Genomic DNA, 144,179 nt, shown 5'->3' with positions numbered 1-144,179 from the left:
CATAAATGTTTTGTGATTATTTTAGTTCTTTAATCCCTTGGCAGCCACAACCTTATGAGATTTACAATAGGTTTTTAAAACACTTTTCACAAACTGAATACACCCTGCTAAATTCACAGCTAGGGTGGGTGGGTTTTTCAAAATGCTTAGTAGCTGTAACTAAAAATAGGCACACAAATAAAGGTGACTGAATTCCTTAGCTCCTTTTCTTAACGCTTAACCAGTCAGGATTAGCAGCTTTGTCTCCTTTGCCATCAGCTTATACTGATCATAATTTAAAGGACAGTACAAGTAAGAAAATATTATCCATTGAGGGTTGTGGTAATTATTTTCAGGGTTTTCTTGTTATGTATTATTTGTCTAGTGGTTGACAAATAGGCTACAATTAACATAACACCCATCATTTTCAGAAGTTCCCAGCAATTTTGGAATTTTGAGTTTGGATGTCCTTGTGTATGACACCTTAAAGCAACCTTTTAAGAAATCCTACCCCTTAATCACTCTTGAAAATTACAGTTAAGGGCTCTGCCCCTATGAAAGTACATTTCATATAGATAGGTAAAGGACAGGGTGAGAAAAAAAGCTTGACAAATCAATGCAGTTTTGCACAGGTGATTTTATCCATTTTTTAACCCTTTCCCTTCCTATGTTTTTAAGGAGATGTAATTTGGGTTCAGTTATTAAATCACTAATAGTCTTGTGTGTAGATGAACAGTATTGTAAGATTTTGAAAAGAGTATTTTAAAGAAGCGTGCTGAGGTCATGGGTGAAATCCTGGCTCACTGAAATGAATGGAAACTTTACCGTTGACTTTAGTAGAGCCAAGATTATACCCCACTGGCTGAGTGAGGTATAGATAGCACAGATACAGTGTGTGGCATGGAATGGAAGAACAATTGGCCTAGTTTCCAAAGATACCAAATGTTTTTAAACTTAGTGGTATATATAGGAACAACACAATAGAAGGACCAGTTGGTTTACTGAGCCCAGTCACATGTGACCACCGGCAACAACATAATAAACATGTGTCCTTAGGATGCACAAGAACATCTTATTTGGGCCATACACTATAGCCACAAAACACCCTATAAAAATGTCAGTAACTTCAGCACAAATAAAGCCTTACAACATGCAACAGAGATCAGGAGACACAAAGGCGTCGCTAATGCCATGGGTCACTGCAATGGTATGGTGTTTGTTGTTAGTAAAATGGGGTTCATCATTGCTAGAAAAAAACAGGCTACAAATGATTATCTGGCAGACAAGCCAGACAGTAATTTTAGTCAGCATATACATCATTTCCCAGTTAATTGTATGATAACAACTAATGAGAGAGCTAATTATCGCAGAAAATTAAAAACCCTAAAACAGCACAGAGTTTAAGAAAATGGAATGAATCCAAATTCTCCTTAGCATTCTCAGGATAATTTTCCTTTTCTCAGAAGCCTGAGATCAGTTGCAATGTTTCCTGGCATTTCAAGAAAGGGGTAACTTTAAAAAAAATTAGAGATTTATCTGCCTTAAAGATGCTACATAGAAATATTAGATTATACATAGAATCACTTTCAACTAAGTGATTGCATACCTGTACCTGTCTATTATCAGAGAGATTTAAGAGAGACTCAGATCAGTTTATGTGGATAAATAAAACACATAAACAATATGCCTGCTGCTATTCCTGTACTATCAGCATACTATCTTCTTCATAGCATTTGTGAGTCTAAGTTTTCTTAGACTCTTGAAAGCTCTTTGCTTATTTCTTTCAGTATCTTGGGGGCTGCTATCTGTGAGACTAGCACAAGCCATTTTCCCACTAAACAATTCTCCATCAAATGTCTGTCAGCCAAAGAAGTTCAGTTATTGTGCCCTCATGATTTCTTTTACAGTCATTCATATTCAGCCTGTCACCTAAGAACCTAGCCCAGATTCTCCTCTTTTGTTAAACCCATTTAAATCTTGCTTATTTTAGGATATCTGTGGATGTTCTGGCTCCTTCCTAGACAGTTCCACTGTGGTGCCATTTTCCTTTCTTTTTGATGAACCTAGTCTAGTTTCAACTTCTGTTTCATTCCTGGTATTCCTGGTCCAATTGGGCACCTCTTGAGGTGCCTCTAGATTTATGATTCCATGTTGCTGAAGCTGCTTTTCCATTATATTAAGCAAGATAAGCCAATACAATGCCATTTTCAAATGAACACGCTAAGTTCTTACCATTACCTGGCAAGACCACATCAAAAATAAGGTGATGAGAAGATGGATCAGTGAGCAAGAGACAATTATTGATTCACTTGCAAGAACGAAGCTTCAGTTGCTTGGACACATCGCCAAGTGAATTACGACTGCCTGCTAAGACTGAAGTCTTTGGTCTGGCAATTTAAAAGAGGCATTTTTATGCACACAAGTTTAAAGGCTGTTTGAAAAACTTTGCCTAAAGATTTAACAATGCAAGAAATAAAAAGGAAAGAGAGAGCAGGATAGAGAATGGGAGAGGAAAATCCCCTGAAAACTGCCGTTATTAATATCTTTAGAGACAGCCTCAATTGGTTCTACCTTTATCTCATTCAATTAACTACAATGGAGATGTGGTAATTTACATCAACTGTTCAGAAGCTAGAAACAGCTCTAGAAACCAGGTAAGCTGATAACCCAAAATGCATTTGAAGGAGCTTATGGATGTTTTACTTTGATAGTTCCTGTAATGTTTTTCAGATCAAGCTTAAAGGCTCTTGTCTCAGCATGAAGCCCTTCTGCTGCTAGGGAAGGAGCTGTGTGCTGGGGACAAGCTTACAGGAGAATATATCAACAGAAGAAATAAGCACTTACTTTTTATTATAGGAAATGTATTAAACTACACCACATGAGACCTCAAAAGCGGCACAGATTAATGGAGTTGTTGCTCTTATTTGGTAAAAGCCTATACACTAGGGAACAACTTGACAAAGTATCAGTTACAATTTTAAACGACAGAGCCAAGCTACTTCCATGTAGCTGCCAACCACTCCTGTAGTTCCTATTTTTAGTACATACTATACTTAAAAAAAATTTCTAAGACACAAGAAGTCCACTTATTCCAGTACTTTTCAGTATAAACTAAGGGCATGCTTCTACTTAAGCTCTACAGGATCCTATTATTAATATCCTTCAAATATTGTGAACTACATTAAGCTAGGTACTGAGTTTCCCTACTCTAGTCATCTTAGTTACCATCTTTTTCTTCACTGTCACTTCTGGACATGCATATTGCTCATATATCACCACAAATCTGCTTCCACTGGAGCTGGTATCAGAATCTTGGACAGGTCAGAAAATTATTTCCTCTAGAGCATAACCGGCTCTTTTCTCCTGCATTAATAGGTCCAAGGTCAAGTCTGCATTAGGATTTACATGGTGCAGGATGTGTCCAGTGAGATAATGTCATGCAGACGTTTCTCATCCACCCTGGAGACAATATGCATTTTTCTCACCCATGCCACCATTCCCAGGTAGATCCTGAACAAGACCACTAGGGAAGAGGAAGAAGCTTATAGTAACTTAGGGCTGCTGCATCAGTTGTGGAGCAACTTATTCTACCACTTAATGGGCCTCACTGTGCCCTTCTGACCTGCCGTGCAAAGGTGGGGAGTGGAGGGGAAGGATTCCTTCATGTGCAAATCATTCCCTTTTTATATGCAAGGAGAGAGGGTGGATCCATGCAATGTTTCCTCCATTTCCCCTTCTGTGGAGAGCCATGCAGAGGACTGGTGTCACACAGTCATCCTGCAGCAGTCCCTAGGAGTTCAAGGCGAAACATAATAGAGCCTGGGACTGGACTTGCTCGTTTGCTTCCGTCTCTGTGGCAGAGAACATCTCCCTTCAAGGACAACTGCAGACCAAGGCAGACATGGCCACTTTGTTGCTTGTAGCACAATGAAGAGCTGCAAAGAACCAGGCAGACACATTAGGACCCAAGAACAGAATGCCCTGGTCTTCTGTAGATCAGCTTGCATATTCTGTAGATCACCTTGTATATTTGTAAGCTGATCCGGCAGCCTACTCAACAAGCAGTGTAGTGTAGGGCAGGACAAAACTCCTTTTTCATCTCAAGAGAGTTTTCTACCTTATAACTGCCTTGTGCCCACCATGTCTTGAAGGAAAGCGAAACTGCTCTTAATAGATTCTCCTCAGTCACTTAAGCTTAGATCAAGCAAAAGGATTTGGGGCCTTAAAAACAGAAGGGTAACACTGCATTGCCTACTCCCTGAAACACAAATGAAATATGCAGTCCCCTTGTAATCTTTTCCTGAATTGAGCTCTTTGTTTCTGATGTGGATTGATGGCACCTAAGCAAATATTCTGTGTGGGGTAACAACTGCCTTCATATTGAACAACTAAAATGAATCAATCGTCAGCTAGTTTCTGGACTGCTAGAATGATCCACCCCTTGACATAGTCCCTTTCTACCCCTTTGAACATTCACTGGAAATATTGTTTATATGGCACCAGTATCTTAAGACACGTTTCTATAATATTTATCATTTATTACATGGCCTAAGCCTTTCTGTCTGTAAACCACCAAGCAACACACATGACCAGCATCCTCAGGTGAAGTGTGAGTATGGAACTTCTCTGCTCTCTTATCTATTGTATGCCTAAAATAAGCTTTTCTCTAGATCATTCCTCATGAGCAACAATCTTTCTAAAAGATGAGAGAAGGCACAAGGCGTACTGCATTTAAATGAGATTTTTCGTCCTAAGTACTGTAACTACTTAGATCACAGCTGTGCATCTACATGCTCATACTTTAAAAATGAAGTGAAAAGCACATTAAAAAAAAAATTAACCCTGAATCAGATTACACCATGAATTGCACCTGTTTAAGCCTTGTTCAAGACATGATAATGTTAAATAATTAATTCATAGATAGATTCATAGGTGCTAGTGTCAGAAGGGACCTCAACAGATCACTGAGTCTGACCCCCTGCCTGGGCAGGAAAGAGTTTTGGAGTCAGATGACCCCAGCCAGATGCCTATACAGCCTTCTCTTAAAGACACCCAAGGTAAGGGAAAGCACCACCTCCCTAGGAAGCCCATTCCAAATACTGGCCACCCTTACCATGAAGAAGTTGTTCCTGATGTCCAGCCTAAATCTGCTCTCTGTCAGTTTGTGACCATTGTTCCTTGTTACCCCAAGAGGCACCCTGGTGAAAAGAGCATCTCCGATCCCTTGCTGCGTCCCACTAATGAATTTGTAGGCGGGCACAGGATCACCTCTCAGCCTTCTCTTGCGGAGGCTGAAGAGGTCCAAGTCCCTCAGTCTCACCACTGGGCCCAGGCGGCAGCACCTGGCTCCTGTCACCCAGTAGGCAGATCAGGAGTACGCACCCCTGGGAGGACTCGGCCCCCAATCTGCATGCCAGCTGGCAGGAGCCAGGTGCTGCTGCTTGGGGCCAGTGGGGCCAGGGCAGATCAGCTCATGTGGGGACCTGCTGCCCCAATCCTGGGGTGGGGGAGGGTCCCTGAACTAGCTGATCTGCACCCACTTGGAGCAAAATATATTCTCCAAGGACACCAGAGGGAGAGTAGCAATATCACTGCTATTGACAAGAATGACAGTTTCAGTCAGTTGTTGTGGAACCTGCCAAGTGAACTGCCCTCGGGTTGGGGACCCCAGAGTTTCTGGACTCCCAAGCTAGATGGCTCCCAGGGCTTCCAGCTCTTTGGCAGAGTCCTACAATCAAAAGCTGTTCCCATAAAATCATGACTCTTTTTCCACCAAGCTTCTGCTTCTTTGCTTCATGCTTCCTTCCAGAACCTGGTTGTGTTTTTCTGACTTTGAGGAAATGCTGGTTCTCCATTCTCTAGTCTTCAGAAGCAAAGCTGGGATAAAAATTACTTTGCCCAGATTTTAACTATCTCAAGGGTCAGTGTTGGCCAGATCTGCTCTCTACTTGATAGTCTTTAAGACGTGTCTGTCAGACAGAAACCTATAAATGTCACTTCTCAGCAGAAGAAGGGTGAGATAGTACAGAATGAACGATACTCGTGAACAGAGGCATAACAAGACAGCTTTACACCTTGGGCAGTGTCATGCATAGGACTGCTGGCAACAGAAGCACTGCATCCAGCCACCAGCTATAGCAGCAGCTATTTTTGTATGTTTCCCCCCACCACCATTATCCCAAAGGTAGTGCTTGGTCATGCACCCCCCTTAGCCATGCTGCTGGTGATGAGACATAAACAGTTCAAAAAATTAAATAATGTTTGTCAACTGCAAATAGATTTCCCAAATTATCACACATGTCTATCTATTGGGATCATATTAGTCCATATTGCAATCCATAAGATTATGCATGGGAATACACCTGTGCAATGCTGTATACTACCTGTGACTCAAAAACTGTAATGTAACATGTTAAAATGTAACTAATTTCACAGAAACGTCTTAGCTTCTGAAGGAACAGGGATGTAAATCTTTCATTGTCGTGTATGTTGTGGCTTTTTGTTTGAACACTTCAGACAGTTTCAGTCTGTGTCATGCTATGAAGAATGCTCTTGTTTCAGGTAGTGTGATAGATGAACAGAGATGATTATAGGTAAAGAACAGAAAACAAAAATGATAATGTTTTAAAATTGATAGGAATGAAGCTAATAAGTCCAGCGAGCTGAGAAAGAACAGAAGCCAAGGAGGTAGTCAACATTTGAGACATACAACAGTATGTCCCAGGTAAGTACTAAGGGGCCCTCTGAGCATCAGAACGGGGGAGGGGGCACCAAAGGCACTATTCAGAGGGCTCAAGTGCCCCTATACTAATGCTAGGAGCATAAGGAACAGCAGGAAGAATTCACTTTGCTGCTTTCAGATAATAACTTCAATTTAGTGGGGCTAAAGGAAACTTGGTGGGACCCTACCCATGACTGGGTGGTACACATTGTCGGCTACAGGTTGTACAGAAGAGACAGAGTAGAAAGGAAAGGAGGAGGGGTTGCTTTCTATGTAAAAGAGTGTTATACATCTACCCTAATCAAAATGGGATCAGAGGAGGAGAAAGTTGAGGCATTGTGGGTTCGGAGTCATGGAGGTCAAGAGGAAAGGGACTTGGTGGGGTGGGGGGTCTGCTACAGACCACCACACCAAGAGGAAAAGCTAGACATGAAATTCTTGAGGCAGCTCTCAGAGGCCGTACAGTCTAGGGACATGGTTGTCATGGGGGACCTAAACTACCCTGACATCTGCTGGGAGGAGCAGTCAGCCAAATCCAACCGTTCATGTAGGTTTTTAACCTGCATGCAGGACCTTCACCTAATGCCAGAGGTATACGGGCCCACTAAGGGGAATGCCTTAATGGACTTGGTGCTGGCTATAGGGAAGGACCTGGTAGGGGAGCCGCAGATTTGTAGTCACCTTGGGGACAGTGACCACCAATCAATCAAATTCACCATACAGCATAGGAGTCTAGTCAGTGATGCACTGCAGGATAAGAGCATTGGCAAGGTTGGAGTCCAGGAAGGGTGGTAGTTTCTAAAGGCAGCGATCCTTTGGGTACAGAAGGAGACTATCCCAAATGGGGAAAGAAGCTAAAAAACTTCCTTGGATAACAGGGAAATCCAGGGGAGCCTGAGGGCAAAAAAGAAGGCATATAGGTGGTGGAAGCAGGGGGAAGCTACCAAGAAGGAGTATACATACTTGGCCTGCATTTGCAGGGAGGCAGTTAGAAAGGCCAAAGCAACTACAGAGCTGAGGCTGGCAACACAAATTAAAGACAACAAAAAGTCTTCTTTTAGGTATGTAGGGAGTAAAAGGAAGGTGCAGAGCTGCATAGGATCCCTACTGAACAAGAAGGAACAATTAGTGACATCGTAACAGGGGGGACAAGGCTGAGCTATTCAATGAGTTTTTTTGAACAGGGGTCAAGATAAGTCTCCTAATGGGTTCTTAGATGGGCATCAGAGGGAGACCAGACCAACAACTGTTAATGCTGACTTGGTGCAGAGTCACTTGGGTGGACTGGATGTGTTCAGGTCAGCAGGCCCAGATGAGCTTCATCCGAGTGTACTGAAGGAATTGGCTAGTGTCATAGCAAATCCACTGGCACAGCTGTTTGAGCGCTCGTGGCACTCTAGTCAGGTCCTGGAGGACTGCAAATGGGCCCTATTTTCAAGAAGTGGAGGAAGGAGGATCCAAGTAATTATAGGTCAGTCAGTCTCACCACCATCCTTGGAAAGATCTTTGAAAAGATTATGAAGGATCATATTTGTGGGAGTCCAGCAGGAAAAATAATGCAGCAGAGCAATCAGCATGGATTCATAGCAGGTAGAGCATGCCTTACCAATCTAGTTTCATTTTATGACCAGGTCACAAAACACTTAAATGCAGGAGTAGAGGTGGATGTCATTTTCTTGGCTTTTTAGCAAGGCCTTCGTTATGCTGGTGTCCTGCAAGTTATGGTCCTTGGACCCGTACTTTTCAACATCTTCATCAGTGACTTGGATGTGGGTGTAAAGTATACTCTGTCCAAGTTTGCAGACGATATTAAATTGTGGGATGAAGTACACACTCCAGAAGGTAAGGAACAATTACAGGCAGACCTGGGCAGATTAGAAAAGTGGGCAGTACACAATAGGATGCAGTACAAGAAGGACAAATGCAGAGTGCTGCAGCTAGGGAACAAAAATATCCAGCACATATACTGGCTAGGAAGTGACCCTGTCAGCAGCACAGAAGTGGAAAGGGGTTTCAGAGTCATAGTGGACTTCAGGATGAACATGAGGAATCAGTGTGATGAAATCATCAGCAAAGTTAACCTCACTTTATCATGCATCATCAGACGTATGACAAATAGAACCAAAGAGGTGATGCTTCCCCTCTATGCGGCATTGGTCAGACTGCAGTTGGAGTCCTGCATCCAGTTTTGGGTATCATACTTCAAGAAGGATGTTGATAGACTTGAAAGGGTCCAGAGGAGGGCCACTCATATGGTTAAGGGCTTACAAGCCCTATGAGGAGAGAATGAGGGACCTGGACCTTTTCAGCCTCCGCAAGAGAAGGCTGAGAGGTGATCCTGTGCCCACCTACAAATTCATTAGTGGCACGCAGCAAGGGATCGGAGATGCTCTTTTCACCAGGGTGCCTCTTGGGGTAACATGGAACAATGGTCACAAACTGACAGAGAGCAGATTTAAGCTGGACATCAGGAGCAACTTCTTCACAGTAAGGGTGGCCAGTATTTGGAATGGTCTTCCAAGGGAGGTGGTGCTCTCCCCTGCCTTGGGGATCTTTAAGAGAAGGCTGGATAGGCATCTGGCTGGGGTCATCTCACCCCAACACTCTTTTCCACCCAGGCAGGGGGTCAGACTCAATGATCTGTTGAGGTCCCTTCTGACCTTAGCATCTATGAATCTATGAATTTTCACAATTTTTTTCTTGATGTTTTAATTTCAAAATGTAATTTGAATTAGAAACCCTAATTAGCTTCTCAAGAGACCTAGTCAGTTATCAATGCAGACACAGCATGTCTTTTGATACTAATCACAGTGAAAAAAAACAGAAGTCTCTCTCAAAAAAGCAAGTCTCCAAAAGATTCAGAATTAAAATTCTTTTGTAAGCCAGCTTTTTGCTAATATATTCTTTTCCTGTTGCTTCAAGTGACAAAATCTAGCAATTAAGCACAATGGAGCCCTTAAAACACTGAGTTTATTTCTTACAGGAGAATTTGGCACAAATGGCGCTCAATCTGAATTCTGAGTTTTTAATTACCACTTTTAGAAACAATAGCAAGATTTAAGTATTTCATGAAAACTGTTGGTTTGGATTCCCTGTTTAGAAGTATTTGCTTATCTTTCTGATTGTTTCAAAAGCTGTCTTTTTTAACATTAGACCTTTTAGCATCGCCGGGGGAGGGGGCCACAGGAAGACGAGACACCACCCGAGCAAGACAGGTGACAAATGCAAGGAGTGCCCAGGTAAGAAACAGGAGTCCAAATAGTCTCCCAAATCGGGGGGTGGCACACGCAACTAGGCAGGGCCTTAAATGCCTATATACCAATGCTCGTAGTATGGGGAACAAATGGGGGAACTGGCCCTCAGAATAACCAGCTCAGACCCAGACATAATAGGGCTTACAGAAACTTGGTGGGATTCATCCCACAACTGGACAGTTAGCATTAGGGGCTATAGGCTTTACAGGCAGGATAGAGAAGGAAGGAAATGCGGGGGTGTGGTGCTCTATGTCAAGGAGCAATACACATCCTCTGCCAGCAAAATGGGGTCAGAGAGGCAAGCGGAAGTGCTTTGGGTCAAGATACAAGGGGGCCGTGGGGAGAGGGATCTAACAGTGGGGTTCTACTACAGACCCCCCAACCAAGGGGAAGAGCTGGACCAGGAATTTTCGAGCCAGCTTGCAGAGGCACTTAAGGCAAGGGATGTAGTTGTCATGGGTGATTTAAATTGGACATCTGCTGGGAGGTACAGTCAGCCAGGTCGGACCGTTCCAGGAGGTTCCTGGCTAAGATACAGGACCTCCACTTAATTCAAGAGGTGCACAGTCCCACCAGAGGAAATGCCCTGTTGGACCTGGTCCTGGCCACAGGCGACAACGACCTGTTAAGGGGCCTCCTGGTCCTTGACCACCTGGGTGATAGTGATCATTGCTTGCTGGAATTCACCATCCAGCGCAGGGTGTCAAGGGCCTGCAGCAAGGCGGTAGACCTAGACTTCAAGAGGTCCAACTTCAACGAGTTGAGGACATTAGTGGGAGAGGCGCTGGGGTTTTCGAGATCAGGGGAGCTCAGTGCCCAATATGAGTGGTCGTTCCTTAAGGAGATGATACTCAGGGCCCAAAGGGTGACCATCCCAACAAAAAGCAAGGGAGGCAGGAGTGCCCAAAATCCCCCCTGGCTCACCAAGGGTGTACAGGAATGCCTGATTGCCAAAAAGGCAGTGTACAACCAGTGGAGGGGGGGGTGCTATCTCCAAAGAGGAGTATACCTCCTCTGCTTGGGCCTGTAGGTGGCTGTCAGGAAAGCTAAGGCGGACATAGAGCTAGGACTAGCATCCAAAATCAAAGATAATAAAAAGTCCTTTTTCAAATATATAGGGAGGATGAAGAAAGCACCGGGAAATGTGAGGCCCCTGCAAGATCCTCTGGGCAATCTGGTGGTTGAGCTAGAGGAGAAAGCAGACCTCTTTAACCAATTCTTCACCTCTGTTTTCTTCTGCAGGGACCGGGACTTCCCCACCATGATGCAAGACAGACTCAAGGGGAACGTCTCCAAACCTCAGGTTGGGGAGGACCAGGTTAGAGAGCTTCTGGAGGGACTGGACGTGTTCAAATCAGCGGGTCCAGATGCTGTCCACCCCAGGGTGTTGAGGGTGCTAGCAGGCATTATTGCAGGGCCCTTGGCACAGCTTTACGAGCACTCGTGGTGCTCGGGCCAGATGCCAGATGATTGGAAGATAGCCAGCGTGGTCCCCATCTTTAAAAAAGGGAGGAGGGAGGACCCAGACAACTATAGGCCCATCAGTCTTACCTCAATCCTAGGGAAACTCTTTGAGAAGATCAACATGGAGCACATTTGCGATGGGCCAGCCTCAGAGATGATGCTCAAGGGCAACCAGCACAGTTTCATTAGGAGCAGGTCATGTCACACCAACCTGATTGCCTTTTATGATCAGGTCACAAAAGCATTGGATGCAGGTGTTGCCGTGGATGTAGTCTTTCTGGACCTCAGCAAGGCCTTTGACACCGTCTCCTACCCCATCTTTATTAAAAAATTGAGTGACTGTGGCATTGCCTAAGCAGTCAGATGGATTGCAGATTGGCTGAAGGGTCGTACTCAGAGGGTGGTGGTGGACGGGTCATGTTTGACCTGGGGAGAAGTGGGCAGCGGAGTCCCCCAGGGCTCGGTCCTTGGGCCCGTGCTGTTCAATTTCTTTATCAGTGATTTGGACGATGGGGTGAAAAGCGACATGTTTAAATTCACTGATGCTACGAAAATTTGGGGTGAGGCGAGCACACTAGTAGGGAGGGAAAGACTGCAGCAAGACCTGGATAGGTTACAGGGGTGGGCTAGCAAAAACAGGATGTGCTTCAATACTGACAAGTGCAGAGTGCTGCACTTGGGCAGTAGTAACCAGCAGCACACTTATAAGATGGAAAACTCCATTCTTGAGAGCACGGAGGCAGAAAGGGATCTTGGAGTCATTATTGACTCCGAGATGAACATGGGCCGACAATGCGAGGTCACGGTTGGCAGGGCTAACCGGACCTTGTCGTGCATCCACAGATGCATCTCTAGCAGAGCCAGGGAGGTGATCCTCCCCCTCTGTGCAACACTGGTCAGGCCACAGCTGGAGTACTGTGTCCAGTTCTGTGCGCCCCACTTCAGGAGGGATGTGGACAACATGGAGATGGTCCAGAGGAGGACCACCCGCATGATCCAGGGACTACAGGGCAGACCCTACAATGAGAGACTGCGGGACCTGAACCTGTTCAGCCTTCACAAGAGAAGGCTGAGGGGGGACCTGGTGACTGTCTATAAACTCACTAGGGGGGACCAGAAGGGTTTGGGAGAGACCTTGTTTCCCCTAGCGCCCCCTGGCATGACAAGAAATAACGGCTGTAAGTTGTTGGAAAGGAGGTTTAGATTAGACATCCGTAAGAACTACTTCACAGTCAGGGCAGCTAGGATCTGGAACCAACTTCCAAGGGAAGTGGTGCTGGCTCCTACCCTTGGAGTCTTTAAGAGAAGGCTTGATGCCTACCTAGCTGGGATCATTTGAGCCCAGTTTTTTCTCCTGCCCAGGCAGGGGTCAGACTTGAAGATCTACAAGGTCCCTTCTGACCCTAGTTCTATGATTCTATGATAACGTCTGTCATTTTCCCTTTTAAAAATTTGAATGAAAAATGTAATTGTATTTGTAATGTTGGTTTTTTTTATTTTGAATTATACAGAAAACTTCTAGAGTGTGAGAGGAGGCAATAGGAAAGCAAAAGAAGTGATAAGGAAAATATAAATGGAAAATTTTCATTTTAAAAAATGAAGAACCATTTTACAATATCTCTTAAGTCATTGGAGAGGTTCTATGTAACTGGTAGTTACATAAAATGTACTTTCTTACTACACATAACCTGGAATAATGGGGATACACAGCAGAATAACAGACTTAAAAAGGGGAGACAACATCCAACATTTGAGAAGCACTGTTACTATAGAATAACTCAAGCATCATGAATACTACCTAAGGAAAAAAACCAAAAAGAAGTTGTCTTTGATTTTCCTTCATCCAGATTTTGCTTTCAGTTTTAGGACTGAATCAACAATTAGTTCCACCTCCAGCAGACGGTTATCTATACAGAGGAATAAGAGCTGAGATTATAACTGCTTTTCCTTTCAGATACTGAATCTCACAATAATTTTAGTAATGATAATGTCCTTTTAGTATTATCGCTGGGACTCTAAAGAATTTACCTTTAGATTGCCATGTTGGGCATTTCTTTTTCATCTTCTTTTGAAGATTGTACTAATTCAGTGTAGTAACGTACATAATGAAGGGGAATCCTAATGAGTTGCATTCATATTCTACTTGACATGCATTAATCTGATGAAGTGCAATGTTGATCATGATAATTTCCTATGCTTTTATGGAGCTCTTTATTCTATAAGATCCTAAACTGTTTTACATGCACTACTAAAAAACACAAATATCACCAATGCATTAAGGAATTCCTTTTTCTCAGTATGATAGCACAGTTAGTGCAGGCTTGCAGTCATCAGTAGGATTCATTTTGAATTCAGCATGTATGTTTGTCCTTAAGATATTACAGTGACAGGCACTGTAAATACCTTAGACAGACAATACGTGCATGCAGAGATCTTTAAATTTTGGTGCAAGCCCATAAGATACTTACGTATGACCTATGCATATGCATACATATCCTAGAGTTTAGCACCAGCTGGGAATATGTGCTAAATCTTATTTTGCATATTATTTACAATTGTCACAAAAATCATTTGGATGCTATTTTCACTGCCTTTTACTAAAAGACGTATCCTTGAAAGGGCAAAGCTAATGGAGGGATGAACTTAAGAGGAAGTGCAGGACAGTAAGTGAGTTGGTAAACAGAGGTGGCAGGCTTGGAGTTTTACCCTCTGAAGGAGCCCTAAGAAGACCTACTTGTCTGGTCCCTCTGTATCAGCGTTCTGAGAGAGAATGAAGAACTGAAGAGAATTTTAGATGGAACCAAAGCATAAGGCCAGTACATGTCAAAGCTATCGTGTTTGTATTTTTGTCTAAGGGGTTTTGAGTTTTGCTCAAGACATCAGAGAGAAATCCAATGACTAGCTCAACTAAGGGAAGAGGACTGAAGCTGATGAAGAGCCCAGGAGAGGTGGAAGATATCATGTTCACTATGTTCATAGGTCCTAGTTACTAGAACATTGTTCCCTTGGAGATGCTGGAACTATAATGCCACTTGGACAGAAATCTAAATCGCCACCATAGCAGACAGTAGAAAATTTGCTAGGACAAGGATGACACCCATGCGCTAACTGTGTTCTGATAGCAGAGATACAAATCAGTTCTTACTAGAGATAGTCATTCAAGTGTTCTGTAGTTCTGTTTATAAGAGTTCTGTTTATAACTAGGGCTGTGCGAAGTTTTGGTCCCCGATTTGATTCGACGGAAATTCGGCCTGATTCAGTGGCCAAATCTCCGAATGCAAATGGAATCAGGGAACCCTTTAATCTCTCTGAATCGAATCAGAACCCTTTGAATTAATTCAGAGAGATTTGGAAAGATTCAGCGATTTGGATCTAGACAGGTTTAAATGTTTTTTCTACATCCTTCTAGGTAGCAGGCAGCACATGAATGCTGCAGTGCTGGGGCACAGGAGCGCAGGGAGCTCCCCAGCAACAGACCCAGAAGCACTTGTCGTCTACTTCCAGGTCTGCTGGGGAGCACACTGGGTGGCCCCCCCGTGCCTCCCTGGCTTGGCAACTGGTGCCTCTTGGGTCGGGGTGCACCCAGAGTCCCCCCATGGCCAATTGCTGAGCTGGGAGGGACACGGGTGGGGTCCCCCAGCATGCTTCCTGGTGGACCCGGAAGTGGACTAGAAGTACTTCCGGTCCACTTCCGGTCCAACTCCTGTGGGATGTTCCATCTGCTCCAGCATCATAGCATTTACAAGCCACACTGGTACCTCAAGGTATGTAGAAAATCTTTTTAAACCTGTCTATGTCTGAACTGCTGATTCTCTGAATTAGCATCGAATCTTCAGATTTGGATTCAGCCAGATCAAATCAAGGACAGTGATCCGAATCAACAAACTGAGTCACTGTCCCTGTTTTGGGCTGAATCCAAATCAGAATCGAATAGGGTCCACTTTGAACACCCCTAGTAGTAACCCCAGTATCTTGGCTAAATTCCAATTGATGTAATTACTTTCTGCCTTCTTATATTTTCTTTGCAAATTCAAGTGGATACAGTATTCTTTATTTCCTGTCCTGGATTGCCCCATACTGGTGTTAAATTACATGCGTTCCATTATAGTGGTGGTAGGGATACGTCTACTACAGAAGGGTTCGAGCTATGTAACTTAGATCTGGATTTTTATTACTTGCTACTATGTTGTTACAAAGAGAGAAAATGAGAGGGACCATTTCACATTAAAATTCAGGTTTGCATTCCATTGCTACTCCTTTTTGATTGGCTGCAATCCCTCCCTGGCGTGTGGAACAGCTTATTACTTAAACTTTGCAAAGCACTTTGGGTGCTTATAAATGTGCTCCAACATGTTCTAATTAAAACATTCTAATTAGAACATGTTGGAGCAGACTCAATTAAACACTAATTAGAACACTTCAGTATGCCTCACTGTCGCATGTTTCATAGTTTCATAGTAGCTAGGGTCAGGAGGGATCTGAACAGATCATCTAGCCTGACCCCCTGCCACAGGCAGGAATGACTGCTGGGTTCACAAGACCCCAGACAGGTGATCATCCAACCTCCTCTTGAATTTGCCCAAGGTAGGGGCAAGGACCGCTTCCCTAGGAAGTTGGTTCCTGATTCTGGCCACCCTACTATAAAATATTGCCTTCTAATCTCTAACCTAAACCAGTTCTCCATCAGCTTATTACCATTGTTCCTCATCACCCCAGGTGGTGCTGGGGAGAATATAGCTCCTGCTCTTTGCTGGTGATCTCCCCTGATGAGTTTGTAGGCAGCCACCAGGTCCCCCCTCAGCCTCCTCTTGCTGAGGCTGAACAGGTTCAGGTCCCTCAGTCTCTCCTCATAGGGCCTATCCTGCTGCCCTCTTACCAAATAGGTGGCCTTCCTCTGAACCCTCTCCAGGCTGGCCACATCCTTTTTAAACTACGGCGCCCAGTATTGGACACAGTACTCCAATCGTGGCCTGACCAATGTCACATAGAGAGGGAGTATCACCTCCCTGGACTGGCTTGAGATGCATTTTTGGATGCATGACAAGGTATGGCTGGCCTTGCTGGCTGCGGTCTGGCAACGGCGGGTCATGTTCATCTTGGAGTCAATAAAGTCTCAGGGACTGTTACCCTTTGGGCCTGGAGGATTGCATCCCTCATGGGCTCCAATCTCCTCTACCTTCTGGGCCCTCAGTGCCTCCCCCACTATTCTCCGAAGGGCATTGAAGTTGGCCCTTCTGAAGGCAAGGGCTTTGGTCTTGCTATAAGTCCTTGACACCCTGCGCTGGATAGTGAATTCCTGCAGGTGATGATTGCTATTGCCCAGGTGGTCAAGGACCTGCAGTTCCCTTACCAGGTCATCCGCAGTGGCCAGGACCAGGTCCAGCAAGGCATTACCCCTAGTGGAGCTGTGCACCTACGGGATAAGGTGAAGGCCCTGTAATATAGCCAGGAATCTACGCAAGCAGTCAGACCTGGCTGTCTGCTTCTCCCAGCAAATGTCTGGGTAGTGTAGGTCACCTATGACAACGACATCCCTTGACCTAGCCACCTCCATAACCTGACCAGAGAAGTTCCAGTCCAGCTGTTACTCCTGGTTGGGTGGTCTGTAGTAGACACCTACCCACCTTTCGCCACGCCCCCTTTTAGTTTCACCCACAGTGTCTCCACCTGACCCTCCTCTAACTCAAAGCTAATCCTTGATGATGTGAGTTGCTCTTTGACATACAGCGTGACCCCCACCACCACCCCCTTTCCTCTCTGTCCTGTCCCTTCTATATAGGATGTATCCCTGAATGCCCACCACCCAGTTGTGGATAGGGTCCCACCAGGTTTCTGTGAGCCCTACTATGTCTGGATTCTTACTCGCAGTCAGGAGGCACAGTTCCTCCTGCTTGCTCCCCATACTACGAACACTGGTGTAGAGGCACTTGAGGCCTCCTGAGTGTGCACACACCTCCCCACTTCTCCCAGGACTGTTGTGGCCCCTTGCTCCCAGGATGTTGTTGTTTACCTGGGTGTCCATTTCTCTTGTCACCCTGTATTCTGGCAAAGCATCCTCTCCACTCTGAGTGGCCCCTTCCCCCAGTGAAGCTAGTTTAAAGCACACTGTACAAGATCAGCCAACCTAGAAGAAAAAATATGTTTGCCCTTAGGGGAGAGATGAAGCCCATCCCACCCCATCATGCTCTCCATACAGAAATACAGGTTGTTGTCCAAAAATGTGAAGCCCGCCTCGTGGCACCGAAGCCACCAGTTAACTACATCAATGCAGGCCTTATGACGCCTACCCCATCCACTTACCAGGAGAATGGACAAAAATATCACCTGAGCTCCCATCTTCTTGAGTTGGTGTTCCAAGGCCTTGTAGTCTTCCATGATGTTGTCCAGCCTTTTAGTCTTCCATGATGTATTAAGCATCCCACATTTCAAAATAGCCATGGGGGTGCTTTAAATAAAACTCATTGAATGAATCGCTCTCCAGGAAGCACTCTAATTAAAATACCCTCTCCACCACTCCCCTCCTCCACCCTGGGGAAAAGGATCCTATGAAACGCCTAACCAGCTGCACAGTATTAATCCACATTTACAATACAGTCACCATCACAAGTAGTATTATGTAATAGCTTTGTTGCCAAAGAATTGAACAGATAAGAAGCCCAGCTGCTATTTCTTCTCTAAAGGATTATCTCCAAAACAAGAGTGGAGGCACTTGGGAAAGGACTAGTGTTGAGAAAATGTGTAGTGCAGCATTTGATGGCTTTTTATTACCTCCTAGGGTTTCCAAGACTGACCAGTTCCATGTGATCAGTTCCTTAACGGGGCTCATAGGGTCTCTTACTTCTCTTTTCTCCTTCAGATTCTATAGAACCTAATGCTTCCACCCACCTTGGACCTCATATGGTCATTTACTACATCTGTATAAAGTGGGTGCAAAATCAGACCATGCTGATCTGTAAGTGTTTAGTACCCACTTTGTGTGGATGTCCTTGATGACACAAGATGGAAGGTGATCAGGGAAGTGCCAGGGGGCCTGTCATTTCCCTGTATGAGTCTGGTTTCCCTGTCTGTGATTAAACATGGGGGTTTAGTTTCATAGGATGCCTATACACATGCTCCGACGTGTTCTAATTAGAGTGCATCAGAGCAGGCTCTATTAATCCAGTCTGCTGGAGCATTCTAATTAGAATACTCCAGCATGCTGCAGCATCACATGAATTCAGCATCCTGCATTTCAAAACAGTGGCAAGGGCGAGCTTTAGTTAAAGCAACCCCGTGGCCATTTTGAAATGCAGGATGCTGAATGCACAGCGCTGCAGTGGTTTAATTAGAGTGGCTCTCCATGAGCTGCTCTAAAATGCCCCCACCCACCCTAGAGAATGTATATAGACACTCATAGGGTATAGATGATACCTCATACCCTGGTTGCTATCACATAGCCTTTCTCACAGTGTCTTTGCTGTTTCTTTAGGCTAGATTGAACTACAATGTAAATATTAGGGCTGTGCGAAATTTCACCAGCTGTTTCATTTTGAACTCGAAACAGCAAAATCGAAACAAAATGAAGGGCTTCAAACCAGCCTTGAAATGAAATGAGGCCAGTCAAAATGTTTCAAAAGTTTTGAAATGTTTTGAGTTTCAAAGCTGCAGCCAGGTGGTGGGAGGCAGAGGAGAGCCAGGGCTGTGCTCCCAGCGGCTCCACAGCCCCATGCAGCTCAGCCAGGCAGGAAGAGGAGCCCTGGCATTCCCCACCTCCCACCACCAGGCTGCACTCTGTGGGGCTGGCATAACTGATGGGAGTGCAGCATTGGCTGCGCCTGCCTCCCACTACCAGGCTGCACTCCCATTTGGCTCCACTAACCCCATGGAGCCCAGCCCAGTGGTGGGAGGTGGGCAGAGCCAGCGCTGCACCCTGCCTCCCAGCACCAGGCTGAGTTCCACGGGGCTGGACCACCAGGAGCTGAGCCTGGTGGAGGGAGGCGGAATGCAGCACTGGGACTGCACACCCCTCCCTCCACCAGGCAGCAAGCCACTAGGTGCTGAGCCCAGTGGAGGGAGGTGGTGCGCTGCGCCAGCAGTGCATGCCGCATCCCACCACTGGGTAGTAAACCACTGGGTGCTGATCCTGGGGGAGTGGGGTAGAGTGCAGCCCCATTGCTGTGCACCACCTCCCTCCAGCAGGCAACAAGCCACTAGGTGCTGAGCCCGGTGGAGGAGGGTGGTGCACAGCCCCAGTGCTGCATGCCACCTCCCTTCACTGGACAGCAAGCCCTCCACCTAGCTGCTTGCTGCCCAATGGAGGGAGGCTGAGGCTGTGTTCCAACTCCTTCCACCATGCCCAGTGCCTAGGGGCTTGCTGCCTGATAGAGGAAGGTGGTGTGCAGCACTGGGGCTACACTCCACCTCCCTCCACCAGGCTCAGCACCCAGCAGCTCTCAGCCCGGTGGTGGGAAGCGGAGCACAGCACTGGGGCCGTGCTCCACATCCCTCCACTGAGCTCAGCTCCCAGTGGCAGCAGCAGTCTCCCACCAGCACCCCCAGGCAGTCTCTGCTGGACTCCTCCGGGGTGTAGGCAAAACTTGAAACAGCATCAAAACAGCAAAACTGTTTCGATGAAACAAAATGGAACAGTGCTTTCGAAACAAAGCTAAACTCAAAACAAAACACTGTTCCGTTGAAATAGAAGTAAAAGTGAAACAGTGCTGTTTTGCACAGCCCTAGCAAACATGCTACAGTCGCAACTTAATTTGCAGTGTTGATACACCCAAAAGTGGCTGAATTCATGAGCTGTGCATGTGAACAGCATAGAATAGGAACGTTGAATCTGATTTTTTCAGCTTCCCCAAGTTTAGCTTAAGTGCAACTGAGGAATGTTGGGAGAGGGACTGGTAGCTCTGTGTCATCATGCCATGTCTTGGACCAGCAGTTGCTAAAGCATCCCAGGTGAAACATTTTAGGACAGTCTGAGAACTGCTCCAAGCATTGTCAGCTGCATCATCAAGAACTTTTCTGGTTCAGGATCAGGAGAACATAGGATATTGTACTGCACTGTACTGTCTGCAGGGGGTGAGTAGGCAGTGTAGAGCCATTTATGTCAGCTATTCACGATCTGCAGATCCCCTCATGGGGGCATAGCGTGGCTCAAACTGTAGATAGTTTTACACCACTCTGCACTGTTAAACAGCTGCAGTTAGGGTTGAGAATTTGGCCGTATGCTTTATTCATTACCATTCCCTTCCCCACGCCAAAATCTATGCTCCTCTTTTCATTAAAGAATCTGCTCCTTTTCCTTTAATTTAGTGCCAAGTTGCTATACTTCATGTTTTAGCCAAGAAACGTTACCTAGAAAGTGATCAGCATTAATCACAAAACCAACTTTTCAAGAATAAATTGTGGGAGAGAAGGAAATACAGGTTTGTTTAATTTGACCAATGTGTTTGGTTATGGTTTGCATTTAATTTTTGATATCCAGCTATTGAGGAAGGAAATAAAATGGCATTTTTAAGATTTCAGCTTTGAGTCATGTTTCCCAGGCTAATTGTCAAGTAACTGACAGATCAGTCATGGCTGACAAGTGAGTAATTGGAAGAAGAGAGGGAATGCAGCAGGTGTCAGTACTAATTTGGTAAAACAAAAAAAAACTTGAGTACAGAGAGTAGTATGATAGTCACTTACACAGTCATGACGTTACAAGCTTTTCATACAAAATGTGTGCAGGATTTTACAATGCTGAGAGCATTAACTATTACTCAGACTTTTCAGAGGATCACAGGTTTGTTTTAGAGGAGAGCTGAAAGATCTGTTGTACAAGATGTGCCTCAGTTCCCTAATTATTAACAGCATCTAGGTAGGGGCTTAATAAATTTGAGCTTGAAATACCCATGGGAGGAGGAAGGATTTTCCTTATGGAGTTCTCCAACATTGTTCTGTTAGGCAAAGCTGTTTCGTTTTGTAAAATGTTTTCAAAGTCCATCCCAAAGCCAGCTGAAATCTGCAAGCAGTCATAGCCATCTCCACAGAGGATGAGTGCCAGCTCCATCAGGCTAACATCTCCTTGAAAGGGTCTCTCTCATTTGTCCCTGTCCCTTCTGTCTCCAGGTTTGACCAGTCCCTGCCTAATAACCCCTTCCTCCAGTGTGCTTAAAGCTCTCCCCTTTCCTCAGTGAGATATTCTGTCTGTGAGACAGATGCCATGGCAAACCCAGGCTCTTGGAGCCAGTGCAAGGATGGTGAGAAATGTTCTCTCTGGCTCAAGAGGGGAACATTCTCAGATTTTAACATTCAAAAGTTTGTAAATCAAGTTTGTACCTCACTTACTTGCCAAGCCAACCATTCTGACATTTGTATTTCTTCACCTCAATCTTAGCTGACTAAACTAGGGGTTGGTGTGCTTCTTTTTTTTTTTTCTTGCCAGTTGTAGCTCTCCTACCTGCTACCAGCGAAACAAAGAATTTTGTTGGCGGGTACATAAAGTTGTGCTCTGAAGAGACTGTACAAAACAGCATCCTGGTTTCCCATGCTTGTTGTCTGTTAAGGATTTCAGTATTGGATATGGTCCATTTTCAAGGAGGACAGTTTCCCTCTGCTCCCCCTCCATCAACAAGTCCATCCCTGAAAGCTCCCCTGAGAATTCAAAATCAAGGTCTTCTTTTTGGCTTGCTGGCTTTTGTGTCATTACAAAGGGTTTAGAGTCTACAGGCCAAATTCTGCCCTGATTTGCACTTGTAAAAATCCTATTATATGGTGGCTAGACAACTGGCTCAGTAGCCACAAGTCACAATTGGGTAATTTAAAATGGACTGTGTGGTTCTTGTAATAAGGCAAGGATTTGTATGGGATGTTTTGGATAGGGATGATCCTGCCTCAGGCAGGAGGTAGGACTAGATGTCCTCCTGGGGTCCCACCCGACCCTAGTTTTTTTATGCTTCTGTGATTCTCTTCCTAGTCTGCCTTCATTTACACCTGCAGTCAACTCCAGTCAATTAACTGGGGGTACCTGCAGCAGAACTTTGATTAACTATCCTGTTGCTGAGGCAAAGGCCAAAAGAGAACTTGATTCACTCTTTCTAGCTACAGGACATGAAAGCAGTCAAGATGCATTTGTGTCGAAGGCCAGCAGATGCACCTTCAAGTGTACAGAGGTAACAGATCTGCTGAGTGCCTTCTTTACAATGTCACTTTTCAGAATACCACTACAGTTAAAAGGAGAAATTAACTTCAGCTAGTGTTCTGATTCATATTTCAGGGTCATATATTTCCTCGATGTTGTGAAAGGTTGTGAAATGTGTTTAGCACACCTTGGAGGAGCTAAGCATCGGCAAATCCTAATGATTTTGTGGCAATTGAGCCTTCATGGGATCGAGCCTTAAAATGGTGGGAAAAGGGAGTGAGAAACGCATCCTACAATAACATGACAACCAGAAACAAAAATACTCCACTGAATCCCATTTAAATAAAATGCTGCCAATTCTGTCCTATGTAGCAAGACTTGTGACGGCAAAGACAGAGGATGAAGTGTCAAATAATTTTGGAAATGCACTGGACCACATCCTCAGCAAGTGTATACCAGAAAGCCACTGAAGCTACACTGATTTACATTTACAGAGGATCTGGCCACTAGGTGTAAATTTTTGCTAAGCACTAACTCATTATCCTTGTGTCACATGTGACAAACACTAGCCTCCACTGAGCAGAAAGGCTTCCTACTGCCTCACTGGACACCACCGTTTAGTCACATATCCAGCATTATCACCGTGGCAACCTCTGGGTAGAGGCTTTGTGCATCTTGGATGCTTCATTCGACCTCTTAACAGCTGCTGCCATGCCTGATTCCAAGTGCATCACTCACAGATGCTCTTCTGCCTGCATCTTCAGTGCACTTCCAGGCTGGGATAATATCATGGAATGTGCTTTGTCCCCTGCTAGGGAGGTGTTGGGGAGAAATTTTTGTATTCTGAAAGTGTAGCGTGGTTTGATCTTTAATGGCCATCTCTGGTGGGGACACAACTGTATTTTGTTCTTTTTCTCTGAAATCTACTTCACACAAACACCCCAAGATGGATAGGAATATCGAGTGAACAACTGCCCATCCTTAACCGTGCTGTGCTCCAAGATCCTCAGCCTAATTAAAAGGTAAAAGAGGTCCCAAGCCACATGTGCTGCTGTATGTGTGTGTGTGTGCTTACTTTCTTTCACTACTATGACAGCACATGCTCTTACAAAGCTATTCAAGGCATTAGAAATACAACTCCTCCCTCCAGTGCCCCATGTGTGTGAGCAGCTCAGGCTTTCTGCTTCAGCACACTCCCATTTGATCACTGGGCTGACAGTCACGACTCTGTTCTACACCTCCAGGCTTCACAGAGGAAAGAAGGACCAAGAAAAACACAGAAACAGGCACATAACTGACCTACAGAGCCATCAATAACTTAATTCCCTTGCAGCAGAATTACATAGGGGAAAGAGGGGAGGAGGAAGAGGAGGAGGAGGAGAAGAAAAAAAAATCCAGAGAATTCTAGCTTTGCAAATATAGTCAAATTGAGAATGAGAGGAGTTCATTTGCTCTAGAAGAACAGGGAAGAAAGAACAGATTAAATAAACAAAAGCAGGAGAATATTGTAGCTCCCTTCACGATAGCAGCAGTATTATTACAGAAGTAAAATGATTCCTCCGTGCAGCACTACTGAAGTCAGCATGGACAGCGTGGAGAAAGAGAATGAACTGGAGAATACAGATCAGCCCCCCTCTCCAGCATCTACTACCAGCCAGGAATCAAAGGTATTTCATCTATGTGATACAAAAATGCACATGTTATTTTCTTCTTTGCTGACAGTGTATGTTCTTAAGTTGGAATTCTGAATTGGGATTTGAAATGACAATTTTTTGTGGTTTTCTAACCTTAATAAGTATTTGTAGTAATGATTATGTTGCAGAATTCTTACCTTTTTACCTAGGCAGTTCAAGAGGTCAGACTGAAAAATACCTGTTTTTGAGATGTTGAAGGCTTTCTTATAAAGGAGGAAATCAATTATTAAATAATGTATAACCATTTCCACACTTGGCATCAGAATGTTTAAAAGGTTTTCACTTATTCATGCTTGGAAAGACTGATTGAGTAGCAGGTTCAGTGAGGAGGTGAATTTATTTTTCTTTCCTAGGAGACCCTTTAGTGAACTTTGGCATTCACTGTTAAACAAGTCAGTAGTTGAAAAGGGGCTTAGGAAATCCTCTTGGCGAGGAATCTCTACTCATACCACAGTTCATGGATTTTTTCACCACCTTTTATCATTGACCTGGTTCAACTTACCCAGCTGAAAACAGTCATCCAGTTCCACTTTCTGTGCTCTTACATTTTTAATTGACTCACACAAGAGAAGTTTCTCAGTCGACCTGTGATTTGTTAGAAAAAGTGATGTGAATGTAACATGGTAGACTTACAAAACAGTAGTTTCAATATCTTTATTATTCTCTAAACAGGCGACTATGATCCTAATAGTTACTTATTTAATATTTGCACAGTGAGGGCACCTGGGAGCCCCAGTCATAGACCCTGACCCCATTAAGCTAGGCAGAACAAACTATAGCCCCTACTCCAAGGAGCTTACAACTGGATTGGGCATTTCAAAATGACCATGTCTGTTCTCAGTTAATTAAACAGCTAAGGTGGACCTTGCAGCTGCATTTAAATTAGATGGCTCTTTCAGCCCATTAAGTAAAGACTATGACATCGTTCTGCAGTAACAATTACTAATCACTCTGGCAATTTGATAAAGCAAAATGATAACGTTAATTTGAATATTTTTGGTGTAGACCACTGTAGAGAACAAGGGAATCCCCTAAATAAAGGAGTGCCATAATAAAAAAAGGGAAAGGCCCCCTGCATCTACAGTAAGAACTCAGTGCTGTAGTAAGCTATCAAGCTTTGCAGCATCCCTGTAGAACGCAGTAGTGCTTTTATAGAAGAGGAAAAACAGGGTTATACAGTAAACCTCTGTTCCCCAGAATATGTGCTTGGCAGGGGTTGAACAACCTAACTTCCAGAGAAATCAGTAGGAGTTGAAAGCACCTCACAGCACTTGCTTGGAGCCAATCAAAGTGCTGGAGGAATTCTGTGAGGTCCTGTGTTCAACACGTGAACTGCCACCAGGCTGCTAGGACCAGATTGTCACATGCATTGTATTATGTGCTGGGCCCTGGCTGTGGCTGCTTTCTGCAGTGAGATACTGTCCTCAAGCAGTGACATGCAAAGAGATATAAAACCTGAGGTTTCACTTTGTGTTTACAACTGTGTGCAAGAGGCATTGAGTGAATGGGTCCCAATAGCTCCATGACCAGCAAAAGCTGAATATTCATAAACCTTAATATCAGAGAAATCAAAAATCTTGCATACAAAATTATTTTCTTTTAGCCATCCATTCATAGCAGTCCTACCAATGCCAATGGAAGTTAAAGACATCTGGCAAGACGGCACGATACTACTAAATGATTCATGACCTAACATTATTATCATTGGCTTTGCCAGGCTCACATCTATGAGTTCTTGAACTGATATACTGGAGCAGATGTCTGTGCAGTTTAGCAGCCGATGCTATTATTTGCAAGTAAATACAGTGTATATGTAATGTTTATAACATATATAGTATATGCTGGGGATTTAGATATTATCAGAAAGGAGAGGGGATTCTCCTTTTTATATTAAAAGCCAAGGAGGTTTCTGTTTGCTTGGTGTGTTGTGATAAACATGTTTTAGCTTTAGTAACAAAAGGAACAGTTGAATTCTCAGGTTTATAAGGATAACGTTTGTGTCACTTGTTGCTGAAGAACATTTATACTTTTAAATCTATTCTGTGACCCCTCCATATTGATGGTGGAATGGGATCATTGACAGTATGCACAATGACCACCTTAATATCAAACAGGGAATCCTCCAGCAGGTTAAAGACTTCTAAGAAACATACATAGGACTGGAAGGGATATCTTGATTCAAGAAGTCTACGTCCCTATTGCAGGCAAAAATGATCTAGAATCTCATGAGGCCAAATTTCAGAAAATGGATTTTAAGCTTGCATGCATAAAACCATGCTGAAGGGGTGACAAGGATGGCATGCTGGAGTACCTGACTAGCATGTGGTTGAGATTCACCACTTCAAGCAATGGGAGAAGTAGCTGAAATTCAAAAGGATCTCTTAGGCAGGAAATTAATGGTGAAAAATCTGACTTCTAGCAATGAAGATTTGTGCAAACATTTGAAAGATTTTGAGCAGGCATTTCTAATTGGACTACTGCTCATGTTTTAATCATGCCTGCCTTATATAGAAGGTATATTCTAATCCACAGTGAACACGGCTTTGTACAAACATGAGCTCACCCACACAACACTCTGTTCGCTAAGTTTTAGGAACCTCATTTTACAGTTGAGGAAACTGAGATGCAGAGTGCTTAAGTCCCAGATATAAACTCTCCTGTTCATATTGACTACCATGTTAGCGAATAAATTCAGTGAGATTATTCTTAGGGTATGGGCATGCATACATACAGAGCTGTTTCAGAAGGGGAGCTGCTGATTGGGCACATGCAGCGACTGTTATGTTATTGCCCTGAAAGAAGCAATGTTAATGTTGGTGCTGTTTAGCTACATTTCTATTGTTCCTTGCATGTCCACACACTGTCACAATATAACAGCTGCCGCAGTTTGGACCAAAGGTATCCCTTCCCTTTTGAAATGGCTCCAGATGTGCTTGTGTCGTACTTTGAGCGAGGTACTACCAAGCGTGAGGGAGAAGATTTAATCTGACCCTATGTCTGTGCTGCTTCTGTGGAGCTCCAGGGTTTGCCCCTCTAAAGCACACCACAGCCCTCTTGTTCTGCTCCACATGTGCCAATCCAAGAAACGAGGTGCCGAAGTCTCCAGAAGGTATAGTGCTCTTGAGACTGCTCCCTCCATGGTACTGAAGAGTAGCAGTAGGGCTGTCCTCAGCTTCACTGCCTCATTTCCATGTGTGCAGCAAGAGAAGGTGGCTTAGTGGGGTGTCTGAAAGAGCTGCTCCTTAGGCTTGCCAAAGAAGTGATAAAGATGCGCCCGAAGAGACTTGCTCCGGGACGCAAAGAGCTGACAAAGGAGGTCTGCATCTAACACAGCAAATGTTCAGGAGAACATAACTTTTAGGGCCACACTCATTCCTTTAACCTTGTTGCTGATTACACCTGGTGTCAGGAAACATCTCTAGCCCATGATATAAAGCCACAAACATATTAGTAAAATGGGACTTCATGTTAAGAAATCCCCCCATATATTTGCTTCTCAGTAAACATGCATTTTCAGATAATCTCCCTTTGGGCACTTTACACGTTACACTGTAGGTGGTGTCAATTCGAATGTGTATCCAGGGGACAATAACTGTTATAACTGAGCTTACTTGTAACAGAATATAAGTTTCTGCTGTGTTCAGAAAGCCTGTAGTTGGAATGGATAGGAATGCTGTGATAATAACAGTAATTTATTAGCTCTTGAAAGCATTTATTTAGCACCTAAGAACTGTGGGACTGGGTGCTTAAGGTATATTGTAGGAACAACTTTATGTGCATGCAGAATGAATGCATGTGATAATTATATTATGTACATGGGGGTAATTATTGGCTTGACACATTTTGATCCCTCAGATCCATCTAGGCGAGTGATTGGCTAGTTTTTAGTGGCGTTCTCTAGATTTGCATCTCAAAAATAAGAAAATGACTAGGGAATGTGTTCCTGTGTGAAGAGTTGTGTGTCCAGGCTCTAGTTACTAGTGCCCCTTCTGGTCCTTTGTAAAAGTCATATACAATTTAATAGTAAATTAAAACATTTCAACCTCAGGGCTACATTACCAAGTTAAAAAAAAAAAAGCTGTATTGCTGCTATAAAATGTGATACACAAATTAGAAAACTGTACAAAGGAAAACATTTGCTATTAATTTCAACAGGTTTGGGTGTAAGTTATATGAAAGCTTAGTAGTTCCATCCCTATGAAACTCAGTAAGACTTTTGTAGGAGGATATGAGTCTGTCTTTTGATATCTATACTTTTACTTGAGTAGTATCTTGGTATCTGTAACAGCAATTCAAGTCACATAGTATATTTTAATAATATGGACAATTCCCCAGAGATAACAGAACAGAAAGTACCCTTTACATATTCAGATTCCAATTTCTAGAGGTGTTGAGCACTTTTATTTTCCATTGATGTCAATGGGAGCTATAGTTTTTCAGCGTATTTAGTCACTGAGTCTCTAGGGTGTGATTTTTTTCTGTTACGCTGAGCACCTGCTGGCTTCCACTGAAATTCATCCCAATAGTTTTCACTTTCTTGGAAGAAAATCAGGCACTCTTTCACATGTATGCCTATTTCCATCCACTCTTGCAAAGTACAGCTGTACTTACATGCATGAGAGTCGCACACCTTTGTGCTCTGTAGCTTAAATATTTTCATGAGGACCCTAAACTGACTTGCACATTGAATTGCTTGCATTCCAGATATTTATACACTTGAGATACCTAAGTGTTTTTTGCCTTGAATGTGTTTTCCCTTTAAACCAACTTGGCTTTGTCTGGCTTTAACATGTTAAAGGGATTCTCATGCAGCTGAATCTACTAGACGCCAGATAGCTGGTGACCAGTTTTTAGATGAACAAAGACAACAACATCCAAATTTAATGCTGTCTAACAAAAAAAATTACAGTTTATTTGTACAAAAAAACCTAATTTTTGACACAGCAAACGTTGTAAGATAAATTCTGACAAAGTAAAACCCAAGATGTAACTTTTAGTATATTGAATCTTCCACACAGCAAGATTCAATTTACTGTTGAATCTCCTCAGTTTGTGACTAAAGCAATCCAGAAGTTTGAACCCACACTACCCACCACATTGTTAGATCTTTAAAGTAATAATGGTTAATCTGAGCTGGCTTGGACAGCTTGCAACTCTGTTGGCTTTAATAAGATTATATCATACAGGATTTGCTCTACAAAGTTTAATGGCTATCTCACTTGTATAAAGAGTTAATACTTTATGAGGCTCCATAGATGGTAATTAGTCAATGAATATTTTAAAAGGGCAGGGAGCATGGCATACAGTTAGCGTTTCACCCTCCACATTGGTGGATCCAGTATGCAGTCTATTACACCAATGGCCTTCTAGAGAATATGAAAACAGCCTTAAAAATCCTAAAGGGAAAACACAATTATTTCCTATTCTGCCTCAGAACTGTTTTACATGCCACTCCATAAAATGGTGAGTACATAATGGTGAAAGTAATGTTAAGCAGAAAAAAAATGAGCTTAAATACTTCTTACCCACAGTTTTTTTTAAGTGTTTTAATAGAAATTTGGCTGAAGATTTTAGGCAAAGGCTAGATCTAAAAAATGTTCTGCTTTTTGACTCTTCGTTTGTTGTACTTGTTGATACAAGTTTCTTTTGACTTTGTCCGTTCTGTCTCACCTCCCACTTGTTCATCTGCTGATCAAATCCGGCCTTTGGGAAAGTGGTACCCTGAGCAAACTTGTATTTTGGTGGCCCTCCTCACACCCCAAAATCATCAGCGCTGCTGCAGGCAGAGGCAGTTGGGCAGGGACTCAGAGTGCAGTCCGGCGGGAACGCAGAACAGCATAGTGTGCCAAGCAAGAAGGCAAGTAGGCACAGCTGCTGCGGTGCGGGAGCAAGGCAGGCAGACTGGAGTAGGTACCACCCTACCTGCACATGCCTGGCCCAGCTTTTCCTGAGCAGTGACTGGAGGCAGGGGCAAGCTGGGCTGGGCACCAGTCCATCTGGGGCATAGATCCACCAGGGCAGGGGGAGAGCGCTGCTGTGAGCATGGGCTGCTCACATGTGTATGCGTGTGTTTGCACACCCGACCATGGCATCATGGGTGGTTGCGCATGTTGCCCATCCCTAAGGCTGTCTGTGTTGCTGATGAAATAGTTTGGGACTGTAATTAGGTTTCTTTCTCTGTAATTAGGTTTAGGTAATTATCTTCGTTTTGGGGTGTCAAGATACCTGAAGTAAAATGGGAAGTAACTTAGTTCTTTCTGATTTCCTTTAACCTACAAACCCTGCCATCCAAATAAAGACAAATTCCTACTGCCTCTTAACAAACATCTGGTCTGTCACTGGCTAATAATGACTTGACTCAAGCCTTGTGTGAGAAATGAATTTGCCAAAAATAAGTTGTTTTTTTCACTGAAACAAAATAGGCAGTTTTTGCAGGAAGATGCTCTCATGCAGTGGCAATACGTAGGGGGTGCACAGGGGTGCATATGCACCCCCTGAAAGCACTGGTGCACCCCTTAACCAGCCACACTCCCCACTTAGGTGATAGGCAGGGAGGGCAGGTGGGAGTGCCTATGTCCCCCCTTCAAGCACTGACCAGGGAGTGGGGACACCAGGTGAAGCGCCACTGCCATTCCCAGTCAGCATTGTCAGCCATAGAGGGAAATCTCCCCACAAGGCCATGCAATTGCTGAGGCGACCCTCCCCCTGGTTGGCAAGATTGGCTGCAGGGGGACCCCCCGCCCTGGTTGATAACTGGCCACTGAGAGGGCATGTGCTCCCCTGACTCAGGTGGCACTAGTCGCCCATGCTGTCATGAGTACACAGAGAGAAAAACTTGGTCAGTTTATCCAAATGTACCTCAGTTTTTCAGATGTCGGTGCCTGAACTAGGCCCCATTAATTGCTGTGTGCACCTACCTCTTGCACAAGTTTCATTTGCACACACAAATGGACATTCGTGTAAAATGGGTAACTTTGTACAGGGTGAAATTCTTCTTTCCTTGCTCGTGGATGCCCATTTCTAATAGAAGCATGAGCAAATCTTCCAAGTTCTACCACCCAGGTGTCTATCTTTTCAACAGGACAACCTGAGCTGACTGAACTGGACAAATGTTGACTCTGAATTTCATTTCCTGTTAGCACAGGAACTCCATTGAACTCAGTCAGTTTACCAGTATCACAAGAAACTTACAACCTGAGTGAGAACTTATCTCAGACAACCTCCAATTTGTACCTGTGATGTTTATAAACTAAAATGAACTTCTTCTGCTTTTAGCATGGATCATTTAAATATTACAAATGACTTACAAGTCACCTTTTAAGAATGTCCTGTCAAAGTTCACATGCATTCCCCCAAAATAAGCACACCTGAGTTACAAGGCCATGGAGTGTTCTCAATGCACAGTGCATTTTGTAGCTGACCTGTTCTTAACTGACAGTAGTAATGTGACAAATCCTATCAAACTAAATTGCAATGACTTAGGCATTTGTCATGAATCACTCATACTGTAGCTATTTGAGACATCATTCCATTAGCAACCATAGTACTGTGCTGTTTCCCAGCTACGGGAGTTTCCAGCTCCCCACCTGGAATTCCTAAGTCTGTTCTTTCAGTTAGTTTCAGTGACAGTGCATTTCATTATCATTTTTTTTAAGCTTGATGCAGATAAGCTATTAACTGGCACTTAGAAATGCAGCTTTACTAAAACACCACACATGCACTGCTTTATTAATGATGAAGGTCATTTTTGCAGCCCACTCTTCTAAAAGGAAAGCAAAGTATAGCTGACCTATAGTACCTAGCAGTTAGATTTTGTTCAGATCCAGTTTATAGTATTTTGCTGTGTGTATTTTAACCTAATAAATTAAGAATTTAGAAAATAATCCTCCCCATTCCCACTCAGGTCATTCCTCTGAGTAAAACAAAGAAAGATAGGGCTATGTAGGCATGATGTAGGTCACAGAGCAAAGGTAGTTAAGTAAATTACAACTTGCAATTGCAAATTATATTGAAGAGAATTGTAGAACCAGATTCATACCTCGGTTACTCTTGTGACACTCCATTTATTCCCATAGAAATCTACAAGATTTACACAGTTGTAACTAAGAAGAAACTTGGCCTAGATTATGAAAGACTCAGAAATTTAACAAGATGCATGTAGCTATCCAAAGAGGTGCCATTTCTGGAACAGAGATATATAATATAACTGATAATTCACCATCAACTTAAAAGCTGAAGTAATGATTCAGTAAAAACAAGCTGCTTGGGGATTTACTAGTGAAACTGGATACCTTGCTCCCATCCCATATACACACCTACCTTCTCTCTATTAGTGTAATATTCCAACTCAGAAAGGCAGAGATGAAAATGGCATTGCACTGAGTGTACATATTGTACATTAGGCCGGTGCAAAGCGGCTAGTATTCGCTTTGGATTTGGCTGATTCAGGGGACAGTGATTAGATCTGGTGATTCGAATCACTGTCCCGAATCAATTTGGCTGAATTGGATTTGGAGATTCAGCTGCTGCTGAATCGACCAAATCTCCAAATCAAACAGGCCCCATCCCCCACCTGCTCTCTCAGCCCTGTCAGTGGCTGCCTCGCTCGGCCCCAGAGTCCCGGCTCTTTAAAATAAAAGGCCCATATTCACTGGCTCCTGCCAGGTACGGGGGTGATCCCCACTGCACCCCACTGCCCCATGCTGCATGGTGGGGGGCTCTGCCACGAGTCCCCAGAAGCCCCAACAGCTGCTGCAGTGGCTGGTGAGTGCAGGATTTTTGGGGTGGGGTGTGGGGTTTAATGCTGGGGCTGGGCAGGGCAGCCATTGATGGGACTGGGAGAGCAGGCGGGGGTCAGGGGGAATGGGGAGCAGGCAGAGGATGGGGCCCGGCAGAGGTCCTCTTCTTCCTCCTCCAGCCCCCTCCCCACCAACTTACCGGCATGGAGTCCAGCTCCTGCTCCCTGCAGTGGTGAGCGGGAACTGCCCTAATCTCCAAATCTCTCTGAAGCTCTCCAAGTCTTTTCCGAATCAATTCAGAGAGCTTTGCATCAATTCAGAACTTTTTCTTGGTCTCCTGATTCAGTTTGGATTTAGAGATTTGGCCGCTGCATCAGGCCAAATCTCCTCCAAATTGAATCAGTACCTGAAGCTTCACATAGCCCTTTTGTACATGATGAAGACATTTTGTGATACAGATTAGCATAGTTCCACCCTGCTCTGTAGAACTAAATGGAAGATCTGGCCAATTGTTTCTTCCAGTATAAATTAGGTGTTTTTCAGTTTTAAATCAATCAATGGCAAGGTTCTCAGCTGGAGGAAATCAGCAACACATGAGCTTGCAGTGTGCAGATCTCTTGATTTTTTTCACTATAATACATAACGTGTACAGAATTGAAACTCCTTTTAAAGGAAATATTTAGGAAATTAATGTAACAGCTTTTTAAAGTTTTGCTAAACATGAGCGGAAAGCAAAGCTGGCCAAAAAAGATTGGTGAAACTTTTTTTTGGCAAAAATGCCATTTAATTGAACCAGGCATATTTTGCAGAAATGCAGTGATTTTGATGAAATTTTTGTCAGCAAGTTTTCTCAACTCCAAGATGAGCTTTCTTGTCAGAATAAGTAAAAGATGCATGCCAGAAGAGAGAATCCAGTGGTTAGGGCAGTGAGTTGGGATGAGCAACCCTTGGGTCAAGTCCTTGTTGTGAATTCAGAAGAGCAAGAATTTGAATCAGCATCTCCCAGATGCCAGGTGACTGCCTGCACCGCCAGTCATTTGTTATTCTGGGATAGTTAGGTCTTGTGTACATGCCTATACACATTCTCTCTCTCTCTCTCTCTCCCCCCTCCCCACCCTCCCACCCCTCTTACAAACATGCCCACACACTTTTGAAAGATCACACTTTCATCCCCCATTGCAATGAAAACAAACTTCAAAACCTTGAAATTTTTCATTAAATGGAATTGTTGCTTTCTAGCCAGCCTAATGGAAAGTTACGCACCTATGACAAAAAGAGAGAAAATTGTGAGCCTATCCAGGCTACAGAACTTAAAGGGCTGCTATTAAACTGTAGCTGCAAGATGAATCATACAGCAGTTCATGAAGTATGGGAAGAGAGGTCTCTTTGGCAGGTTCACAGCAATTGTCTCTATTGTCAGTAGTTAGTCTTGATGACAAAAATACTTAATTTCTTTTGGTTGTCCAAGGCATCCAAATGAACAGTCACTCACTCACTTGGTCTCTGCCTTCCAGTGTTTATCTCTCTCATCAATTTGTTCCTCTTCTCACCTAGGCTCTTTGATCTCTTGTCATACAATGAGCCAGGCCTTGCATTGTTTGCAAGTACAAAAATTCCAGGGTCGAGTCTAGCTCAGTTTAAAATTGCCTATAAAGAAAATGCATGATAGCCCTTTAAGCAAGGGAGGGAGATGTTTTATAACTTAGTGCTGCTAGGGCTCTGGAGTTCACATGTCATAAGTACTGCTGAAATAAAGCAAACTCTAGGGACTTGAACCTTTCCTTTGTTCTGCAAATGAATCATAGCTACTTTCCGTACAAAGAAATACCTGACTGCTGCTCCTCTGTTAATTGACATGTATTCCAGTTTAACTTCCCTGAGACGGTCAGCATCACAAAGTGTGTCCCCTGTATTTAGATTTAGACTTATTTCCTTCCTTCTATTAATTACATTGTTTCTTTTTTTACATAATCAATTATTTGCCACACCAATTTAAAACCTTGGAAATACTATTTATGTTAAGAAAAAAAGTGTTGTCTTTTATTTGGGCCTCTGAATTTAGTGAATAAAGTACCTCAAAGGACCTTCTTCCCTTTGCTTTACTAACAGCCCTAGCAGATCCAACTCCTATCGCCTCAAGTACAAAAATGAACTGAACAATTATAAAATCAAAGTTTCCCAGTGGTAGTAAGTCAAAGTCTCATATTTTATTATAGAATTTAAAAATGGAATGTATTTTCTTAAGTCAGTGATTGTAAAACCTTGCAAAACTTTTCCAATTCACAACCCAGTTGAGCAAAGCCTTTTTGGTTATCAATAGAAAATGTAAAAAATACATAATGACCTTGCAAGCTATCTCCTGGGCCCTGGCCAGGAAGGGCCCTTTCCAGTGATGAACTAAGTTCATTAGTTGCTAGAAGGATTTTCATTCAGGCTTTTGTAGGCTAAAAGATATTGCTTTTGCCGTGATTCCCAACTTGGCCTTAGTGACAAATGGCACAAAACTTTGACAAATTATTACTTTGAGATCATCAGAGATTAAATGGATGGCAATAGCTGCAACAGAACTACTCTAATATAGATAAATGGAAGGAGTCTCTTCAAAGGCTCAGGAAACAAAGGCAGGTTTGGATTTTTTAAAATGAAGTAGGCCGTTGCATTAAGGAGAGAACACAGGCTGCACTATCCAGTCCCCAGCAGTCGCCTGGTCAGTACAAAGATTTTACAACTGGAGAAGTTCAAACTTCTACAAATTGATTACAAGGCAAGGACAATTCTTTGCATAAACAATATGTAATAAATACACTCTAACACAAGCAATAACCTACAGAACAAAGCTCATCCTCTACAGCCATTGCTGAGACCCTGAGAAGATCTTTATCCTACAAGCTATTTTTCCTCCTGGCCAATTCATATTTTAGGGAGGCTGTGAATTCTAAAGTGAGATTACAATTAGGAAATAATTGACCCAATACAAAGTTATAGTCACCGCTCCTGTTGTTCTGGACAACAGTAGTCCTTTGCTCTCAGAGCCATAAGGTCAAATTCTAAGTGGCATTTAAGCATCTATATCACCCTTTCCCAGCCTCTGAAAAGTTATTCATTCAGAAGGTGGGTGGGTCCTCCTCGCTGGTTCTTGAGACCTAGTTTTCCAGCTAAGATACAAGTGCATTACAAAAGATGTGTAGATGTGAAGAGAGTAGTTCTCCATGTTAGTTTGAAGTTGGGCAGAAAGCCAGGCAGGGTGACACCTCAAAAGGCTAACTAGTTCAGGAAGGCATCAGTTTATTTAGACTACAATCTACTTCATCAGATACTAAGGATGGACTAATTTTCATATTTTAGGGACACTACTTCTAATTGACCAGAAGGAACAATACTTCATAGCATAAAGATCTTCTCCAAGGAGCAGAAGTTGCTGGTAGAGAATCATCTGTATGTTCCTTACATTCTTGTTTGTGTTACAGTGTGTTACTGCATATTCTTTATGATACATTTAGAAATATAAAAATAATTGGAACAAAATGTTTTCCTTTTCAGGTTTTCATCTAGGGTGGAATTGGATTGCACTTAAATTCTCAGGTACTATTTAGATGCTTATTAGGCACAAGGGATCTGTCTGAGTCTCTGCTTCTGCAAAGTGTTACAAATCTGTTAGAATATTTGGCCCCAAGACAGTACTGTATTGAGCTCAGACAAGTGTGAGCTCTGTATCTATATACACAGAACTAGATGGAATGTTCCTAATAAATCTGAACCCTCCTGCAAGCCTGGATCCAGTTGTGGGAGAATTTGTGGCTTATTCCAGAGCTGCCTTTCCTTCTCTTCCCCTTTTCTTTCCTTCTCTTCTCTTCAGATGAAAGTGCTAGTAGCCATTATCATGACCTCTAATCTCAACAGTGGCAACATGGCCATTCTCCTTCCCAGCATACGTGTAAGTGATCAGTCTGATTTTTCAAGGACTAAGAATGCAGCATTGTACTGTTGATCCCTGGGCTAGTAGCAATTGCTGGAAAATGAGCAATCTCATGTGTCAGAGCATAACTTCAGATACTGAGTTTGGAACATCTTTGTTGAAGTATTGGTGTTTATTAAATCAGCTCATTGCACCTAGATACAGTAGAATAACTTATTTACCAAGTACATAATTCAAAGTTGCAGGAGTAAAAAGGAGTGAAGGCAGTTATATGGGAGCCTGTAATGTGTATTTTCCAACAAAACTCACTAGGTCCCATAAGGATTCCAAGGGACTGTGACCTGGTGCACTGTAGTCTGAAGGAGAGCTGGTGGGGGTCATGTTTAATTACCCTATTGAAGGCCTTTGAAGTTATTGCTGCCAAAATAGACAGATGAAGTTCAGAGCTAACTATTCATTTACACATATAAAAAAAAAGATTTCAGCCAAATTGTGCTTTGTAGATGAATGATGAAATACAAAAAAAAGAGAAGGATAAGCTGTTGCGTTGAAAACAGGAATCCTCAAGTTACATACATAGTAGTGGCCTGGGAGTGAGGACAAAGATGTGTCTTTGAGTACATGAGTATTAATAGGACTCCTAGGCTATACTGAGTCAAAAGGCCAGAGGCTGAATTGATTCAGTCTTTGCAGATTAGTCTAAAATGCACTGATTAATTGAGACACAAGTGAACACACATTTTCCTTTGACTCAGGAAATGCAGCCACATGCCTTCAGTGGCTCAGGCCAGAAGCCTGGGGGCACTACAGCACAGTTCTCTGGCATGTAGCCAGCATGGGCTGTGTGTTTGCTTTCTCTTTCTGCTCCCCCAAAGTCTCTGGGATTTGCAGTCCAGAATCAAACAACAGGACCTTGCAGGATTACTCATCACCTCCTCTTCCTGCTTCCAGGTGCCTCTGGAATTTGTAATCCATAGTAACAGCCAACACTAAGTTTGAGGAGGGGGAGGGGTGTTTAACCCTCTCCCTGGCCCCAGACCCCAGCTGGGGTTTACCTAGGAGGCAGCCCCCCACCCCTGCAGACTGGACTGCATCCCCAGGAGGACTTGCCCTGCCACCCCCTTGTCAGCCAGCCCTCACTTCCCCAGCTCAGGAGCAGAAGGGTGTCTCTGGAGCAGACAGCAGAGCACAGGCAAACCCAGGGCTGCAAAGCATGCTGGGATGCTGGGGGACTCTGACTTAACTTCTACCAGGAAGAGATCTGAGTTTCATAAACTGGTATGACCCAAATCAGTTAAGTCTGATACTACATTCAACAAGGTTTATCTTATACCAGTTTCAGCCATTTTGAAACTGGTTTATGTGCCCTAAGTGTCTGTTCTGTTACAGGTTTAAACCAATGTTGATCACATAAACCAGTTTATGTGCGACTTCTATCTCTAGCCCTCAGGTATGGCAGCAATATACCCATGCAGGAAGTTCACAAGAATTCCCTGCCCAGCTGACACAATCCAAACCTAGCAAGTAAGGCCACTCTGGGGTGTTCGTATAAAGGTGCTCTCAAGCATGTTCTCAAAAATGGCTTCAACGCTATATTTCTACAAAAACATAACACCCAGGGTTTGCACCCTGAGCAGGTGGGGCTGTGGGAGGGTGCAGCCAATGGCCTAGCAGGGATGGTAGTCACCATTACATGTTAAGAAGCCCATTGCTTAGAAATGCTACTGTATTTCTAAACTGGATTGTGCAGGAGAGAGAAGATGGCTGGGGTGTTCCCAGGAAAATCTGGCTTACACATGCTGCATACCCCTCAGCTGCTTAAGGTATATATCTCCTTTATTGTCTTCTAGGAAAGATCTTTGTGAACACTATTCTATAAACGATTCCTCTTCTAAGCACACTTCTCCTATGAAATCTGCTCCTAAGTATGTGTATGTATAAAGATGTGTATGTATATATACACGACTGTAATGGGATCATTATTCATAACCAGCCCAAATGCATGCTAATTTTTTCTCTACACCACACATACCATATCCAGGATGCACACACACATTATAGAAACTCTATTTGGGGAATATTTTGCAGGGTCAAAAAGTATACTGAGATAATTTTTTAGCCTTTTGTGGGTAACAAGCCTTTCTTACAAAGACTCCAATTCTACAGGGTCCTAAGAAGACTGCAAAAACCTTTAAAATGATTTAAACAAAATTTCTCCATACCAAAAAAAAAGGCACAGTTCTAAGGTCTGTTGGCTAAGACTTCTCCATGACGGGAAACAAAAATGTATTTCAGTAAGAAACTGAAAAATTTTACTCAGTTTCCAATTCTAAACCTGCAGTGCTGCACCATATAGCAGATATGGAAGCCGTGACATTTTTTTACAAAAGAACTGTAACTAATATAACTAGTCTAAGATTTGGATTATGTCTTCAATGAAGAAAGGTGGATTCTTAACATCAAGATAGCTGTCTCAGTGTCAGATGAAAAACAGGAAGTTTTTATTTGATGTAGTTATTTGACATCCATCCTATAAACCCAGTTGCTGTTTACCTTGACTTTCTATATTCAGGTAAAAACAATAATGGCTTGTTTCCAGTAGGATTTTACATCAGGAAAGCTATCTCAGCATAAAAACACACAATTATACAAGGAATCATGTCCATCCTAAACCTTTTCCAGGGATTATTTTGGAAGGAAGTTTCCATAGTTGGTGGAGAGAAATATTATTGTTGTGTAGGCTGCTTGTGTTAAAACAACAGCTGTCTGAAGATTTTTGGGGGTTTGGAAAGTTCAGACAGATACCAAAGCAATGGATTGGTGGCCCTAAGGGAAGCAAGCCCAGTGAGGTGATAAATTCATATACTGCATGACTCTACAGTTTATCACCTATGTCTACATATATTTAAATGTTCAGGGGCTTGTAGGCAGGCACAGCCGCTGCATCATATCTATATAGTGCCAAGCAAGTATTTGGCACTATATACATAATAATAATATTCTCTGCCAAGTTAGAATGAAGCCCTCTTCAATGAAGTGTTGGCTTCCTCTGTTTGTAAAGCATTTATCAAACTGATGCTAAACAAACATAAAGTAGCAATAATCACGAGACAAAGGGGCTGACTGAGGCGGAGATACATGGTATTGGAAACCGCTTACTGAAGGGAACTGGTGCTGCAGGAGTCATTTTTAACAGTTGAAAATATGTAAATGATTTAGAAGTAGGAATTAAATACTAGCTCTCTAAGTATGCAGACAGTACTGAAATTGGAGACAAAACAAATAATAGGGAATATGCAATTACACTGGAAAGGCTTTGGATTGACACTGCATTTGTCAATGAGTTGCTGCCTTATCTAGGGCCAAGTAACCAAGCTAAGAAACATGAGCTAAATACAACCATGGACTTGCAGTTCTGGATTTAGGACACTTTGTTCCCACAAAACAAAAGCTCCTAAATCCAGGAGGTTGATGTGGAAACAATCATTCAAACTATTCAAACTATAGGGCTCACCGGCAGTATAAAAGCAAAACAGGGTTGAAACAGCAACAGGAGGGGATATATTTACATTGTAAAGAAAAGCTGAAACATAAGGCAATGAAAATAACATTATATTACAAAGACTTGAGTTATGAAGGAAAGCTAAATTAAAAAAACCCCAAACAAACAACTTGAAAGTAGCCTAAGGGCCTTATCACATTACACTTAGCACATGTTAACTGCACTTAAAATGCTAGCATCCAGAGTCACTTACACACATGTGGGGAACCTGCAAATCCGGTGCATCAGTGCAGACTCAATTAATCAAGTCTGCTGAAGCATATAAATAGATACACTCTGGCAGCCTTGCATGTCATGTGTACCAATGGCGCAGCGCACCTCCGCTCTGAGAAATGGCTGCGGTGCATTTTGAACTAAAACACCTTCAACATGCATTAGTTGAAAGTGCACCATCACCACTTTCTCAGCGCTATGTCACTGGTACACATCAGTGCAGGCACTTTTAATTAGAGTGACTCTCTAATTAAAAATGCCCAGTGCTGCATTGGGAGCATGTGTAAAAATGTCCTAAGTGTGCAACCAGAAAAACATATGCTAAGTGCCATCACAGCACAGCAAAATGGATTTTTTTCAGTGACAAGTATCTCCAGATTGTATTACCTAACACATTTTGAGCTAATGTCTGACTGCTCCAAGGACATAATAAGGACACTCTAGTGCCATGGGGAAGCTGGAACCAACAAACAGCTTTTTGTCAGTCCCAGCCCCACCACACCAGTCTTCAACAGGCTCCGGCCCCCATGTTGCACCGCAAGACACGGATGCCTTCAACAGCGCCAGTGCTTAGGACTTGTTTTATTTAGATCATAGTAAGCATTACCATTCAACTGCTCAAAAAACTTTCAACCTTGTAGCAATGCTTGCAACAATCTAAATAAAACATGTCCTAAGTATAATGTGTAATAATGCCCTAAGAGATATCATTTAAATAATTGAAAACATAAATAGATGTTCTTGTTTTCTCATGGAGAAGAACTAATACTAAGGATCAAGCTAAAAAATCCTCAACTGAATTAAAGCTTTCTGGGAAAAAGTAACTGGAGAGGGGAGAACACAGAGCAGTGTGCAGGAGGGTGCAAAGGCTCAAATCAGCCATGCCACGCACATCCACATTCAGTTTCAGGACTTTCCCAAACTACAAAGTGCTCCAAGATATTGATTCAGTCCATCTCTGACTATAAGATGAGACACCAAAATCTAAAACTGTTAAAGCTCTGCTACTAAATAGGAAATTCTCACAGAAAGAATTTGTACAGAGGTTAATAAGCAAAAGACTCAGGTGGCAGAGACGCATTCAAGAGACATCTATATTTGTTTCTCGGGAGGCAGAGGATTGACTAAAATAGTGAGAAAAATCAAGATGCTGGAATGAAGATCATTCAGATAAAGGGAGGTATGCTGAGCCCAGGTGGCCTTTTCCTGCTACAAAAATCTCTTGCTTCTGTCAACAATGCAGAGCTAAAAATAAATTTTTCACCCTTTAAAACACACAAAACACTACAACCAACTCCTCAAGCCCTTATGGAGGCATAATTGCCACTGAACTCACCAGGAGCTAGCAGAAAGTGAAGACCTTTAGGATTTGGCCCAGTGACAATTTTATTGCCAAACTGAGCACTTGTATTTTTTTTTCCTGAAGTAGTTTTAACAGGGTAAGTGTGAAACCCCATAAAGAGAAGTGGAGGTAATGGCCAAATATTAACTATAGCAATTTTCAGTAGAGCTCCAGGTCTTCCTTTTTGTTTCAAGACAAGTCAAATGTGATGATTATATGTGGGGTCTGGTGCCAATGTTCACTTGCCCTTAGCTGGGATCAGTCTCTGTGCCAAATGTATTTTCCTACTCATAGCAAAATGAATGCCACAGCTTAAATATTTATAAAACAGCTGTGCTTTACAAAGAAGGAAATACTTCAGCAAACAAACCTAATAAGAGCTTTCTCTAGTAGGGGTAGGGTTCTTTAAATGAAGGATGTCCTTTGCACAGGTGCAAGTTTGTTTGTTTGTTTGTTCATTTTTGTGGACTTATATTTAATTACTTCTTTTTTTTTAAATTTGTAATTGGCAGAATAAGCCTAATAATGGAAATGAAAGCACATGCATCATTATATGAGGTCAGTGACTGGTCAATTTGTTTACATGAATAATCTCATTGACTCCAGTGCAATTACTCATGAGAAGTAAAAAATAACCCCTACATCTAATCCCTACATCTTTTTTGCATTATAAAGTCCTTAGTAAATCAGCATAGACTTCAATAAAGCTTTATGGCTTTACACTAGCCCTTTAATCTCAAAAACACATTGTCCCATTACCCCTACAGGGAAGATTAGTGAATGACTAAATCAAGGTTGCCAGTGGGAAATCACTGTTCCATTTAGAAGCTGAAATGGAAAAGAGATATCCAAGTGGAGCAGTGAAATACCAAATTCCCAGTGAGACCTTAAATATAACAGTGCAAATTCAGTGCATGTCAAGAGGCAAAGGACATACTAGTCATGGGCTTGGTCTTAACGAGAACAAAGAATGGAGATGAGTGGCTGCTTAGCAACCAGGTGCCTGAAGTGAAATCCAAAGTATAAAACCAAAAGTTAGTAAACAGTATCCATTTATAACAAAAGTTACAAGGATGAGTTATCATCAATCTTCTGTTACTTAATGCATCAGCTTTCATGCTTAACTTCTGGTTGGAACAGAAGAAAGATTCGCTTGAGCCACGGTGACAACAAAATGAATCACGAGGTTGTTGGGTTTGGTGGGGTTTTTTTAGTTTGTCACTGCATGGAGCGGTTTTACAAGCTAAATGGTTAAAAGCAGTGCTGCAGCTCTTACCACTTAGTTAAAGCTTTCAGCAGCTCACCACATTTACACACTCCTTGTCTGTTGTATAGGCCAGCAGCTCTCTTCATTAGTTGAGACATGAAAAGAAGAGGAAGGGATGATGCATTTGCAAGTCCTGTTACAAAACAAACAACTTACTTTTGTCACTGATGTTCTCTGTTTAGTTTAAATTGTAATGTGTTTTGACTTATGTACATGTTTACAAAGGAAGAAGAATTGACAGTTACTGAGTGGTGTACAAGCTCAGCAGATGTTCAGATTTTTAATCTAATTTTTGTGATTTGGATGCTAAAGTAAGCGAAACTAGATTAAGTGTTTTTTTAAAGATGAGCTGAGAGATTATGCTGAAAAATCACAACACTGGCTTTAGATTACCTGGTTCCCTCTTTTGAGAGAGACCACAAAGGTGAACAAGGAATGAACAACTCTCACACACTAAATCTTGACTTCCCCACACATCTCATCAAACTGAACCTGAATCAAACCTGTTCTGTCGTTTGAAAATGTATGACGAGCTGTAGTTATTCTAAAAGAGCCTATGCCTTTCAAGAATTGCTAACAGAATATTTTGCTTCTAGGCTGTTGGTTCTGATTTGGCTTGGGAGTAAGCCAAGCATTCGTAAAGGTACAGCTAGTCAAAACTTGTCAACAAAACTGCTTTTCATGGGCAAATTGAGTTCTTGACCAAATTACATTTCTTTTTTCTGCAAAGAAAAGTTGTTATTTTTTCAAAAAAGCAAGAAGAGTACCTGGGCTTTGGCCAAAAATCCAAACACCTGCTTCCTCAAATGCTGGTGTGATCAGCCTTTTGAGAGCTCTAGTTCAGGTACCTCATGTTCTCCTCTTCCTGAACTGGGTTCCTCCTGGACTCTGTTTTCCATTATTCACTGTGGCCATGTGGTGGCCAAGATGTACCACTTTCTTGCACTACAACAGAGATTCAGTCCAATCAGGGAACTCGGCAAATAGAGAAGAAATGGACAGGAGGAGAAGGCGGCTGAACTATACCAGCCATGAGGCAGTGCAGCAGCATGTCAAAGTATTTTGGTGTTTGGTTATGTTCACCAGAAACTCAACATTTTCAATGAAAAAGTTTTGCATTTTCCCATTAGCTCTAATTGGAAAACTGTTACGTTGTCTATCAAAAATGTATTGCTTTCAGGCGTGTAGAATCCAGGTGCTTTTCAGTTTGAAGTTCCTAACTGCGCTGTGAAGTTGAGGGTTTGTGAAGTAAGCCAGGGTATGCCGATCTGCAGCAAACAGCTGTCTAGGAGTCACGACGTGCTGAGATGTTGTTTATGGCACCTGTTATTTCGAAGTTCTCTGATTAAGTCCATCTGAGTGGAGAACTAGCATCATTGATGTAAAAACAAAAGGCTGATTGGCTCATCCTTATTTCAGCTATCTGCTGCAAATTAACCAAGCTACAAACCACCTGGATGTGAATGATCTGGGCTCTAGTGTACAATCTCCCATTAGATGGGTGTCCATGGAAACCCCAGTTGCAGTCACTGTTATGGTTGGAAGCCTCAGCAGAAACCAAGGATGTCATGGGCCCTTCCAGCACACTGGTATGCTGGTCTGAGAGATTTGGTACTAGAGGTCATTCAGTTTGTTTAGTCCAAAATTATTTTACTCAAAGCAGCTTGGGTGTGATGAACTTTTCCCAAATTCAAGGTCAGTTTCTAACAGACTTCTGGTAGTTTGCCTCCAAGGTGAGAACACTAGAAGCTCAGGATCTCTTTACCTGAGTAGTCTGGAAATGTGGGAAGCTTTGGGTTCCTGACACTGAGGCAGTCTGTGTGATCTCCAGAGCCGAGATACTCTCCGAGCCCCCCTGTAGCTGTCAGTGAAATTGATGTTCTTTTCAAAACGAAACTGACAAGCACTTTTGTTTCCTTGGCCAGCTGCAGGGTGTGGGGTTTCTTGTGTGCTGGAAATTGTGAGCATTTTTGTTTGTGCTTGATTTGAACTGAAACCACATTTCAGCACCATAAAATTTATCACAACTCGGAAACAGGGTTTTTTTTGTTTTGGCCCACTAGTTTATACAATTGAAATTGTTCCCAGAACAGAGAGGAAATTCCGGACTCCAGAACTGTCCATCTAAAATCTTTCTTCAGCACTAAACTCCCATGAACAATCCTTCCTCTTTAGTTTGCATTTGCATTTACTCATATAATTGCCAATCCTGAAGTTCCATAGTGCTTTGGAATATCTCCAATTTTGTTGGAGAAGGGGGTACTAAGAATCGGCTGAGATTTTCAACCAACTATATTAATATATCAAGAGATTTTTATAATAGGGACAGGTTTCAGTGAAGCCAAATTTTGATGCTTTGAGGTCCAGTGTACTTTCTCCAAGGATGCCTGGAGAGGGCTCAGCCTTTGACACTTGAAGTGACTTCAGAGAGGCTCATTATCTACCAGGATTTGCTGCACTGAATTTCACAGGCTTTTTTAGTCATTATTAATCTTGTAAGGTCCAGAGTTACCAATTAGGATAGTGTTGGATGCTTTACAAATGTGAAATAAACCAGCCTTTTAATTCATAATCTTGAAAGCTGAATAGGACCAGGGCTCTACAGGTAGGTACTCTAAAAAGGAACTCTGCAGAAACAAGCTCTACAGGTAGGTGCTGAATACAATGTACAGAAAACTAAGAGTGACAGTAATAGGAACACAAAGCTGCATGTAGTAGCTAAGGATACAATCTGGAGGCATTGTCATTCTTTGTTATGTAAGTGAACAAGAGATGTTAATGAATCTAAAAGGCCACCTACCTAGCATTATCATTACACACTATGTAAAAGGCTTGCCCTATGACTAGCTGAATACAGCATCCAGGCAGGCAGCTTAGGGCCTTTTTTTTTTTTTTTTAACACAAAACTAAATACATTTATTCTAAAGCTATCCATGCAATGTGCTCAGGAGAATAACACAAATATCATTCACATAAGATTCTGCAGTACTGGTCACTGTCTGTTATTGATCAGACCAATGTGCTTTCCCAAAAAAGCTGGATATAGAGCTCTCAAACAAATCTATAGACTGGATTCTCAGCTGTTATAGTTCAGTTCTCTGAAGTCAGTATAGTTAGTCCAATTTGTTATTCAAATGCCTATCTATAATCATGGCACCTGCATTTTTAAAAAATAAACCAGGGAGCTTTTGCAAATAAATAGTTTCATAGTAGCTAGGGTCAGGAGGGATCTGAACAGATCATCTAGCCTGACCCCCTGCCACAGGCAGGAATGAATGCTGGGTTCACAAGACCCCAGACAGGTGATCATCCAACCTCCTCTTGAATTTGCAGGACAGGACACTATGAGGAGAGAATATGCATCATGTTTATATAGTGCCAAGTGAGTATTTGGCACTGCAGCAGTGTCCCGTCCTGCAAATATCCGCAGCCATATAACCATTTAAAATATCCTTCTGTGTGGTTAGTACTATTGATTGTGCTGCTTCTCTCATTAAACAAACAAAAATATGTAATATTTCTGAAGTGAGGTCTGTAGGCTTTGGGAAGCATTAATGAAGACAAATTAAAATCTTAGTGCCATGCCCTCTTAAATGAAAGCCAGGAAAGCCTTTTGATTTTACATAGTAATACCTTTGATGCTGGCACACTGTAAGCACTTCACTGTGAGCCAGGTCCTTATCTATTGTAAATCAGTGTAGCTTTGTTCATGCCAAGTCAGTTTGGCTATTCAGTCGACACCAGCTGAAGACATGCCCCTGTATATTTTAATTTATAACATGCAGTTCTTTAAGAAGTCTGGTTAACGTTTGAAGAAAAATATTGCACAAGATGACGCTATGGCTTGAATGCTTCTGGTTCCAAATAACAGAATGTACTCAGACTAGTATCTTCCTTTTGGCTAGGAACAGAAATTGTACACCAACCACTGTGACCAGAAACCAATTCAAATCTGTAACACAACAGACATTCAGTGCACACTCAAAATGGCCAAAACCAGTTTAAAATAAACCTGGATGAGGGTAGTATCGGACTTCACTAATTTAGGTTATATTAGTGCATTGAAACTCCTTCCCAGATCTCTTCCAGATTCAAGTTAACTTACAGTACCGCAGCATCCCAGGATTCTTTGCACTCCCCCACCCCCCAGGGTAGGCAGGCTAGCCTTAGCCCACCTAGTTTGCTCTAGCAGAGCAGAAAGGTGTGCTCTAGCAGTCCCCGGCTTCTGGCCTGAGCCACTGAAGTTATATGGCTGCATTTCCAAAATCAAAAGTGATGATCTGTTCACTTGCTTATCAATTCAATCTACCTAATTTACACTAATCTGTGAAAATTAAATGGATTCAACCTTGAACATTTTAACTATCTGCACTTAGCCGTTGTCATTTTTTTTTTGTTTGTTCTTCCCCTTATTTGAAATGTTTTTTTGGTTTGAGCCCTTGTGATGGGGTATTGTATGCTTGTCGTACTATCTACGTGAATCTAGCCAATGCTTTTTGGCCCTTGCCCATTGCAACAATGTAAATATCTGAATACTTTTGAATTTAACTGACCAGCCAGAGGGGAAAAAAGTACTCAGGACAGAGTGGATGTTTATCTGGCAGTGATGTGTGAAGCCTTTTTTGATGCTGCGTAAGTAATAAATTAAGGTTGCAAAGGGTTGCATTATGGTAAGCTGAAGGACAAAACTGTGGGTTATGTATTTAGTCCCATTTCCTTTTCTTCATTATTTGTAATTTATGCCCTGTTTTCAGTAACATTGGAATAAAGAAAGGAAGACAAAAATTAAAATGCTTTCCTCACTGTATGTTTTGGTACTGAGGTGGAAGAAAAAGAAGGTGATTGGAGCTAAAAAACTTAACTTTATGGCCTTCGGTGCATGAAGAAGTGACAGACTTGACATCTTGAGCATGTAGCAGCCCATACTGGCCTCACTTTGTAGGTAGGGCCAGAGTCAGCCTCCATTGCTCAGTAAGTGGGTGAGGCTGCCTAGGTAGAAGATGGTAGAAAATGTGACTCTCAAGACATCAGAGCAGAATTTCCAAAAAGGGAGTTGCCACTTACTCCTCTGTACTCCCCAGGATGATGTTGTTGATGGAGAAGAGGGGGTGAAGGACAGCATGAAGGAGAATAAAGTCAGCTAAGCTCGTAGAGGACCTAGACGAAATGAAGTCTTGAAGGAAAGACCAAGAAACCTAAACTTGATATAGGGGAAACATGGCACCAGTGAAGATGTTCAAAGTGGCTTGGATCACTCAATTCAGTGAGGAAGAGACAGGATCTTAATAGGTAATTGAAAGGGACTGTACTGGGTAATGTCTGTGCCTTAGAAGCCAGAGAGCAGGATGTTACAGCAATAAAGCAGGAGACAAAATATTTTGCTGTCTGGACAGAGTGACATTGCTGTTAAATTGCATGAAACCAGAATTAAGAGGAAGCCAAATTAATTGAACTCCTCACCCCTTCTGTGTGCATCTCAACCCAAAGAAGTGATGAGCAGTTGGCTGTTTGCTACTTTAGGACAAGGTCCAACCCTGGCACAGCTACATGCTGTTCACTTTGCAATCTCCTCACACCTAAGTTCAAATTTTCCAGCCTCTTTGTCTCTCTGTGGTTTGAGGGACAAGGAGAATCAGGAACTCTGCAAACACTGTAAAGCTATTGTTTTTAATGAAGCTGTCAGAGCCTTTGGAACTCGAACAGGAGGACTGCGGTATATAATACCCAAGAAAAGGTTAATCAGAATTGGCTCTTGCAGTTATCTGTGTCAAGGCCCCGGGGTGCAGTATGTGCAGTCAGTGAGTTTGTGTGGATGATATCATAGTTTTAATGAGGGATATTTATTTTTGCCTAATTTCAAAGCCACAGGAACATCCTGGGTTCTAAATCTAGGGTTCTTGTTCCAGGAGAGCCAGAGTTGCCAGCTCTCATGATTTTATCACAAATTTCACAGTGTTTTGATTAAAACTCCCACTTTGTACTCAGAAGAATCTCAGCTTTTATTTTAAAATACATTTTAAAAAATTAAACTTCTAGCCTTCCAGATTAGAAAGAAACATAAAAGGAAAGCCAAATGAATGACTTCAAACATGCTCTGGATTTTTCATAAATCTGTGACGGGCGGGCTGGCTGGCAGTAACCTAGCCCAGGGGTTTTGAAAGGACAAAAGGTGATTGGAGGACTTGGGATTCCCTTTCCTCACCAATCTGGTAATGATTTGGCCCAGGGGTTTTGAAGGGGTAAAAGATGATTGGAGGACTTGGGATTCCCTTTCCGTACCAGTCAGGCCCCAGAGACTCACGTGCCGCCCCCCCCCGATGTCCCGATTGGCCCCTTGGGTCCCCTGGAGGGGGATAAAAGGGGCAGTATGGGCTGACTCAGGGGAGAGACCAGTTAGGGACAACAAGGAGCTTCATAGAGCTGAGCCAGCAGGGCAGGAGCAGTGCCCTGAAAGAGCAGGACCTGCAGGCAGCAGTGGGACCCTCAGCAGTGCGGTGTGTGGCTGGCAGGAGATGCTCCCCACTGGGCTCCAGGATCCCCCAGGAGAGGCTGCAGCCAGCAAGAGAGGCTCCCCCTGCTCCAGGAAGGATCTGAGCAGCAACCTGAGGGGTTCCCAGCTCTGCTTCCAGCTCCTTCCATCAGAGGCCAGGCAGCTCAATGTGAGGCTGGGGCTCCAGGAAGGTCAAGACCCCTAGCAAGCTGGAGTAGTGCCACCAGTGGTGGCTGTGTTCCTGCCAACCACATGGGAGTTCTGCTTTCAAGTCCCAGCTGAGGTCTTCTTGCAGTCTTCTTGCAGTGGAAAGGGGTCATTGTGTCGCCCCCCGCCTTTCTCCCCCTCCAGGTACCAAGGCCCTATATTTCCTTGTCATTTGACATTTTGCATTTTGTGCCTTTTTACATTTCACCAGCCCATATTGTTTGTTCTGCTGTTAGTGTTTTATATTTTGTTAACCCTGTTTTTTGTCAATGATTGTAAATGTCTAACCTTTGTTGGATCCTGCCCCCTTGGGGCATTGTAGTGTCCACTATACCCTCCGATTTATGCCTGTTATGTTCCCAGTATTAAAAGGTATATGGTTAAGTCCCCATTGGTGGTCTGGCTCTGCTCTATAGGGGGAGGAGAGCCCCTACACTTCCCACAGCGCTTGTGCACCTGCTTTGATCCCTTCTATTGGAGAGGGAGTGCATCTTGGAGTACCGCCCGGGTTACAAATCATAGAGAAGTAGAGCTTGAAGGGACCTCCAGAGGTCATCTAGTCCAACCCTGCCTTTGGCAGGGTCAGCCATACCCAAACCAGCCTATACAAATCTATGGTCTAACCTATTGGCAATCTTTATTTCAGCAAGTCTCATTATTTTATTATTTTTTCAAGCCCCTCTCATGATATTTGAATGTTTGGACTTGGTGATGATGCTTCCGAGTTCTTGCTGTCACCACCAAAAGTATCACTGGCTGATTTAGGAACAAAGTTTCCCTCCCCTCCATGATTTTGGCCCTATCTCAGAACTATCGAGATTTCAGTGGTCTTTAGATCTATCCAGAGTTTACTGGTGTGTTTTGTTATGGGTTTGACTCTCTAGAGAAATTAGGAATCCTGACTCTGTGACTGTGTTCTTTCCTCTGGAGAGATAAATGTGCAGGACTTGATTCCTATTTCACACCAGCTGAGCATCCCATTAGCTCCATTAAAGTCAGTGGTATCACAGCTGCATTACATCAGTATAAGTAAGATCAAAATCAGGCAGACAGTGCATGGGGACTTTTTAGTACACGCTTTTAGAAGCTTTGTTTGCAACAGAAAGAACTATGTTAAACAATGGCAAATTGTAACAATAGAGGGGAAGTAGAATGTTTAATTTTAAAGCTATGCTGGCTTGACTGCAACATAATGCTAATTTGAGACTTTATATTTTTACTATTTGAATTATTTTCACCAAAAGTCTGTAGTTACTTTGCCTCCTTATAGCTTTTTGGTTGGATTGGGTTCCCTCAGATAAAGGCAAATAAGAAGTAACGATAGACTATTAAATATCTATAGCATAAGGATTCTCTGATGGACCAGGTTCTTCACTCTAGCTGGTAACAGATTAGTACTTAGGTGACCTGAAATTTTTAAAACATGATACCGAATTCTCACTGATCGCTCCCATTATGCTGTCATATGTAGCTCTGCAAAGTGGATACTAAGCAGTAATAAGATTGGAAGGGTATCATTTATACACTATTTGAAAATTATATTACACAAGCATATCATTCAAGCCACAAAATACAAGGTGATTAAAAAAATTGGAGTGGGTTCACTACTGTATGTATGTAATAATTTGCGATATCTTTTTCACCCTCTTATTTGCATATAAAACAAGAAAATTCACATGTGCAAAACATGCACCGCCAAATTCAAATGGGCGTGAATTCTACCATTTGGTGCGTGCACTTTTCAAGTTTATGTGAGTCTTAATGCGTACATTTACTCATACAAAAAACAGGAGGTTGCAATACAGCGTTCTTTTAAAACTGTGGGTCTTTCTGCCTGGGCAATAAAATGCCTTCAGTGGAAATGACAGTGTATCTGAGACTGAGATAATAAGATTAAATCAATCCCTCTCAATCTGTTGCCAAACTAGCAAGGCAGTTGTTTTGTGGTTAAAATAAATACTGTGTTTTATAGCTAAGTCTTCTTTCCCTTGCAGACATAGTCATGTCTGAGATTTAATTAACTTCATGTGGCACTGTAGAAATGGATGGCAAATCAATAATGAATGCCATTACAGTCACTTTGTGCTGCTGTAATTCTCTGTGTTTCATTGCACTAATTAGGTCTGATTTCTGTGAGAGCCACTTCAATAGCAAGGAGGTGAATTATTGTTGAGCTCATAACTGTCACTAGGGATATGAGGTAATCTCAGTAGAGACTCTAATCTCAGGTGCCAGTGGTTTAAGGGAAAGGGAGGGGGAGGAGGAGGGTGTCACATACTTTACTGGTGTGATGATATTGTGTTTCACAGGTGCAGTGATTGAAAGTATTAAGCTTCTGCTAATGTAGCTAGAGAAATCCACAACTAGGTTGCTTTTGGGCTTGATCTTTAACCATTTCATCTCTCTTTTCTATCAGTGAGTAATGGGAGTGAGCAAGAGCTTTTACTTCGGTGAACATCCTTGGGTCTTTGCTATTAGTCAGGAAATAAATGCTTTCTGAAAGCAACACTTTGGGATCTCTTGGGTTAATTCATTAATTTAGCCTAAGAGAAGCAGCTACTTAAATAGAAGGGTTCGGAAGTGAGGTGCTGAGAATTTTTACAGTACAACAAGCTAGAGTACTGTTAACTGGAGAGATGAGGTAAGGCAATAACACCGATGGGATTTACTACTGGGAAACCCAGAAGAAGTTCCTGTGTATTTATAATGACTGTTCAGATGGCTGCCTTATTCTGTTTTACATTTTTGTAAAGGGTGGAGTAGAGGCTACCCTGCATCATTTGTATGAAGTGTCTGTCCATTTATAAGGCGTCCTAATAAGTGGGGACAATGTACAGTGGAAACTGGGCAGAACAGAACCCCAAGAGTTACAAAATGCAACCACAAATTTTGAGAAAAGTATGTGACCTCTTTCCTATGTGTTCATTTGAACAACTGCACCCAGTCATCAGTGTTTCCCGTATAAATAGTTGCTAGTATAAACAACTGTTCCTGGTTACCACAGACCATCTCCTGCTTGACATGGAAAATATCCTTCCTATGTCAAACTGGCCAGGAGAATAATCTCCATTTTCATTCCATTTGAAATGATGTAGCATGAATGGTGAAAGGGAGGTACTGTAAATTAGAGATAAGTAGATGTAAAAGCAGGCTAACTTTTCTTAGCATGCTTTCCCCCCCTCCCCCCCCCCCCCGACTGTTTGTCCTCTTTAGACTGCAGAGCTTGTCAACCTGCAAACTCTAATGCCTATAACAGTAGCTGCTATGCCTCACCTAGTGCCCTTGACAGATCTGCATTAATCCTTTGGAGAGAGCACTGACACGGTACAATAGGCAGCCTGAACTACAGGCAAGTAACACTGTATGACTTCGAGCATATGATGCCTTTCATCTGCTGTTCAGTATCCTGATAATGACTAAATGACATGATAGCTCTTGATCTTTAGTACTTTTTTCTTTTAAAAACTAGAACTTCAAGTATCAAAGCCAATAAAACAGGGTTGCCAATGGTCCATACATTTATAGACACTCCATTTAAAAAAAAAACCAAAAAACTAGAAAAACTAATCCATAAAATCCATTAAAAAAAATACCACAAAAAAACCCTAAGCAACCAAAGCTTGACTGAAGCTCCATCAGAAAGAAGATCAAGGCACTATTGAAGGAGAGTTGCAGTGTGGCAATGCCATCTGGTATCTAACTAGGATTGCAAAACCCTGCACAGTGCTCTTGTCAGAGCTTTGTGGCTCATGGGAGTGTCTCTAGTTTCCTTCCTACCTCCCACCTCAGCCAGGTGTAACTGCTGTAGCCCTGCTGGTAACACTGCTCACCTTGCAGACAGGCAGGCAAGAGTCCTTAGGGGTTTGTGCCAGGACAGGGGAGCAGGCCTGGCAGGGGTAACATGTGCAGTCAAGGAGTGGCAGGTGTTGGAGAAAGGTGCTTTTTGGGGTTGGGCAGTATGGTATAAAATGATTGTTGCAATCAGGTCTGGTTGCCAACCCAAGAATTTTTTTGACTGACATTTTGCTATAGTTGGTGTCAAAACCTTAAATTTGAATCCAGCCTTAGTCCAGGGTCTGAAGAAGGGTTACATTTACATTATGTAAAATGTATGTCAGTAAAATAAATGTAAAAAGCTTGCAGATTGCCAAATCAAGAATTTTTTTTTTACTGACAATGCCACAATAAACGCTTTCTCTGCACCATATTGTAAACTGATACATTAAAATATTCCTAATTTACGTCACTGAATTCAGCTGTTTTGCAACACCATTTAAAGGCTGTTGTTAAAATGGCTTTATGGGCTGCTCATGGCCTGTTCATAGGTGACTGGCACTTTAATTTTACAGCAGCATATATTCTCCTTTATATTCTGGATGTACGTGCATTAGTGCTTGTAATGTCTTTGTTTTTGTATCTGAAATAAGACAGCAATAGAGGTCTCCAGTCAAGTCAACTGGAGTGACTGGTTTTCTATTAACAGACTTCAAGCTTAATTCATAAACTGTTATTTTGATTCTGGAGCTAACTTTGTAGTTCACTGCAGAAGAATCATTACATGCCAGTCCTATCCATGGAATAATCCATTCAAAATATTCTAAAAGCATCAGAGGATTACATGGATAGACAAAGTCATCGATGCACCAACCCTGTCCCCCCAAAAACCCCACCATGCTGTCAAATTTATTACAACTGTCTTGTTCCTTGCATTGCAGCTGCAGAAACTGAAGCGATCGCTTTCTTTCAAGACCAAAAGTTTACGAAGCAAGAGTGCAGACAATTTCTTTCAGAGGACTAACAGTGATGTGAAGTTGCAAGTGGATTTGCCGCCTGAGGTGAGCACCAGCACTGGCCAGCTCCCCAGCTCAGAGAACCAGACCTCCAGCCCTACCAAAGTCAAACAGCAGGCAGAAAACAACAAGGCTCACGTTTTTCAGGAGCACATCTTCAAAAAACCCACATTTTGTGATGTATGCAACCACATGATTGTTGGTAAGTGCTGCTTGAGTTGTGTGTGTGTGTGTTCATTAGAACATGCTGCATACCCTTTCAGGGTCTGTGACTGCAAAACTGTTCTTGAGGACCCTCAAGGACTGACCCAATCAGACAGTCTGTTGAAATGGTAACAGTTTTCTAGTTCTCATGCAACTTTATGGTGTGTGCATGAAAAAGGTAACAGTTTAGCCCACAGATGAATCCCCAGGACACAAGTAGGTGTCACAGGTTGACATAAGGGTATTACCAATCAGAAGCTAGGTTTTTAGCCATAGCACCAACTACTGCTGTTGATCATATAAAGTCCTGTTGATTGTACTGTGAGTAAAATTAGCTGCTCCATGGTTTTTCACTGCTCTTTAATGTGCTGCTACTCTGGTTGCAACCTACTCCTGACTGTAGCGTAAAATTAAACTGTGACCTGACTGCTTCCCAAAGGCTGCCTATACAACACCAACTCATTCGGGGTTGCACCCTATATAAAAGGGACAGGACAGAGAGGAAAGGCAGGGGGGTCGCGCTCTGTATCAAAGAGCAACTTGCATCATCAAGGATTGGCTTTGGAGTAGAGGAGGGTCAGGCGGAGACGCTGTGGGTCAACCTAGAAGGGGGGGCATGGCAAAAGGGACCTTATGGTGGGTGTCTACTACAGATCACCCAACCAGGGGGAAGAGCTGGACTGGGATTTCTCTGGTCAGCTTATGGAGGCGGTTAGGTCAAGGGATATCATTGTCATGGGTGACCTAAACTACCCAGACATTTGCTGGGAGAAGCAGACAGCCAGGTCTGACCATTTGCGTAGGTTCCTGGCTGTATTACAAGACCTTCACCTTAACCGGGAGGTGCACAGCCCCACTAGGGGTAATGCCTTGCTGGACCTGGTCCTGGCCACTGCGGATGACCTGGTGAGGAGACTGTCCTTGACCACCTGGGCAGTAGCAATCATCACCTGCTGGAATTCGCTATCCAGCGCAGGGTGTCAAGGGCTTATAGCAAAACTAAACCTCTTGACTTCAGAAGCATCAACTTCAATGACCTTCGGAGATTAGTGAGGGAGGCACTGAGGGCCCAGAAAGTAGAGGAGATGGGAGTCCATGAGGGATGGTCGTACCTTAAGGGGGTGATCCTCCAGGCCCAAAGGATAACAGTCCCTGAGAGAAGCAAGGGGAGTAAGAGTGCTCAGAAACCCCCTTGGCTCATCAAGGGCATTCAGCAATGCCTGAGGACTAAAAGGGTGGCATACAACCAGTGGAAGGAAGGGGATATCACCAAGGAGGAGTACGCCTCCTTCAGCCTGTGAGTGTAGGAGGGCTATTAGGAAGGCCAAGGCAGAGATGGAACTCAGGCTAGCGTCCAGGATTAAGGACAACAAAAAGTCCTTTTTCAAGTACATTGGGGAAAAAGAAGAGGGCAAGAGGCAATGTAGGGCCCCTGCAAGAGGCAAATGGTAAGCTTGTGGCTACGCCAGATGACAGAGACGATATTTTTAACAGTTTCTTTGCCTCTGTTTTCTTGAACATGGACCGGGACATCCCACCTACCAGTGGTTGGGACAATTGCGGGGATAGTTCTGACAACCTTGGGTCAGCACAGATGTAGTTAGGGATCTTCTGGAAGGGCTAGACATTTTTAAATCTGCAGGTCCAGATGCCCTCCACCCAAGTGTGTTAAGGGAGCTGGCAGGGGTTATCATGGAGCCCTTGGCCTGGCTGTATGAGCATTTGTGGTCTTCTGGCCAGGTGCCAGGGGATTGGAAACTAGCTAACATGGTCCCCACTTTTAATAAAAAGGAGGAAGAGGGACCCAAGTAACGATAGGCCTATAAGCCTCACCTCGGTCTTTGGGAAGATCTTGGAGAGAATCATTAAGGAGCACATCTGTGGGGGGCCAGCAGGGGAGATCGTGCTCAGAGGCAATCAGCATGGGTTCATCAAAGGCAGGTCCTGCCTGACCAACCTGATTGCCTTTTATGACTAGGTGACTAAATCCTTGGATGATGGTGTTGCCATGGACATAGTCTTTCTAGACTTTAAGAAAGCCTTTGACACTGTCTGTCACCCCATTCTCATCAATAAATTAAGCGACTGTGGCATTGATGCCTACGCAGTACAATGGGTAAAAAAAATGGCTAATGGGGTGCACCCAGAGTAGTGGTGCACGGGTCTTACTCAACCTGGTGAGATGTGAGCAGTGGGGTACCCCAGGGCTCGGTCCTCAGGTCGGCACTCTTTAACATCTTCATCAGTGACGTGGACGAGAGGGTGGAAAGCACGCTGTCCAAGTTTGCTGATGACACTAAGATCTGGGGCGAGGTGGACCCACCTGAAGGGAGAGAGAGGCTGCAACTAGATTTAGATGGACTACAAAAGTGGGCAGATGAGAATAGGATGGGGTTCAACGTAGATAAATGCAGGGTGCTGCACCCTGGGAGTTCACAGCATACATACAGGCTTGGGAATCCACAGCATACATGCAGGCTGGGGAGTTCCCCTCTTGAAAGCTCATAGAGGAAAGGGAGCTTGGAGTCCTCATTGACTCCAAGATGAACATGAGCCACCAATGCCAGACCGCAGCCAGCAAGGCCAGCCATACCTTGTCATGCATCCAAAAATGCATCTCAAGGCAGTCCAGAGGTGATACTCCCCCTCTATGCGACATTGGTAAGGCTCAATTGGAGTACTGCATCCAGTACTGGGCACCGCACTTTAAAAAGGATGTGGCCAGCCTGGAGAGGGTTCAGAGAAGGGCCACTTGCTTGGTGAGAGAGCAGCAGGACAGGCCCTACAAGGAGAGACTGAGGGACCTGAACCTGTTCAGCCTCGGCAAGAGGAGGCTGAGGGGGGACCTGGTGGCTGCCTACAAACTCATCAGGAGAGATCAACTGCAAATAGGTAGAGCCCTTGTCTCCCCAGCACCACCTGGGGTGACAAGGAACAATGGTAATAAGCTGATGGAGAATAGGTTTAGGTTAGAGATCAGGAGGCAATATTTTACAGTTAGGGTGGCCAAAATCTGGAACCAACTTCCTAGGGAAGTGGTCCTCACCCCTACCTTGCATAAATTCAAGAAGAGGTTAGGTGATCACCTGTCTGGGGTCTTGTGAACCCAGCATTCATTCCTGCCTGTGGCAGGGGGTCAGGCTAGATGATCTCTTCAGGTCCCTCCTGACCCTAGCTACTATGAAACTACAATTAACTTTATAGGTCAGAGCTGAAGGCAATTAAAAATGCACATCATCAAACAAATATTTTCAGGGTTTTGCAGGAAAGAAGTATGATTTACAGGTTTATCTTCCCTCTCTTTAAAGAGTTTTCATTTCAGATTTGGAAGTGGAGGTAAAAGGGGATAGGGAACACCAGGGATCAAGGGTCAAAAAAGGATGGTTGATAAACATCTGAATGGAGAGGGCTTGTTCTCAAGCAAGCCTGAAAACTTTGTCAAAGTGGCTTTGTCAAATAAGTTTCAAAGATTTATGCTCCAAATTAAATAATCTCAGAACAAAGTTTGCTCCCAACTTTGCATTTCTAGCTGTTGCTCACTAATACTGTGAGTGATTAGCTGGGCTGCAGACCCATTGAATTGAACTATGCAAGAGCAAAACACTGCCGCAGGGCTAATACCTGGCAGGAACCCCAGTACACACGTCAGCTATTTCTTGCGTATCTTATCTCCTTTGCTTCTGTTTGGATTTCTGTGCAACAACTCCAACATGACTGTCCTGGAGCATAACCATGCCTTTCAACCATCTGTTTGGGCCTTGCTGTATCCTGAGCTGGCTTTTCTCCCTGTAGGGCCTCCTATCCTGCATACTGGCTCTCTTGTTATTGTTGCAAATAAAAATCTTTTCCCCTTCTGAGTCGAAGCTAATATGACCTGCTAATATGACCTGCTAATATGACCTGCTTCATAAGGCTGCCAGCTGAGCCGGGTGAATAACTCTGGCCTCTGCCACACAGCTGTTGGGGTCTTTCCCCTTGGAGTTGTAAAGGAAAGAGTGTTTCCAACTTTACTGCTCAGGTACTCTGATTATCAAATGCGAAAACCTATTCTATTACACTATTCCCTTTCCCTGCTTCTTTCAAGAATCACGTCTAATTTCATAGCCATTGCATTATGGACTGCATGCGCTAGTTGGGTTTTAATATTTAGTATAGCTCAATTAAGCCAGATAGCCTGCATACATACTGTTCATTGGAGATGTTGAAACAAATCGGGCAGCTTTTCAGGAAATCGCATCAATCCTATTGCCCAGTGGCATCTTGAAATAGCTCTTGTCAACCTATCATAGACAGTAGTGGCTGGGAATTTTTATTCAATACCTTTCATTCCTTTATCCAGGATTTTCCACAAACACTGACATTTAGGGGTCAGTGGCTTAAAATTCTCTGGCTTAAAATTCTTTTTTTGATGGAGAGGGCTGAAAATAATGTTTTGAAGACTGGTAACAGTCACTAGGATGAAGAGTCCAGGAAAATCTTAGCAAGACAACAGAGGGATTGATTTTTGTCATAGAGAAGGATTCCAGGTTCGTGTTAAGTAGCCACTTGGACTATGAACAGAACAACTGCTTGGTATGATGCTGAATGATGTACTGTGCACAGCATGATCTTGCAGTGCGTGCTTCTGTCTTGTCAGGATGTCAAACTCTTAGTGAGGCTTAAGAGCTAAGAGGAAACTTACTGCACAGACAGCAGGCTCTCTATGCTGCTCTTTTCAGTGACAGCAACATTAAAGCAAAGGAACATGAAACATTAGCATCCTACAAAAATATGTGCCTCATCTTGCTTTTTGTCATAAGATAAAATTAGCTAAACTGTCTTTGGATTCAGGGCAGTCCCTTTATTGCCTCTGTTTGTTCATTCAACAGAACAGTCATACAATAAAGGTTAAATGCATATAATTGGTTTCAACATACAGAGGAGGATGTTCCCCATGATTGGTACATTGCAAAGTTACTCTCTTTAGTGCCTTTCATGCAGTGCAGTCCAAATTGCTTCCTAAAGCAACCTGAAATATAAAATTCACATAGAAAAAAATATACATCTTAAACCCAGCCTTAAAGACAATAGGCCAAATGTTCCCACTTGCTCAATTCCCTTATGCTACAGTGTTACCACTCTAAGCAAAAGGAGGATTTGGCACAGAAGGAAAAGCTGAGCGTCAGAGTCAATAGGGGAGAACCTTTCAGACTCCAGAGGACACTACCGGATGCAGGGACCATATATCTGCAGTGAGCTGGAGTTTTCTTGCAGTATTGGATAAAACCATAAGCCCTAGCTTTGAGAAACTCCTCTTAACCATGTAAAGAGTGAATACAGCAAAGATGGGTTAGTGCTAGTAGTTGCTGAATTCACATCTGTAGTCACCTTCATAGAGAGGGGGAAAGAAGTCTAGTTAGTATACCACTGGGGCAGCCACTCTGGGTGCCAACTTGCAAGAGGTATGGAAAAATGGTGATGGCTGTGGCTGCTGCTGCTGCTGCTAGCCTGTGTGTAGGATTTCATTCAACATGAAGGCACTGAGCCAGACTTCCAAGTAGGCACTGACCTAAAGTCCACAGTGAAGTCCATAGAAAAGCTCCCTTTAACATCTGTGGGATTTGAATCTAGCCCATAGTGTAGAGCATTTGGGTCATGTCCATTATTTCCCTCTGTCAGCCAGTGGCCTGTCATACCATAATAGGTATGGTTCAAATGAGTGTTGTAGATGTTGGGGCTGAGGATTATATGCTTTTCTTCCATGAAATGGGTCACATTTTCCTAAGCTGGCAGTCAGGCCGCGTCTTCTCCCATAACTTTGACCTTAGAGACCAGAATTAAAAAATCTGATTGCAATATTGGGAAAGCTTGAAAATCAAAGTATGTGTGGGCTTGAAAAGATCTCAGTAATACACAGATAGGCCTCTGTCTATGAGTGTGTTTTTAAGTGTTTTCCATTTTACTTGATCGAGCTGCAATGCATTATATGAACAAATGAGGTGCTACTGGTTCATTTATTTCTTAACCATTACAAGGAGAAAATTAGATGAACTTCAAAAGGTACGTTACAGACCAGTTCAGCCACCTCCATTTCAGCTGTTCTTCCCAATTGGTTTCCTACCTAGACTTTCCCTTCTTTGGAGAATATGATAAATCAATTGATATTAAATAAGGGAGAACAAAAATGTCTGGCACCCATGATGACAGGAATTGTAAAATTAACTCCCCATCCAACTTAAAGGCTTAAAAAATGGTGATCAGAACCATGTTCTCATTCTTTTCTTCCAGTCTGTGGTGTGCCATCAGTCATCATGAAAGTACTTTACACTTCTTGAAAGCAAACATTATGTCAGTACTTTACACTTGGAAGAAAACATTGCATATTCAAAAAAAAAAAAAAAAAACCCCGATCCATCTGTGGCCCCCTTCTCAACATTTTACTCATTGCAGGAAATGATTCAGATGGAAAAAATCTTATTTTCCACACATTCCATGCATAGTACATGTGATTAATGTATTCTTATCCAAGTCAAATATATGTAAAATATCAAGAAATTAAGCTAACTTGGCTTTAAAAATATCCAACATGAAAATCAGTCTTTTTAGAACTGTTTTTTTCAGCTTCCTATTCAGCAAATAGATATTCACTTAAAACAACACTATTATAAATTAATTTTTATTAGAAATGTAGCAATTGAAGGCCACCAACAACCTTAACTCCAGCCTTGATTTACCACCTACGTTCGGGAAATAAACATATTACAAGAGTCCTCAATCTACTAATTAATTAAATAAACAACAATTTGAGAATGAATTTTCATTAAACATTGAGTGCATTGAGTTCATTAAAACACTTCATACATTTTTGTTTACTAAATGTAAACAATTATGCCTTCTGCACAGATGTCTATTTATCCTTCACAAAGTTGTGTGCTGTTATGATTGAGCACATATTTAGGGGTCACTGGGCAATAGTTAGATGGTGAATTAATATCCTGCAAATATATGGAGAGGACAAGGTAAATAATTTCTGAATGGATGCTGAAATATCCATGGTATACTCATTTACAGTGGGTCCTATGACAGGCACAGTTCTAACTTTAAGTACATAATAAAAAAGAATATATTAAAAAACCCTGCTTCATCAGCAAGCCTCTTCTCAACATTTTACTCATTGCAGGAAAAGATTTGGTTCTCCCACATGTTTGTAACCTGGGGGATAGATTAATGCTGCTGTTGTAATTTCCAGCCAGAAAGGGAAAAAACAAACACTGTTTTTGACCTGTGGAAGAGCTTCTTTTAAAAAGTCACCGTGTAACTCAATTTAGCCCCCTATCCCTGAAGATTTTAATACAAGCGCTATCTACCCCTCTGATACCAGTTTAGATGTATCAGCTTGGTTTTTAGCACCTGTTCTGAATTTTTGTCAAGCCAATCCAAATGTGTTGTAAATATGTTCTCTCAAACCCAACCCAAATGAATAGGTCTTTTAAAAATGGCTAGCATCACACATTTCCCTATCTGGTTTTCTGTGACGTTGCTATCTTAATTTTCCACCATCTCAAGAAATAATTAAAAACAAAAAAAGATAGTGGTTCAAAACCATTCTACTTCTGGATTAGGATTATGTTCTACCAGCCACTTTTTCATCCTTTCCTGGATCCACTCTATTTTTATGTTTGGATCTGCCATATTAAGTAATGGAAGGTTTCAATAACTTCCACAATTTAAAAAATAATAATTGGTTGTTCCAGCAATTTGTTGGTAGTCAGACCAGGTCAGATCTCTGTGGCAACTATGACAGTAGTGTTTTCTGCCATTAAGACAGCTAGTTCCTCCTACAGGGCACTGTGACATCTTCTGATTAGAAGGCATTGGAGCAGACTCAAATTTGCTGGAAGGCTCCAGCATGCTGCAGCGTGTCATGTATTCAGTGTCCCCGTGTTTCAAAATGGCGGTGGGGGAGCTTTAACTAAAACTGGTCAAACAAGCTGTAGTTAAAGTGCCCCGCCACCATTTTGAAATGTGGGACACTGAATGCATGAGACGCTGCAGGTGTTTTAATTTAGAGTGGCTCCAGAGAGCATCGCTAATTAAAACACCCTCCACCCTCACCCAAGAACAGGTATATAGGTGCCCTTAGTTTTTAAGTTTAGCGCCATGTAATGCAAAAGTGTGTTCTGTGTATTAAACCAAGTTCTTATTTCACTCTTGTATAAATTAATGCAAACAAAGGCACAGAGGCCAAGTACAGACATACAAAAAGCCCAAGGTGGAATCAATCTAAGTTGCACGGTTTTCTGTGCATGGTGTAGTTTAGATCAGTAGCAAACAGAACACACTCATCCTTTGGTGGGAGGACAAATCTTAGACCAAGTTCCATCATTTTTCAAATAGTTTTGTGTGCTAAACTTGTGTTCTATTACAAGTATTGACCAGTTTCCACTCATTTTTACCAGTAAAAGTTTAATGGCTGTACCTAGCTTAGAGTTTAATCCACCACTGCCTCGTACCTGAAAAAGTTTTCAAATCTGCACAAAGTGAAAGTAAAACTCCTTCCAAAGTAAAGTAGCATTTTAAAATAAATTGGAATTTATTTTAAAATCTAACACAATCCAGGTTCACCATCCTCCTGGGAAATGAACCAATTCAGCTTTTCCAATGAGTCAGTTGTGAGCCTGACAGTGGTCAAGGAGTAATTCCGGTGCTCCAGTTTTTAGTTCCTACAATTACCTCCGTTTTGAAACTTATTTAGAAAAGAGCACCTCAAACAGTTTGCCCAATACCACACAGTCCTCATCAACTTGTAGTCTCATTCCTTCAAATTTGCTCCAAAGGCAAGAGTGACAAGTGTTGAATCCCCAGCCTCATGGAGGTCTCGCATCCAAGTACCAACTGAATTTTGACCTGCTTACTGTTTTTGAGAGAATGGAAGAATCAGCTGATTCTTCCCTATGAGGGAAAGTCAACAGGCTTAAAACAACTTTTAAAAATGTAAAGTGTTTTTAAATTCCATACTTCACTTACTGATGGAGTCCAATTCAGATGCAGCATGAACACATGTAGGCCAGCTGCACTGATTTCAGTGGAACTGCAGTCACTGAATTTGGCCGCTGTCATCAGGTCTTAACATGATATGAAATATGACCTGGTTCTTCAGTTGTGGAAGTAGGCTTTTTTCAGTAAACTATGACCCTTGCGTATTAGTCTTGGGAGAGGGGGAGTTCCCATTTAGTAAATGATCATGAGTTAAATTGACCTGAAGGGTCTGCATTGATGAGAGAAATGTAAGCTGTGTGTGTACTCTGTAATGCCTCTAACTTTTTTTTAAAGAGATCTAAAAACTTTGTTCATGCACAGGCAGACACATGGTTCATGATTTCATATGCACTTGATTTCGTTTCCAAGAATGAGGCCCCTGGCTCACGTTCCAGTTATTGTGTGATAAATGTGTTAATCACACCATAAATAGTAACAGTGCTACATATTCAGCTGATTTATGGTGCCACGAAGTGGCAGATCAGCCACAAAGTTACAGAACATCTTTGTGGATTGTTTATACAGTGCCATACACTGAATGTATAGCTGATGCTGACAATTGGCTGCTGGGAAGGCAGCTTGCAAGGTCCCCTGGATGAGGGAGCTAAAGGGCAACTCCTGAGCCTGCATGGCACAGCATTTAAAAATGCCAGGTTTCAGGGAGCCAGTCTGAACCTGCACATTTTAAACATCCCAGGGCATTCAGACCCCAGGATGTAGGAGTGTCTCCCCAGTCCCCATTTCCTGATGTCCCAGGATGTCTAGAAATCATGAGTGTAGCTGGGCTGCCCTGTGGCTGAACGAATAGTCAGTTGATTATCAGACCTAGCTCTGTCAGCCCAGGGTCTTGAATCCACCTGGGACTGTTGGGGCCAATCTGACAATCAGCTGATTATTGGACCTGGCCCCAACAGCCCCAGGTCAGGAATATGCAGGGGGTTAGGGGCAACCCTGAATGCAGGACAGAGCTGCCCCTGCCTAATCTGCAGAATCAAGCTGGGGGCAGGCTGGCAGTGGCACAATTGAGATTTGAGGAATTTTATACCCCTTCCCAAACCTCATGCCCTCTGCTATGCATGCTTGGCATGGCAGGTGATGTGATGTTTGGCATGAGGCATTAATTTCCTCTACTCCCAGTTGCACCATTGTTTAACCATCTGCATTCCTAACCATTTTAGGAAAATCCACTGATTTTTGCTTTTGCAGAATTTAGGCTTTTTAATTAAATGCCTCATGTAGCAGAACATTACATGCTCACGTAGTCCTTATTCAGATTCCTAGTCTCAGAAAGCTGATGGGCAGGCGTTTTCTGCCCTGAATGTACAATATTATCTTTCTACCTATTATTATCAGGGACAAAGGAAAAATATGTACTCTAGGCTCATTCCATGTCCATCATCACTGTCTGGTCTTCTAATTTACCCAACCTTCTTACCATTTTCCAACAAAGATACTGCTCTGGGGAAGTGGGAGGGTAGATAGTCCATAGAGCTAGACAGTCTCCTCATTTAGAGACTAGGGGAGAGCTATGTACAGAAGTTTGCTTCTGTACATGAATGAGCCTAAGAGGTGATCCAGCCCAATGGATCTACTTGTGTGGGTGCCGGTTTGGACAGTTGAGCCACTGAAGCCTATTTTTCTGCTGAAAGAAAATAATTTATATGTGTGAATGCATATCTCCACATATTATATACATATGAAATAGTAAGTGTGTGATATATAAGTATATGATATTGCAAGAGGGTGGAGAAATTAGAGTGAGATTTTTTTTTTTTCAAAAGCACTTAAGGAAATTAGGTATTATCTCTGGACTCTTGAGTGACAGTTGGGCACCAAACTCCTTTAAACATTTCTGAAAATCCTAATCCTACTGTATACTGTAGGCTGATGTATTCTGTTATAGCATTTGGGGAACATAAATGTTAAGCATTTTTAAAGCTCACCAACAGAGCCTGATGCAGAACAGCAATTTCAAAACAGGTTAGCTTGAAATGAATGCTGTAACAGTCTTTGATTTTGCTAGAATTATGACTATACATAGCAGTAACCTTTCCTGCTGATAATACAAGAGGTTCAGTGGTTTCACTGAATTACAAAGTTAAATGATATATTAGTTATACTCTATAGTATGCAGTTAAATGTAGTAGTCTATATCCTATACCAGCTGGACTCTTTCTAATCTACCCCAGAATACACAGTAATTGATTCCAGTCCTGTAGCTACGTCTCCTACTGGTCACAGAAATAAGCAATTGTCCATTTCAGGAAGTCGGAAGATGAAAAATGAACCATGGTGGGTTGTAAAGTACCTCAGAATGAAATGAACCTTTCTTTTTGGTAGTATGGAATTTAAACATACCAAGCTGGAAGAGATCATAGGAAAGTACGGCTGGAAGGGACCTCATGAAGTCATCTAGTACTGCCCCCTGCTCAAGACGGGATCAGTCCCAACTAAACCATCCCAGCCAAATGTTGACCTAACCTTGACTCTTGAAAACATCTGGGCATGGAGACTCCACAGCTGCTCTAGGCAGCCTGTTCTAATGCGTGGCCACTCTCATCATCAAAAAGTTCTTAAAGCAAATGATGAAGAACAAACTGAGTCTTTTTATCCTTCAAGACATCATGCTTCTCTGAGATGCTTAGAATTTTATCAATAAATTAGATAATCAGAAACTGCTTAGCTTAGAGAGGGAGATAGAAGCTTTCCCCAGCAAATTCTTTTTTTTCCTTAAATAGCACCAAGCATCTTTTGCATATTTTCAAGCTGACTGTAAATTTTACAAAAAAATTGTAAATTTTACAGAAATTTGTAATTAAAGTTTAATTGTCTTTCATCTACAGTTAGAATGGATAACCATTAAGTTATCTAGGGTCAGCTTTCAAAGTGATTTTAGCAATGTACTTTGGACCAAAGCTACATAAAAGCTACCATCACTGCTGAAACAAATCTTTTTAAATATGCTTTTGCTCTCCCCATGACCACTCAGTAGCAACATTGCGACATGCAAGAGGAGAACATAGTGGAAATCTTCAGTTCAAATACTCTAGGGAGAAGAACAAAAATTTAAAAACTGGTTTGTATATTTCTGAGCATAATGAGGACATCAAGTGCTTTCAGGTACAGCAAAGTAAATGTAGCTGTCTTCAGAATGACCATTTAGTAAACACAGTTTTTCTCCCAACAGATAGGATATTGTGTAGGCCATCAAAGCTTTTAATCATATTGATGATTTGTAACTGCTTCTGGCATCTGATGAAGGTGTCATCTAAGAGAAAATCTACAGGAATTTCAAATTACTAAGGTTTACAAGAAATAAAGCGTGGCAATTAAAGCAGCTTTTAAAAGAAAACAGTGTCACACTGTTGCATGGGAAATCCACAGCCCTCAAGGTTTTGGATGAGAGCTTGTGGTTACCACCATCATAAACACAGAAACATGGCTTGGAGATGCAGTGACCAATTTGTCAACATGGAGCACAGCATACTAAGGTTCTCTGCTCTCCTGGCATGTTTCCACATTACCAGTAGTAGATGCAAGCAGCTCCAACTTTTGGTCATTGTTTCCTGGAAACTTGTCAATATGCATCCTAAACTGGTACCTCAGTATAAGCAAATTATGGGCATCCATCTGGTAATCTTACTATTCAAGGCAGCAGTGCCTTCAGACACATTAATCTGTTGGACATTTGTTGGTGTAGAAGTGGTGTGGCGGCATCTGCATGGTACTTCAGGTGGCAAATTGTCACTGCTGAGTGACAATGCCAGGTAGCCCACCTCGGGGCTAATCAGCCCACCTATCGTACCATGTGAATGTGGCTACGTTGCTTCCAGATTAGCAGGCAGCCTGTGGAGAGCATGTTTTAGGCACCACTACCTGGCAAATTCTGTAGTCACAGCTTATGAAGTCTTTCCTTCTTTGACATGTCTATTTATATGGGGTGGGGAAAAAGCAGCTACACTCATGTCAACAGCCTATCCCTACACATACTCTGAGGATGCGTTATACAGTTGACTTTTATGAAGTTTTTAAATCATTTCTCTGCTAACACCCATTCTGACTATAGCTTATCTATAGCTCCAAGCGTCCCATATTACATGCAAGCGGTACCTCAAAAACAAAAGATTTCAAGGTTTCAGTCGCCACCTGAAAAGTATAACTTATTTTCCTTATCTCTTTTCCAAAGACAGGTCAGGTTTGTGTCATTGTTGTGTTATAGCATTAATTCCAATAAAAATAACTATGTAAAAGGAATTGCATAAATGTAAGCAGTATTGTAAATAAATAGATCTAGGAAGACACAAAGCTTTGAGTTTCACTATGGTTTTCTATGCTGTATATGATAGAATTACATTTATCTAATTAAAGGAGAGAAGCAAAGAATGTTTCCAGTATAAGCAACTTCAAAAGCAAGCCCAATATCAAGCAGCTCTCTTGGAAAGCCAGGAATTATTTGTAGACATTATTTAGAAAATAATTCCAGATAAAGGGTTAAGAGATCTGAATATATCCAGTTCACACAGATAGGAGCAAAAATATTCATTGAGTCCAGGTTTGCAGTATGAATGGATTTGTAGTGCCTGGAATTCTGTGCCGAGCTTAGAAGTTGTAGCTATGGGGTGGCTTTCAGAGTCACAAAGCTAACGTGGGAAAGTTAGTTAAGTTGTCCGGGGACAAGGGAAACTTAGACAGACATAGCTTTCTTCTGTTCTTAAAGGGACTGTTTTGCACCATCATTTAATTTTAATTGTGTACCACAGTATATGTACCGGAGGGCTGTGACTCCAGCTGCCCAGTTGAACTATAGTCTACTGGCAACAGTACTGGCCTTTCTCCCAACCCATCGTTCTACTTACAATCTGTTGCTTTCTGTTTCATAGAAGAGATCAGGAAAAACAGGGGGTCCCTATATTTTCTCTCCCCACTACTATGCCTATAAAGTGGAGACTGGGAATTTGGGATGCAAGTGCACTTGGTAAAAGACTCAGTTTAGTCTTAACTGTGAAACTGCAACTAATACTTCCTTTGTAGTTATAATTGGTTTCCTTATTGACCAACACAGTCAGGAAGCGGTGGAATGAATGTACATGAATATTACAGTGGGTCAGTCAAGATTAGAATTGAACCATTTTAAGGCTAGGTACAAACATTAAAAAAGCCCAAGGCTGAACTGATCTAAATTGCACTGTTTTCTATAAGTGGCATAATTTAGTTTGATAGCGAACAGAAGAGCACATGTTCACCCCCCTTTTTTGCGGGGGGGAGGGGCGACTCTTAGACCAGATTCTGCCATTTTTAAACCAGTCTGTGCCAAACTTCTATTCTGTTACTGGTATAGACTGTTTTCTGATGACTTATACTGGTAAAAGTGTAATTGTACCTGGCTTCAGTAGAGGAAAGCTTGCACTTCCATTACGCTTATTGCATCAGCTTTGTAGATACAGAGAAAACTTCCCCTTTTCCCTCTCTAGTGCTGTGGATGCAGTGCCTTTCAATAGCATTAAAATCTCACACATACTGAGAATAATGACATGTGAAGCTCAAAATAGATTCTGTGCTGCCCTAGAGCTTTTAAGAAGCATGAGAGATTTGCATAACTGATAACACTTTGTATGCCCCTTTAAGAATATGCACAGACTACAATTCAAGAGGAGCAAATAAGAGAGGAGGTGTGACCAGCAGCATCAGGGGACAAATTCTGTAGGCTTGTTTATAGGGGAATGGTAAAGTGCTATTTTCTCAGTGGCATGTGTCAAAACGAGTAAGCAATTGCCACCAGTATTACGATGCCTAGCATTTTTTTGTTGTGATCTAGTCTTCTGGTTTTGTTCCTTTTCAGCCTTTGGCTCTATCTGTAGCCATGGGCAATGCATAAATCCACAGACCCATCCAAAAGAACACCAGCAAAAAAGGCACAAGACCCCACCTTACTTCCCATGGTAAACAGTAATTTGGCTGACTCTTCTTGAAATACCATTGCAGCTAATCATCCTGGGGCATATTTGAAAGAGTGAGCCAAATCCTTTTGTTATCCAGGGCCAGGATTTTCAAAGGCGCTTACGGCAATTAATCAGTTGAATTTTAATAGGATTTGGGTGCCTATCTCCCATGGGCTCTTTGAAAACTGCCAGTCTGTCTGCAGCAATAACTATTTTAAGTGTGAGCTCATTTGCAGGGTAATATTGCTTATAATTATGGAGGAATATAGGCCAAACTTAAGCCCTTTCTACAAACCAATCAGTCCGCCTGAACTTTTGAAAAGTTTTGATAATCCCTTTTCCTAATGCCCAGAGCCATCCCTCAAGAGGTCCATTTCTGAAACAAATGCACTAAGCCTTTTGTGTTCTGAATTACCACGATAGGGACAAGTTCATCTGATGGTTATGCTGTATCACAAGGGCCAGCCAGTAGACTACAACTCTGACAACTTCCCTCCTTCCTGCTCACCAGTATATTTTACCCCTCATCTATAGTTGTGATTCAGTCTGTGGGCCAGCAGCTAATATTGTTGTGCTGATGCAAACTGCAAGCATGGAGAAGAAGACAAAAAATAATTTGCCCTGCTTGGCCACATCCACATGAGTGTGGACATTTGTTTCCCCAGGGACAACTGGAAGTGGCACATCTTGTGCTGTTGCTACATGTCCCCAGGGAATGCTCATGCCACGTGCTCTCTAGCCTATGGCAAGTTACCCCAAGTGGAGTAGGGGAAGCTGGGACCAGCAACCTAACCTGCAGTTCTTGGGGCCTCCTTGGGCTCCAGCAGCAGCGATCCTGCCGCTGAAGGCCTGGGCAGCAGCCAGAGTGTGGCTCCAGTGAGCCTGGCTCTGGTTGGGGTGGCGTGTGCTATCACTGCATGCGCCACCCCACTTTTTATTGTTGTTGTGGTTATTTTTGCACTTTTTTTTTTCACCCCAGGATTTCCCAGGGTTAAACAAAGCCTTCTACCTTGAAGTATGGAGAACACCTGAATGTGCAGTATGTGGTGCCACAGACATGTTTGCAGCACCACATGCTGCAGGGCTGCGCTTGTCTAGACACAACCCTTGGGTTTACCCCAAGGGTAAATGCAGCCAGTGCAAATCAATGCTCCCATAATCTGAACCTGAGGTTTGCAGCAGGATAGCTACTGAATACTGAACCAAATGTGCATAAGGCTTCATAATCTGGCTCATGTTTCTGAACTAATTGCCAAAGGATTTGATGGCAAAAGAACATTTCTGTTTATTCTTCAAATCACCTTACTCCCAGAATTGACCCAAAGTAAAGAAGACTCTACCTTGCATAGATAGTAGAGCTTCCATACCATTATGTAATGTGACCATGTGAAAGACCTTTTCCACAAATAAGAGGTTTTCTTATTTAGAAATAACATTTACAACCTTTACAGCTGCTGCAGAGTCAACTGTATCCTGAGGATTAAATTCTGCACTCAGATCATAACTCTAGTTAGAGTTTTCTTTTTTGTGAATCTAAAATTTTATAATAGAGCAGGATGGGAATTTTCTGGTGAAATTTGTGTCTGAAAATGCATTGATCAACCTCAGACTTCCGTGGGAATGGTTCCAGTTCATTGCAATTTTTTTAAGGAAGTAATTTCATTGAATATGTTTGATGTTGAAATATTCCATTTATAGTTTTTTGAACTAAAGGTTTAAATTTTTCATTTTGAAAGATTTTCTTAGTTTGAAGTGTATATTTAAAAACTTTGCTGTGGAAATAAAATAGTCATAGAGAAGTAGGGTGGGAAGGGACCTCCAGGCTAGGGACAGACATTCAAAAAGCCTGAGCCTAAATCGATTCAATCTTTGCAGGTTACTCCATCCTGGCTAGCCTGAACTGATTTGAAACTGGACAGACATTCTCTCTGGTCTAAGGAAATTGAGGCACATGCCTGCAGTGGCTCAGGCTAGAAGCTAGGGGGTGCTAGAGCAGCCCTCCCATCCCTTCCCTTCTGCAGGGAGCTGAGCTGAGGAGAGCATTGCCAGGCCCCGGCAGGACTCTCTCATTAGGGAGGTCTGCCTGCACGGTCCCAGGCTTTTCCCCACTGGCTGCTCAAGGGGCAGGAGTGTTGCCAGCCCCCAGCCCTGGGCTAGCACGCTGAGGCAAGGGGTGTGTGTCCAGTGCATGCATCTGTTGATGATACAGAGCTTTTCAATCTCCCTCCCTGCTTTGTCATGCTGTCTGCAGCGAGCTGACAGGCAAGCAAGCCAGCCGAGGTGGGGTCTCTCATCCAAACAGCCAGACTCCAAAGACTTCGAATTAATTCCCTTCTCTGCAACGTGGCGCTGTGTTCTGGCCTTTAACCAGTAAGTGCTGCTGTGCAGTTTTTTTTTTTTACTCTCACTCACTCCTTACTACTTACCCCTCCCTCACAGCACGCAGTGGCCACAGGTAGCCAGCCACAATTCAGGTCAGCAAATTATTACTTTTATCTTGACAAAAAGAAATGGGGGAGAAAAGTAATAGTTCCTTCTTAATTTACTACCCCCTCTTAATTCTTCTGCTCCACCCCGCCACCATGTCCTCCCACCCCCCATCCATGTACCCTCTACCTGCGACCCCCACGCCACCTGCTGTGTGCTGCCACTGCAGTGGGCATAGCTCCCAAAGACAGCTCCAGCAGCATCACTATAATGGCAAACACTCTAGCAGCCATCCGCCACCCCAAGCCACTAGCACGGAGAAAAGCCTCCTCAAGGCAGCCCCACACCTGAGCTGCTTTTCCAAGAGTCACTGCCCCCTGCTTACAGCTCAGGTTGCTGCCAAGACTTTGATTCCATTGTAACAGCATGTTGCAATGGACCCCAAATGATTTTTCTTTTCCTTGAAAATGCTGTTTCAGAAGAAATGTCCAAGTTTTAACATTTTGTTCAAATTCAGAATTAAAAAAATGTTGATGTGGAATTTCCCATAATATTAAAATCCCTTTTCCAGAATAGCTGTTGATTGTGATGCCCTGAAAAGTCCTTACTCAATGCCAAATTACTCCCTTGCCCACATCATCTTTAGCTTCAACTGTAGGTAATTAGAGAAGAGCACACATTGTAGTGGGTAGTTGATAAGTGTTGCACTCTAGGCAAAGCCCTGCCAAAGAGCCAGGGGACAGGGCGTGAGGACAGGGGAAGGTGCAAGGAACAGGAGAGAGTCTTACCTGCTGCAGGGAGTCTGGCTGCTGCTGCTGCAGTACAGACTCTGCAGTGCCTGCCATTCCAATACCCTCTCTGGAATGGCACCCAGAGGTGGAGATCAATTCACCCATGCCTAGTTACACTACTGTCCAAAATTAAAATCTGAGATAGAAATGTGCCTGTTGCCAGACTGTGTCAGTGTGCTAAGTATGTGAAGTATATGTGAAATGCACACCTCAACCTCACTGGGAGATACGGTAAAATAGGGGAAAATGGAGAGGAAGGAAGTGTTGCAAAGGCAAGTCACTTGTATGCTTTTCTGTTTGTTCTCAAGCGTTGCTGCTGCTGCTGCCTGTATTAATGAAGTCCAGGTGTACAAAGTCAGGTTGTTTTGACAAAGCAGCGTTCACGCCACAAGAGGAAAAAGCCAAGAGCAGTTTGTGAGTTGGAAATGGCAGAAGCCCAGAGAGAAGCCAGCTGTTTGTTTCAGATTTTTAAAGTAAACAACTTTTTTTAGTCAAATTGTCTTAATCTTTTCGCACACAGCTTCCTCTCACTTCACATCCATTGAAAATGGAGTGGTATAAGCAACAGCCATGTTAATAGCTAATAACAGAGCAGAGGGGATTAAAAATAACCTACCTGTGATGGGCCCTGCAGAGAGTTCTGCTCCCAGCTTGGGGCTCCTTTTCCCTCTTCTCAGCATGGCCAGTGCACTGTTGTTCATTTTGCACCTACTTCTTCTGCCTAACATTATTTTCCCAGACTTCAGCTTCATGGACCAACCTTCAATACAGATAAGCTTCTCTGAAAGTTCAGATGCTTATCCAAAGCTTATCTCAGAAAACACACAAGAGCCACAGTTTTAGCCAAGTCTTAATCAGCGCTCCATTTTTTTCAGGTTTTAAGAGATGGGTGCAAATAATTTGAGACTACAAAAGCTATAAGCCATTGTTTGAAAGTCTGCCCTTTAGAGTCTGACTCTCTGGTCTAGAAATGGAATTATAAATCGCATTTGACTGGGGTTTTAGTACTAATATTGCCCCAATCAAGCCCAAATCACGGTGCTTAACTGTTCCTTATTTGGGCCACCAAGCCAACCTGCTTCTTTGCCCGTTCCCTCTTCTTTTCTGTTCTATTCTCTTCAAGTTCTTATAACCCTTCATCTCCACAAGATCTGATCACCAGGTGCTCAGTGACATAACTGTCACCTGCGATTGTCTTTTTATCCCCTTTTCTTCCCTTGGGGAAGCAATATGAAAATTAAAAAAATATTTTAACCTCTGCTGCAGTGTTTAAAGATAGGACAGTGAAATCTATGTTTAGGCATCCTGTAGTCTGAATTTCACCAGTCCCTAAGCCACAAACATGTATGCCTAATTCAGCCTCTAATTTTAAAAAATGTTAACTTGCATTTGGGTTTTACCATATTAGTTTGAAGAGGGGTTTGGGTTGTGTTTTGCTTTTTCTAAATCAGGTTACCCATTCATAGTACAAATACATTCTCATCACCTATTATTTGTTGTCGTTCAGCAAATTTAGTACAGCTTATAAACTTCAATGTCAGTTCTGTGCATCTCTACCTTCCACCTTCCTTTTAAGTAGAAAAAAAACCTTCTACAAAGACCTTTATATATGGCACTGTTTTCTGGAGAGAGAACTGCTATTGAGACATCAATGCCAGTTTGTTTAAAATGTATAAAATTAGATACAACGTATTGCATCTAGGCTTTTTGCTTAAATAATGTATTTCTCTGTTAATTTATTTATCATGTTGCTCTTACATCTTTATCAACATTTAGATGACTGAAAATAAGACATGGTATTTTAAGAAATGTGGAGGTGGATATTTCCTTTCAAGGACTGAAGTATTTAGCAAAGCTGCTCTATAGCTGACATGTAAATTCTAGGACAGCTCTGGCTGTAGTGTTGCTTATGGGACAATCAGCTCCATTATCACCATAATGTTAAAAGACCGAGTGAAATTTGCCCTTGGACAAAAGACCACCAAATAGCATATGAGCTACTTAAATTCCCTTCTAAAGCCCTATCTCAAGAGCTTGTAGATGCAATCAGATACTGAACCTAGAGACCAAATCAGGTGGTTAATGCTGAAAAGAAGATACAGTGCTGATTTGCAGGACAGGATGCTGTCTTTACATGTGTATTTGTGAAACAAAGGTAAAAGGGGACATGTCCAACAGTTAGATGTGTGTTTTCTGAAACAATCCTTGAAGAAAAACCTGCCTGTAAATAATACTTCATTTTTTTTCTTAATGCATTACTTCTCAAGAAAACTATGTTGCTAGCAAGTTGGTTCTAATTTTATGCTCTGTTTTTAGCATGCCTGCACACAAGACAACCCCTTCCCCCTTTCCTTTTTTTCCTTTTGCTATTTCTACATAGATATTTTAAAAAGAAACCTCCATCTCAAATTTTTAGAAAGGGTCTGAATAGGAACTTAAGATGACTTTAAAAAAAATAAATTCCCTGACAAAAACATTAACTTCCTGTCCTCAGCTGATTGATACATTGCTATTACATTATGCTCAGGCAGATTTGTACAGTTTGACAATGTAATGCAGGATTCAGTGAAAAGTGGTATTTCAAGGCTAACCTCCCAGCAGCACTGCTTGCTTCTTTCCCAACAAATTTAACTGTTAAAAAAAAAAAAAAAAAAAAAAATTAAGGTGCAAACTTCTCAAAACATCAAAGTCAAACCAACACTGTCATTTTTATAACAAATCGCCATAAATAAGTTATCTGCTTTCTTCATTCCTTGTCAGTTCTTAAATTATATTTATAGCTTTCAAAACCTTCCCTTGTACATTTCTGCTATTCACATGTAGGATCCCTTTTCCTCTGTGTTCAAAGAGTTCAAAGACTAGTCTGTTCAAAGGAGAGGGCTATTTGTGAAGTGATATTTCTTGTCTTCAAAAATAAGTTAAACTGATTCTTTTGAACTGTGCCATCCTGACAGCATCAAGTACTGAAGCCCTCTGTTTATCTACAGAACAGGTAGACACAAAACACGTTTGCCCTTCAACACCTGATACGGAGAAATTCTCTTTGGGGTAAAAGATGCCGTATTCAGAAGTTGGTCTTTCCACTGCGAATGCTGGTGGGATAATTTTATATGATGTTTTAGGATGTGATAAAAGAATATTTAAGGTGACTTTCTGCAGCTGCAGAAATTAAGTCACAGCCCTGCTCAGCGTGAGTGCTGTCTCTTGCATATGTATACATGGTCATACAGGCTGGGGAATCAAGAGGCTAAATATGATGTTAACCATGCCACTATGTGATGTGCTACTGGTTTGCTTTATTCACACCGATTCATTCGATGGGTAGGCATGGGTGAACCTTTGAGTTGACTTTTTGAAACTCTTGACTTAGGTGCTTAGTTGGATCTTCTGCAATCAGTTGTAACTCCATTGAATTACCACTGCTATGCCAGCTGAGGATCTTCCCCCTTTTTTATTGCCAGTGCTACCAACTGGTGCACATAACAGGACCTCTTTGGGGAGCTGTTCTCACTGCTTTTATGAAAAACCAGTCTCTCTGTACTCTGTTCCTGCCCTTCCCTTGTTTCCTCCCTTCAACACCAGGCCTGGAAAGGGGGAGAGGAGATAAAGAAGATTCCTCCCCTGCCTCACCACCATGCCTGCAGGAGAAGCAGATTGGGATCTGGGAGGAGAGGGGGCAAGAGGTAGAGAGGTTTGTCGTGAAGAGTAAAAAGCGAAGTTGACGTGAAAAGTGGGGGAGCTTATGTAATTATGAGGCTGAGACAAGGGAGGTGGAGGAACACAGAGAATTAATTAACTAAAATATTGGGATTTGAGACAAAGTTGGAAATCTTGCACCATCAGGCAGTATTTTACACATGCCCCCACAATTTGATTTTAGCTGGGTCTGGCTGCTGTGGAGCAAATTGGAAAAAAGAAAAGAAAAATATATGTATAATCTTATTTTGAGAGAAGCTAACTCATGAGTTTGAATTTTGGGGGCTGGCAAAAGTGCATATCACCAACTACTCCCTCAGCTATCCACACCTCCAGTGCTCCATCTGAAACACAAACGAGGTTAGAGCTTGTTATTCGCTAGCATCCAGCAGCCAAACCAGGAAATAGCCACAGAAGAATTTTTAAAAATAATCTTCTTCGTTTCAATGTCAGTAGTTCAGGACCAAAGGGACAAGAAGAGGCCAATGAGGTCCTTTAATAGACTTCTTTCTATGCATCCCAAGCCTTTTGCTGGAATATTATTGGCCCTGGCAGCTTTAACGCTCCATTTCCCATAAATTCCAGCTCACAGACAGCTTTCCTGTGGCAAATCCAAGTGTGCTTGGGGAGAAGCATACGTTATTTTTATCAACCTCCCACAGCAGAAGTTCAAGTTCTGTGGAAAATATGGGGAAAAAAATTAAGCAAACGACAGAAAAAAATCCATCTGCTGACTACCACGTTTCTCCGAACTGGAATGACAACAAATGTAATGTCTAGGCTGCAATCAGCTTAGCAGTCTTCTTCATGCTAAGAAAAGGAAAATGACCCTTTGGGTCATATTTTACTCTGATTTACAGCCTACGAATGAGCTAATGGAGTCATACTGGGTACAGGGTAGCAGAGAGCATGGCCTTTTGCCGCTGCTCCCCGTCAGACAGGGGGGGTGAGGGAAGCTTGCACGCAGCAGCTGCCACGTACCACCCCAGGGGTATACTGCTCCATGTCCAGCCACCGGGGGTACACTGACCCAAAAAGGTTGAAAACCCCTGAGTTAACATGTTGCAACATAATTCTGTTTTGTAAGAGAAGCATGGACATGAGAGATGAAGAAATAGCTTGTTATAGAACTAAGTGGAATATGATGATTTCAGTTTACAGATATCTGTATATTTTCTCCAGTTCTGGCTCTTATGTGCTCTATTCCCTAAATGTTACTACAAATTTAAGATGCAGCCAAGCCCTCCCCCACCTCCCACAAATGCAGCTCATTTTAAATCACTGCTTCCTATAATGCTTAGCTTTGTTCTACAGATTTTTTTAATTTGGTCCCCTTGTACACAACCTGTAATCGAATAAGAATGTAATGATGTACACCTGTCTCCTCCTACACACAGGGATGGTGCACAATGAGGCTGCTGTCAGTAAAGCTCCTGCATCAAAGATCTTGTCTAAAGTCTGTATCATAACGTGCATGCACAAAGAGGCAGAATTGAGATGGCACTCTCATGCCCCTTAAATTTGGCACAGTCAGATTTGGCACAGTCAAAATCATTGTTTGGGAACAATAATTCTCCTAGCATAGCTTTCAGCATGTAATTTCCTAGATTTCAAAGCAAATTCCCTTATAGGCAAGTATGCCATTGTAAATATGTAGACGAGCGAAGGGACATACAAATATATCAAGACCAAATGATAGATGGAAACAAACTAAGCAAAAGGGAAAAATAAAATTGATTGGTTTCAAATGAAATAATATATGTTGGAAGACTAATTTGTTTAATGCTTACAAATGTATATATTTTCAGCATGCCTTTCATTCATGCTGAATGCATCTACACTTGGACTTTACTGTGGAGTAGACTAATTAGCTCTGCAGTAAAACATCACTGTCTACATGTGCGCCAGTATTAGGGTGCAGTAAACCAGTTAACTCTGCTATAGTCAACTAATTAACTCTGTTGGGGACTGTACTATTTTCTGGTGGAGTCATCTACTGTGCTGAAACACATGTGTAGATGGTGACCAGACGGGGACAAACTCGTGCCTGCCACCTAGCAACATGGCTCCACAGAGTCAGCACCCTCCTGCCCCAGCCAGACCTTCTGCCACCCAATGCTACTACCCAGAGCCTGGGGCTGACCACCTGTGCCCTCTGTCAGCTGGCCCTGCTCTACTCTGGCTTAAATTGCTAGAGTGTAGGTATGTAGATGTTATGCCTGGAAGTAATTTACTCTGGCTCAAACAGTGAAAAGAGAGTTGGTTAGGTTTTTATTTTTAAATTTTCAAAAGTTTCAATACAGTTTTTTTGCCAAATACATATGCTGCCGAATTGATGTGAAAAATTGCATTTTTTTGTGCAAACTTTTGAAAATTTACAAAATTCCATCCATTCTTCTCGTGAAGCTCTAAAAAGGGGTTATTATAAATATGTGAACTACAAGATCTCCCAGAATGCCACAAAACTATGACCTGTGGAATTCAAATAATACTAATGAGACTCAGAAAAATGGTTGCATGATTCAATCATTCCACAAGATTCTCAGTTATTCAACATCTAGTGGCTGTTTTAGCCAAAGAGAATTTTAAATTCATCCAGAACTGGATTCAGGCTGAATAGGGAATGAATAAAGCATTTCCCCTAAACTGCGTGTTTTTTATGCCGGGAAACAGGCACTTGTATATGCGACGGGGGTTTAGGGTTGCATTCTCTGCCCCCTAAATTGAAATGGTGGGTTTTAATTGAAACTCACCATTTCAATTTAAGGGTTTCCATCACTGTTATGGCAAGAGGCCCAAGACCGCTCAAGGCCAGGGGGCGAGCTGCCAGCAGGCCGAGGAACCCTTGAGCTGTGAGGGCCCAGTCCTTCCTTCTGCAGTCATGGCACCCCCCGGGCCAGCCACGTGAGCTGCTAGCAGGCCAGGTGCTGCCTCAGCTCAGAGGCAACATCCAGCCTGATCCAACTCTTCCCTAAACCCGAGCTGAGGCAGCACCCAGCCCGCTAGCAGCTTGCCCAGGCAGCCTCAGGGGGCACCTCCACCATGGAAGGAAGGACTGGGACTCCCTGCAGCTCAGGGGCAACTTAGCCGACCAGCAGCTCACCCCCTGGCCATGGGAGAGGTGGGCAGATTCCGCCACAAAAAAAAAGTAGGAATGGGTCCTTTGCCACTTCTGCCTTCAGCAGGCACCTGTTGAAGGCAGAAGCAGTGAGGGGCCCGATCCTTTTTTTCCTGTGGAACCTACCCACCTCTTCCATGGCTGGGAGGTGAGCTAATAGTTGCAAACTAAACTCAGGTTGTAGTTTATTTTGCTGTGATGCAAACTCATTTTAAAAACCCCAAAATTCCTACATGTGTGCAGTGTAATGCCGTTAAGCTACATAAAGTGATATTTTCATCACGTGTACATGGTAATGGCATCACATGTACAAGCACCCGTCTTTCTTGTTCTGTACTCGCAATGAATGTTTCCTCATTCAGGCCGTCTTTCACCATGGCCTGGATCCCTTTCATCTGGTGCACTGCTCTACACCAGGCTCTTGTCTGCCTATGTCCTTAGACCAATGCAGCTATAACCTATACCACTGCTCTACACCCGCCTGTCACTGAATAAATTCCTTGCTTGATAGGCTAAATTCAATCCAGCATAACTCCTCTGAAGATAGTTTTATGTTAAACAAACCCAAGGTGGTCCTATATTTTTGGTTTAGGTGCCAAAATATCTTGGATTGGTATGGAGAGATAAGAAAATAGGCAGCTACATTTATAAATGTCCTGCCTCTAGTTCTCAAAATAAAATGTATGGCAATTGCAACCAGTGTGATAGTCTCTTTTTTGTGTCACTATCAAATTTGCATGAAGTTGAAAATCTATTTCTGGGTCCAATAAATGGGGGTGGGAGATAATGAGCATTTGTGGCTGAGGTTCTCCTCCAGGCAAATTTCAAGTCTGTTTTGCTAGGAAGGAGTGACAGGAAATATTCATCCTGCATAGCAGAACTAGCTGACTGCATTTGAAACTCAAGGAAAGTCATTGCTGCAAAGTTTTGGTATGCAGCTAAGCGCAATGGATTTACAAAGTGCAGCATGGTGTGCTGATTCCTTCTGTTGATGAATAATCCACGTTTCAGTATTTTACAATGTCTTTATATTTGTGCTGCATCTTGGCTCTTTTTGCATAGCTGCTGTCACACCTGAAGAAGTAAGAGCTACTTGCAATGGACGAGGGGTGTGATTCTCCCATGACAGTGTCCAAAATCTTCTAAGTGATATCTCTCTCTCTCAATCACATGCACTTGCAGGTGTGCCTAAATTTTATAATCCAGTTATTCCTAGGTACTCAGGGTTTGCCTTCAGCTTTCTCAGTGCCTGTCAGTTTGATGACAGATTTAAAACAATAGGTTAAAAAAAAAAAACCAAACTAGAGTGTTGCGGTTCCATCTCCTCATGTGTTTAACAAGTGAGAAAATTTTGGGGTAAGGATAAGAAAGAGAGGAAGACAAAAACTTGTTTTGCATTTTCATCTTTTGAGGCAGAGACTATTTCCCTGGAAGACAGTGGATCCTTGTTTCACATAGGGGTGTATGAAAGAGCACAGCCAGGACTTTAGATTTAGTGTCATCAAATGCTCTACTCCCCATTTCTTACCTAGAAGCAGGATGTTCAGCTGCCACAGTTTCCAAAACTGGATTCTAAATAAGAGTTTGATTTTTTCAAGTATACTGCAGCACATCTCATTATAATACTTCATACAGATTAAGAGACTTACTTAGCATGAAACTTGCTGAGCTCTTGGGAAAATCTAGGTACTTGCTTCTGTGTTAAAATGGGACCTAATCTCTTTTCAGTTTAAATCTGGCCTCACTGTTGCTGCCTAAAAGACTTCTACCAAGGTCTTATAAGCATTACCTGCTGCTGAAGCACCTATTAATTATGTTCTTCCAGTCCCAGTTTTCTGGGTGCATTAGCTGGAGACTGAGGAAAATGACTTGGAATAAGACACCCATGCACAGGCACATTTGGAAGGAGGGAGGGAGGGGGGAAGCTTATTAAAAGCTATTTGGGACTTTGACATGGAATTGCATGTTTCATTTTCATCAGAACCCTTGCACAGATAGACCTGCCTACAATTGTTTCTTTTTTTAGTTCCCTTTAGCAAAATGAAACTGCAGCAACACAGTCTTATGCACAATGAAAGACAGAGTATCCTTCCTCTTAACAGATGTGAAACAGCTGTTCTCAAAATATGTGTGGGGGTGATCTATTATATTCAAGGGCAGCAAAATATACAGGTATCCTGTCAATCATTTTCTGATTTACAGGTACACTTACAGGTGGCACAGGCTAATTAAGGTTCTTTAAAGCAGCATTTGTCAACCCATGGGTCACAACCCAAAAGCAGATCACAAGAATATATGAAAGCATCATGAGCAAACTTTAGAAATGGAAAAACACGAGAAACCATGGCTTTTCCCTTGCAGGCTGGCAGTTCCAGCTTGCCTCCCCACCCCGTTCCCCCCGGCTCCACACACGGGGGTGGGCTGCAGCCTGTGGGGGGGGCAGCGGGTCAGGACTGGCCACTGATGTTTACAACTGGGTCCTGGTACAAAAAAGGTTGAGAACCACTGGTTTAAAAGTATTCAGTTCTATAATCTTGGGGCTCTGGCACGTGTTATACCTAAGACATAACACCTTAAATACTAGATAAATAAATACCATAATTAGTACCCTGAACACATATTAAATCCAATTCATAGTGTGATAATATAACAAATAAACCACAAAGATGTTCCATATATAATTTGAAACATCTTTGTGACAAGTTTGTATGTTGCCTTAAATTGAACACAGACCTTTAAAAAGCAGGAGTGCAGCTGGGAGCTCCCAGCTGCCATGTGCTGCATCATGAATTTTCGCACACAGGGAACTTCAAAGAGCACCTCTGAGGCAGCTTTTCTGGGCATCCCTGTCATGGACTTTAAACCCCATGCCTGGCTGCTCTGGCCAGGTTCAGGGGATCAGAGGCTCCCCAGCGGCTGGGACAACTAGACCCAGAGAGAGGGGAGAGGAGAAGCAGCTTCTGATCCCTGACAGCCAGCAGCCCAGCTAGAGCTGCCAGGCACAGGGTTTTAACAATCCACTGATTGATGACCTGGCTGGGACAACCCTTGGTTTCCAACTAGACCCAGGGTTGTCCTAGCTGGGGCCAAAAATCATCTAATTAGCTCCAGCCCCCATACTGCACTAGGAACTCAAATCATCCCTAGCATAGTCGGGAACCAGTTCCCAATTAACTACTGTCAGCTCTGGCCCAGACTGCACCAAAGCCAGTGTGAGTACATAGTAGGCTCCTGGGAGCCAGATGAGAGTCAGCTGATTGCTGCCCGAATGGACCTGTGGGCATTCCTCTTTCTACTTGCTGGTGCAGGGAGAGTCCAGGATTATGACCCCAGGCTCCCCATGCACTGGCAAGTAGTAATAGTTCAATTAGGACCTCATCGAGATCCCAACACTCACACCATTAAATGAAAGTGTGCCAGGTGCCTCTTTTTCAGTTGCTTGTAACTTTTTCCAGGCTAAAACCATTCAGACTGAAATTTTCTATACTAGGCGGTGACATCTGGCTGCCTTTTCAAGAAACGTGCTAGGAAACTAGAAGCTCTTTTGGCCTCATCACAAAAAATCACCCACATTTAGCCAATATGTGAGTGTGACAAAAAATTTGGAGCTTGTGGCACATGCAGTAGTGGCTACTTGGCACCTAATATCTCTTCTGTCTCCATTGAGCAACCACCATCCTCTCGTGACTCCTACATGATGATTGGATTTTACATATGCCATCTTCACACAAACTAGAACAAATGGGCTGAAAGTGTGGCTCTACTTCCATTGACTCTGAGAACATGAAAAAAAGTAGAAGGGCAAGAGCAGAAAGAGGACTAAGATTTGGAGCTGGAGACTGACAGGAGCCATTACTGGCAGAGGTTCTCTGAAAATGAATCTGTTATGCAGATGATGATGGTGTTGCCTGTAGGACTTTTCTTTAAGAAAACCAGCTGCCTTTTTCTCTAGCTATACTATCAATGACAGTGTGCCAAAATTAGTTGGCGCTTTTGACCCTCGTGTAAAATGGGAACAATACCATTCACATCACAGAGCTGTTCTCAGATTCATTCCGCAATTCATTCTGGCTGCATCTATACAAGCCGCTGACTGTGCAGACATTGTAAAAATAAGTACTAAATGACAGCACAGCATAAGGAGTTACTGCACAGTAGCATTACCAAATGGCTTTTTCGTGATGTTGTCTATGCAGTAGCCTGAGACGACTGCAGTAGAGTCATGTCATGCTTTCTGCCATGCAATGCTACTTACTAAACAGTTGTCACGGACTACTGTGCAGTCAGTGTCTCATGTAGATGCGACCTCTGAGAGCATTCATTTGGTCTGTAAAGTACCAAAGACTAGATCCTGTTTTACTAGTTAGGAATCTAAGTTGTATTTAGGCATCTAAACAGCTGTTTTCCTCAAGTCCTTCAAAACCCATTGACACAATACTTTAGTGGGTCCTCCTCCTCACCATGTTTTCTGACTTAACGGCAAGGTGTAAGATTACTGAAGTAGACCTGTTAATAGTTTTTAAGGGACTTGAGCAGGGCAGACTAGAATCAAACTTAGATGCCTAAGTGCCATTTAGATACCTAAGAAATTAAATAAGACCTAACCCTAATATGTTATGATGAAATCACCATAAAAAACTGTGAGGATACTAATAACCCTGTATTCAGAGCAGGGTATGAATAGTGTGTAATATAATTAATGCAGGAAGTCTCACACTAACAGGTGAAGGTAAAAAGAAATGCCGAACAGCTACCCATTCAGTAAGCACAGCCCATCTTGAGCACTGAATGAAACTACTGCAGAAAAACAAATCCTATGTGATCCTGTAATGAAAGACAATATCATAGTGCATATGCACAAAAGGGTGAATTGAGGTTGTGTAGAATCTTAATTCTGGCAATCCTGTCTTTTGCGTGCTTGACTTCAGAGGAGTAGCATTCCTTTAACCCAGTGTGGGGGGTTAATGTAATTGTAAATAGGCCAGCCAAGCAATTAGCTGTCTGCTCTCCCTTTCTCTAGAAAACTAGCACTATACATCCACATTCCAAAGCACCTGAACTATTTCTGAGTTACTAAATTTCACAGTTAATTGCAAGGGCTTTAATTTCTGCATTACTGATCGTGCCTAAATTGAAAGAGCTGTCACACTTCTGGTTAGTACGAACGTTTTATTTAGCACTCTATACTGGTTGCTTGCAGCTGTGCCTTACAGGTTGATTTAGAAGAACATTGGCTGATAAGGATAAATGGGAGGTTGAAATCATACTGTCAACTGTTTACGGGCCAAGAAAGAAAAGAAACAGCAGAGAGATGACTGGGCTCACATACTGAATCCAAGGAGTGCATGTACCAGCACCTCAGACAGAGGATGTTTCTGTCCAGACTTGTTCTGCTTCTGCCAAAGAGCATGTTTTGGATATTTCAGAGGTGAATCTAGAAGGATAACATTCACTTTTACCCCCTTTCAGAAAAATCAGCCAACTGGGACAAGACTACAAAGAGATCCCAAATAAATGTTAGGAGAATCTGTTTGTATTTCAAACAGGTTCTCTTAACATTTATTTGGGACCAGATGAAAATGTCCAACTAATCCTTAGCTAGCTGACAAATTACAAAAAACAAACAAACCATGAAACCAAATCCTAACATGTCTGCCTTACTGCAGCTCACTTGAGCATTACTACTGTGTTCCTATTTGGGGCCCATTCACCCCTTTAAGAGATATGATTATGCTTCTGATTTCCTTTGTCAAGCTGAGCCAATTAAGTGGTGGAGAGCTGTTCTCCCTTTTTTTTTATTCCATCCTCTTTAGATAGATTTGAGTGCCCCAGTTTGCACAGGGAGCTCCTGCACTAGGGTAAGAAAAAATCTAGACCTAAATGATTAGTTAGTTAACTGTGAGAATCTGGAGACTGTTGCTGCACAACAGGGAAGGACTGTGCAAGAGAATTAAAAACCTCATAACTTCATGCTGGGGATTTCACTGAGGCTGCAGGTAACTAAGGGCAGATTTTGGCTCACAGAATGGTTCTTATAAGTACTGTTACCATGAACTAATCAGATGACTAAAGTTCTGTGATTTGTAAAGTACAGCTGTGTGTGCCTAAATGAACTCAGAGCTGTGGGACTGTAGCCTTGCTTATTCTTCAGGGAAAGAAATTGTTAGCCTTAGTTGTTCCGATGCATTAACCATATAAGCTTTGAGACGCTAAGTCATGAGAAGGGCTCTAAAGGTGTACACGACATGTAAAATAGTAAAAAGTAATCCCACAATTCTTAAGGAAAGTTGCTGTCCTTCATATACGCCATTCTACAATTGAACAAGGCTATCATGAGCATTTCATCTGCATATGAATAACTAGACACTGCAGATATGGCTGAGTTCTGCTAGAGAATGGTTACCAGCATATTATTATTAGACTCTGACTTCGGCTCACACCTGCTTCAAAGCCAACTGGGTCTGGGAAGAGGCCAGACAATATTTCTACATGTGGTACTCCCAAGAATATTCTTTATAAGTGACAAACTCCTGTGGCATACCCTTCCACCTCCCTTATGTGGGTCTCTATAGCCCATAAACCCTGAAACCATGGCTGGAGCTTCCAGATTTCCATAGTTGTGCATGCACACTTCCTGGAGTCCCACTTTTGGGGTACTTTAGTTATATATAAAATCTGTGAGGACCATGTGCCAGGCTTTGCCTAGGAGTTTGTAAAGAAAATACACTGCACTGAAAACATACAAGCATTACAAATCCTTAGGCAAAACGACAAAAACCAGTGCTCTCTCCCTGGAGTATATATTTACCACTTTCTGTAAATCCTCGGTAATTGTCAATGTGTCAGGTGAACAGGATACTCTTACTCTGCCTCCTACAGTTTTCTGTTGCCTGACCATATCTGACTGGTGATTGAGAGAGAGACTGCAGAAGATCTTGCCCTTAAATAGGGTTTCTGTCCCCTCTATTATGTAGCCACCTTCAAATCACAGTTACCTGGTTAGCTGAGACATTCCAGCCCAGTAGAGTCCAAAGTGAAAAAAAAGCTATCTTCAGGCTGGCCATTTCAGTAACAAAATCAATGTCCCTTTTTTTGGTTCAGACGTATGTTATGTGACATGTGTTGTGTCTTTTCAATGAGATGTTACAATAAACTGTACTGGTCTGTCCTAGCCCTCTCTAATTAGTTACCTTTACATATTGAAAATATAAGCCATGGTTTACTGTGCAGTAGAGCTTACTGTGTAGTAAGCATCTGCATCTACACATGCAGACCCTGATTGTGCAGTAATTGGCTCTAATCACTAGTAAATTTGCTACCTGCAAATACAAGTAGCAAATTTACTTATGACTAGTAACTGCCCAGTAGCGCATGTGTAGGTTCCTGTCCAGGAGCAAATGTGCTCCCAGTCAACTGGGCAGCAGGAGGCAGGAGATTGCTCCCTGCCCCCGGAAACTGCCTGCTACTGGGGCAGGTTCTGCCCCTTGATCCCAAGTGAGGACAATGTCCCTCTGCCCTGGCAGCAGGGAGCTTCCATCCTCTACTCCATGGTTTTGGGGCTGACAGTGGGAGGTCCTTCTTTCCCAGTGCCGGCTCCATGGTCATGGGGCCTGGACATGCTTATCTCCCAGCACCAGCTCCACAGTCATGGGGCCAGCACTGAGAGACGCTTCTGGGACAAGAGCATAAAGAAAGGCTTTTGATTTCAAACAGGTTCTCCTAACATTTCCTTGGGACCAGAGGGAGACAGGTGAAAATGTCCAACTAATAAAAAGCCAAATCCTACCAGCACCTCAGACAGAGAATGTCTCTGTCCAGATCTGCTTTGCTTCTGCAAAAGAGCATATTTTGGATATTTCCGATATGAATCTAGAAGGATAACATTCACTTGTCCCCCTTGTTCAGAAAGATCAGCCTAGTAGGACAAGAACGCAAAGGGAGGCTTTGATTTCAAACAGGAGCTGGCACTGGGAGATAAGGATCTCCTAGCCTGGGTCCCGTGCTCATAGGGCTCAGGCTGGGAAAGAAGGAGCTCCCAGGCCCAGCCCTGCACTTGTGGAGCGGAGCCTGGGAACTCCCTGCTGCTGTGGCAGGGGTACATTGTCCCCCCCCCCAGGCTCCAGTGGCAGAACCTTCCCTGGCAACAGGCAGGTCCCAGGGGCAGAGAGCAATCTCCTGCTCCCTGCTGCCAAGTGGACTGGGAACACATTTGCTTCTGGCCAGGTGCCTATACATGTGCTACTGCCCAGTTATAAATCATGAGTAACTTTGCTACTTGCATTTGCAGGTAGCAAATTTACTCATAATTAAAGCTAACTACTGCACAGTAAGCATTTGCACATGTAGACGTGGATGCTTACTGCTCGGTAAATAGCAGCAGTAAATCTACTGCACAGTAAAGCATCTCATGTAGACACACACACACTGTAACCATTGTTTTGAAAACCATGACTTACAAGGGCCAGTTGCAGGGCCTCAGGGAGCAGAAGCAGATTTGCTCCCTAGGAGCAAATCTTCTCCCACATCCCTGCACACATAGACACATACCTGAGAGAGTTTATTCTCAAGTAGTTTGCTCGAAAGTAAACTGCTCCCACATTATTTGCACATGTAGATGCACCCAGTGTGAAGTAAAGCACACAGTTTAATACAAGCTTGTTCTATTAGGGGATGGCAAATCTTATATTATCCTGATTGACTAGGTGATTACATTATATGTATTATATTTAATATTCAGAATTACAGTAAACTCTGAGCAGCAACAGCATGAGGTGGTGGGAAGCGTCCGCATGTGGAGAGGTGTGTGGCTGCAGCTGCACGCGGTGTGGTGACAGCACAGGGTGGTGGGTCGCAGTGGCCACCGCTGCATGCAACCTCCTCCCCTGCGTCTGGCCAGCTGGAAATTCTGGTTAATGGAATTTCCAGTTACTTAAATGCCAGATAGCAGAGATTTTACTGTATATTTTTTTCTAACTCTTTGGTTAAGGGGAGCCTGTATTTAGAGCAGCTGATTAACATTTTTTATAAGAAAACAAGTTATTTGCAATTCCAGATAAAAACATGCCATGGGGTGAGGAAGTGAAGATTTTGATACAAAACTCATTTAGGGTTGAAGTTCTATTTTAGATCTGAAAGTGCTGAAATGTTACTAGAGGGTCTCATGAGATTTTGTCAACTGGTAGGACCAGATGTTCACACAAATTTTCTGTAAAATATGAATAATCCTTTCTTCTCCTCTCTCCCCCACAAAACCCCAATCCTTTTTTTTGCTGTTTTTTCCAATTTAACTTGGAAATATAATCAAAGGAGCAGGTTCAGGTTAGGGCATTAAAATCAATTTCAATCCTACTTCCACTGAATTTTAAAATATTTACATTCTGAATTCTGCTCTTGCTCAATCTCTAATTTTATGTTGATGGTTATTTTCTCTAGTAAAGATTTAAGGTATATTTCAAAATACAATGAGGCACAGTCTTTCCCTTTCTATGGGCATGAATGATGCCCACAGTATTGCCACATGTATTTTCAGTTTGCAGATGTATGCCAACACTTGAACTGCTGTATGGAAAAGTGAGTGCCAGTTCTGACACTACTAACTGTGCCTACAAAATCTGTAAAATGTAATCTTGTGAGGATAAGAATAGAAAGCTTGGGAAGCATAATTTTAAATCCAACATAACCTGGTTTAAAGGCCTAAGAATAGCTTGCTAGCCTCATGCAACAGGAAACCTGGGTACAACATTTGGCATAAGGCATGCTCATAGGAAAACATGAGTTTAATGATCTGATCTATATTCCAAGAGATTATTGCACTTTATCATCAAGTACATCCAAATGTGATACAGGCTGTTATCCTTAGCAGTCAAAATTCTGGAGGGGCCCAGAACTGGATTAACAGAGATGATAGAGTTGAGGCTTGAGGTGCACTGATTGAGCCATTTGGCCCTGTTCTCCTTTTGCCAGTCACAGGAGGGCCTAACAATAGAAGCACTGCATTGCTCAGGGAATCATCTCCAGGATATCCAAACAGTATCAAGCCTAATAACTAGTAATGTGTTTACTGTCACCTGCCTGGAAATTTTAGCAAACACTCCAAAAGGAACTGGTATCTGTGACCCTTCTCGTTGCTTAGGAGTCAGTCTTAATTCCTCATATATTTCTATTAGCTCTGGAGAGCTGAGAAGATACAAAACTCAAACCTCAGTGTAAGTTCTCCAAATGTATCAATACTTTACTAGAATCTGTTTTCCTGTCATACTGTTACTAGCAGCCTTTGAGCTCCAAAAGGAAAGGGGCCACTGATAAGATTGATGACCTCTGAATGGCTAGAGGATTTAGATGTACAAGTCCCATTAGCTGTAATTAACACTTAAACACAACCCTATTCCCCATAGCATTTCTTTATCCATAATGTGCATATCTCAGTTATACCAATGTAAATCCAGAGTAACTCTGCTGAAATAAATGCAGGTATTTCAGATTTACAAAGTTCATCTGAAATAAAAATTGGGACTACATAAGTTTGAAGTCACAACTTGCCCTAGGGGCAAAATATTCCTCCCATCTACACCAACAGTGGGTATGCCTACATTTGCATTAACACACTTCAGTCAGTTTGCATTAAATCTAGTACCTCCAGGTATGTATACATGAGCAGGGAGGCTGCTCCGGCGTACTGTATTTACAGTGCATCAATTAATTGAGTCTGCTGCAGCATGGCAATTACTAGCCAGCATTTTGTAGATCAGTGTCCCTGCACTTCAAAATAGTGGCAGGGTGCTTTATCTAAAGCTCATTTGATCAGTTTTAGATAAAGCACCCCCACCACCATTTTGTAGCATGGGGATGCTGCTACACGAGACACTCTGGATGCTTTAATTAGACCGGCTCTCAGAGACACTCTAATTAAAGCAGCCCTTAAACACACATTCCCAGAGCATGTGTATAAATGTCCTTCAGGTATCTCTACCTGTGCACTTTAGTGTGCAGTAGACTATTTTACTGTGCATTAAAGTGTCACGTAAAAAAGTGACATTATGTTAATGCACAGTAAAATAGTCTACTGCACATTGAGCATCACTAAAAAACTGTGCACATGTGCTACTGCACATTAGCATAGTCTAATGTGCATTAATTTAGTACTGCACATTGGAGGTACTAAATTTAATGTGCATTAGAAAAGGCAGGTGAATGCACATGTAGACACACCCTCCATTGTGAGGTACCAGGAAAAAGTACATTAGCCTGTCTTAATGTGTATTCAATAATAGAAATACAAAGACCTTGCCCTTTTGCAATTTACTGTGTGGACTTGATTGTAAGCCATTACTTACATGCTCAGAGGTATTTATTTCAAAGGAGAAAAAAATGCTTTTAGTTTTGAAAAAAGTATATATTTATACAGCATGTGCATCTAGCACATCTATTCAGTATATAGGGCATGTGTAGATGAAACAGGGGCCCTAAATTGAAGCGGTGGGTTTTTAAAAACACTGCTTCAATTTAGAGCCAGGTAAACCCCCATGTCATGCATACACCCATGCACTTACCTACCTCTTTGGCGGCAGAGAGGGGAGGGTGATCTGCAGGCGGGTGAAGCAGTCCCTGGGCTGCAGGTGGGGAGCTGGTGCTTCCCTCTGCGACAACAGTGCCTCCCCCCTCCCTCCCCACAGGTGGCACCCAGCTTGGGCAGTCCTTGGAGGGAAGCACCGGGCCCACACAGGCAGGTTCCACTGCCAGGCAGGCAGGCTCCAAGCTGCTTCCAGGCTACCTGCGCGGGCTTCCTGCAGAGCCCCTGACCTGCATGAAGCACAGTATTTCACTCTGCAGCTTTAGGGCAGCAAACTAAAACTTCTTAGAAGAGTTTTAGTTTGCTGCACCCCAAGTCATTTAAGGCACATTACGCCCACAAATTTGCTACAGTTGCTGGAATTACTGCGCAATACACCACCAATGTATGCAAAAACCAACACCATTAAAGCAGTGCAAAAGCATTTAACTCGCTTTAAAGTGTCATGCGCACATGCCACTCATTTCGTCTACCCACGGCCATAGTTATTTACTAGTATAAACCTAATATAAATGAAAGGAGAATCAGACCAAGTGTACATACTGTCATCCCATTCACATTCTCATTAATCCTTGCAGGCATAATATGTTGTCTGTCTCAGAGGCCCCCCTATAAGTCTAGTAGGATAGTGAAGATGGAGTCTTGTTTCCCCAGCGTTTGCTGCTGTAGTCATTGACTGCTAGGAAAGGTGGGTCATTGTCTGTGACACAAGCACAGCCCCACAAAAGTCAATAGAGGTGCAATTGAAATTTGGCCAATTTATAAAGAAAAAAAATCTTACTTATAGCATGTATTACTCAACTGCAACTGGAAGAGTGATTTTTAATCTTTGTGATTTCAATAGCAGTAATGACCTCATGACTACCTAACTGCAGCTCTCTGCTTCTCTAGTCAGTCACAAAATGTCAGAAGAAGCCTTTGCTTTCAGGCATTAATTGCTGGCATTAAACCTAATTCTACTTTGACCTACACCCTGTATAGCCCCATTCACTCCAGCTCTGTTAAAAGGAGTTATAAGTGTAAGCCTGAAATAATTTTGTTTATAACGTTAACAAGAGATATTGAAAAGTCTGACCCCATGGCTGTTTGGAAACACCAGAGAATTCCCTGACCTGTGGTTATAGTTGCTCCCCCACGTTCAGTGCCTTGAAAGCTGACACTACAGGAAACATTGCCCCTGAAAGCAACTTCTAGAGAGACTAATATTTTGTCATCAGCTTAATGACATCCTTCCCCGAAGTGCTTCCTTCAGAAGTAGCAGTTGATTGGATTTAATCATCTAGCCAATGTAAATCAATATCAATCAATTTTTAGTACAGCAGCATGCAAACCAGATTAGCTACTCAAATAACCAACATCTACATGCATACTCTCAAGTACAGGCATTTTTCCTAACCCTCTGAATAATAGTCTTAGCAACTCTGAATAATAATTACAATAGTAATAATCGGTATTGTCCTGGGACAGAACCTCCTAAACCTGAAAAGCCAAATAGAGCCATAGGATGGAGAGAGGAAAATACAAGTTTTACTCAGTCTTATGCAACTGTAATCAGCCTTCTGTTTGATTCTTTTAGGTCACTGGTTAAATGTATGGAAAATATTGATTTTGTTTAATTAAATTATCTCTGTGAATTTGACAGGGACAAATGCTAAACATGGACTGCGCTGTAAGGCTTGTAAGATGAGTATCCATCACAAGTGCACAGACAGTATTGGACAACAACGTTGCATGGGCAAACTGGTAAGCAAGCACCTCTGTATAAATTGAACACTGTCACAGCCCCTAGGAAATCTATCCAGTCCATATATTCTTCCCCGTTAGCTCTTACCACATGAACAGAGTCAATTGGTATATTAACTAAGATGGAATTTGTTTAATTTAAAAGACTGACATTATGTCACGATGCATTTTTTAGACCCATACTCGTTACTACTCAAGAAGCTGAGATAACACACACGGTTTCTGTATAGTTGTATGACTGTGGGTATTTGATTGCATGGCTCTGATTCATCTAGACACTGCATTTTTTTCATTGACTCACTGATTAGTATATTCTCTATAGTGTGAATCTCTCAATAAATTCTACAAGTTAATAAAAACTGTTAGAATTACAGCTGACTTAAATTGTTGATAAATATCCTACAAATATTAGTATATTGATTTTTCTACCTTCAGAATTTTATAGAAACAATGACTTAGCTGGAAAAAACAGGTTCTATTTTGCAGGGATAGTAACAATAATTTTTAGGGCTCCTAAATAATGTCTAACCATTAGATCGAAGAATGTAACCTGTGATGGTGGAGAGGGAGGTGTTGATGGTGGAGAGGGAGGTGTTTTCCTTTTTGTCCCTTATGCAGCAATCTCATACTTTCCTCTGATATGTCAGTCACTCCTTACTGACTGAGAGAGTGTATATGGCTAGCTGAACTTTATAGCTTCTCTTATATGACAGTGAGAAAGTCCTTAGGTCCCTATATTCCATGCTTTGTGGAAGAAAAAGGCCCATAGTAATATGAAAATCCAACCTGTTTTAGATTCCCAGAAAGAAGAGAAAATGCTTGCATTTCAAACTGCTTGAGTTTTATTGCAACTATTGCACAAATGTTAGTGTCAAAAGAGAAAAAGCAATTCAATCTTATGGCACCTAGGACCAAACACAGGCTAGAACATATAGATTGAAACTCTGACCCCACTTTCAGTTACTTTAGTGAAGCTGGGACATCTACCCCTACTCTTTCAGGGCCTTCTTTCACAACCTGTGTACAGTGAAGGTGCATGTTCATAGCACACTGCAGCACCTGGCAGAGATACCTGTGCTACCTCACTGGGTACAGCCATGTTAGCAAGGTTCTCTATCCTGGTTAATATACCCTGCTTCTCCGTGGAACAAGTTTACATAGACCCAAGAGCTGTACTAATACAGCTATGCTGTTCCGTGTACCTAAGCTATTTGGGTTATCTTTGCACAGCACTTCATTGTACCATGTAGCCATCACCTAAATTCTATTAATGCCAATGGAAGTTACACAAGAGGAAAAAAGTAGTCCATTTAAATCGGGTGGGAAAAATGCGGGCTGGGGGCTGGATGCGGCCCACCAGGCCATTCTATCCAGCCCTCAAGGCCCCCCCAAAATTAAGAAAATTAATATTTATCTGCCCCTGGCTGCCTGTCATGCAGCCCTCGATGGCCTGCCAAAACTCAGTAAGCGGCCCTCCACCTGAAATAATTGCCTGCCCCTGATTTAAATCATCCTCATAGTCATGGCCTGGGGCTTTCTGGAGTCGCATGCGATGCTCTCAAAATTTCATAGGTACTGAAAAGTGCAATTGCTTATCTAGTACAACTTTCAGTTCATGTAACTTTCGTCTAGTTGAACTTTCAGTTCATGTAAATCAAGTAAGATTTTAGAAGAGGTGAGCCTCAGATTATGCCAACAAAAACTATGTTGGTCATTTATTAATTATGTATAAACAGTTCTAAAGGCCACATTTAGAACTGGTGGGAGTAGACACAGCTGTTGAAGTCATTGAGCTCTGAATCTGGCCTGTTATTAAAATAAGGCTGAGTATTAGTCGCACAGTTTTCCCACACTAAGGAACCCCAGTATTCCTTCTCAGTTTTTCTGTTCATACTGATGCCTACTAGCAGTTGCAGAAGTTCCATATAGCATTAGTTCTTGGGGTACAGTAGATATGCATGTCTCTCCAAAACATTTCTTTGGCAATTTAGAAAGGGTAGTGTTAGGGTGCGGCTGTGGTCATAATAGTCCAGGAAATATGTGAAAGAGGATTTATGTAGGTGAGATCTTTCATTAGAGCACGGCATAAACTGAGACAAGCTGTCGAATGCACTGCATTCTTGCTCGGGTCTGAGGAAAGAGCAGGCACAGCAAGGGCAATTTGGAAAAGATCATTTTTAATGAGTGCGGCAGTGACCTAGTCATGCAAATTCCTTACTGATTCTAGTTTGACCCTGCATGTGACATCTGGAGGGGAGCCCACTTCAGGTAATATTAACTAGCTACAAACTATAAGGAATGATAAGTCAATCTGAGGGTGTTGCCTATATATGTGGTAATAACGGTGTTCTGGACTACTGAACTTAGCTTGTCTTTGGTCAAGAAATTTATTAACCCAAAATATTGAATCATCCTAATGATAAGATTTCAACAGCAATCGTTGTTTGCATTCTCTTGTTTCAGGATTCAGGCAAAGGCGCAGCTTTCATTTGTTATGCTGCATATTTTTCATGAGCTTTTGAGGGTAGTTTGGTTGTATCATTTGAAAGGTGTTGTCGCATAGACCCAAATTCTGCTCTTTTGATCTATAGTGGTATAGGACCAAAAAGGCAATGGAATCAGTGCTGTTCTACTAGTCAAAGAAAGGTGGGCTTCTAAAAGCCAACAGAAAAAACCTCTACCTCTTTGGCATGCGTGCATATCTGGGAGCACATGGACTGGAGTTGAGATAGGGCAGAATGGAGGCCTGCCCGATGGATCCAAAACTCTGTAAAATCATTGGCCAAATATTGCTGAATGAGTGGGAAGGAATTGAGCCATCACAAAGCCATCAGTCTGCATAAAAGGCTCCTGGAGAGACTAGCTGGCTATGTACAAGAGAAGAAGGTTAGCCCTAAAAGTCGTATTTGTGGAGATGCAGTTCAAGTTGCAAAATGGGGCATTACCAGGAAGGGGTAAAGATTAAAACAGGTCATTAGAAAAGCAGTAATGTGTGGAGCCTTTAATTAGTGGAGCAAGAATGCTGTCTTTTATAATTCAGCATTTCTGCTATAATTACTTTTTCACTAATTAAGAGTAGGTTTCTGAAAGCTGAAGCTAAAATTGGATCCCACAAACCTACACTGGCAGCCATCCTTCAAGTAAATATTAAGAGACAGAAATGAGTTGTTTCTAGGAGGGAAAAAAAAAATCCCTGTTCTATGCACCCTGCAGTGATTCATTAGGGCCTAACAGATACTGTGTTCCTCCTCTTTACAGTTTTCAGTGAGAAGTAGGGTTATACCACTAGCAGAACAGCTGACAACATTTCTGTCACTCTGTGTTGCTACATCAATCATGTCAGTGATGCACATCACATGTTTCTCTGTTTCACTCTAGCCAAAGGGATTTCGACGTTACTACAGTTCCCCACTGCTCATTCATGAACAGTTTGGCTGTATCAAAGAAGTGATGCCTATTGGTGAGTCTTGATTGCTTTTTATTTTACTCTTCCTTTAGCTGTGCTTTGCAACAGCACAACAGAGACTTAGATTTACTCTCCACAGTAATATCTACTCTCAACTACTCTTCCTGCTTCTTTCTGTACGGGTGACCAGATGTTCTTCTGCCATCTCAGACAAGCAGAATACAGATGTAAAAAAAAAAAGATGTAGTGAACTGGTTTATCTGAACCCACAATCCAAATAACTGCTGTCACATTTATTGTGACCAACATTTGAGCTCAAAGCAGGAATTCAAAAGAAGAGCAGGTTGTGTACTGCCCCAGTGCAGGTTTGAGCTGAGAAGAAGTATGGGAGTTATGTATGTTAAAACAGCAGAGAGCAATGCTTTACATTGGCTTGATCATGCATTTGAATGAATAATTATGCTTCCTTTCTTATGCACCTTCTTTTCACATCTTTACTTTCCACATATTATATATTTCTATAATTTGTTCAAATATTTAAGCTTTTGGTTGAACCAGAGTAAAAAATTAAATTAAAGTTACATTAAATATTGAAATAAAAAGTATGTAATTGGGGGGGGGTGAACAAAACTTTCCACATGACTAATTTGACCAATAGAAATGGACAGCACAGAAGCTATACACTAAATTAAGTAACATCTACATCTAAGAACAGCCGATGTACTAAGCGTTTTGCTGTTTTGGTCTATGTAATGTTAAAGATCCCCTGGCCTTTTCATAAGAGTTCAGTTTTCCAGTTCTAAGCCAACATTTCCCTTTCTCTTTCCCTTTCCGTATATTGTACTGTTATGCTGTATTCTAACTGGTTATTGCCCTATACCCCAGGGGTGCTGCACTGCAGTGATGTTGTATATCAAGGGTCCACAACCTTTAGCTAGTGTCAGCTGGAACTTGTTTTCCAGTCATTGCTGCAGGCCAGAAGGCTCTGCCTCTCCTCCTCCTCTGAGCAGCCAGCTGCCAGATTCCTGACCCTACCTGCAGCAAGGGTCAGCTCAGATGCTGTGGAGCGACAGGCTGTACAGTGGAGGGGAGCACTTCAGATTGGATGGGCAGCTGGCACAGTGTAGCTGTCACACTGATTCCTCTTGCTACACTGGATGTCTTTTTGGGCCAATTCTAGCCTGCATGTCACAGGTTGGTAACCCTTGCTGTATATTCTACAGGTCTTGAACCCAGGTCTCTGTTTTGCCAGTATAAATTTATTGACTTTTAACCATTTTATATCCATTTATATCAATGTAATGAGATCAGAATCAGGTCTATAATTTCTGAAAGTGTTTTGAAAGGCACGATATACATATAAGAACTTCATCTTACAGTGATAACCATGTGGACAGGCCCTCTGCACACCCACCCACTGATTTTGCTTGTGCTGGCCATAGGCACAGGAAGTCTTCTCCTGTGATGGCTAAGGCAGGATCAGGGCCACATTATCTTTGCATCATTTTTTTCTGATTCAAGTGAAACATTTGTTTGTTGTTTTAAAGTTTGAGAAGTGCTCATATGCTGCTGAGACACAAAGAGGGACTAAACTTCTACAAGATCACTCCATAAACTGCCAACATCCTTTTTTTTTTATCCTCCTGGGAGTGGGAAGTGGGGAGAGGGTCAAGGAAGGAACTAGAGCCAGACAAAGGGAGGAGCAGTGCATCATGGAGGTCCCCACAGAAGATGTGAGAACAGTTACAATAGTTCTGTTAACAAGAAAAGTGGATACAAGTGGAATCATTTCCATAACAGTGATGCACTTATTGTGACTAAAGCAGGGGAGGAGGGTTAGGAATGAAGTGGGGAGTTTCTTTTAAAGAGGGATTAGGGAATAGAAGAGGAATGAAGTGTCTAACAGAAAAAGAGCAGCAAGAAAGCAAAAGCCACTTCCACTGAAGTTTGATTTCTCCAGATCCTCTAGATGGAAGGATTCTTCCATGCTCATTGAGCACATGTGTGATGGGTCTACCATGTTTGTTGTTCTTGTCTCCCACCATAAAGGTACGTGTCATTACATCTCAAGAGTGAAGGTGAGTCATGGGCCCATTTTTTCATGAGTTTATCTGCGTCTTGCCTCTTCTGTTGCAGCCTGTGGCAATAAGGTTGACCCTGTCTATGAAACCCTCCGCTTTGGAACTTCTTTGGCACAGAAAACCAAGAAGGGCAGCTCTGGAAGTGGATCTGACTCACCCAAGAGGAATTCTGTAAGTGTTGTATTTCATCATTCATTTTCCTTTTGAAAGCCCACAGCACACTCATTCATAGCCACCACTGCTGACTTTCCATCCGGAAAAAAAAGCCTACATTTCAGGCTTTTAAAAACATCTACCCCAGACACAAAGAACAATGGAAATTAAACAGGTAGACTATTCTGTTATATTTGCATTTGTGCTTCTCAGTTTCAGTGTGTAGTTGTATTGCCCAGAAGAAGAATTGGGGTTGAATTGCAGCTCCACCCAGAGGAGGAAGAGTAGCAGCTGACTGATACGGGGTCCCTGATATGGATGGTTCATTCAGAAGATAAAGGAGGCAGCTCATATGTCCTTACTTTTATACACAGGTGTCTAAACCAGCCCATGGTTAAGTCCCTAGTGAGTACAGCTAGGGCATTTTTTTCTCAGTTGCTGAATGTCCACGACTTCAAGTGAATTCAATGAAAACTTCAAGGATTGGCACCTCTGGAATGCGGGTCCCAAGAAAGTACTTGCCTGTTGTTCAAGAATAGCTGGCTGATTATATGATGCCAGCTCACCTCCTCATTAAAAAAGTCTGTAAGCAAGATGTCTCAGAAGGGTTGAAGGTTAGGGTGATGAAGGAGGAGGCAAGGTGGTTAAATGACAATCTCCATATAGTAGTAAGGCCTCTGCAATGGAAAAGGGTACATTTACCTCGGAGAGAAATTCAGTTTAACCTAAAATCTCACAGGACTTTGCCCCAATTCAGCAAAGTGTTTCAGTATACACTTGACGTTAAAATTGTGCTTGTATGTATCCATGTTCATTATAAGACTTAAACCAGGACTTTGCTGCAGCCTTAAACACAGATTTAAATGCAGAGATAAACGGCAGTCTCACTTATACAGATAAACTTCTAAACAAATATGTGAAACTAATTCAAATAGGCAAACTCAAGCTAATCCAAACAAGACCATACAATCTTTTGTCAAAGCTGGGTAGGATGATAGGTTCAAGAAGCTGAATGAAGGCGTTATACCCTTCATTCAGTTCCTTTTTATTTTCAAAGAAACTTAATATTTTCCTCCTTCTTTAAAACCAAAAACAATTCTAGCACCTTTCTTACAGTGCCTATACCTCTTTCTTTCACTTATTTAATTTATACTGGAACAGCAGTTCTTCAAATGTAATTATTATCTGCTAGGTCAATAACGCATTATGTTAAATTATGAATGAATACTCGTGCATTGAAAACATAAAGACAGAGTCAGCTTGCCCTGGAGGTTTGATAATAGCAAGGTGGTGAGTAGGTGTAAAATACAGAATGCCAGTTTGTTGTGGCATTTTCTCCTGGGAAGTTAGACAGCGGATTTAACGCAGCACATGTCAGTGCATAGATGATAGAGAAAACTGCAAGACAGCTACATGAAACTATACGTTTTCCTGATTTAAAGCCTTTACTTTGGAACAATGGGCATACGGTTGTGAGCCAGCAATGAGTGAGCACTTATAGAAATAAAGGTCACGGAATATTTTACTCTTGCTTCTCACCTCCCATGGCTCTGCAGACCTGGTCCTTGAGGGTCTTTTGTTCCATTGTGATCACAATGGAAGTTGTGAATTATGTACTTGGGTATTCCTAGCGCAGCTGCTAAGTTTATAGGTGATGCAAAACAGGGACTTGCCCTTGAGACCTTTAGGAGGAAAGCATAGCAATACCAACTGTTACCAGACTTCATGTTAGACTTCAGGTAGTGGCACTGAATTTATAAATGTTTAAACAAGAATAATCCAGTCTCTGAAGAGCCCACTTATTGAGCATGGCAATATGCAACTTCAAGCACACTACAAAGAACAACAGAAAAACTTTGCATAAACTTTGAGAAAAATGTTGTGTAAAAAATCATGCTAATCTGCAGTAAAGTTAAGCTACTGCGCATTAAGCATCACTAAAAAAAAAGTGTGCTTTTGCTGTATTGGGGCAGCCTAATGCACATTTATTTAGTGCCTCACATTAGAGGTACTAAATTCAATGTGCATTAATGAACATGTAGATACACCCAGTGACAGCACACACAGGGCACATCTACATATACGTAAATGTGTCATTGTTACAGTGCATTAAGTTTAGTAAATGTAACAACAGATACTAACTCAATGGACAGTAACTGGTGCTACTACACAATAGTGCCAGCACATGGTCTTTTAGTGATACTAATGGGCAGTAGACAAAATCTACTGAGCATTAGCACAGCTTCTGCCATAATGTGCTAATGCACAGTAGAATAAGTCTACTGTGCATTTAGCGTCTCATATAGATGCACCCGCAACTTAGCCTAATTTAAAATACAATGCAATAAGCCAGAAAGAGAACAGAAAGCCTTGCATAGATCTTACATAATCTTGAGGGCAGAGTGTCTCCTTGCAGCCAGGTATGCAGAAAGTCCTTCTGGGGGATCTGCAGATGTTCTTAGGTGACAAGGAGGAGATCCCACAGGTCTCTTCTCTGCCTGGATTTTATAAGCGAAACTGTACCTCCTTCTGGGTGCCATGCTTTTCACATCCCTCACATATCACATACCCCTCACAACTCTCATGCATTCAGTGTATGTCTCTTCTCAGATATTCCAGTCTTAAAATGTTAATGTAGTTCCCTACTTTCTTTGGTTTCCCTGTACCAGCCCAAGCAGTCCAGGAACCTTCCCTGCTAACTTAGGGTTGCCACATAGCCCCAGGCTACATTTGTAATGATTGTGCAAGGTGTTTGCCAACACAACCAGAATGTAGATGTCTTGACTTGATGCCTTGATCAAGTCATGTCTAACACTCCTATCATGTTTGTCATTTAAAAGCAATGGACAAGTCAGTCAATTTATAATATTTTTTTTTTTACATGGTATGTTTATAATTTCCATATAAATCTGTTTTTAAATCCAGGAACCTGAAAATGCTGTTGGGGTTTTTTTTTCTAATTTAATAAACAATCTGTGCCAACAGCCCCATATTTATAAACAACCCTACAAAAACAATCATTATGTGTATGGATGTTGAAGAGGGTGGACATCTTTGCTAGAGAACAAATATAGCTTTTCATCCTCCAAACAGCTTTGTTACAAACAGTAGTGAAAGGAAACAATACTAGGACATTTGAAAGTATTCCATACCTTTGGTGTGAACCTTTATGTATAGCTAGGGTGCACTTTTTGCTCTATCTTTTTTCTTGCAATGTAAGTACAGGCCTGCAAAGCAGTTGTTTTCCTTGTATATACACAGTAATTGCAGAACATTGTAAGAAATTAAATGGTAGGGTGAAATGTTCAAGAGCACTTCAATAAAAAGTTATTAGGAAATGAAGAAGGCTATACAAAGGATAACAGCTTTTCACATGAGAAAAAATCTTAGACTCTCAATTTAGAGAGATGTTTTTAAAATAATCTCCAAAGTAGACAGGTGGGTAGAGTTTAGAAAGTGAAGTTTCTTAGGTCAGATTCTGAAAGCTTTGTATTGAGTATCTCCTGATTCCAGCAAAGAGACTCATGTAAAATTGCTATTCATCTCACTAAAGCGTATAAGATCAGGCCTTTAAACAATATGATTTTGAAGCCTGAAACTATACCAATAAAATACCTTCTCTAAAATAAATTAGGTGCAGGGGATTGTCCTGGGCCCATTGTTGTTCAATGTTTTTATTAAAGATTTAGATGCTGGAACTGGGCATTTCTTGAGTAAGTTTGCAGACTACAAAACTGGAAAGGATTGCAAATACATTGGAGGACAGGAGCACTATTTCAAAGAATCTTTACAGATTGGAAAGCTGGGCTAAAACTAAAAGGATGAAGTTCTGTTCTGACAAATACCAAGTGCTACACCTCAGGAAGAAAAATCAAAAATACAAATACAAAATGGGTGACACCTGGCTGGATGGCAACACTATGGAAAAGGATCCGAGCGGCTCGGTAGTTCACAGATTCAATACAAGTCTGCAGTGTGATGCAGTTACATAAAAGGCAAATGTAGTTTTGGTATGCATCAATAGAACCAGTAGATGAAAAACATAAAACATGAAAGTGCTGCTGTACTTGGCACTGATTAGACCTGATCTAGAGTACTGTGTACAGTTATTTTAGGCTCTACATTTTAAAAAGGGCAGGGAGAAGTTAGAGAGGGTTCAGAGGCAGGCAATAAAAATAATAAAGAGCTTGGAAGGCAAGCCACATAAGTAGAAGTTGAAGGCAATAAGCATATTCAGCCTCTGGAAATGGCAATTTAGATGAAGCATGATAGCAGTCTTCAAATACTTGAAGAAATGCCATAAAGAAGAAAGAAAACACCCTTTCTCTCTCGATGAAGAAAGTAGGACATGGACTACCAATGACTTGAACTTGCAGCAAAGTAGGTTTAGATTGGATATCAGGAAAAACTGAGGCAGTGGAGTTGTGGATTTGCCATCATTAGGCATTAGGGTTGTTCAAGAGGAGGTTGGACATACATTGGTCAGATTATCTAGGAGAAGCTATGCCTATGTTCTACTGTGGGTATTTCCCATGCTTTTGGGCTTCTTGGTTGCCACGTGGAGCCAGCAAAGAATAAGTTTTCCCCTCCTGCTGCTCTGTGTGTCAGGAGGTTTTCTATCCCTTTTTCAAAAGCAGTATGTGCAGCTGCAGTCAAGGCTGGGGATTTTGACTGGGGTTTTCCAGTGCTTCTGCTGGGGCTAACTTAGAGCTTCCTAGCTAGATCATCATCCCCATCCTCTCAGAGTCAGGGTGATCTTCATATATGAAGTCAGGAAAGAATTTTACCCCAAAGTCAGAATAATTTGGACTATTTTTTGCCTTCCTCTGTAGCAGGGGGCATGGCCATCTTCTTCAGATCTTTTGAAGATATTTTAACAACCTTCGCAGCCACAGGACTTTTGCTGCCTTTGGCCCCCTGCTTTGCTATGTCTTGCGGTTGTGTCAGGGTTGGGTTTGTAGTTTTGTTAACAGGTTAGAAAATAGATTTGTATAAGACACTTGGATAGGAATGATCCCACAGTGGGTTGGACTAGAACTAGATAACCTCCTGGGATCCCTTCTGACCCTACACTTCTATGAGTCTATGACTAATCTCACTGCTCCACATTCCAGACACTCCTTTCCCAGAGTCACAGGAATAGAGGTCACCTTTGACGTTCAATGTTTGTAATATATTCTTGATTAATAATTGAAAAGTAAATGTTTCAATAAATGGAAAAGCATTTGTATTCTTATGAAACATAACTGCAATTAATTAAGCAACCATTGCAAGCACCAAAAATTGTTGTATATCAAGAAGTTCTTATTAATGCCTATTCTGTTAACTCTTACAACATGTGCTATGTGTACATCTTGTACACAAGACTGAATATTTACAGCTGAAATTTATCCTGAGCTTTCTCCTGCCTCCCATTAACTACTTGAACTGCACCACTTGATATCATGTTAGCAGCAATCACCTCAGGTTGACTTACTCTTCTCTCAATACCGTAGGTGATGCATAAATGGGGGCTGACAGTTGGGGGTCCACAACTCCACTCCACTCCCCACCCCCTCTGCTGCTGGGCATTGGGTCTGGCCAGGCTGCAGGCCTGTGCCCCCAATCCCTATGTTGGCCCAGAAATTGGGGTGGGGATCCCTGCCCTTGATGCATCACAAGGCTCAATACCAAGCTTCTGCATTTACTTAAGGCTCTGATGTGATTTCATTTTGCTTCACTGCTTCTCTTTCTGTCTTATCCCATCTTGTTCACTCATAGACTTCAGACCTGGCAGAAGTTCCTGAGGAAACGGATGGTTCAGGAGGCACATTTGACATAAACAGGAAACGCAGCAACAGTGGTGAGTGCAGGATTTTCCAGCATTTGCAGATGCACAAAAGTGATGGAGTAGCATGAGCAATCAATGTGAACTGTTGCAGCTTTTCCTTATGGCATATTCTGATTTGGGGGGTGATTTGGCCAAAGAATGAAAGGGAAGAATTTGAAAGGTGTTCTTTACCAAAGTGGGTTAATTTCTCAAAGCCTTAGAATCTATAAAAACTGATTTTCTTGAGTTCTGGGTTCACTTCCTCTCCCTCGAACTTACTGTGGCATTTTATTAATACCTTTGTCCCTCTTGTTTGCTTAGCCTATAGTTTCTTAGGGCACACTATGTAGTACTCATATTTATAATTAGTTCCAGTCACCGTGTGCCTCAGTTTTGGTTGTGGGGTGTGAAGAGCTCACTCGCCAAGTTCATGGACGACACCAAGTTATGGGAAAGCGTGGTCACATTTGAAGATAGGCTACAGATACAGGTGGACCTGGACAGGCTGGCACATTGGGTGGATGGGAATCAGATGAAGATCGATGTCAAGAAATATAAAATGCTCCACCTGGGAATGAGCAACCCCCAACACACTTACAGGCTTGGTGGCACCAAACTGACTAGCACCACAAATGAAAGGGTCCTGGAGGTAATAATAGACACAGTATAACATTATAAACATGAGCCGGCAGTGCAATGCTAGTTGGGCAAATAATACTCCGGCATGCATCAATCGATGCATCTCCAGCAAAATCAAGGAGGTGATTCTCCCACTCTACTCAGCATCGGTGAGACCACCGCTGGAGTACTGTGTCCAGTTCTCGGCACCACACTTCAACAAGGACGTGGACAAGGTTGAGAGAGTCCAAAGAAGAGCCACCCGTATGATCAGAGTCTTAAAAGGCAAACCATATGAGGAAAGCCTGAGGGATGTGGGACTCTTCAGCCTGAGGAAAAAAAGGCTGAGCTGGGACCTGGTAGCAGCTTACCACTACACTAAGGGAGTACATCAAGGGCTTGGTGAGCAACTGCTCACCACGGCACCCGAGGGGAAAACCAGGAGTAATGGCCACAAACTCCTGGAAGATCAATTCAGGCTCAACATTAGGAAAAACTTCTTCACAGTCAGGATTTCCAGACTGTGAAATAAGCTCCCTCCAGAGGTGGTACAATCATCTACCCTGCAAATCCTCAAGAGGAGACTAGACAGTCACCTTGCTGGGGTCACCAGTTATCTTCCCTGCTTGCTGCAGGGGGCTAGACCCAATGATCTTCCAAGATCCCTTCCAGTCTTACAATCTATGAATCTATGAAAAACCTCCAGGTGCTCCAGGAATACAAATCGTAAATAATACAAATAGGTCCAACCCTTTGTCCCTTTGAAGGCTGCATGTAATATGATTTCATTATAACAATAATATGTATAATTGTTACGATGTGTGTTTATGACTGTTTCCCAGTGATTATGAACACACAGCATGCAGTGAATATGCCTTAGCCATGAGCATAATGCATTAAGTAGTTAATTTTGCAGTGCCCAAGTCCAGTTGTGATGGTAGAAAGAACTTTATTGTGCCCAATAAAACTTCAGGCTGGAAGAATTGGAGTTGCTTGCTGTTTTCACCAGAGAATTATTCCAAAACTGCATATGCAGTCAGAATGTACACTGCAAAAACATACCACAGACCGCTTCACTCCCATACAAATGTTTCACTCCATCGGCCTGATAATTTTAATATTAGTGAGGTGGTAACTTCAAAATCTCTTCCTTCCCCCATTTTAACCTTCTTCTGAGCCTCTCTTCTATTACTTAGTCTCACTGTTTCACTCCTCTTCTCAGTGTTCAGTTCTTTTCCTTGTTGTCAATTTAAGGTCGTCTTTTCATTGGCACACACCTCCGGATGCTACTTACTTGATGGTTTGGAAGTGTAAATCGACTTTAGAAGTGCAACTATTGGCCCGCAGTTAATAATCCATCCTACCTAAGTTTAAATTTGTCACCTTAAGTTTTTCACTCAATTTTTCTTTACATACCTTACCACCTTAGTTTTGAGTCCAGAATTTTTTCCTATGGGATCTATGTGACTTGGATGCATTCAGTAAACTTGCTGAAAGAGACAAGTTTAGAGAACTCAACATGTGTCCAACCTCTCAACAACGTCCGTGGCAAATTAATGATTCCTTTCATCAATAGTGACTTTCTTTACAATCCATCTTTCAATGGCTCAGTGTATAAATTATGCAGCATAAAGTGCCCATGCTGCTTCCACAAACCAAATGACAAAATGAAATGGCAAAACTTTTTTCATGCTCCCAGAGTTCCCACATGGTTTTCGTGCTTCTCCTACTGCAAACAAATAGGAAAACAGATGAATTTCTAGTGTATGGGGAAAAAAGTCCTCATAGTTTCTTTGTCCTTTAGTGTTTGTGCATCTCAGGTAATAATCTAAGAGAAAGAACCAAATAAAGATTAAGAGTGTAATGAACTTATTTTAAAATGTTCTTGTGATCTACCTTTTTCCTCCAGGCTTAAAGTGATATGCAGTGATTCTATCTGGAGTTGCTGTTATATAAAGCTCCAGTAACTCTGATGAAACAGGTCCGTTGGGCTTTGCTTTCCCTGGCAAGCCTGATTTCCTTTAAAAACAAAAATTCCAGTAGATGGAATTTTTAGAATACCAGCTACAGAAGTACTATATAAATAAGTCTAGCAGGCTGGTTTATTCCCTTCTAAAGATGGGCCTCTGAGAGTCAAATATGTTCTTTCCTTTGTGTGGATCACCACTAGTGATAAAAGTTTTGAAAGACAAATTACAATTTTAGTGACACCTGCATGACCCCACTGCCAACAGGCAGTTTGTGCAGGTGTCACCACTTCAGATGTAAGAGGAAAGAAACATGCCAAGAAGAATTTTCTGCTGATAGACCAAGAATACAATGTAGCTTACTAGCTCTTGGTTATGTTTATTCTACATGGCTACCAGGGCCCAAAGCTACTAGTTAAGTTTTATTTTTGTCACTGTAAGTCCAGCAGAAATTACCCTGAATACACAAAGGAAGCTGATCTGATGAACTAGAAAGTACCATATTCATGTGGTGTATTTTCAGATCAAAACCACAGTCTAGTAGCTTGCAGAGCATCTTAACATCCTCTATAGAAATGCACAATAGATGTAAAAAATGTTCAGTATAATTTCACACATTATTCACCAGGACTTTTTTTATTTAACCCCTTTTTTCATCACTCCTTCCCCTCAATATCCAGAAAATAAAAATTCATATGGAAAAAAATTTTCATCTCCTAATATGTCCAAACAAACTGTGAGCTGACCTTTATCCTGCCTTGTATCTTGTATAGTTATTTACAACTCTGCCAATTGGTTGTAAAACATTAGCCAGTCACAATAGTGGCATTATACACTGTGACACAGGTGTAAATTCGTTACTGTTGAAAATCAATGGATCAGCTCCTCAGTTCCTCCACAATTTGTAGATTCACTCTATTTACTGTGGGGTTGGACAAACAATTCAGAGAGGTGTCAAAATTAGCATTGCTTGAACCAGGTAAATAGAATGGGAGTGTTTTCAGCTTAAGTATTCAAGATACAATCCAGTTTGTGTTCAAACATCTTTGAATACTGTGACTAGAACTGGACTGAAATTTTCTCAGGATCATCCACATCTTTACTGGCTGTGTTTGTACTAATTAATGTCCCTCTTTTTCCTGTCCAGTCCGTGCACCTGACATTTCATCCCTCCTATTCAAGCAATTAACACTCTGTTTTCTCAGTTATCTCAGACAATTTTGTCTCCAAAAATAGATTTACTACCTAAATCTTGGGGAAGACTTTTCTTAAAGACAGATTCTTGTCTGGCTTTCAGTTCACAATGAGAAATGCAATAGGGAAGAGTGAGAAAGATTCAGCAGAAGTTCAGCAGTTCCTTAGCTTCTATTTTCCTTAATCTACATCTTAGAAAAATGAGAGAAAAATACACTAGAAGGGGGAGCAGCAATATTATGAAAATAATTCGTAATACAAGTAATGATACAAGCAATGTTATACAAAGTACTGTGGCTGAGCTGGGAGGTGGGCTGCTGCTTGTAACCCAAACACTTCCCTTGCCATCCTCCTACCACCATGTGCCACCAAGTGTTGCCTTAGGCCAACATTTCCCAAACCCGGCGTGTACATCTCTTGCAGGTGCTGTCACCATTCACCCCTGCCATTCAGAGCAGCAGCTGCAGCCGGGCAGCACAGACTTACCAAAAGAGTCCCATTCTGGTACCCTGCTTACCACGTGCCATTGATACCCCTGTTGCATAATGCTGCCAAGTCCTGCCAATCCCCCTGCTGCTGCTCAGCACCCCAGGTCAGATCACATCTCACATAGGTTGCAGACCCCTGCACTAAGTATTTAGTCTTCTATTAAAAACTGGTTCTTTGGAAACTTCTGAACTATTGTTAGTATACAAGTAAACTGTGGTCCTAAACTTTTCAGAGGGCTTTAGGGTCATAACAGTTGATGGATTCTAACTTTTAAAATAATGTTCAAGCTTTGCTGAGAACTGAGATACGTCATTCTCTAAAAATCAGATAGCAGTTTTTACAATATAGGGAGGAAATCCAGTTGGTGGGCTAATGCCATCAAAGTCAGCAGGTGAGCTGGATGAAACAAAGGTACCAATCAACTCAGGAAACAACTGGAGTAAGATAATAAGTTTAATTGTGATATTATTGTGCAGACAGTTCATTACTGTCTGCCCTGCTGGTTGTGCGTGGGGCAGCACAATAGCCTCACCATGGAAGGCCCATCCCAAATGATTCATCACAATAGCCAATGGGCCTTAGTTTTTGTTGGGTCCTGTAGATGTTAGAGCAATGAAAATGACTGATTCGTGTAAGGAGAACATGACTGAAAGATGGAGTGAAGAGTCAGAGTAGAAGTATTAAGATAAGCCAAATGATGTTGAACCTTCAGCTATTACCAGTTTTTCATGTGTTTGTTTTATTTCAGTGTTTACATACTCAGAAAATGGCACAGAACACTTTGGAGAAGAACCAAAAAGAACAAACTCCCCAGTACAGGCAAGGAATTAATGAGAGTATATTGAACATGCAAATTGATTTAAGAGGTTTATTTCTAATAGAGAAGAACTTGGGTGAGTCTCTTATAAACTGATATTGTCATACACAAAGAGTCCAACAGTAAACCCAAGCAGTGCAGATTTTAGTCAAATAGTGCAATCTTACAGCTGTAACTACTGAAACAGGCATTGGAAAAGACATTTGGAAAAGATCCACTGCCTTTCTCCAGTCCCTTTTAGCCCAGATTCTCACTAGAGCCTTGTAGAAGTGCCAGTGGAGACAGGAGTAATACAAGGAGGGGTCAATTTCCTTCCTTTAAAGTTTTGGGCAGTTACATGAGTTAAGGAAAGACCACACATCACCATCTCTTGAGCTTTGTTCAGCATCCCCTGTGGTTCAGTGATAGAATCCTTGCCTACCACACAAGAAACCTGGGTTCAATTCCTAGACACTTATACAGCTACAGCCATGGGGGCACCCCACATCTGGTCTGGTCTTTGGAGTCTGTCTCAGTGGGCTGAGGGCAAAGTAAAAAGTCTGGACAGCTTCTACTCCTCCAAAAATTCTTGCCCAGGCATGTGCATTGAAGGTCTGGGTGGCCCTCATACATACACCATGATCCAGGAGGAACTGATGGTTGCCACATGAGCTCTGTTACATGATTTTATAACACTTCTATCCTGGACTGTGCATAATAAACACTTTGTCATTTTGTCATTTACAAACATTGTATAATGGCAGCAATGCACTGCAGGGCGCACTGCATGCAGACATCACACAGAACAGGCAGCACATTTGTTTTTAAAATCTCTCCCTAACAACCTACAAACACTAAATTACACTGATGTTTCTTTATCTACCTCTGGAGAATGAAGGTCTGAATCATCTCTGTCATGATCTGAATGTCTGGTTCTAAAGTCTAGTTATTGCAAACCTTAGAACCCATTTATACATATACTGGATTTATAGCCAACTATATATCCAAACCAATTTCCCTAAAAGTGTTTAGTGCCCCATTCCCTCAGATCCGTATTAGTGTAATGGGATGAACCAAAATCTGGGACTGAAATTTCAATGTTAAAGTTCAGATATGGAGTCAAATGTTCTCTCTGAGTCCCAGATTTCTTTAAGATACAGCAGTTATGGCACCTTATTCTTACATTGTCTCATTTCTTTTTTCTTAAAGGGACCACTTTTCAAAAACATGTTACAAATGAACACCTACGTTGCCTTGTACAAATTTGTACCACAAGAGAATGAAGACTTGGAGATGAGGTAAAGAACTGACATATTTATATATTGACTTGACCCATGAGAATCAAGAGTTCTGCCAACATAAGTTACTATTGTACTTTTCTTTTAATTTTAGTTTTTGTTCCGCATTTTTTTTCAAGGTAGCAGTCAGAAAAACATATTCTCATGGTTATTTAATTATCTGTCCTTTCTGTCTTCCTACCATTAAAAATAAGACATCAGGTATCAGAGGTAAATTATCCAACTGGAAGCCAAAGCCCAGCAAAAAACATTGGGACTTGGGCTTATCTACATAGAGAAATTAGTCTGCAGCAAGTTACGGGGTGAATTTACAAGCACACTCACTTTTCTGTATTAACCCCCTGAGTGGACAATCTTGTTGCATGCTAACTGCAAGGAACCTTTCTGCATTTTCAGAGTAGAATAAGTTACCTCTCACAAGGGTATTCTTCAGCTTGTCTGTACTAAAAAGAAAATGAACAGCAAGTTAGGGTCCAATTTTATAGTGCACTAGCTAATTCCCCCTAATTCCCCATTTACTGTTGAGGCACACCAATTCATTTGAGACTCTGAGTCTAAATGCTTAATGATCTTTTAAACATGACACTCAGGATCTTTTTCCCAACACTTTCAGGCACTTCTCCTTCTCCTTGGTGCACTTGGACTTGTGAACATCCTTATATCCCATTACTTTCTCTCTTTCTTTTCTACTACATTTGGCAGGAGAGACACTATAATTTTCAGAATCTCCATTTACTACAGCCTCCTTTTCCAATTCTTCTGGCCTTTAGCAGGACAGGGGAGGACTCAGGTTTCAGAAATTCTTCTTTTCTGGAAGCATTAAGCAAGGAAATATCTCCCATTCTGGCAGAATGTGTGTGCAGTTGGAGTGCATGGGCCTCTGTGTGTGTGTGTGTGTGTGTGTGTGTGTGTGTGTGCGCGCGCGCACGCCTGCCTATGTCAATCCAAATAAATAAGTAGGATGATGATTACGGCTTACTGAAAATTGTCTAGCCAACACTTTTTTTTTTCCAAAGGAAAACTGGATTTTCTACTAAATAAATTTTCTTGTAGAAATGGTCTGGTGTCCCTGACAATTTTTTACCTTTTTATTAGAAAACCAATTTTGAAAAATTGGCTTAAGATAATTTTTTTTCAGCAGCTAAAAACTGAAACTTAGTTAGCTTTAGGATTGTTTGGGTTATCCAGTCAATCAGAAGCAATACTACCGCTATTTGATTTTACTCCCCCTTGAGATTTTGCCTCAGAAAAGGGGAAAGGTGAGGATTTCAAGAGACTGGATAGCAGCTACACTATTTTCACATAAATAGATGTGTTCTTGGCTTCATTTGCAACATGGCCTATTTCAAATATCTTTCCTGTACTTCTTTTTACTCCATTTTTGCAGCAGAGCTCATCCCTAGCACCACAGGGCTTTAAAGCCCATTGAAACCAATAACAATCTTTCAACTGACTTCAACAAACTGTGGTTCAAACTACTCATCATAAGTGGATGATTGCAGGGACTTCAACAGGTTTTAGGAATGCTGTCTTTTTTGAGCACAGTTTATGAAATATCTCAGCTCGCTTCATTATTTACCCAGGGTCAAAGGAGTAGGATGGTGACTCAAATATGACATGCTTAAAAAGTCACGGGAGAGAAGTCTCACTCTTCAGCCCATCTCTCTTTGAAAGCTCATTTCCCAGTTTCCAGCTGTGCCCTTTTCTTGCTCAAGACAGAGTGGGTGGAAAGCAAAGCAAAAATGACAGGCTCTTCGACCTTTATGCGTAGCTGCCATATTTCCACACTTGTTTTGTTCTGGGTATGAGAACTTTTTTAGACAACAAAAAGTAGAATAATAAAATGACATTTTGTAGGAATAAAGAACCCCATTTATTAGCCACTCTGTGGGCGCATCTACACAAGATGTTTACTGCAGAGCTGACTAATAGCTCTGCAGTAAAATGTCACCATCTACACGTGCAGCCCTATTAGGTCTCAGTAGACTAATAAAAACCACCACAGGGTAGTCTGGCTAAACACAAGTGGCATTAGTTTTTTGGTTTTATGCACTGCTGTTCATGTGTAGATGGTGACAGTGCTGTCTGGGGCATGAAAGTGCTTCAGTGCAGGGAACGCCCATGTTGAATCACCTTGTGCCCCAGCCAGACCATCTGCAGCGTGTGAAGCCTGGTCAAAGCAACCTGGGCTGGCAGGGGATGTGGGGGTCAACGCATCAGCCCAAGGCTGCTCTCACCAGGTTTTACACGCTGGGAGCAGCAGGCTGAGGCATGAGCAGCTCCCATGCTGAAGTACCCTCATGCCTCAGCCAGCCATATTCCCTTCCCCTCTCTCTCCCTGTCCCTGCAACATGTGAAGCCCAGTTGGAGCAGCTCTGGGCTGGCAAGGGATCCAAGGAATAAGCCTGCCAACCCATGGATGCTCTGACCTGGCTCCATGTGCAGTGGTGGGGCTAGCTGAGGCACAAGGATGCTTCATCACAAGGTTACCCAGCAGCCCTGCACTGAAGCACCTCATGCCTCAGCTAGCCCCTCCACAGCATGTAGATCCCATCAGAACAGCCCTTGGGTGACCTGTCAGCCCAGGAAGCTCTGATCCAGCTTCACATGCTGTGCATAAATAAACTCTGGAACAATATGCTCCAGAGATTTTTTTTGCTTGTGGGCACACATTCAAAGGGCATGGCCAGGAGCAAAAACTCTGGAGCAATAAGCTCTGGAGTTTATTTGTGCATAATAATCACATGTGTAAATGCACCCAGTATTTAGGACTCCCATGTAGAATCATTGTATTTATTTATGCCTTTTGGTTCGCACATTCATTCCTTTAAAGAGGGCGCCATTTTAAAAATACTTTGTAGCCACCTTCCCCAAGCATACACAATAACCCAGGGGCTGAGAACATAATTAAGATTCCCTGCAGAGTCCATTCACTCCCTCCCAATTGGAGAAAGAGTTGTGTCTTGCATTGTGTCTGATGGTTGATAAAATAGGACTCCCCTGCCCTCTCTAGTGAGCTGCCAAATAAAGTTGAAAGCAATGCAACTTGTTTATAGTAGCAGATTTTATATGATGGCCAAAAGTCAAAGAGGAAGTAGACTAAAATCACATTTGGTGCATCTGCATGTGCATTAATGCACCTTTGCTACTGTGCATTAAGTTTAGTACCTTTACTATGAGGTACTACATAAAGATGCAGTAGCTCACGCTAATGCACAGTAGAAAAGACTGGGTTTTTTGTGAAGTTTAATGCACAGTAGACTAATTCTACTGCACATTAGCACAATTTTTGCCGTATTGCTCTAATGCGCAGTAGCCTAGTCTAATTCTACTGTGCATTACGGCTTCCCATGTACACATTTCCAGTGACTAACAAATAGCTATAGATAATGATGTTTGTTATCATCACACATCCTGTTTTTCATTTAAATCAATGGGGCACATAGGGCTACATCCACAAAAAGACGCAGCTGTCACTACATTGAGCATTTTAGTACCTACATTATAGACTGCTTTGAAAATCTCTGAATTCTAGAGCCCTAGAGTTAAGTGTCTAATGTTAAGTATGTTGGTAACTTCTGAAGCATAGACCCCTATGTCTGGACTGCAGAGGATATACATGTCCAAACTAAACTGACCTCCCGCATAAAATGAAGTGCGTGTGCCTGCCATGTCTTACCAAAAAGGGGGTGTGACTTGAATTCCTTTTAAGCAGTAACTCTCCAGTGGCAAGAGGGCTCATGCAAGACATGAAAGACAGAGGTTCCCTCTCCTTTCACTGGATAGAAACTGCTCTAATCCATAGGCTATGTGGGCATTTTTACACATGCTTCTGGGGAGGGGGGGAGCTGGGGCAGGCAGCTGCCTGCTTCCGAGGCAGGGGACAGCGTCCCAGTCGCAGCTCTGAGACTGGAGCGGGGGCCGACAGCTGCCTGCTGCTGGTGCAGTGGACAGTGTCTGAGCCCTGGCTCTGAGATCGGAGTTGGGCCCCAGCAGCAGGCAACTACCAGGGCAAGGGATGATGTTGCAGCATGCCTGCCTGCCTGCCCTATAGGCACAAAGGGAAAGCTTTGGGTGAATTCTAAACTCAGAAATGAGGTTTTAATTGCTGAGGAATGGTGACATTTGGCTCACTATATCACCATCACCTTCACAGCCTATGACTGCCACTATGATAGTATGTGGCAAAACTCCCGTTGTCACATGGAAGCAGGAGCTAGACATTTGGGGCATTTATACACATATGTTTTTGTCCCAAAGTGCGCCGGTGATCCATTGCTTCAGAGCAAACTGGATTAATCAAGCTTGCTTCTCACACAAGCTGATGCCAACTGCACTGTGACACGGGCAGTTACGTAAGTGGTGAAATGCACATCAGCACTGAGAAAATGGCGGTGGTGCACTTTTGAACTAATGCACCTCCAATGTGTTTTAGTTCAAAAGTCCATCGCTGCATGTTTCACCACTTATACAACTGCCTGCACCATAACGCCAGGCACTTTTCAAAGCCGCTGCAGCACGTGTACAAATCCCCTTCATGAATAATTGATCCCTGAACAATGCATGAGGGTTACTTCTAGCGTGGATGCACTAGTTGGGTGGGTTGGAAGAGCAGTTTTGTGCCCAGTGTTAGCTACACATTAAGTGGGCACTATTGTCATCCCTCCAGTCGGGGGAATGCAGGAATCCTCTCTTTCACCACCCACATATATAAATGACAGAAATGGAATAGGGAAGAAATGAGATCACACCCTCTCAGTCCTTCCAATGCAGGCTTCATCTCTCTATGGCTCTCTGGCCGGCATACATAGAGGCAAAGGCCACACCATCCCTCTCGTCTCCCTGTACCAGGGAGAGATACTGTGCTTGTGATACAAAATTCTTCCTCATTTCCTCCCCTAATGCATAGTGTCCAGCCATTCTGTCCCTAACATAGACTGTCATGAAAAACACACAGGACCAAATCCTGAGGGGATGTTAATCAGCACTACTCCATAAAGTTTATTCTTGGCCAGAGTGGCTGGTGTTTTTGCCTCTGTTCAGCTGCAGGCTAGAAATTATTACAGCTTTTGCGCATATCAATAGGGCCAATTGAGACCTAATCACCTTACCTTGGCATCAAAATGTCAATGAGAACTCAGTGGGACAAATTTTGCAATCATTTTTAATGGTCTAAATCCCTGAGCTTCAATGGGATGTTTAGTTTTACAACTTAGAGAGAAGAATTTGACTTTCACTTCCTAGATACACATGTAGAGATTACTCGGGCATAATGGCCACACCAGAAAGGTGTGTTTACATGATGCAAGGCAGCTCACTGCAGAGACACCTAAGCTAGCCTGGCACTCACTGGCTCTGTAACTAGACTCAGCAAAGCCACATTAGCATAGTTTGCCCGTGGGTTAACTAACTGTGTTTGGTCAGTTCTGAAGTTAATGTGTGTAGAGCTGGTAGTTCTCTGCCAAAATGTGTGAATGTGTACCCTTCCGGGGTGCTCTCTATTAACCATCTCAGATACACGAGGCACGGAGATTTTGAGAGCAGTGGCAGGAGGCACCCCCAAAATAGCTTCACTGCCTCATTTTTGGGTTTGATGCATGCAACAAAAGTGGGTGTGTTAGGCCTACTCAAGAGGGGTGCTTAATCGGCACACTGGTAACACAGTGTAGACATACTCATCTAAACCCTGGTACATGAGCCAGCATGTTTATGCTTAATGTGGGGTATCTGTAGGTTACGAAACACCTTGGAGGCAACAACAGGATCTCTGCATAACACAGTATTGCTCTGAGTAAACATACCTAAGAATGCAGAGTACTATTGCAGAGACAAAATTAATCAAAATTTCCTTTTCTTGGTACAGACCAGGTGATATGATCACACTTCTGGAGGACTCTAATGAAGACTGGTGGAAGGTAGGCACTAAATCCTTTATCGTTTATTAGGCTGGGGAGTGGGGGGGGTGTAGTCCTGGTGATAAGATTATTAGATCTTAACACCAGGTCTACATTCCCATTCACCACCATGCAACCTGTTTCTTACCCATTGACTGGCACAATTTGCATTTTCACTGACTGTCATTCTCGCATACTGGCCTCTGGCTTCTATTCTATCACGTCCAAGAAGAGCACAAAACAACTACAGACACGTCCCCTGCCTGAAGAAGGGTGTTTGTACACAAAAGCTTGCAAAGAAGATTTTTTTCCAACTATTTTAGTTGGTCTAATAAAAGATATTGAATTTACCCAAGGAATCTTGTCTGCCTATGTCCTGAGACCAACACAGCTACAACCAACACCCCTAAATCCTTTATAACCTTTTAAAAGTAGAACACTATTTACACAAAGTCATTTTTTTTCTTTATCATTGCTCCAGGGGAAAATTGAGGACCGAACTGGATTTTTCCCTGCGAATTTTGTTCAGAGAGTGCAACGAGATGAAAGGATTTACAAGTGTGTCCGAACATTTATTGGATGCAAGGAACAGGGACAGATAACACTGAAAGAAAACCAAGTAAGTGGACAACTAGGATCATTAAGAACAAGGTCCTGCCCGCTCTACATTTCCAGTAACACTACTGATTAATCTGTAGCTTTCAATTCTGCAATGACAATATAAGCAGATTCTGTTCCTGCACATATTAGAATTTCTCTATTTCATTATTATTATTATTTCATCCTTATTATTATTTGCTTCTCAGTTGGTACATCTACACAGTCATTAATGTGTTTTTGCTAATGAGCATCAAATTTAGGACTTCCGGTGTGAGGTAATGAAAAAAGACTCATTAGCCTATTTTAGTGTGAAGCACATGTTTTTTTTGTGATGCTTTGATGTGCATTAAAATAAGCTAATGCACATTAAAGTGCATGTATAGACACACCCAATAGTGCCTAAGTCAATAGTCAAGGCCAGGGATCTTATTACTAGGTGTTATACAAACACATGGAAAGATACAGTCCTTTCCTCAAGGAATTTACAGTCTAAACAATGAATCTTACGTATTTATAGAAATGATTAACAATACCCATGCAAGTTGTCCTGTTGATTTCATGGATGAAGCTCCCAGTACGTGAGACTAAGACAAGACATAAATTTATTACTGGAGTAATTTAAGACAGGACATCCACCAATGTGCATAACAGCCAATAGAAGGGAAGGGGAAGTAGGGCAAAGATAATAGGAAATGATCCAGTTTCTAATAAGGATATCACTGCAGGGTGCGTCCAGATGAGTACTCATGTGCACTTTGCAGTGCCTCAAAGGCTTTTCAGGCACCACAAAATGCATGTGGCACACATCAAATCATTCTCCACATTGCATATTTGCAGCACAGAGCCAAAATTAGATACTGGGAAATCCCAATATCTAAAAAAAAAATGGTTTAAAAAAAAAAAAAAGCAGGATATCACATGTGGCTGCAGCATGCACCACCTGAAACCAGAGCCTCACCATCCAGAGCCACGCTCCAGCTGCCAGCCAGCCTCTGCGCACCCAGATCACCACCACTGCTCCAGGAGGACCCCAGGACTCCAGGGAAGGCTGCTGGGGCCAGCCCAAGTGCTAGCTTCAACTTCCCCTACCTCATCAGGAGCAATATGCAGTGCATCAGAGTGCTCATACATGGGTGTTCCTTGGGACAAATTGCAGTGGTATATCGTTGTGCTGCTACTACTTGTCCCTGGGGAAACAAATGTGCATGCTCATCTGGACGTGCTGTCATTGGGGATTTTGCTACAAAGGATCATATGTAAACAGCCAGCTAGAACTTTCCAAATCATTCAGGGTGGGACTTTTCAAAAGTACTCTTGCACCAGCCTTACTTTCTCCCATTGAAATCAGTTCCTAATGATTTGACATCAAAGGGCACAAAGAAAAAATAAAAGTGAATCCTTTAGAAAATCGGATCTTCAAAGTCTTAATCATCATTTAAGAGCCCATTTTATCTCCTTGGACCGTGCATTTCCAATGCTCCTGTAGACCAATTTATTTTTAGATTACAAATGCTACTGCACAATACTTTGTGCTGTGTATCACTGTAAACTCATGCAGTTTAAAATTTAATTCTTGATTAATGGATGCCTTAATGGATCCAATGCTGCTGAAGCCATAATAGAACTTTGATAGTGTTATATTGGGAGCAAAATTTTGCCAAAAATTACATGATGTGAATCAACATTGTGACAAAACCTAACATAAGCCAGGAAATAAACAACTGGGGGACAAAAGATAACCTAAGTCCTTTATCAACTATGTAAAATGGGACACCCACATAAATTCTTTATCAGTACATCCTCTGAAATCAATTATTCCCTCTTCTCGGGGTGTTTCTTTCCTTTTGGTAGCTTCTGGTTGTGGACAGATGTCACTTTAAACTGTTTTAAAAGAGAAAGAGGAACATGCCAACTGAGAACATGCTTCAGTTATTCCAATTTAACTTTCATGGCTCCTATACTAGCATAAGTGAGATAAGCTTCTGCAACTTATGAAACAGTTTGAAAATTATGGTAGGTTAGCTCCATTTATACCAGTATAAGAGAAGATAGGCGTATCAGTTATATCAGGACAACTTATGCCAATTTAATACTAGTATTACATCTTCATTCTGCCTATAGACACATTTGGAGCCATTTCAAAAGGGCAGCAGCTGTTACATTCTAAATGTTATGTCTGGATAAGCTGGGAATTATACCAATGTAGCAAAACTGCTCCAACTTCAACACTGTTTCATCCACTGTTAAAGTTGAAGTGGTTTTGTTTCATTCCCAGTTTGTCCATGCATAATGATTAAAAAGTGACAGCTGCTGCCCTGTTGAACCAGTTCAAAATGCACATGTGCCCATACCCTTTGTATCACAAACTAGAGGACAATTTGGTGCTGACTTACACCCTCTGCAAAGTCATTGACTCCCATCAGATGGAACAGGAGTTTGTCCCCTTATATTTCTACCAGGTAGATGTTGCTCCTGTTTTTTGTTAACATTTCAGTACAATGATAGGTTAGGTTGTTTCACCCCTTTGCTTTTGCTTTTGAAAATGTTCTAATGTTCCACGAGAACATCAGCCCTTTATAAAAGATATTACAGACATGGTGGTTAGCATGCATTTTTAGTACCCTACTGTACATAGTAAATAAGATTGCCCTGAAGTTGTTAAAATAAGCTAAGCTATATGAAGTGTTTTAGGAACACAGCATCATAATGCACATATCTTCACTGAGAGCCTCCTCTTCTCTATCCTACACTTTTGTCTGTCTGCAAAGGAATGGAAAAATGTTTTTAAATCTGAGTAGTGAAAATATATATCTGCTTAGCTCTAATGTAAATGGATGCCCCAATGGGTAAAGCAGTAGGGAGTTGGGTCATTTGCATCTGGTGTGTCAGCATTAGGCATACAAAGTTTCCCAGACTGATTGTGAGTCAGATCGTAACATTAAGTGCATAATATCCTGGCAGTTTATACGATTAGTCTTGCAAATGATATGGACCAATTTTCTCATATCACTTCCTACAAGACCATAATTTCCAAATGGTCAGATAGAAAGTCTGGCAGTTGTAGCTAAACATAAGACAATCCTATTGTCCATCGTCTGTAATTGGATTGTGCTGGAGTCATCAATCAGGAGCTGCTCATAGTCTCAATTCAGTATAAGAGATAAGTGAAGTAGAATAATCCACTAAGTTTGCCAACCCCTTTGTTACTTTTACATAAATTGGTTAGGGTTAATTTTGAAGCCAAGCAAGCAACAAAGTTCAGTTTGAATGTTATGAGGTTCAGGATAAAATAAAGCACAGAAATCAGGCAGAGTAGACAAAATTTCAGGGAGATGTAGAAACAGGAATAGATACTGAGAGGGAAATCTAATGAAAGAGTAAATGAAGTAGGGCAAGTTATGCCCAACCCTTGAGTGGATATGCAAGAGAGGATGTAGAAGGAACCCTCATGCTACCTCGCACAAGTTCCTCATATGCCACAATCCTAATTCTTCCACAAACCCAGTCAAGGCCATTCATCTTTTCATGCAAGTCCACAGAATAAGTGCAGCCAGCACCACACCCCGGTCAACAGGAGCATGAGGAAAAATATAGTCCATCTCTGGGAGCCATCCCTGAGTTTCCTCTGACCCCTAATGGAAACTTCAATTTTTCATTTGACCAAACATAAATTCTTACAAGGAAAATGTTAGTTTTTATAACCAGATTTTATTGAAAACTTGATTTGGCATTTAAAAAAGGAATAATTTTTCTTTCTTTCACCATTTCTCTACTTTTCTCTCCCTTTTGTTTCTATCCCCTTTTTGTCTGTGTTGCTCTTGGGAATGCAGAAATAAAAGGAAAAGGTGCGAATTGTGGGGATTTTTTGTCCTTTTTTAAGTTAAAAATGAATGTTTCTATTAACAGTTTTGAATGAAGTGAACATTTTTTTCATTCCTCTGACATTTTTACTGAGATTTAGATAGCACTTTTTGAATACCTTTGGCCATGAGGAAACACAAATATACGTATAATACCCTTACTGTATAGGAGGCATCCACTTGCGTCAACCTAAGTTTGGAAGAAGGAAGAGGAAAACTTCAGTCTCAAACATAGAGCTGAGGCTTCCCTTTAATTAAAAAAAAAACCCTAATTGTCTTATTTACGTGGCTAATTAGTTGCTATAATAAATTAATCTAATTACACTGAAGCAGATTTTCCTCATTTTATAGTTGTATAAATCCCTTAGGTAAAATTTTGTTGGCTCTAAAGTCGTTCTATAAAACATATGGAAAATTAAGTTAGTGGACTTATGCCAATAGAGAATCTCTCCCAGTAAATATAAAGTTGAGTTTCTGATGCACTGTCTGATGTCAGAAATATTTTACGCTGCACCAGCCTATTCTCCCATTGCTTGGTCATCAAATTAGTGGGAGTTATATTTGCTTCCTGATGTGCATACATGCAAATCATAAAGTGAGGACATTTTTGTGTACACAATTGTATCAACTGCAAAAATACATAACTGTATCAAAACAGGCACAATTATAAGCTGTTTTCAGACAGGCAAAAATGTTTACAGCATCTGCACTGTAGGCAAGCCTGTCTCTGCCTTTGTTTTTCATAATTATATACCCTTTGGATATCATATCATTTCCAAACCTTTATGGTAAAGTTGACACTCAGGAGGAGAGGGAGAAACAACATGTTTTGCTCATCCATCCCCTGCATTATGCAAAGGCACAGCTTCACAAAGAATCACTTGAAAACTTCATTATGAAATATGTAACTCAGTCTGATTTTTAAAAAATGTTCCCCTTCAAAAACATCAATATTATTCAATTTAGGATTTAGTGACAGACTTTTGGAACTAGTTCAGAATAAAATCTGCTACAATACATTTCAATCCTGAGTCTGCTAGAGCAAACGTGAGTTTTGCTATTGATATCACTAGAGCAAAGCCAGGCTCAAATCTTTGAATTTGAAATGAAAACCAGCCAAGTTTTGCAGGTTTTCAGATTTTGCAACAAAACTCTGAAATGAAACAAGTCACATAAACATTTCTGTTTCTGGTAAAGTCCTTGCTTGGATGTGAAAGATTTCTTCCAGCCTGTAACTTCTGCTGTAGCCTCTCAACTTACAGATATATAGAATGTATGCATCTGCTTGCAGGTCCTAAGTGAACTTGCCTCACAGTATAAGAACTGCCATGTACTGAGTTAGGATACTGGGGTTGATGGCCGTATGGTCTAACTCACGGAGAGTAAGTGTTGAGGGCGAGGGGAAACATGGCATATCCACGTTTTTCCACATTGTTCCCTAGTGTACAATCCAGCAAATCATAACTGGGCAATTAGAGAGACCCAGAAAATAAATCACAAGAAGAGATGCTTTTAAAAATGATATTAATATAAAGCACTTCCTGTTTAGCTTCCATAGTCACACACTTCTCTATGGCCATATTGCAGTGATGTGCTCGGAGCAGAATCTCAGAGCCGTTGACCGCTACTTCCTTGATGTCCTTTAACTTGCTGAAACTCATAGGGCAATCTCCTGCCCTAGCTCCAAAACACATAAGCCTAAATTTTTAGCTTGGTTTTTGAGTTCCCATTCTGCAATGCAGTAAAAGGGCCTGATTTTGTATGACAGTTTCTGCGTGTCTCTACACGTGCATTTGTTGTGGGAGCAGCTTACTCACAAGTAGACTAGACATGAGTACACACTCCTGGGCAGGTGTCTACACATGCAAGGAAGCAGGAGAAGATTTGCTGCTAATAGCAGCAAACAACTAATGGCTGCTAAAAGCAGCAAACTCCCAGGGGCCCTGGCATGGGCCCCTGCTACCACCAGCAGGAGGTCTAGGCTCCTCCTGGGTGCTAGCCCAGGGGCTGGCAGAAACACTGGGCCAGGAGACAGCTGTCTCCTGGCTGAAGCTGAAACATTGCACCCTGCACCTGGGGGCTGCCTGCTGCTAGGGTGAGGACAAGGTCCCCCTGCCCCGACAGCAGAGAGCTCCAGGCCCTGGCTCCCCAATCAGTGGCAAGGGACTTGGAATGAGCTTCAGGGGAGGGGCAGGTCCCAGCCCCCTGTTCCAATCGGCCACTGGGGCAGGAAGCAGCTAGCTCCCTGCTAGCTGCCCCACCACCAGATCAGGGCAGGGGGCTGGGACCTGCCCCACCCCCGCAGCTCTTTCCAAGCCTTGTGCCTCAATCACCCAATCAGGGCACAGAGCTGGAACCTGCCCCTGACCAGGACAGTTCCCAGACCCCACTCTGTGATAGTGGGTTGGGGGCTGGAGAACCTGTTCCCCACTCAGCTCTGTGATCAGTATAAGGCTCTCCCAGTGTTGGCCCTGCAGTCACGGAGTTGGCAATGGGAGATAAGGATTTCCCAGCCCCTAGTCCCTGATTGCAATCTCAAAGTGGGGGGCTTGAAGCTCCCCATTGCAAAGACAGGGGGACATAGACCCTGCCTGTGCTGCAATGGTGAAGCCCGTCCCAGCAGCAAGCAGCTCCCAGGGGCAGGCAACAATCCAGTGGCTGGCTGACTGGGAGGAGATTTGCTCCTTGTCAGGCATCTACATGAGTGCTACTGCACAGTAAGTAATCATAAGTAAATCTGCTACTTGCATTTGCAGGTAGCAAATTTGCTCATGATTAGTGAAGTTTACTGCGCTGTAAGTGTATGCATGTGTAGATATGCATACACTTACAGTGCATACTAAACAAGGCTACTGTGCAATAAAGCATCTCGTGTTGATGCACCCACTGAGAACCAGTTCTTGGTAAGGTCTCAGTCCCCCACCTTGAGATACAGCTAAATTTCTTGTCAGATTTAAATGTTTAAACCAAAATATGTTCCTCTCAATGGAGGCCATTAACAGAGAAGCAGATTGGTAAGCAAGAAACTACCCCAGAATTCATAGAATCATCAAATCCTAGAAAATTAGGGTTGTAAGGGACCTCAGGAGATCATCTAGTGCAAAGCCACTGCTCAAATCAGGACTATCCCAAACTCTATCATCCAAGAAAAGGTTTTGTTGACCTGGGTCTTAAAAACCTTTAAGGATGGAGATTCCACAACCTCTCTGGGTAGTGGACTCTCCTAACTGTTATTCCTAACCGTATGTCTAGTAGTCTTAGGAATAAACTCCATCACTATTCAAATCCAGTTCAGACTAGTAGGAAATATCATTGAGACACAATCTCTTCAAGGCTGTTTGGTGCACTTATGTGAAATGAGTTTTTTCTGTCAGTTCAAATGCTAGTGAGTCAGCTGGCACAAAAACCATAACCACACTGGGCACTTTTTGGGGCAGAATCAATAGGAATGAATAGGCATAGAGACTGAAGTGTCTACCTTCCATGCCCAGAACTGGCCCCTTTAAATTGGGATCTATAGATATTGGCAGGATAACGGGTGGAAGCTTAGAGCACACCTATGATATACCCAGTTTTCCAGAGGCTGTCAACCTGCACTTCTGTCAACCTGGCATTTTATAGAAGTTTTGAACTCCCTCTAGAAATTGGACTGCCTTTGTACCCAAATAATTGTTCTATGGAAAACAGGCTACAGTACAGTAATAGGGAGTGCTGTTAAAAATATGCAGGAGAAAGGGAGCTGAACATAAGAGTTCATGAACAGTCTGAGCAAGCTCATAGTGACTGTTTGACAAAGGGAACTTTCCACTTGAGCCAAACCCCGAAGTCCAGGTCCCATGTGAATCAGAGACTATTAATAACTGTGTGGTTTAAAAGATCACCTCTTAATCATTCATCTCAGCCATCTGTTTAAGGGGTAAGTGATGGAGAAGGATCCTTGAGGGTCAGAATGTGCTGACAAGTTCAGAGAACAGCCAGGACCCCGACCGTTTGTTTTTAAGCAGAATGAAAACAAAGAATTGGAGAAGTGACTTTCTAATCTTAGATTGTCTTTTCCGCCTCCAGTTATTTCTAGGACTACCCAGTGACTCTGAAATAGCCTGAGAAATGGTTCCTTGCACCATTTCTAATTTCTTGAACCAGAGTCAGGTTTTTTTGTGTTGCTGGTTCACTGGGGAGCTGTTGCCCAGCTGCTCACTTACCTTGGCAGCGTGGCAGACTTCAGCACATGAACAGAGCCAGCATGAATAGGTGCCATTTTAAGCAGGCTCCAATTAAATAGAGCAAGCTTGAAAGTGCCTGATGGCAGGAGCCTCACACTTCTGTTTTGTTTTACTACACGGCCACAGTATTGCTCTGCATTTATCAGCAGCACTAAAATATTGGAGGAGCCAAGTCAATGCACAGGGTCCAAACTAAGAACAAATCAGAAAGCGGCCTCCATTTAATGAGCCACCTGCTGAAAGGAAAGGGTTTGAATCTTTTCCTATTGACTGCACATTACAGAGGCTTTCTCTCATTTACAACATTATCCTAGTGCTCCACTGATGTCTGGGAAGTTACTGCTGATACAGACAAGGTGAGCAAGCAAAGAATCAGGTCCAAAAACTACAATTGAGGGCCAGGTCCTTAAGTCAAACAAATTAAACTGAAAAACTAAAACTCCCCTTTGCACTCTGTCAGTCCTTGAGATGGACAGAAAAACCTGGAGCAGCTGTAAGCACTGGCAGCTGCTACAGCCCCTTAGGACTAGTTGCATTGAGAAGGGATTGTCAGTATGCAGCATGGTATAAACATACCCCTTTCTCCTCCTAAAATACCCTCCTACTGGAAAGCAGTGGCACAGTACCAGCTGGGATTTGCCATATGCAAAAACTAGGGAACTAGCTAGCAAGGGAAATTTATTAGGAAAGGCTATGTCACTATCTAATTAAGATCTGAATCTGCCACAAAAGCATCCCCACAGTTCTCAAGAGGAGCTCAAACAGTTGATCAGCAACATCCACCTCTGCATTAACTGAGGTTGAGGCAAAAGTGGCCTGTGCAAATTTCTAAACAAGTTATTTCCTATTACCCACAAGGAAATATGGCAAAAGTACCAGAAATGGTAGGTAAGCACTACCCTCTCCCCTTACATTTTACACGGGTTCCTGAAGACAGCTTGGTGCTATTCAGCTTTGCATAAGTTACTCCTTTTGACCCAAGCAGTTAAAAAATTAGGGTCTTTCAAGTTAGAATAACATGGTGATGGAGTTGTGCATGTCTTTGATGCAGTTCTGAATATTTCCAACGCTTGTACAAAATCCTGTTCTTTGAACACAACAAAGAATGAAACAACAAGAAAGATGCCTTTGCTCATACTCCCAAGCTCCTTTCAGCTACTACTCAGCCCAAATAGCTCTCTTCTCCATGTCTTTTCTCATTGCTGTCCTATTGTTTTGATTATCATGAATTATGGGGTGCTTCTTGGCAGACCTCTGGCCATTCTGTTATCTCTCACAAACATACAATTTCTTAATAAATTATAGCTAGCTAAGCCAATCCATGCATTAGTTCTTTGCATGCTCTTTATCATGAGCAGTGACCTCTGCCTGAGATTGGAGTGGAATCTGTTATTCTTTTAGCTTTCCAATTCCATAAAAGCAGATCAACTGTTTGTTTACAGCAATGATGACCTTTCCTCATGTTCAGTGAGCTTTAATCCAATCCATAACATGCACATTAAAATCATTATTTAGCGCATGTGTTTTTATATACCAACAATTCAGTATCACAGGTGATCGATACACCATATACTGCATTCAAGAAGAAAGACCTTGCTTAATGGAAAACCAACAAACCTGTTTGTTGTTCCAAGCCTTGTATATAAAATGTGGCAGCAGATGACAAAGTATCTGTTTAATGATGCACCTTCTTTCCCATTCTTCCCTTCTTAAAACCTCCCTACGCAGACTGCACAGATTGCTTTCATTGAGCACACTCATGCGTATGTACGGCACCTAGCAGAATTGAAACCTACTGCCATACAATGCATTTAGACACTACAATAAGGCAACAACAACAATAATAATACTAATGCTAAAAATGATTCAGTTACTGTGTCAAACAGAATTCAAAACTTATTAATGAACAGGCGTGTTGACTGCAGTAATGGAAAATTGGCAGTGTAGTTTAGTGTCGTGGGGCATTTTTACATGTGCTCCCAATGCAGCGCTGGGCACTTTTAATTAGCGAGCTGTACTAATTAAAAGCACGTGTGCATCATGAGAAAATGACAGCGGAGTGCTTTAAACCAAAGCATATCAAACATGTTTTATTTCAAAGCGCGCCTCCACCATTTTGCTGTCACAGAGACACATTGTGCTGCTGATACACGTTGTGCACGAGACCGCCCGAGCACATCAATTTATGTGCTCCTGCAGACTCGATTAATCAGTCTACTTCAACGCACTGGATTTCCGGCATGTTGAAACAGGCTCTCCCACATGTGTGCAAGTGACCATGGTTATTCATTTTGTGCCCTCTAACAAAATATTTCAAATATTGGAAGCATATTCCCCCCTACCCCCCGCCTACACAGAAACATTACTGCTCAGTGAGAGTTTAGGCAGGCTGGCATCCCATGCTTTTCCCTGAGAGGCCTTTGATGCTATCACTGCAGTAGACCCTTCTAAATAACTCTGCACACGCGCAGCACAATTGTACTTCACCAGGGGAGAATAGAATCCCAAACTGTGGGCAAATACCCCAAACTTTGGTTATGTAGCCACATACACACCATTTAGATGCTTACAGTGAGATAAGGTTTAGGTCTAGGCGCTAGTGGATGCTGCAAAGTAAGTCTTGATCTGAGAGCTCCAAGTGATGTAAATAAGAGTTGCAATATTGACACTTTGGTGGCGGGGGGGAAGAGCTCTTGACTATTTTATATAAAGCTGGAGGTTTTTTTACAATTTGAGAAGTGGAAAGAAGACAGTTTTCTTTGGAGGCTATATAAGCAAGACAGCTCACCCTCGCAGTAGCTGTTTGCTCCCAGAATAAAGTGTCTTTTGGTCATGGCAAAGCATGTGTTTGAGCATTTCTCACCCTCTTTGAATTCAGATCTGTGTGACTTCTGAAAAGGAGCATGATGGCTTTATCAAAGTGTACAGCGGAAAGAAGAAAGGCTTCGTCCCCATAGACGTCCTAGAAAACATCTGATTTCAACATTCCACTTGCAGCAGTAGGAGAGCTTTGTTGGCAATGCCTGTCTCCCTCATCTCACACTGTGTCAACCCAGATGGGCTGTCTTGCAGATGTTCAGGGAATAATGAGACAACTGCAACAACAATGAAAAGACATTTAGACTGTTAAAGTAACAACAAGATTTTATTTTAAAAAATAAAATAAAAAGAGGGTTGATTCAAAGAATATGTATCAGGAAACCTCCAAGGGGGAAAAAGGATCAGGGAAGCTAAAAGGAATAAGGTAAGACGTGTTTGGCCTTAGCTGATTTTCAGGGCAAGACAGCTATCAATACCCTGATGGAGACAGACAGCCGTTCTGAAGGACTAAACTTGCATCCCGTCCTTGTCTCCTAAGAAACTTGTTGAACTGTATTCTTGTTTGATGTGTGAGTGGAAAAAAGAAAAGGTCCTTGTACTGCAGTCTGATGCTTGTTAGTAAAGTGTGGCTCTAGATTTTTGTCCACAGTATTAGCCACAATCAGTACAGCGTTTAATCCAGATGTTTAGTCTCATAACAAAGCAGTTTGGAGACATTGTATAAATGTCAATCTGAGAAGTGCACTTTGGTCTGGACAGTGATGGCTTTCTCTTTCTCTGTGACTGCAATGCATGAAAGAGCAGCCAGCTTACATGTCCCTTGTTTTTTGTCTGTATACGAACAAAACTGTTGGCACATGTTGGATGTAATGACTGTTGTGTTACCTGATGGACTTAGCTGAGTTCGTCCTCTTCAGAATGTCTGACTGGACATATTCCTCCAAGTTCCCTGCTCCTTTATCGAAGGATAGAAGAAGTGACAAAAATGCTCAGAGCTGGGTGAGAGCCACACGCTTGAGAAGTTTTATATTTTTCTGGTGTTTCTTACATTTGGAAAGATTTTATATCTCAATCCTATTAATAATAAAGGCAGATGGTCAGTTAAGCCCCGCTAAGAGTGAAACTGATAATAACTAACGTGTTGGAAGTGAATGTATAGCCCAGAGCGAGTGAGAGAACTGGATTGTCTTCTAATTGCGCTTAATACTGCCATTGACTAGATAGCAGCATTTAGGGTTCAGCTATATGTACACTAAGCCAAATTCTGCTTAGATGAAATCCCCCATGCTTAAGTCCAATGAAGTTGCAGAAATGCCCATTAAGAAAGTTCTTGGGTGACAGTCTGTATCATGCTGTCTCCAATCTTGAAAAATTCCACTGAGGGGTTCAGCATAAACCCCTTGTGCCCAAGCAAAGCCCATTAGTTTTAGTGAGTCTCTTTAAAAACATAAGGTTCCCCAATGCAGATCACACCATAGAATCAAGGCCTTAGCACTCCCCAGACTACAAGGAAGCAAGATTTTCATTTGAGCTTTGCAGGTGGCCACTGTGTCTAAAATAGGCTGAATCACAAAGGCCTATGTCTTAACATCAAGAAAGTTTGCATCTGGAGCCCTTGGCCCTACTCTGGCATGTGGGTTGAAATCCTGAGCCCCTGCAGAGGCTTCCTGAAGTCTGTATGCTTCTAGACAGACTCAGAGGTCCACACAGCAGATCTGTCTGTGAAATCAGAGCCACACATTGCAAGCTCTCATCTGTTTCTCATTAACAAGTAAGAATTAGGGGTATCAACTGCTGAATCCTTCTCTTCACTGTTTATGTCATTTATACTGATCGCGAGCATCCCTTTTTCCTACCAAAACCATTCTAGCACATAACTTGTTTAGTGGGATTGCCAGAGATTTATAAATGGCCTTTTTCTTTCACTCAGCTCATTTTGCAAGGTAACTAATGGGGAAACAAAGGAAACTTACGCCTTAGAGATCAAAAAAAGAAGCATTAGAAGTGTCATTATTCTACCCTACTTTATAATATTTTTATTTCATAGTAACGAATCCAAATAATACTTAAAAAAAAAAACCACCTCTCAAATGCTTGTTATAACAAAAATAGTTGCTACTTGGGCCTGGCCTGTTAAACCTGAACTGTATTATTCTATACATGTGTGCTACTGTTTACATAATTGCATCATACTGTGATTCCCCTCTTACTGCAATCTTTTCCTATGATTTCAGTTTCTCCATAAAACATGCATCATACTACTCAAAGGATGATATGAATAGTAACTACAATTCACAATGGCCTTTAATCAATGTCAGTTTGATTCTTTTGATACCAAGCAATAAATAATAAAGTGACTGAAAAAAGCCTAAGTGGATTATGTCATGTTCAAGCAAACATTGCTTCTGAACCAAAGCTTTCATCGTTACTTTTACCTTTCAGTTTGGTTTGATTTGGTTGGCTTTGCTTTTTGGTCATTGTTTGATGTGGAAAACAGTATTTTGTCCCTATTTTAACACAATGCTTATGCACATGCCTGACTTGAAACATACACTCTGTTGGCTGCTGATATGCTTAAAGGTAGGCATGTGTTTAAGCACTCAGCTTAGAGAAATAAAGGTCTTGATTCAGCAATTCTGGATGCCTTATTCTGAATCCAAATTAATGTTCCATAGTTTTTTTCTACCATTTGCAATTCACAATAGCTGTTGCATTAATAATTGGATAAAAATCAGACAGAGTAGGACTGGACTTTATCTAATACTTGCTCAGAAAAATTTAATTTTAGAAGATAAATGTTGTTCACATCTAATTTAATGTTCTGCTTAATAAAGAACATGCAATGGTTGGAAGGAGAATGGAAATATATGCGTCTTGACCTCTTCTTTGCATTGGATAGTTTAGCACTTTACATTATTCATCATTTGGAGCACTTGCTACAGTCATCAGCAGGCAAAACTATTCAATGGTTTATCTGAATTTCTCCCACATCCCTGAGGATTTCCCTGCTGAAAAATTCCCCAAATAGTTCTTCTATAAAACATATAGCACATATAGAACATGTGATACTACTGTGTGTAATATAGGTTTTATCGATACCAATTTGGTATGAGCTGCACAAATTGCAGTCAACTGCCATTCATGAACGGTAAAGTATCTTAGACAGATAGCAGTAATGCCTTTATACCACACACATCCTTCAGTGGCCTCCTGTCGCCATATGAACTACAAGTCATGATTAACCTATGCCACTTATTGTCACAGGATGTCATTGAGGTCAAGAATTTAGCAAGATTACCAGAGAGATGGTATATTTCTATGGATAACAAAAATAGATAGAATTATAATAAGCCTTAAAAAGAGGTTTGAAAAGAGTATAAGACCTCATTCTTCAGGGCCTAAACAATTCCTAATTATTAGGGGAAAAGGAGGATAATTCCCTAAGTACTGATTCTCTTACAGTTATGAGCTGCATGAGCTATGTACAGGAAGCCATTTGCTGTACATAATGATACATTTTATCACCCTGGGTAGGTCTGTAGGACCTAGTGTTCTGTGTTCTTGAGCATCATCTGCTAGCACCCTATTTATTAATTGTTGGTTTATATATAAAGACATCTGTGTTTTAAAAACACTTAGTTCATCTTTCTCTTCCTATTTAAGAAATTGAATAGTAGTTGAGTAATCACAGAAAAGCAAAGCTGGAAGGGATCTTGAAAGGTCCTCTATTCCAACCCTGGCTCAGGGTAGGATCATCCCTTTTTAAATCATCCCAGAAACATTTGTCTAACCTTCACCTAAAAGTTTTCAGTTTAAATCCTGGATTCACTGAAGTCAATGGCAACAAATCCTTTAAGTTCAGTAGGCCAGAATTTCAGCTATAGTTGATGAGAGACTAGTCATCAGCTTTACTACTTTTCTAGATATCTATTTTCTAGAGGTCACACACAACACCCCAGGGTACTCTAAAGAAGATGGTACACATCACAATGAGAGACAGTAAAGATTTGATGGACTATAGTACTTATTGTATATAGCTGTTCCTTTCTCCATTCACATATAAAAGATAGGGCAAATCTATACATCACCCCAAGTTGCTGTAGCAATATGCTATGTTGCCATATGACATGATACGGCGACGTAGCAATCACGTGAGTCTACACATGACTGGCAGCTGCTTCACCACAGCAACACACTTCCCCATTTTAGTGCGCCACTACAGCAAAGTAGCAGCTAAAACTAACCGTATGTCAAATGCATGGCAGAGTACAGACACTGCTTTAACAACATCACTGTAGGGCAATGTTTAGATTCGCCCATAGAGCAGGACATAATACAGCAGTATTAGTTTCCAGAAGTCTGTCATACATTTCACCAAATGTTCTGAACATCAGTGAAAATGGAGGAAAAAATTAAAAATCACAAAACAAGTCCGTTTTGATTATAGCTAAAATATATGATGATACAAATCACATTGCCGTGGAGACTGCTTTTATATTTTACCATATTACAAATAGTTTTCTAATTCAACCAAAATAGTTCCTGTTAAATATCTCATATAGTTACAGACTATCAAGATGTGTACAATGCATTTTGCAAGGCACATAGTGCATGCAGATTGACGTATTTCCAGTGGGAACATATATCAACGAAGTCTTCATATTTAGTTTTCCATGGCAAAATAAGTTAATCTAAGTTGAGGTACAAAAGTATTATTTTTAAATCTAGCCTTTATATAGATACTGTAATGCGCCTGGGGAATGAATACTTGGCAGTTTGCTCAAAAGAGGCCAAGAGCTGCAATAGCAAGATTGTTGCTGGTCAGCAAAGAAGTAAATTTCTGAGCTGCTAACAGAACACCATTCAACACCTCCTCAAATTAATGTATCTCATTCTACCAGTGATATCATTCCTTATATTTAACAGCATCAACTTGATGGCAAGGACAGAGTCCCTTTAGTGTCCATCCTGATTGATTGTTTCCCTTATCTTAATGTGTTTGGCATCTAGACAGGATGGTAATTGGTGTCCTACAAGTACCTGAAACAGACAGATAAATGGATAGGGGAGTACATACAGCAAGACCAGACAACACTATCTGCATTCATACCAACTGTGTACCATACAAGCACACTGCTACAGAGAGCTGAGCTGCAAACATATATGACTGCATATATACGAGACACATGAATAACAAAACACTCCAAAATACATGCTGCCTCCTAAGGCAAAGTTAGGAACTTATGCTTAAAAATAATAGCCAAGCTGGAAACCTGAACCATATTGAAGATGATATGCAAAACATGCGCTGACCTGTGTGTTTAAAAAATGTCATGTGCACAGTATGGAAATTTAGACAGATTGGCCAGAGATATACCACAGTTCATCAGATTACCAGGCCACTGATATTTGATGGGTCTCAGAAGGATGAGGGGGAAAATAAAACATACAGAGGTGTTATTTTAGCAGTGCAGGAACCTGAAAGGAGCCCCAACAATAAGAGAAGTACACTGGTAAAGCCTTCTATAAAATATAACTTGTTGGTGTTGTTCATCTAGGTTCAGTGCTCCCACCCAAGACAGGGCACTGACACTGAAATAGCCCTGTCAGCTTTAATGATTCTGAACCCGCTCGTTCCCCAGGCACTCTATCACCAGAGCAAGTCACCTCTCCCCACACACTGTGTTGACAATGTATAGCCATCACAGAACTGTGCTCTCCACCACACAGGAAGGCCAGTATCCTGAGTGACCATGCCAGCTATTGTATGCAACAACAGTTGCAGTTCTGCTGCAACCAAAACCAAAAACCAAAAACCAAAACCTTCAGTGCTTGCCCCTGCCTTCTGACATGCATACGTATGCAGAAAGTGCCGGTCTTTGTGCTGTCCTGCTACATAGTCTATTCTTAACTAATGGTCACTGGTGCTAAAAATCTGGACCCACGCTTGCATTCAAGTGCACCTTTAGCCCAACATCCACTCCTGTTTGAGTTGCACCGGTTCTCACACCCACTCCCTTGATGGAAAGTTCTTGGAAAGCATCTGCCCTGTTAAATATGCAGCCTCTTCCCTAAACCCAAACATAGTTGAACTCAGTGAAGTTCTTTGACCAGGGGATGTGTGTGTATTCCATACCAGCGATTTAGTGCCTCAAACCAGAAGGTTGCCTGCCTAAGGAAAAGGGCCCAACAGGAGCAGGGGTCTGTGTAGTAGAGGGTGAAGGATTGTATGTCTGAGGGGAAAAAAAAAAGAGAAAAGACAAGATTTTTTTTAACACTTTTTTACAGCTTTCCCAGGCACAAACATCACTTGAATCATCTGGGAAAAGAATATTTGTGAGTGACTAATTCCTATTCTTCACTACTATACGTATCCACATTTTTGGCTCAAGAAATCTACAGTGAATATAAATACCTGCCTCTCCCCAGCATCCTGAGGATGACTCTGTGCTTGATCACATTAGCAAGTACAAGTTCTGCCTCTCTCCATCCCCAGTCCTTTCTCTTGCTGCCAAGGGCTATTCTCCTTGTGATTGTTATCTAGGTCACTATGAGGAATCCCTCCCTGTGGCTCCTTCTGCCTGATGATGTCACTGGAAATTTCTGTTTCATTGTAATGCCCCTGTTTCACAGCATTATTCTACAAATGGCCTTGCTTATGCTATTGCAACACAACTTGAAATGACAGGAAATGCCCAGATGGAAAGCAAAGGAGATTTGTTTCTCTCTTTCATTTTCTGGGTGAAATTACAATGCAAGATGACTCATCCCCAACACAACAGCAATAAGCATCAAGCAAGGCATGTTCACAGAACTGGTCCTGCTGGTGGGAGGGAGGAGTGATATGATGTACTATTGATTCACATGTATTTTAATGAGACTGGTGAGGAGGTTACAATCAAATAGCAATACTAACCAGATTTAACTGTACCATATGGGCACCAGGTAAAATGGATTATTGGCCTAGAAACTAGGCTGGATTATGCAAGTAAGTTTACCCTGCCCTCAGTTGCATATGCTGGACTTACAAGACAACCTCATATGCATAACATATGCCTTCTTACATAAGTGGAAGGATGGGGGGCCAAGGTAGTTGACAAATATTATGGTACACATCCTATAAACACAGCTTCTCAATTACTGTAGTGCTAACTATATTAGTAACCTCAGGCTCTTGTGCACCTACTGGGACCAAGTGGCTTGTAAATAAGATGGCCATTAGCAAAGTACTGGCCTGCTATTTAGGTGATCTAGATTCAAGTTTCAGTTCTTTCATAGACTTCCTGCATGACACTGGGCAAATCACGTAGGGAAGAACTTTGTTTCACTGGTAGGATATGAATGTGATACTCTCTAGGCACCTAAGCCACTCAACAATATTCAACTTCAACTTGCACACAAATGCCAAAGTGACTAACGTGGCCACAGTTACACCCTACCAACTAAGTTTGTGCCAACTGCATGTGCTTGGAACCAATTCAGTGCTACCCTGGAGGCATCTAATTCCATTTACAGTCAGCTATGATTCAACTTTACTAGGGCCAGGCAATAGTTCTGCATAACCCCCAAAACTGTAGCTGGCCAAGAACCACACCCATGCCCATTTAGCCATCTTACATTTTGCTCAGCAGTTAGAGCTCCCAAGGGCTTTGGTGCACATTACACTTTAAGCTTCTCAAATGTGGATTGGTGTTAGTGTTAGCCTGAGTTTAGTTACATATTCAGACTAAAAACCTGCCCTGTATGTTCCCAACCTCCACCACTCTGACCTGCCACAAGGGCTAGGGACAGATGTTATACATAAACCAGTTTCAGCCATTTTGAAACTGGTTTATGTCCACTGAACTTCTGCTCTGTTGCAGGTTGAAACAAGTTTTTGATTACTTAAACTGGTTTAAGTTAAACCTGGTTAAATGTAGTATCAGATTGAATTTTGTAAGTAAATGTCTAGAATTATGAATCCAAAAAGATGAAAAAGCTAGTAGGAAAATGCAGATCGCCCAAGAGAGGGACTAACATAAGAGGGATGGGGGTGAGGAGGGGAATGCAACTAGGTTACAGAAAATACAATGTTAGCCAACCAAGCCCGGGGGTGTGGGGATGGGGGTAAGGGAAGGGAAGAGAGGGAGTTCACGATGCTGAGAGAGAAAGAAGATAGATGCACACAAACCTATACAATGGTCCACAATGGTGAAGGAAGTAGGTTGACAAAAGTTTCTCAGTCCATATAGAGTCTCATCGCAAGGGTCTTCTTCAGGTGGAGCGGGGTGGTCCGTTGCTGAAGATTCTTCTCAAAGAGAAGTCCATCAGGTGCAGCGAGGGGTTCAGGTGGTCCCCTCTGGGTCCAATCCGGTGGCAGTCGGTCTGGTGGGGTTGGTGTACTGGCGGTTGCCCATGATGTGCTCCATGTAGATGTCATGACTACACTTGATATGAGCCTTCAAAAGGCAAGAAGCGATCATATATATACCAGTTTCAACATGGCTGATACTGGCTTAAGATAAAACTGGTTAGATGTAATATCAGACTTAACTGATTTTGGTCAAATTAGTTTATGAAACTTCTGTCACAGGCCCCTTCCTGGTTCAAGTTAAATCACAGTCCTACCAGCATGCTTTCCAGCTCTGGGCTGTGCTGTGCTGTCTGCTCCAGCAGAGAAGGGTTGGGAGCAGAGGAGGCAGGGACTACCCCCCATCCCCTGCAGACAAACCCCGTTTGGGGTCTGGGGCCAGGGAGGGGGATTAAATTTTCCTTCCCCCAAGTACAGAGCTTCCCTGCCCTGCTTAAAACTTACTTCAGGCTGTGACTGTGGGCTATAAATCCCAGCAGCACCTGGAAGTAGGCATAGGAAGTGATGAGCAACTCTGCAGGGTCCTGTTACTGTGACTAGACTGCAAATCCCAGAGACCTTGTGGGCAGCAGGAAGAAGCAGCAAACACACAGCACGTGGTGGCTACATTCCAGAGAGCCATGCTGTAGTACCGCCCAGCTTCTGATCTGAGCCACTGCAGGTATGTAGCTGTATGTCCTGAATCAAAAGTGAATGTCTCTCCAGTTGTTTCTCAGTTTAATCTCTGCCATTTAAACTAACCTGCAAAGACTGAATTGATTCAGCCTCAGGCTTTTTGACTGTCTGTTCTTAGCCTAGAGGGTTGGCAAGCCAGGGCAGGCTTCTATCCCTGCTCTATGTGGGTATGGGCTAGAGAGGTGGGTTGTTAGGAGCAGGAGCAGGAGTTTCAAGTGGGCAGAATTTAATGATGAGGATTAGGTTGTGAAATGGGAGCTGGAGAGGCAATGGGTGGGAATGGCAGCTAGGGACTGGGTAGTGAAATGAAGTCAACCAGTCACTGAAGCCACTAAAGGATAAAATAAAAATAAGTAAAAAATAATAATTAAACAAAAATAAAGAGCAAGCAAATTTAAAGAAATTCTCATGTTTTAATACATTGGGATTGGGAAACCTCTGATCATGAGGACACTGCCCCGCACCAGGAGGGAAGCCCCAGCTCATGTAGACCCCAGCTGTGGCCCCCTACTTTGATTCCACTTTCATCCCTCCCCCAGGCTTCCCTCCTGGAGTAGTGTGTGCCCCTGCTACCTAACCATGTCACACACACACACCCCGGAGGGCAGGGGGGGAGGGAGGCGGAGTTGGCTTGGTGCCGGTACTATCCCCTGGGCAGTAGAGTTCAGGGTGTGGAAAGTTTGTCCACACAGAGCAGCAGGATCAGTGAAGAGGACACTGCATCCTGAGATGCTGGAGGACTAAAACTTGGGCATCTTATCTCTGGGGAGTAATCATCCATGAGTAACACAGATCAAAGATAAACCTACCCTAGAGTGATATAACTAAAAGGTGCTTAAAACTAGTCTTAATTTGTGGACAATCCAAGGGCTAAGTGCTCCCTGAGCCACCTAACATTACTGTGCAACAAAGCCCCAAGACAGTCTTGGGGAATCTAGGTTCTATCCTCATTTCCCTCTGAGGGATTTGAGTCCCAACCTCACAGCTCATAAAACAATGTCCAAACCTTTGCATGGCAGAGCTCAACAGAGTACTACTTCATTAAAGAGGAGCCTGTGAGAAGGCACGACCTGGAACCCAGAGCAGGCAGAAATCTGTCCTTGTTTGGAGAGAAGGAAAAGAGAGCCTTTGGGACTGCTAGTAGCAAGCTTCAAGGGCACTGTCTTTCCTTGCAAAAAAAGAAAACCCATATGTACAAGATTCAGTATTCTCCAGCTCTTTGACTAATCCATGATGCTTTTAGGAACGCTACTGGAATCCTTCATACCCTTCTGTAACTACCAGGCCATTCATGGAGGCAGTGGCAGCTTATGCTGCTGCCTGCTTAGACATCTAGCTGCTTAGGTCAACACTGCAGAGAGGCCTATGTATTCTGTGGACAGGAGGAAGCTGGATTGCAAGAAGACAGAAGCATCTTCACGTAAGTTAAAATGTTTCATTGGAATGAATAAAGAGCCATGTGCCTCCTGCCTAGTCAAGGGTCCATCCCCTGGAGATGCCAAGGGCTGGCCATTCAAATGAATGGGAAAGCTGTGTAGTTCTGTAGGGCAAAGTAGAATTCACCTTCAAAGGGCTGCTGGTGGGAAGGGGAGGGTAAAGGGTGGGAGGCACACGCTGCATATTAGCTCTTCTCTGAAAGTACAGAAGAACTACACATCTACACAGGTGAAGTGAAATGGCCCCCTGATCAAGGCAGGACTTTGCCTGCAACTGGTCATTAGACATCCAGTAGGTAAAACCGAAGTCAGCCCTTTCTCCCTGGGTTGCACATCTGCTCAATGGAGTCTAGCCTCTGCTGTCCTGTTACTAAGCTTTCAAGCCCTTTAGGACAGAGACCATTTCTGATGCTGAGTATGTGCAAGATTGTAGTTTCTACACAGTACTGTAACCTAGGGGACAAATAATAACAAAAGGCATAACTGCCATTGAGAAATTGAACCTAACTTCTTTGAGAAAAGGAGAACAAGCTGTGTGACCTACCAGACAGGTTCTTCATCAAAAAGCTGGGTAAATAAGGATGCTTTATTAGAGTTTAGTCAAGTAACTGAGGTATAGTCTTCATTAAGAGATGAGAAATGAGACTTACAGGGCCACCTGCTTGGACTTTCAGGTCATGGCAAATGCAGACACTTTTTACATCCTGGGTACCCATGTCAAAACTTGCCATCATCTGGCTAGTAAGGATGATCTGGTCCGCCAAAGTAAGTTTCAGGGCCCTATTAGAGTGCACACCATTAAAAATGAGGCAGCCTTTGCTGCACTGCAGCACAGGGTTTTTCAGCAGTATTTCCTGTGCTCAGAATAGTCAAACACCATGACAGTGGCATGCTTGCCATGAGAGGATGCTGTTTCTTTTAATGACAGCAACTAATGATATGAATGTTCAGACAATCTGAAGCAATTCCACATTTACTGCTCTGTTCTAAATCAGGGAAATTGACACTCTCTGCTTTCAGTGGTCTGGATCGTTTAATCCTAATTCCCATTGGACAACACTCACTCACATGACGTTAGCAAGGGTTGCAGAATCTAGCCCAAGAGGGTTATTCTTCCCTGAAAAGCTGCTTGTTCCTCCGCCTCTGCTGTATAACACCCCCAGCATACACCACAGATGAATGTAACGCATCAGCTGTCAGATCAGATGCCAGAGCAGGCACACAGGCCTGAGCCAGCCAATGTTGCAGTTAGTGAACTGTTCACATTCATTCACCAGGAGTAAATGCTAAACAATGACTACTAATTGTAGACCAACAAACCACAGTGTCCAGAGAATTCAGAACTATTAAAGATAGCATCTTGCCCCCAAGCTTTGCGTCTTCATTTAACCCCATCATTGCTTTTTAAAGTTTGCAACATAGAAGCCAGCAGTTATTCTACTAGTCCTCAGCAGGAAAATGTGTTACTGCAGTGTACTAGTTATAGTACATTTTCTTTAGGCCAGATTCTTATCTGTGCCAGAATTTTGGTCACTGCAGAACAAGGGTAGTGGCTTGAGCTGTTTCATATTTTCCCAATCTCTGGGTCTGTCATAGCCCAGTACAGCTGTAGAACAGGCTTGCAACCTCAAGAGACATTATGTCAGCTAGGCCTTGCTGTAGCTCAGTGTTCTTCCTGACCCAGACACAAAAAAGCCAGGTATGCTAGCTGTAGAGGCCCATGCATGCTTCTCCCCACCCCGTAAACACCGATCAAGGGATGAATTTGCTACTTTAAGAAAGTATTAAGACCCTGTGTTTCAAACAGCAAATACAAAAGGCCCTGCTGTTGTGCTTCCAGTACCAACCATACTTAAGCAAAACCCTGAACTGGGATTCCTTGGACACGTCTACATGATGCTAACTGTGCAGTAGCACATCACAGCACAAACAGTGCTAACACTGTGCATGAATTTAGTACTTCATTATACAAGTACTAAATTTAATGTGCAATAACCACTGCACACTAATGAACATGTAGACATGCCCATCTTGGATACTTTTGTTCCAAGAATATTGCAGATTAATGGAGATTTCACCAGGAGATTATAACTTTTCCAGCTAAGGGTTTTCAATAGCACCAATCAATTCCCATCATGCTGGCTCTGGAAAAATGGCTGTGTCAAGGAAGAGAGATTCTGCTTCTGAAAAATATCAGATTCTGGATTAGTCCAATTGCTCCTGTAAACTTATTTCACACTCTTTAACTGAGAATACTTTAGCATGACTATTTTCTGGAGCTCTGAAACATGCACTGCCTGAAAAGAATTTGGGCTGTCTGAGCCAGTGGTTCCAAACTTTTTGGACCAACAAGTTACTGCCATCCCTCAACTCCTTGTGGACCAACAAGCATCTTTATTACCTATTTTTAATTGTAAAGGAAGGAGGAGGGTCATGTGAAGACCCCTTGCCACGACCTCACAAACCACCAGTAATCCACTACCAGTCATGGATGGAAATGGAAACATTAATATCACTATATCCTGACACGCTGTGTGTATCTACACAAGATGCTTTACTGCTCAGCAGATTAATCCACTGCACAGTAAAGCATCACCATGTAACTGTGTGGAGCAGCAACTGAGCAGTAAATTAGTCTACTGCGCAGTTAGCTAGTACCTGTAAATACAGGTGCTAAACTAACTGCACAGTAGGGCTCATGTAGACACTGACCAGGAGCAAATTTGCTCCAGCAGGGGGCCTGGTCCTGGCACTGCTTAGTTTCCAGCTCCCTCCAGGAGCTGGAAGCCATTCAGCACAGGGACCAGCTTCCTCTCTGGGACCCACAGGGACCAGGTCCCCCCTCACCCCCACCAATCCTGGTGCTGCAGGACTCCTGGATTTTTACAGAGCAGGGATCTGAGCAGCTCTGGGACTGGGAAGCTCTTGCTTCCCCACTCAGCCAGGGGCTGGCCAGGAGCTGTCCTGCCAGTTGGGCATCTGGCAGTGATCCCCTGGCTAAGTGAGAATTCCCTGCCCAGCCAGGGGCTCACTGCCAGCTGCCCCATGGGCAGGACAGCTCCCAGCCAGCCCTAACTGGGTAGGGAAACAAGAGCTCCCCATTCGGCAACTGGAGCAGGGGGCTAGGAAACATCTGGGGTAGGGAGGGGACACTTCCTAGCCCTAGGGCTTGGGGCTGGGAAACAGTTGGCCCCCAGCCCCTGGAGCCCGCACCTCACCCCTGGTGACCCCTGCCAGCATGGGGCTGGCACTAGGGAAAGCCTAGAGCTCCCCCTGGCTGCCATATGGCTGGGCACACACCTAGTTTTAGTGTGCATAGCAGTATCAAAAGTGCTGCAAGCAGCAGGAAAGAGAAACCTTTTTTTTGTCATGACTGCTATTGATCATCTAGGTTTAATGATGACTCAGGCAGAGCGCAGAAATTTTGCACCATTTAAATGAAGGCCTTTGATTGAACAGAAGGGGAAAGCCTTAGTTAGTTCTTCAAATATTTCTCTTTCTTATGCCATATCACTTTGTTATCTGCCCTGTACTTGTCAGCCCCAGACAGAACACCAAGCAGAGAAGCCACAGCAGTGTGGCCAAAGCAGGAGCTAATACAGCTGTAGGCCATAAGGCAAGCCAGGGGCAGTAAGAGTTAAAACATGTAAGTCTAAAATTTTGTGGCTGGCAACAAAGTGAATGCATCAAAACATTTGATATCTAGTCAAGAGTATCCTGAAATGGAGAGAATCAGTATGAACTGCATAATAGATAATAAAAGGATGCGAGAGAGTATAATCAAAACCTTGTAGGGATCTGGGATGGTGTGTAGGACTCCTGTAATTAAATAAGTTCAATAATCAGCAAATTGTAAGGTGCATAGTATGAGATGTGACTAATCATATGTGGCCAACAATGTAGGCTTGATGCAAGTGTTTCTAATATATAAGCAATGTATATATGGATCTGTGTTGAACTCTGTATTATCCCTGCTGTTGGCCAGTCTGATCATCTATGTGATAGTATAAATAAAGGCTATGCTAAGTCTATACTCACTGAATAGCTGCTGCATGGTTATTCAAAGTATGTTGTATGTAGTAGGACTTACCAGGCTGGCCTTGGAGAAAACAACAGCAGTCAGGTAGCTTCCCAGACGTACCATGGAAGAAGGTCTGCTACCCACTTACTGGTAAGTCAGACATAACTGGCATACACACCCACCCATCGTCTTCAGGGAGATAGGAAACCGGAGTAGTCCGTGTTGGCAAGAGTGAGAGTAAATGATGCAATTATAGTCTGAGAGCTGGAGTGACCCTATCTGTTGCTTTATTAGAGATGTCTGCTGACCCGCCTATATGGTATCTCCAACCATGCTAGACACAGCATGATACAGGAAGAACCAAGGATGTGTCTAACCAAAACACCACAGACAGTACTCTATGTGTACAACCATCTAAGACTCCAAGACCCTCTCTCAGGTGGTGGCCTCCCTACAACATAAATAAATCTACTCTTAAGCACACATTCCAGGAATAAAATGTATTGATACAAACACCTTGGCAAATTATCTGTTGGAAAAAATTAATCTCTTAAAGATGTGGCCTGGACTGGCAAATAAGTATTGAAAATAAAAACAAAAATAAAAAAAGATTTGGTTTTCAGTTGTCTCCAGGCTCATCTTTTGTTAATTGTATATATAGCAGGTCTTGAATTCTACTAACAAAATACAAAAAGAGATAGGAATAGCACGTGTGCAATGTCTACAGGCCACAACACCAGGAAAATTCCATACCCAGTTGGTGAATATTCAAGAAAAGGACCCAATTTTACATAAAAGATTGAATGAATGATGACTCCCAACAGGTCCCAAAGACAAGAATTAAATTAATGGACCCTAAGTTTGGGCGTTATAATGGGGAAGGTACGGTTGACATTTACCTGGTCAAACAGATATGAGTAACAGTGATGAATGGCAGCAGTTCCAACTGTGGTAGAAAATGTATGAGGTGACCTGGGAAACATAAAAGGCAAAGTAATGTGTCAAATTGCAGTCAAGTGTGAGCAATAAAGCCTGACAGATCATTACTCAAGTAGACAATATGAAGAGTGTGGAGTTCTGATTTGCCCTAAGAAGGATGAAGAGGAGGAAGAACATGTGAATCAATTACATCTCAGACGAATAAGGTGGAATGTCATAATCACTATATATTATTTTCTATGAAGATCCAGAATCATGCTTGAGTCCTAGGAGTGGATGAATGAGAGCAATAAAATTCATT

At 42.2% G+C, this 144,179-nt stretch overlaps 1 protein-coding gene across 1 annotated transcript; it reads left to right on the top strand.

Annotated features, from left to right (window-relative positions):
- The first annotated feature begins 23,738 nt into the window (after positions 1-23,738).
- On the top strand, positions 23,739-131,272 carry STAC (SH3 and cysteine rich domain). Its single transcript, XM_090050285.1, has 11 exons — positions 23,739-24,192; positions 54,670-54,946; positions 93,149-93,249; positions 96,628-96,709; positions 98,792-98,907; positions 104,650-104,731; positions 109,715-109,785; positions 110,972-111,060; positions 116,924-116,975; positions 117,436-117,573; positions 128,516-131,272. Exons 1-11 carry the CDS (start codon positions 24,076-24,078, stop codon positions 128,612-128,614), a joined length of 1,224 nt encoding a protein of 407 aa, XP_089906411.1. The 5' UTR covers positions 23,739-24,075; the 3' UTR covers positions 128,615-131,272.
- Positions 131,273-144,179: the final 12,907 nt, after the last annotated feature.

This window comes from Crocodylus siamensis, chromosome 5 (genome assembly GCF_052110815.1).
Source record: "Crocodylus siamensis isolate JL-2025a chromosome 5, ASM5211081v1, whole genome shotgun sequence".
NCBI lineage: Eukaryota > Metazoa > Chordata > Crocodylia > Crocodylidae > Crocodylus > Crocodylus siamensis.
The sequence above is the reverse complement of the archived record's forward strand: the minus strand, read 5'-3'. Positions and strand labels throughout refer to the sequence as shown.

Excerpts from the sequence above, each read along its gene's own strand:
- STAC (XM_090050285.1), top strand. The coding sequence starts at position 24,076 with ATGATTCCTCCGTGCAGCACTACTGAAGTCAGCATGGACAGCGTGGAG. Across the intron at positions 24,193-54,669 it reads CTACCAGCCAGGAATCAAAG|CTGCAGAAACTGAAGCGATC; the intron begins GTATTTCATCTA and ends CTTGCATTGCAG. Across the intron at positions 109,786-110,971 it reads GAACAAACTCCCCAGTACAG|GGACCACTTTTCAAAAACAT; the intron begins GCAAGGAATTAA and ends TTTTTCTTAAAG.